The sequence below is a fragment of the Rhopalosiphum padi genome, chromosome 3, assembly GCF_020882245.1.
Source record: "Rhopalosiphum padi isolate XX-2018 chromosome 3, ASM2088224v1, whole genome shotgun sequence".
NCBI lineage: Eukaryota > Metazoa > Arthropoda > Insecta > Hemiptera > Aphididae > Rhopalosiphum > Rhopalosiphum padi.
This window is the reverse complement of record NC_083599.1, coordinates 26,107,683-26,241,745: the sequence shown is the minus strand read 5'-3', so window position 1 is coordinate 26,241,745 and position 134,063 is coordinate 26,107,683. Positions and strand designations below refer to the sequence as shown.

The 134,063-nt window shown below is 27.7% G+C and overlaps 7 protein-coding genes and 2 pseudogenes across 7 annotated transcripts; 5 read left to right on the top strand and 4 right to left on the bottom strand.

The window, feature by feature from the left end:
• The first annotated feature begins 13,864 nt into the window (after positions 1–13,864).
• Positions 13,865–15,730, top strand: LOC132924950 (uncharacterized; annotated as a pseudogene).
• A 1,668-nt stretch (positions 15,731–17,398) lies between these two features.
• LOC132924948 (zinc finger MYM-type protein 1-like) lies at positions 17,399–20,876 on the bottom strand. Its single transcript, XM_060989383.1, has 4 exons — positions 19,094–20,876; positions 18,665–18,746; positions 18,346–18,611; positions 17,399–17,602 (listed from the first exon to the last, which is right to left on the bottom strand). The coding sequence occupies exons 1-4, from the start codon at positions 20,741–20,743 to the stop codon at positions 17,399–17,401; spliced, it is 2,202 nt and encodes a 733-aa protein (XP_060845366.1). The 5' UTR covers positions 20,744–20,876.
• Positions 20,877–36,596: 15,720 nt separating this feature from the next.
• Positions 36,597–39,290, top strand: LOC132924572 (uncharacterized; annotated as a pseudogene).
• Positions 39,291–40,202: 912 nt separating this feature from the next.
• Positions 40,203–47,238, top strand: LOC132924571 (U3 small nucleolar RNA-associated protein 6 homolog). Its single transcript, XM_060988953.1, has 11 exons — positions 40,203–40,601; positions 40,958–41,072; positions 41,142–41,268; positions 41,343–41,495; positions 43,789–44,153; positions 44,218–44,349; positions 44,410–44,632; positions 44,705–44,929; positions 45,863–46,136; positions 46,194–46,341; positions 46,419–47,238. Exons 2-11 carry the CDS (start codon positions 40,999–41,001, stop codon positions 46,468–46,470), a joined length of 1,773 nt encoding a protein of 590 aa, XP_060844936.1. The 5' UTR covers positions 40,203–40,601; positions 40,958–40,998; the 3' UTR covers positions 46,471–47,238.
• A 2,366-nt stretch (positions 47,239–49,604) lies between these two features.
• On the top strand, positions 49,605–59,471 carry LOC132924570 (uncharacterized). Its single transcript, XM_060988952.1, has 10 exons — positions 49,605–51,911; positions 55,128–55,281; positions 55,351–55,476; positions 55,553–55,696; positions 56,089–56,206; positions 56,290–57,178; positions 57,268–57,457; positions 57,534–57,671; positions 57,726–58,019; positions 58,086–59,471. The coding sequence occupies exons 1-10, from the start codon at positions 51,811–51,813 to the stop codon at positions 58,323–58,325; spliced, it is 2,394 nt and encodes a 797-aa protein (XP_060844935.1). The 5' UTR covers positions 49,605–51,810; the 3' UTR covers positions 58,326–59,471.
• A 3,251-nt stretch (positions 59,472–62,722) lies between these two features.
• Positions 62,723–73,395, bottom strand: LOC132927537 (ADP-ribosylation factor-like protein 6). The gene is made up of 2 exons (XM_060992079.1): positions 72,962–73,395; positions 62,723–64,604 (listed from the first exon to the last, which is right to left on the bottom strand). The coding sequence occupies exons 1-2, from the start codon at positions 73,158–73,160 to the stop codon at positions 64,192–64,194; spliced, it is 612 nt and encodes a 203-aa protein (XP_060848062.1). The 5' UTR covers positions 73,161–73,395; the 3' UTR covers positions 62,723–64,191.
• Positions 73,396–73,514: 119 nt separating this feature from the next.
• On the top strand, positions 73,515–86,722 carry LOC132927536 (dynein regulatory complex subunit 3-like). The gene is made up of 10 exons (XM_060992078.1): positions 73,515–73,851; positions 75,381–75,544; positions 76,584–76,712; positions 76,822–77,000; positions 77,381–77,602; positions 79,676–79,816; positions 81,095–81,275; positions 82,625–82,777; positions 85,796–85,944; positions 86,423–86,722. The coding sequence occupies exons 1-10, from the start codon at positions 73,731–73,733 to the stop codon at positions 86,511–86,513; spliced, it is 1,530 nt and encodes a 509-aa protein (XP_060848061.1). The 5' UTR covers positions 73,515–73,730; the 3' UTR covers positions 86,514–86,722.
• Positions 86,723–91,329: 4,607 nt separating this feature from the next.
• Positions 91,330–98,396, bottom strand: LOC132924215 (uncharacterized protein C05D11.1-like). The gene is made up of 18 exons (XM_060988386.1): positions 97,623–98,396; positions 96,530–96,670; positions 96,350–96,450; positions 96,081–96,290; positions 95,813–95,935; positions 95,564–95,709; positions 95,383–95,482; positions 94,689–94,964; positions 94,345–94,599; positions 94,093–94,266; positions 93,784–94,020; positions 93,491–93,671; positions 93,139–93,391; positions 92,886–93,072; positions 92,647–92,790; positions 92,274–92,434; positions 92,057–92,209; positions 91,330–91,590 (listed from the first exon to the last, which is right to left on the bottom strand). Exons 1-18 carry the CDS (start codon positions 97,816–97,818, stop codon positions 91,527–91,529), a joined length of 3,102 nt encoding a protein of 1,033 aa, XP_060844369.1. The 5' UTR covers positions 97,819–98,396; the 3' UTR covers positions 91,330–91,526.
• A 4,982-nt stretch (positions 98,397–103,378) lies between these two features.
• LOC132924216 (uncharacterized) lies at positions 103,379–107,792 on the bottom strand. Its single transcript, XM_060988389.1, has 2 exons — positions 107,443–107,792; positions 103,379–105,054 (listed from the first exon to the last, which is right to left on the bottom strand). The coding sequence occupies exons 1-2, from the start codon at positions 107,526–107,528 to the stop codon at positions 103,890–103,892; spliced, it is 1,251 nt and encodes a 416-aa protein (XP_060844372.1). The 5' UTR covers positions 107,529–107,792; the 3' UTR covers positions 103,379–103,889.
• Between the last annotated feature and the right edge of the window lie 26,271 nt (positions 107,793–134,063).

The window sequence follows — 134,063 nt, the reverse complement described above, 5'->3', positions numbered from 1 at the left end:
ATGATTTGTAGGTGGAAATGCTTACAAGGAAGGAAACCAATAAAAGATTTTTATGTGCGTTCAATAGGTTTGCTAATTCAATCTGAATATTTCGATTCCTTCGATTCTATTTTAAGAAGTATATTCATTTTAGCATTAGCTGAAAAAGATGGATATGATGATGCCAAACAAGAAACTCCAGCTGAAACTGCGAGAATATTTTTGAAAAGTTTAATTTCTGGTGTCAAAATTGTTGAACAAAACGTTGATGCTGAAAAATATAAAGGAACATCGAATGACAATTTATTTTATTTTGACTCCGAACCAAATGAGCAAAATTCCCTAGATACGTCACATTTAACTACTTGGTTACATTCAGTTGAAAGAGACTGTATTCAAGAATCAGTAGTTTCAGGTAACAGATTAAATGCATATTATTGCCCGGAATTTAAAAGACCGTTGCTAAATATATGTAGAGAATTTTCTTTATGGTCAGGAGTAATGGTTAAAATTTTTAAATGTCCTAATAAAATAGGTTCATCTGCAAGAATAGAAGGCTATTTTGCAGATCTTAAATCTACGGTTATTGATAAACGAAAGCCTAGACTCCGAATAGATAAATTTATAGTAACACACCTTAGAGCTATTAGAGGTTCCATGAAAATAGCAAAAAGTGTTACAAAAAAAAAGAATTTCAAACAATGGATCTCATCGAAGATGATGAGATCGAGACTTATGACAATAAATTTATTTGGAAAACAAAAATAACAAACACAACGAAAGATACTACAGACAACTCGGAAGAAGAAGATATTCAAATAGAAAATAGATTAAGTACAAAAATTATTAATAATAATGTAAAGAATGAAAGTATTAAAGACAATGCCTTAAAGTCAGAAACAGATGAGATCGACACTGACGACGACGAATTAATTTGGAAACCCAAAACAAAAAACACAACATCAGATACTACAGACAACTCGGAAGAAGAAGAAGATACAACAACTACATCTGAAATCGCGGAGTTAAAAAAAAAAGAAAAAGAAAATTGGAAAAATAAAGGCAAATCTCCAAAAAAGAGGAATTCCTTTCGTCAACAAATTCCGTCTCAAAAAGACGACTTCCTTTTTAAAGAGCTGTTAGACCATCGAATGTTGGAACTTTTAATTGTGTTCTATTTGGTAGTTTGTTGCTTCCATAACCGAAGTCATTTGTCGTTGGACATCTCATTAATCTAAGTTATCGTATGTTAGCCCTGGTATTACTGTTACTTCTGCATTTAAGGTGGCAATTTTAGCCTGTTGGTCTGCTAGCTCGTTACCTATGATGCTCGTATGGCCGGGGACCCACTTGAGCGTGATATGTTTGTTTCTAGATGAGGCCTCGTTTAGTTTGTTTTGTATTTTGGTTGCGATATCTCCGGGATGTAATTGGTTTTTGATGCTGTTGAGGGTAATTAGGGAGTCACTAAATATGATATGTTTTGGGTGCTCTTCTGTATTATTCTTTTTATTGCCTCGAGTATTGCAATTGCTTTAGCCGAGAATATGGAGCGTGTTCTTGGAAGTTTGAATAATAGATTTCTGTTTTGAAATATTATTGAAAAACTCACTTCGTCATGAGACTTAGAAGCGTCAGTGTATACTTTTTGGTAGTCTTTGTATTGTTCTAGTATACTTTTTGGTAGTCTTTGTATTATTCTAGTATACTGAGGAAGTGACTTCTATACAGAAGTATACTGAGGGTGGAGTTTGAGGTTTTAGGAGGGACGTTAATTCTGTATTTATAACGTAATAAGCTATCCACGGGTGATGGTTCATTGATTCTCTTGAAATTATTAAAGCCGTGTCAATACCGTTTACTTTTAATTCTTGGTGAATTTCGGTATTTTCCTCTGTAAGTGGGTTGGAGTTTACTGAAGATTACTGTCTATATTGTTGTGGCTTGAGAATAGTTACGTTTTCGTATTTTTGTTTGTGCATTAGGAACTGGGATTTATAGATTTTATCGCTACTGTTGTTATAAAAGTATTCTCCCAATTTATTCTCAATTGAATGGTCGTTATTCATTAGTAGGTCGATATTGTTATCGATAAGGTTTATTTTGTGACTTCTACTGAGTCCTTTTAGGGAGTGAATTTTGTTTCCAAACAAGTTTGGTGTCGGCTTTTTCGTTGATACTACTTGTGAATTTTTCCCAGAAAGCTTTTTTACACGTTTTAATCAGATATTTGGGTTTTTTCAGTTCAATGAAGTTTTCTAAAGTATTGGAGAGTTTGAATTTTTTAATGCATTATGTTTATTTTTAATTATTTTTAGTAGTTGATTTACCTATTGTTAGATTTGCTATTTTAAGTATTGAGTTAGTAAAAGTATGTACTATTGTGTTGGTGTTTACCGTCTCTTATACATTTGATTTATTCATCAAGTAATTCATAGAAAAGTGACCAATCGGCACTATTTAGATTCAACCTTTCCCCAGAGGGAGGTTCATCAGAGATCCGAGATAAGTATTTTATGATGATGGGGAAATGGTCACTGCTGGTAATATTACTATATACTTTCTGTTCTAGTCTGTGTGCTAGCGGTGCATTTGAGAGTGGTAGGTCGATGTTGGACGTAAGACCGTTTACAATATTTATATGTGTGGGTTCGTTGTTGTTAAGTATTATAATATTGTCGTTTTAAAATGCTTTATCAATTTCTATTCCTCTTCTATCGGTTTACTTGGATCCCCACCTGGTATTGTGGCTATTGAAGTTTCTGGTAATATAAAATATTTCATTATCTTGTTCTTAACAGAAAATGTGACCAATCATTTTTTAATTTTTTAATTTCCCTAAAGCAGACTATCATTCTATTAGTGCATACTTAAAAATATTTGACTAGTCATCGACTTTCAAGCCCCTTGATATTGATTCTGCTGTTAATGTATTTTATGATGCCTTGAATAAAGTGGTAATTTATTTCGTTCCTAAATGTAAGTATAGTTTTTCTTCCTATTCTCCATGGTTCATTAAAGAGCTTAAATACTTAGTAATATTAAAGAAACAAGCACATGCTAGGTTTAAATCTTCATCTAGTGCTTATGACTATAAAAAATTCTCCTTTTTAAGGGCAAAATTTAAATATTTATCAAAGATAAGTTTCCGTACCTATTCATCTAATGTTGACTCGTCTTTTATTAGTAACCCTATGAGTTGTTGGAAATTCGTTAAAAAAATGGATCAAATAGTTATATTCCTAGTTCTAAAAGTTTCAATTGGCGCATCACTTCGTTTGTTCGTGATTCTGCTGAATTATTTTCAGCGTATTTTTCTTCTGTGTAATCTTCTCAAAAAGTCGTTTACGATTATTCAGTTTTTAAGTGAGTTATGAGCATTTTTAAAAATTACACTATATTATTTACGCATAATTTGTTAAAAAATTTGATAATTTGTAAAAACTAACATACGGACACAGATAATATTCTTAACATCAAGTTTCATATATGTCGATTCATTCTATTTTTTAAACTAACTTTACTGAATTAAACGTGATCTGCTGAGCGTTTAGACGGAGACAATACACATATGTGGGTACGGTATCCTCTTATTAAATAATACAATAACATTTTGTTTGTGATGTATAATCTCAACAATATTTACAATTTTAAATAATAGAAAGAAAAACCTGAGCTACGAGAAAACAATACTGGCAGTGTAATAAGGAAAATAGAGGAGGATATAATAATTTAAACCGAATGAAGTTTTTTTCATAGGTCGAAAATATAATAATGTAAATGATCTGTACACAAAACCTTTGAAGAATTCATTAATCAATATTCATCTTTTCGATGGTTTAAGTGAATGTTTTTCATATTGGCTATTCTTCATAAATTAGGTCGCTTTTCTCATACTAAAGGGTTTGTAGTAATGTCACTACTTCATACTGATCAATTATTTGTATAGTTTAAGCTAACATTTCTGTATATAAGCAATATACCATGTATATATTTGTTTGTAAATAAAATTTATATTATTACTTAAGTTACACTTATTATTAAAAAATGTCTGATTTTGGCTGGAAGGTAAAATTTTGAAGGAGGTTTCTGGTCATTGGAATTTGAGTCAATTAAATTAAAATCAGCTATAAAAAATCGACTAACTCCAGAAAATGATTGGAAACTATATCCCATAAAAGTAATATGCAACAAAAAAAATGTTCATCATGTATAAGGATGCTTCAAAATTTGTAAATGAAACCCTTGCACAAAGTTCATCAAAATTCTATTGATTATGTATCAACTTAAGCATAAAAATTGTTAAGAAAGTAGGTGGTCAACAAGTACGATCTAAAATTGCTATTTTAGAATCACAATGTTGCACTGGATTTAATAGACTGATTATTTGCTTGACTACTGTCGAAAATGTGTTTAATGACTTAGTTTTAAACAACCAATTCGATTTTCTATTAAAATACAAAATATCTCAAGATTGTTTGGAAATATATTTTTTTGCCATTCGTGCATAAGGAGAATTTACAAACAGTCCAATAGCTACCCAGTTGTAAGCTGCGTACTAGAAGTTGATTGTTCATTCTGAAGTTATGGTGGTTTCAGGAGGTGCAAATTGCATAGCACAAGATCTTACAAATATTTTAACTGTAAGTAGTAATCAGAAAAAATAGAAGAAAATTATTTGGATATGCTATGTATTGAAGAAAATGATGAGTTATTAAATGAGTCCAAGTGGCGTTATTCTAAATTACTCAATGAGTAATAGAGCAGAAGAAAAGTTTACTTTAGATGTTAATAATACATTGCAGGCTACTAACCCATATTTGATCTCAATTTCCTCTTACTAACCATTTATTGCAGTTAATCAAACAATGTTCAATATAAATATTATAAAAAAAGTCTTGTACGAAATAAAATGTTAATATTCAATTGACTTACCACATTCAAATATAATGCATAATACTTATCATTTTATTTTTCAATAAGGTATTTAATTTGTGAAAAATAAAGAAAAAAAAGTGAATAAAATATTGTCCAGCTAACAGCCATATAGAAATCCACGATCGAGAAAATCGTATATGTCTTCAACCTGGAGAGACAACCACGATGCTGTTGAAAGCGACCTTGATATAGCCATACTTGAGAAGAGCTGTCGGGAGGAGGGTCATAACATTAGGTCTTTGCCTATCAGACACATTATACAATGATGAAATGCATGGGCTTAGCAAAAGTGGGGCAGGGGGAGACAAATGCTCTCAACTTGCACTTCAACCTAAATTATATTTCTTACACCTCATAAATTGAGTTTTAATAATTTAAAATTGACTACACCACTGCCCCGCTGATTGAAATTCTAGCTACGCCCATGATGAAATGGTTGAGTAAAGAACATTTTATAGTAACTAAATACTGATGATCATAATAATAATTTAATAAACATACCAGTCATCCTGCTGGAAGTCTTGTCTATACATTTCAACAGGCTCAACAAATTTTATTTATTATTTATACTTTAAATATATGTGTAGGTACTAAGGTACTTCTACTAACTGACGTAGCGGGAACACCTAAATATTTTAATCTCATTTTATATAATTCAGAAAATGTTTGTTTGTATTATTTCAAAATTCTAATGGATGTTTTGTCTTTTCCGAATGGAACATGTCTAAATACTGGCGTATCATTAATGTAACCATTACACTTGTTGTAGCTGTAGTTTTTACTCATGCTAATTTTGTATCAAAATATTTCTACAATGAGCCTAGTTTGATCTTGAATACAAGTATAATCATATGGTAAAGTTATATTATTGATTTGATCTTTGTTTGTATTTTCTAAGATCATCGCACACAACTCTTCTTCGATCCATTTTTGTACTTTATTAGTATTTTCCATTAAACCTAAAGTCGTTTTTTTCAAACTTGGGTCGATAAATGTTGATTTTAAACTTGTTTTATCACCTAATGATCCTAAAGTCCGAATATTGAATTTGATAATGCTGTTTTTAATGATTATACAGAATTGGTTTTTTGTTTGATATTTTCAAGGGTAAATTTTAGGCCTCGTATTATTGGTATAACCATTGATAATGTCGGATATTTTTCATCAGACAATTTTGTTGTCATGCTTTCGAATAGTTTTAAAAGTGGTATTATTCTATAAGTTCCCCTTCTACGGCAGTCAAACTGTTTGGTGCACATGGAAGGGAAGTTATAACAGCAAACAAAGCAGCCTTAATTTGAAGAAGTCTTTTCATCAAAATTAAAATTAAAATAAAATTTCCATTTCGTAGACACATCTTATTTGACTTTTAAATTGGTACTCATTTGGTTTTGGTACATTTATAATTTTTCAGTAGCAGAAGTGCTGTGTTTAAAATGACCGACAATTTTTTTGCATGTTTGTATTACCTGACTTAGTTTACTATTGTTATTTATGGCTTTATTTACACTTAAATTTAGTGTATTTGCCGCACAACGATGGTGATGTTTATAAAGATGTTGGATAATAGCATTTTTAATATTTCTTCCATTGTCAGACACTACAGTGATAATTTTATTACTTATTTCCCATTTATCGAAAATTAGTGAAGCAGCAATACTCATTCTCTCCAGTATATAAATCATGTACTTCTCTTGTTGCAAGAACTGGTGAGTATAAAATATCATCGAATATGAAATGACATATAACTGTAATATAGGCCTTATTAGAATCGGATGTCCACATGTAGTAACTGATACATTGAAAACAGTTCTTGACATACACTTTAATTTTGAAAGCATAACGTAATATAAATAGGTAATCATTTTTTCGATAACTGCATCCCCTTTACTATTCCAGCCTACAATAACCGTTCCACATCTTTGTTTTACATTCCAGTATATAGCACAAACTATTTAAAAAACTCACCTATTCCTAGGGCTATGGCTCTATGCAATAAACTTTCGACGAGAGTTGACTTTTTCTTCTCTTCCTTAAAGGAGATAATAAATGTTCACATGAACAATGTGAATACGTGATGCTGGGTTTGCCTATCAATTTAATACTATTTTTCCTTTTTAGATTTTTGTAAACTTTATATACCTATAAGATATTTATTGTATATAATATTATATGTAATATTGTATTTCTGTTGTATTTGTACTCAAACTTTACTATCTGTACTATTGGGCCTCGGCCCGTTTTATTCTCCTGAATAAACTATTATTATTATTATTATATTATTATTATAAAAAAAGAACATTGTAAATTTAATTTATTCATCAAGATCCACATCTAAATTTAATTTCGTAAAGAGTACACGTAATAATTTTAAATCCATGAAGTCATGACTCATCGTAAATACTTCATATTGTTTTGGAATTATTCTTGCATTTACCATAATTTTCGACCATTCTGAAGGTGCTCAAAATTTGTTATTTATAAAGTTGACTGGCTAAGTTCTATGAATTTGATAAAGAACTGCACCTTATATGTATTTATAGATTATAAGCAAGCTTATGATAGCATTAATAGGGACAAACTATGGGAAGCACTGGAAGTACTAGGCATTCCTAAAAAGTACGTAAGTCTTATAAAAGGGTGTAACAACAGAACTGTGTGCAGAGTTCGTTTCCTTCAAGAAATGTCTGAAACTTTTGAGGTAAAATCAGGCCTTAGACAAGGTGATGCTCTATCACCCACCTTGTTTAATCTAGCATTAGAAAAAGCAATGAGAGAAGTATGGGACGGTCGAAAGATGGAAATATGTGGGGAACGAGTAATATTGGCATACGCAGATGACATTGTGGTAATGGGAGAAACTAGAGATGAAGTCATGAATACTGCGTCCAAACTCTTGAAAGCAAGTAAAACCATAGGGCTGCGTGTAAATGAGGAAAAGACGAAATACTTAATGGTAGCAAGAAGAAGCCCAAACACAGACCACATAACAGTAGATGATTATAGTTTCAAGAAAGTGGAGGTATTTAAGTACCTAGGTGTTAACATAAATAGCAACAACGACATGCATGAAGAAATCAATGATCGAATAGCATGTGGCAATCGATGCTACTATAGCATAATGAGACTCCTTAAATCAAAACTACTATCACGTAATTCAAAGACACTACTGTATCATAGCTATCTACGACCAATAATCACATACGCGAGTGAAACATGGTCACTGACCAAAGGAGACAGCAAACGGCTAATGACCTTCGAAAGAAAAGTACTGAGAAATATATACGGCCCGAAATTCGATGCAGAATCGCAAACTTATGAAAGAAGGAATAATCAAGAACTACAGGAGTTATATAACAGGCCAAATATTATTGCATATATAAGAAGCAAGCGTCTGGAATGGTTCGGTCATGTTTGGAGAGCGGATGGACAAGTAATAAAGAAGTTTTAATTAACACAATAAATAAAAAACGTCCATTAGGAAGACCAAGGACCCGATGGGTGGACGTTATAGCTCAAGATATAAAAAACATAGTGGAAGCGTCATCTTTTGACGACGCATACGATAGAGAGAAATGGAGAGGTTTTGTGATGGCAGCGATGGCACTTAATAGGCCGATAAGCTGAAGAAGAAGAAGATAAAGTTGACTCTATGGTAGCATGCACAGACACTGCAGACTCTACAGGCATGTATGGCAGGCTAGAAAAATGTAAATAGTGAGTTCTTGAATATTCTTAGACTTGTACAAAATGAACCAAAATATTGCAGATTGGTGTTTTTTATTTTATCCTGGACACGAGTCGTATTGTGACACTTTTTTAATTTTGGCTCTCTCGTCAACAGTCGTTAAATATTTGACAATTACCGAATAAATTTCGTTAGCTCCACGTTGGTCATTTTCTTCTCCTCAAATGGAGCAATATCCATTCTTTGTACCACTTTCGTAGACCGAATATTTTCTTGAATAATACAACAACATACTATTTCCGTGAGGCATACTGAGAACTTTTTGTAGATCAAAACTCGTGCATAGAAATGAATGATCATCTTTGCTCCTTTTTGTTCTTCTAAATGTATATTTTTCGAACTTTAAGCATCTTTTTAATGGTTTTGAAACTTATTTGTTTCTTCTTCAATTTTTTTTCGTCTGGTCGTTTGTCTTTTTTAGGTGTGTGTACTCGTATTCCAATATTATACTTATTAATAGAAATATTTCAGAATACTTATTCTTTCACATAATTTATTTTCTCAGTTCGTGTCGAGACACCGTACAGTCCACACGCATGTTAATCGTTTCACCGCTCCGCTTTTATCTGCTTCCGATAGCAAAGTCATTAGTGCTCGCTGCGGTCCCTAGCGCAAGTCGCGGGACCTCAAATTACTGGTAATGTATAAACATATTTATCTACCAAGGCCACTCATTATATCAATTATACCTAACTACTTCGATACCTTATCTACGTCATTATGAATTCTCGTAATAGTAATCCCAAAAGTCCAAAACTCAAAACCAATAACGAAACTAAAATTAATAAAACGCCACCAAAGTTAAAAATACCAACATCATTACCAAACCAAATGGGCGACCTCTCTCCATCAGACTTCTCAGACAATGAACAAGACTGGAAAACAGTCTCTCCAAACCCAGTCAAACGCGTAAGATTTTCAGGTCACGCCACATCTCCACTTTCGAAAAAAGACACGAGCATTTTCACCTCCGCAAATCGTTTCTCTCTTTTAGCCCTTCCTAAAGAAGATACACAATTGGTCATGCAAGTGACTGAACAACCACAGACACCTACCGAACAACCGCAGACATCTACCATAACCATTCCTCCAAACTTCTTCCAACATCATTCAAAGACCAAGCCAGACTGACTTCCCTCCTCTCCCAAAAATCAATGAACATACTAATCTCCCCCAGAATACGCCTTCCCCCACCCAACCTGCCACAACCAATATTAACGAACAACTCTTCTCTTTTATAAATGATTTTAGATCATTAATCAATCCATTAATCTCACTACTCACAACACTCATTGACAAACTCATAAACACCAATGGCCGCCAATAAACTATCCAATTTAACCATTCTTCTTTGGAATGCTAATGGAATCTCAAATAATACAAACGAACTTCAAATCGCCCTAAAAGAAAACAATGTAGATATTGCCCTCATTACGGAGTCTCATCTCACCTCCAACTCAAAATTCAAAATATATGGATACGACTGCCTTCAAGCAAATCACCCTGACGATTCAGCCCACGCTCTTCTAATTTCTTCCAAAATCCCACACTCTCCTTTTCCTCCGAAATCTAATCAAAACATGCAACTAGCCGCTACATCTGTAAATATAAATTCCATAACTACTTCAATAATATCTGCCTACTTCCACCCCAGCTGCCAATTCCCTGCAGAAAGTTTAGCCCTATATCTTCATTCACTTAACAACACATATATCATCGGCGCTGATTTAAACGCTAAGCACGGAGCCTGGGGATGCCGTTCAACGAACACAAGAGGCCGCACATTGCACAACTTTATCTCAAACAAACGTTCTAAAATTATTTCTCCAGCCTCTCCCACCTATTGGCCGACTCATACAAACAGACATCCTGACTTCCTTGATTTCTTCCTTTCCAACCTACAAAATCACATTCACACTAATATCACAAATATAAACGATCCAGCCTCTGACCACACTCCGGTCATCCTCAAAATACGAGCCTCCATCAACTTTTTCCCGCACACTAAAATCGGAACAGACTGGAACAAGTTCCGTAATACAATGTCAACTCTTTCCTCTATTAATATAAGTTTAAAAAACTCAGATGATATTGAAAATGCAGTAAACATCCTTAAAAAAAATATTAAAGACACCATCCAAGCATCTAACACCACTTATCCAGCTCAAGAAAATCACAACATAAATATCACGCCAGAAATAAAAGAGCTCATCAGGCTTAAACGCCGTGCTCGGAACACCTGGCAACGGCCCCACTACCCAATCGATAAACAGCGATACAACTATTACTCCAACAAACTTAAATCAACTCTTAAGAAGCACAGAAATCACTCATATGTCACCCATCTCTAATCTCTCTCTCCCTCAAACGGTTCGCTGTGAAAAAAAACCAAATCACTTCTAAAACACAAAACTGTCATCCCCCCTCTTCGTTAACAAAACAACAATATTGCTATCACTCCATAAGAAAAATCTGAGCTTCTGGCTTCCCACTTAGCAAACACATTCAAACCGCACAACATCTCTCCAGACACTCCTCATCTGCTATGAGTGGAAGAATTCATTTCATCACCTCTACCAATGGCTCCACCAGCATCACCTACGTCACCCAGAGAAGTTCTTTCGGTTATAAAAAAAACTGAAGAAAAACAAATCACTAAGCCACGATGGCATAAATAACTCAACAGTCAAAAACCATTATCCTTCTCACATATATTTTTAATGCTATTTTCCGTCTGTCCTATTTCCCAAACTCCTGGAAATCAGCCATGATAATAACCATCCCAAAACCTGGAAAACCTCCTGACACTCCTGAATCCTATAGAGCTATTAGTCTTCTTCCCACACTCGGTAAAATATTTGAGAAAATTCTTCTCAAGAGACTCACTGCCATCGCTATAAAGCAAAATGCTCTTTCCGATTTTCAATTTGGTGCAACGTTCCACCAACTACACAGAGTAGTAGACTATATTGCTACAACACTCGAAACTAGAAAATACTGTTCCGGTCTTTTCCTCGACGTGGCTCTGGCATTCGATACCGTGTGGCACGACGGCTTATTATTCAAACTAAAAAACATCTTCCCGGCGCCATACTACTTACTTCTCAAATCTAACCTAAGCGACAGAAGCTTCAGAGTTAAAATAAATACAACACTCTCCAATTTGCAAAAAATCTCAGCAGGCTTCCCACAAGGTAGTGACATCGCTCCTTTCCTCTATACTTTATTCACAGAAGACATCCCTACCTCAGTCAATATCCTTATCGGGACCTACGTCGACGACACAGCCGTACTCTCCTCCAGCCATGACATTCATGAAGCAAATATCCGACTTTAAAACTACCTGGACATCCTTTCCCACTGGTTCAAGTCATGGAAAATCAAAATCAACGACTCCAAATCAGCTCATGTTATATTTGCACTCCACCCGGGAGTACCACCCCTTTAACGTTCAACAATAAAATCATACCTCAAACTTATGAAGTAAAATACCTCGGTCTAGTCTTTGACAAAAGACTAACCTGGGGCCCTCACCTCAAAAATAAACGGAAACAACTGAACAGACGCCTGCATATTTTAAGACCACTCCTAAAATCAAAAATGAGCACCTCTAACCGTCTACTATTATATAAGAATTTACTTCTACCTATTTGGTCCTACGGAATCGCCCTCTGGGGTTCAGCCAAACCAGCTAACACCAGAACTATCCAAGCTTTCCAAGCCATTTGCCTACGAATGACTTTGGATGCCCCCTGGTACGTTACAAATGTCAGCCTTCACAACGAGATAAAAATTGCTACTATCGAGCAAACAGCAGCCAAATTCTACACTTGCCTCCACTCCAAAACGGCAGACCATCCCAACTGCCTCATCGCTCAACTTCACTCCAACCATCTTCCAGAAAACCCGCCAAGAAGTCTCAAAAGAAATTGGCCCAGAGACCTACTCAACACTTAATGCATACCTTTTAAGGAAATAAAATTATTTTAAGCTCAGGTGCTTCAAATATGAGACTCCTTCATGTCATTCTCTGTCCCTTTTAAATCGTATGTTAAACCTTTTACTTATTGTGCCCCCTTGTACAGATTGTAAATATTCATTAAATAAACGTCTTACAAAAAAAAAGTTTATTTTCTTCTGTTCACATTGTGCATTGTAGATTTTAAATATGTTTGTTTAATTTTTCATTTCTGGTAATAAATATTTACGAGTAGAACTGTGTCTGTAGTAATTTGAAGGAATAGCTGACAAATTGTTAATGAAATTATCAACGTTTTGTGCTTTTCATGAGTAGTTTTGTTCTTAGGTGGACAATTTCCTCGACCCTTTTTTTGATTGGTTGAATCATTACGATTTTCTTCAGTATTCGTCAAAAATCTTTGTGTAATGTTTAACGTGCAAATCAAAAATTGTTGCAAACTTTGGTGAACTCACCATCAACTAGTAAATAATACGATTTTGAAAATGTTCTTCTGCTTATGTCATTTTCTGTGTACTTTCTTTTTTTTCATTGGTCACCACGCACGATATCAAAAAATCCTTTTGTTAGCAAAAACTTAAAGTATAAAAGTTATCAAAAATTTCTTTCCTTAATGTGTCAAGAATTTTACCACATTTATCCTGACATTTCATTTCTATACACGGATTCAGTAGTAATACTTTTTCATTTACTGATTTACCTTTTCTAGTTTTTTACGATTTTCCTTTTAGTCTGTTAATTTATTAACGCTTTTAACTTATTTAGTATTAATGTCGTTAAAATAATTATCATGTCTAAAGAGCAGTCTTTCCAACCCCAATTTCCGGACAAATTTTTATTATTAGTATTATGTTTGAAGTTAAGCGTGTTAAGAATCTAACTTGATAAAATATTTTTCAGTATATTCATTTGGTTAGTTCACGGATTAACCCCAGCAGTTCATACTTCACAGACTTAAATTTTAAATAGGGTTCACTCTTTTAAATGTTCAATATTATATATTATAATATAAAACGTTATTAGTGTGTTAGATACGGTTAAATACATTTATTATAGTAAAATTATTAAAATTATTTAATTGAGTCAAATCTGGGGCCCCTCATTCACCTTGCGATTACATTGTACTCAACATTCGAGGACCTCCAGTTTCCAAAATCGTTTGATTTAACACCATGTCCAGCTACGGTGAATAATATCAAACTGTTACGAAAAAAGTTGATATGCTCTATAAAAGCAAATTGCGCAAGCAACTACAGAAATTCTTCGCTGGAAAAACTAAAGAAGCTGTAACGTTGCCAGAAAACACACAGGTCAAGTAGGTAATCGACCATGTCGAGTCGGACGTCCCGAAGTTCTTGACTCAACTCGAGGAGATTTTTGAGCCGGATGACGTACTAATAACCGGATCTTTGAATTTTCAGATGAGCACCTGGTGGCGGAAGGCCACGTGTGATTTGGCCGTCTAAACACCGGAACGGTGTCGTTTCCTACATGCTAACTGGTGAATAGACAAGCAGCAAGCACGAGGGCAATCGGGAAATCGTCATGGTGACAAAACATTAAACGAGTGACAAAGAGCTCGCCCTTGACGTTTTGCCACCAGACATTGTATTGGTGATGGAAAGGTAATGCCGGTGGTAGATCACCTCTGCGATACGTCCCTTACCTAAACTGACCATTGAATCGTTTTGTTCGCAGATACTATCAACTCAGGAGGTGGATAGAGATGACATATGACCAGTTCTTTGTCACAAATAGGGGGCAAAGACTAGTCAAAATGTATGACGAAATGAATAAGATATAGTTCACGGTTGTCCTCCAGTATTTTCCGTAATATGGTGGAACAAACGACGGTATTTCAGGAGGCAATGACGCAGGAGTGAGTCGTCTAAACGTACTTCAATAGGTCGATAACAATATAATAAAATGTTATATTTTGTTTCAGATTCGACGATTTGTTCCCACCCGAACGGTATTCATATTACAATCCAACTAATATTGAGAAAAAGCCAATGGATTCGGACTCATATACGAACAACCCATCTCGAAAATCAAAAAAAATCTCGATCGTTTTCTTACTAAAAATTTGTTACCATGAAGGTGGACAGAAGGTCCGTAATTTTGATAGAGTATAAACGTTTCAACCTAAGCAATCATCGATGTGGCAAAAACCAATGAGCTACATTACTTTTTATGAACACACACGTGGAGAGTCGACTGTGTCGCGTCGTCGTTGCCCGTGATGGTGGTTGGTAAGTTGCAGACCAGTCGCTGCGGTGCCTATACTTTATACCAGTTACCATCGAGTACCGTGTCATATGTCTACAGCATTAAAGTGTTAGCTGTTACCAGTTGATTCTCAATGTACATTTTATTAATATTATGGATAAGTTATTCGATATATTCAATTCCAGAGAAATTCCAAATAATAAAATTTACAACCAGCCTTTTACAAACAAATCACCTCAAACAAACCATTTAAGCAAAACGACTAAAATGTTTAAAAGCATGAAGGTTATAAATAAAATGGATAACTCTGACTTAACTAATTGTACAAACTCTATAAATGACTGATTGGTTTCCATTTCTGGGCTAGGGATGCTTTGGAATTCCTTAAATCCAAGTATCCAACCAATAAGTCGAAATATTCAATTTGTACTGGACACTTAAATCAAGATTGTCTGGACAATTTGTATGGTACTTTTAGACAGTAACACGGCAATAATACAAATCTTACTCCAGTTCAATTTATCCAGTCGTTAAAAAAATATTTTGGCTTCAGTACTTCAAGCATTTATTTGGGGCTAATTGCATCGAAGATCTGTACCAAATTCTAGACTAAATTAATGACAAGCTCAATGAAAAAATTATGACTGATCGCTTCTGAGGAAGAACATAAACTTAAGCTTGATTTCTTGAGAATTGGTACAGTGGATTACAGAAAACGGAATATTCCAGAGACTAATGCTTATACTTACGCATGTGGATATTGGATGAAGAAATGTTTAGACAATGAAAATTGCCAAAAAACTTTAGATAAATCACTAGCTTTTTTTAGCTTTTTCAAAAATTTCCATAAAAGATAATATTGGATACCTTTTAAATGATATTTTATGTAATGTACACTTTAATTATCCGTGTGAATTATTAAATAAGAAATTTCTTTTAAAATGATTTATTCTTTTCAGAGCACAATTTAATTTTATTCAAATAACCATACTTAATTTACATGTACATTACCGTTATTTTATGTTTATTTAATAATAAATAAAATATTCTTACATTTTTAATTTTCGTTCTTTAAATCTAGTAAATGTTGACGTTTTGTAATGTGTAGATTACTTAATTTCTTTTTTTGCATACTTTGCAAATGTGAATGAAAGTACATATTTATTGATAATTGCATAAATGTGACGTGGAAAGAAGTTTTTCCAAATACAAAAGTATGCTTTGAGATAATTGTAAAAGTTTTCGATTCAAAAACTTGAAATTAATTTTTATAACTTCGTGCTGGTAGATACTCGTCCAGTAATAATTTAATATAAATAGGTAGTTTAAAAAATGTAAACACAATTTCATTAAAACGGTGTTATTTTGAATTTTAAAATAATAATTTATACCCATAATACTTTTATACTTACACAATGTTATTAAAAATGTTATTTTATACACAATATATTATTTAAATTGTGTAATATTTTAATTCAAAACTGTAATTTGTTATTTGTAAAAAAAATCATTTTGCATATATTTTAGATTTTTATTTATTGCATTATAAATAATGTTAGCTGCGTACACGGCCAATTTAAAACAAAATAAATCTGACGATCAAAAATATGATGTAGAATATAAAATGGTATCTTCAGACATCTTTCAGAGTAACTAAATAATATTTTTTATTTTGACTACTTTTAAAGTGCATTTTATTACCAAATAACATTGTATTATATTAGTATTAATAATACTTCAAACACAAATACACAATACTTGTATAATTACAATCTCTATAATGAAACTGATCTAACAGAAATATGTGGTATAAATTACTTGAATGATTTTAAAAAAGAAAGCTTTTCATTAAAACAATGCCAGGTAAATATTTATATTGTTTTCACTTTCAAAAAATTTTAATTTATTTAATTTATTCGTTTTAAACATAATTGTGTAATAACATTTTACTTTGTTGAACCGTGCGTCCCACCAAACCATGCCAGTATGCCACACGATTGCTTAAAAAGGTATTAAATAGAAATCTTATTCTCTAATAGCCAAATGCAACATTGATTCAGCGACTTTAGCACTCCTGGCGGTTATCGTAAAAACTATTTTTTTTATCGCTGTGTAGTTGTTGATTATTTTAAATATTTTGAGGTAATTAAATATGAACTATTATAGTATTATTAACTTGATAATGTAATAATTAAATGCTAATTACATAAAACATTTATAGTCAAGTTGGTTTAAACTTTGAATTTGGAATGTATTTTATGCAAAATACAAAATATTAAATATAGTTCTAAAAAATAATTAGGTACTTAACATATTTATAATATACATTACAAAATAAAAATAAAATAGTAATAAAAAATTACAATAATAATGAAAACATATGTAAGTAGTCTATACTAAAAGGCTCCTAGTTTAATGGAACAAAGTTTTTGGTTCTTAGTTTAGGTATATGCATTATGATATTTTAAAGCAGCTATCTTAATTTATTAGAAGTATTTATTGATTTTTTTCACCTTTATTTAAAATTAAGTGACCCAATATCTGTGATGAATGAAAAAATGAAATACCGACTTAGGTTGTCTACTACTTTTCTTAAGTTCAGAGTAAAGTAATTTGACTATCACAGATATATCATTTTCTATTGGAATATATGCAGTATTTTCTTCGTCTACGGATTCAAAACATTGCATTTCAACATAATATGTTACATAACCAGTTATGTACATACACTGTTTTTAAACAGATTGATGACTTGATTTATAACATAAATGATATTTTATTTTTGGACAGTTACAACATATTTAGGGGTAATCTGTCTTTTATTTTTAGACTCAAATTTGACTAGAATATAATCGCCAGATTTCTTTTTGTATCTCTTTATTTAATTTTTCTTGTTCTTTTAGATTATGATATTTGATCCACTTGTCAGAAGTTATTACACTTGGTGTATATTCTTTTTTGTTTTTGATTTAGTTTCTATTTGTACTGGTCACTTAATTATATCATCAAAAACATTTTTTAGAGATCTTTTAGCTAGCTGGCATTAAAATACTTGGTTCTGATCTTACAGACTGTTGATCTCAGACGTGATTGATGTGTTATGATTGTTTTGTCTTATGTTGCTGTTCGGCAGTGAATTTAAAGCAGTTTCGCTATGAAATTGATAATTAATGGATGGCGATGAAATGGGTGTACAATTACAAGTCTAATCATAGTGGTTGATATAATTTTTAACTTCTAGCCACAATTTAAATAATAATGCAGCTTACTCGTTCCATTCCATACATGACCCCCTCTTTTTCAGCTCTTTTAAATTGATTTAATAAATCTACATTAATTTTAAATAATTTATTTTCAATGAACATCAAATGGGACATTACATTTTCAAAATTTAAATAAATCTGTTTTGATTGATTTGTCCGGACAATTATTTTAGTATAATCAACATTATTAGAGTCAAATGGGTATAAACCAGTTGATCTAAATCATGATTCAACTTTTTTCCCATCTGTGTATTATGTAATTCTGCTTCCAATGCAGTTCTGAACCTAGGAGGAATTACTAAACAATGACCCCATAATAAAAATCCTTTCTCTATAGAGAACTCATTTTTGCGATAAAAATATGGTTTCATGTCCTCAGATACTTCCTTAATATCATCCCATTTACCTGTAAAAACTCTAAAGAAAACTTCCCTAAGCAATAAATGCTTCTTAATTTCCATACAAATATCAAGGTCTGAAATAGTTTTAATATTTTCAGTAATTAAATGTACAGAATAATTGTCTAACTCTGAGTATTGGAATTATATGGAAAATCTAACGGAAGTCTGGACAATGGATCCGTATTACTGTTAACCGTGACATTAATAAACTGTATTTCATAATTATACCCCGATAAAAAAAATAGCATGGCGCTGTAAACAATTGGCTACCAGTGGCGTAGCGTGCGTTTCAGCTTAGTGTATGCATTGAAGTTGTAAGTTGATAAAATCGTGGGGGGCATAGCCCCCCACACCCCCTACACTTATCTTAAAATATTACTTGAAACATACAAAGTTTTACGTAATTTTTAATATATATTACCTTAGTACATAGCACAATATTATATTTAATAAACAAAAAATAAATCACTTTTTAAAAATAATAAACTTATTAACTACAAAATTACTTATATATTAAATCAATTCTTCTATTTTTAGTAAGGAAATCTTTGATTACTTCATCATGAAAGATTTCATCATGAGATTTTTTTTTCAACTCTACCAATAATTTTTTTTCGATTGACAGCATTGATAATGATGAAAGACGATTTTGTTCTTGGGAATTTCTTGATGAATTCTTAATCCTTTTAAGGGCCGAGAATGAACGTTCTGCTGATGCACTAGTAGCTGGAATAGTTAGTATCAATGAAATCAATTGTGTTGCTTGTGGTAAGTTTTCGTCTAAATTTGTGGTTTTTAAATAAATTAAAAGATCGTGAACATTAGGTTTTTGAAATTCTTCGGTCGAGTAGACAACCGAAAGTTCACTTCTCAATTTGGGTAAATCAAAATATTTACCGTATAATTGTTTCAACGAATTGAATAAGTTTATAGGAAAATCATTAGCATATAGACTAAATTTTTTAAAGTCTAATAATGCGAAAAATTGTAATTGATTAAGATTTGAAAACCGTTCTTTTGTCTTATTAATTATAACGTCAATTATTTCAAAAAATAGTCGTCTGTAATTAGTTTTTGGATCTCCATTAAATCTTTGCCTTTTTGAACGGTGAATTTGAGGCTGTATTTCATTGTTTATAATTTCTAACTGTGACCAAATATCATCAAAACTTGACCTGACAGTATTTAAATAAACAATGAAATCGTCAATCTTTTTTGAGCAATAAGAAATATCAAAAATTTTTTTTTGTAAAATTTCAAAAATAATCGTTGCTTGTGGTAAAATGATTGAAAATAATTTAAGAAAAAAATTGAAATCAAAACTTTGAAGAATTTCCACATACCCTTTAGCAGAAGACAATGTTTCCGAATCCCAATTTTGGGCATTCTCAATGATTGATTCCATTAGATTTATAACATCTAGTTTATGTTCAACCATCATTTCAATAAGACGACTATTGTAATTCCATCTTGTTGGAGCTACTGATGGAAAACGTTTTTTAACTACATTATCAAGTGCATGTACTCGTTTGGTAGATTTTGAAAAAAAAGACGATAAACCAGAAAGGGTTGAAAAAAATATTTTACAATCTTTAATATACTCAACTGACTGTTTTAAGACAAGATTTAATTTATGTGCATAGCAATGTACAAAAATAGCATTTTCATACTTCGAACGCACTAGCGATTGTAAACCATTATGTTGCCCGGACATGACAGCTGCCCCATCATACGTTTGGGCTATTAATTTTTCTTCACATGCATACTTTGAAATAAAACTAAATACATGCTCTGATAATGCTTTCGCTGATCGACCTTCACTAACATCAGTAAATCCCAAAAATCTTTCGACAACTTCGTATCCATCTATGGTATTAACATAACGCAACACTGTTGATAACTGTGACTTTGAAACAATATCAGTTGTCTCGTCCATAATTATTGCAACAAACGGAGTATCACGTATTTCATTTTCAATTTGTTTAAGAAGAACATTTGAAATTGATTGAATCAAGTCATTTTGAATGTCCCCAGATAAACCAGTAAATATAGTGGACGTTGCAAGATGTGTTTTTAACAACTCATCACGCTGGGCCATTAAGTAAATAAGTTCAACATAATTACCTCTATTAACAGATGAATCTGACTCGTCGTGGCCTCTAAATGCCAATTCCTGCTGAGCTAAAAAACACGTTGAATCTATCATACTGCTTAATATGTATCTATTATTTTTAACTGTAATATTATGTTTTTCGATATTTTTTCTAAAAGCTTCACTCAAACAAGTATCTATTCTTATTTTACCAAATTTAGTTAGATCTATTAAGCATTGTATGTGATTTTTAGCGGCTTCGTGACGACTTTTTAAATGATGAAAATTATTAAGATCGTTGAAACCATATTTGGTCCAAACATTTTCTTCGCGAGAAAAAATAACACAAGGCCAACAATATAGCTTATTTGTTTTTTTACAACCCGATAACCACTTATATGTACTGTAATACTCATATTTAAATGTTCGAACATAATTTTTTGATTTTGTCGTTAAATCGGGTAATTTTGGTGTGGGTCTTCCTAACTCAATTATACTTTTTTTTTCATCAAAATTCAGTGAACTGAAAGGTTTTAAAAATAATTTTTCAATTGCACACTCACATATTGTATTATTTATATTCATTATTGTTTATTTAGTTTAAATAGTTTTAATTTAAAACGATATGTCACACTGTCTTATAATATACGATTAATAATACGCACTTATAGCCGGCAAAATATACGACAAACGGACAACGGTTCTATGCGATAGCGTATGCAATACTGATCCTGCATACACGAGTGACGAAAACACGACCGCCAGAATTCTATGTTTGTTTATTAATATTATCGATAAGAAATATAAATAGCTGTCGCCAAATGTCTGTACCCGTATGCAATCGCCTACGTGCATACTGCGTACGTAATGAACGTCATGTACTAGCTATTAGATATAAATATAACGGACAAAAGCGCGAGGCGGCCGCCGGCCGTAGTGTTGCGGATTAATCCTAATGAACTTAGAAGAAAATATACAAAATATAATAATATTATAAAATATAATATTAATACAATCAAACATTTTTTTATAAACATATTAAATTATTAATATAAAAAAAAATATTTTTTCAATTTGTGAAGTGTATGCTGTGCATACACAGCATACGCACACGCTACGCCACTGTTGGCTACCATAACTGGAATACCTTTCTTTTGACCAAAAATCATAACTAATGGCTTATGGTCTGTCCTAAGAATAAATTCACGACCATACAGGAATTGATGATTGCATAAACAATAGCAGTGACTCAAGACAAAATACATGTGTTTCTTGATGCCACACACATGTTGAAATTAATTCGAAATACTCTAGAGAGATTGGGGAGTTATTTAAGATAGTTTGACTTTAATTATATTGAAGTATGTTACAGTTGTAAATATTTTAAACGTGTTTTTTAATACTTAGTTTTTTTTTCTCAATCATTCATATTTATTTTTGATTGTAGCCTGTAGGTATTGTACCCATCTTAATTATTATTTTATCTAATAGTACCTAAATATATATGACGCATCCATATCACGTTATTGTACATTTCACTTCACGTAATTACACAATATGAATTATATTTCGTGAAATGGATACCTAAACCGTCATCAACGGAACTTGTTCCGTCATATGGATGTTCATGTAGCAAAAATTGTTTAACCAATATTGAATATATGGTAAGTACTTCAACCAATTGGTATGCTTCTGATAACAGTAGCCCCTTAATATGCAACCTATTTCCCTGTTTGCACTGGGTTTTCTTCAGAGTAATAAATTGTAGTATAAATTGTTTTGATTCCTAATTGATCTCCTTATTTATGATTTTGGAACTGAGTGCTGTTATCCGTAATTATTCGCTGTATTGGTCTGAATTGTGTTATATAGTAATTGGTCATTCGTTTCAGTATTATGTCATTCGTTGCCTGTCGTAATAATGTATAATTTAACATGTTTCAAAAAACGTCAAGTATGCCAAGTATGAATTTCGCTCCTAACTGTCCCCCAGGCAAAGGACCCATTAGATCAATTAATTTAGTTTATAAAGTTTGTTTCGGTTTAATTGGTATGTTGCTGATAAGTGGTCCCTCAACTATTTGGTTCAGAATTTTGTTGCGTTAACATGAATCACATACTTTTATAATACTCTTAATTCCGCAGTACATATTTGTAAACTGATAATTTCAATGTAGTAATTCATATCATAAATCTTATACGTTTCCATATGGCCGAAATATTCATGTGTCTCGATAACCAACTGGTATAACATAATGTCGGGATTCATTAGGTACTCGTCATTTTCTCGATCTCTAGAAAACAATAAATCTTAATAGACCCTAAAATATTTTGTTGCTCCGTTTACAACTTGTTGTCTAATCTTGTTTAATTTATTATCATCCTATTGTAAATTGCTTAGTTGGTTGAATGCTGTTTTAATCCGGCCTGATAGTCATCCAACATTAATTTACTGAGGCATATTGCTGTTTAACTTGTCTTCTTGCTATTTTTGGGTGTTTGTGGATATCGTGTTAGTATATCTGCGCCAATTTTTTCTTTAGCTGCTAGATGTACAATATATTACAATAGAATTCTTAAAGATTTATAGCCCAGCGCATTAATATATCGCTCAAAAATCTACACTCTACAGCTATTCAAAAATGTTAATGCCCTGTGATCCATCAATCCGTTTGTTTTATAACCTAATACATAGTTGCGACATTTTTTGCATCCGAATACAATGGCTAGTAATTTACGCTCTGTGATGTGATGACGTTTTTCTCGATCTTTTAATGTGCGGCTGATAAATCTGATGGTTAGATGTTGTCTGCTAGGATCTATCTGAAAATTCCTTTTTCTGATATAATATGTTCTATGAATGTGACTTATTTCTTTAAAAATTTGATTTTCAAATCCGTTCATATAAAATTGATGTATTCGTAAAACAAAATATATTTTCACTATTTTGAAAATTCTTGGATATACATATTTATTTTGTTTTCACCAAACTAAAATATCTCCATTTCTTGGTAGTAATGGTTTATGCAGATATTTGTTAGAAGATTGGATCGATGTGTTCACTTCTTTGTCAAATTCATCCCATATTGAATCGGCATTACTCTTATTTTGTATGTATTGTATATGTAATATGTATATTTGAGTTGTGCTATTTGTAATTTGTACAGTTGTGATCTTTACTTATCAATCATTTTTTACCTTCTGTAGATGGATATTGATGTAAAAATCCGTAATTTTTAACCCTCTGGTCCAATATTGTAGCCTCTGCGTATAATGGAATTTTCTTTAGTTCCAAACTTCTTATCTACATCTTTTATTAAAACATCGACCATATTAGAAATTTCAATAGATTTGTGAGGCTTGAGTTTAATTTTATTGTAATACTTGATAAACTATTTGCTTAGTACAACTATTTTTGAAATAGTGACAAATCTTTCTAAACTTATTTCCACTGCTATTTCTTTAAATAGTTTTAGGATTTCACAAGTAATATTCCAATCATTATTGGTTAAGTACTCATTATAATTCGTTTCTAGTAATGCTGTGAATAAAGGCATTAAGTCCAAGTACTCCGCTTGAATATATTTAAAGTCAAGAATTCCATCTCGTCACTACATCTTTAATAAGAACAAGCTGAGGAGAATACGCCAAAATAGTTCTTGTACTAATTTCAACTTTCAAATGACTCACTATACCTCCAATTTTCTCTTTTACATGTTAAATTACCTTCAATGCATTTTAGACAACTAAGTTGAGACTATAAGAAAAACAACGTATATGTCTCCAATTTCACATTCAACTGCTTTAATTATGTATGAAGCATTATCTGTTATATATGCGACAACTTTGTTTTCTAAACCCAATTCATGTTCTACTCTTATCAATTCTTTTTTCAAATTCTCGCTTGTATGTGCATTAAAATATTTAAAACAAGACAGTAAGTATGACTGAAGCGCCCAATTTTTACTAATAAAGTGTATTGTGATTTAGTGTATTTAGTGTATTAATGTTTTTTCTGGAATGCAAATCATACCAAGGGTTCTACATTTTTAAAAATTGTCTAAACTCTTTATCCTCCATAAAGCTAAATGGGTAATGTTCCTTAACAATCATTCTCAGAAGCTGTCGGTCAAGCAGTGTACACCGGAATGATCCTTTGGGTTTTGGTAAATAACTTGTTATACTATTTTGTACCTTACTTATACTTAGTGTGTAGTTCTACAAGTTATTAATTTAATGCCGTTTCTGCATATTGTTCCAAAAACGTCACAAATTAGTTTTTCGAAGTTTCAACGTCTCTAGGATAAGTTAACTAGTTTGATATTATTATTTAACCAATGAGGTATTTTTCTAACATTTTACTGTTGTAGTTAAAATAAAGAAATATACTTATTTCATTGAATCATTTTTTTCTTGAAAATAATATAGGCACGAGAAACCCTTAGTGTTCAGTCCCATAGTCTCAAAGTTTGAAATTATACATCAGAATTCCAAAAGAAGAACCTCTTGATTTAATATAGTTCTATAGTAATTGAAAGTTTTTTTTATATTTAACTTTTTTTTCTCATTTAAAATCTCTACAAGAGGGCCAAATTGTTTTCTTATTTTAAATGTTTGCATCCTTTGAGGCTAGCCTAGTAGATCCGTCCCCAGACATCCTCATGTATATCTTATAGGGTTTCTTCCATGGATCAATATCTATCAGGGAACAAAAGTCTATTTATCCTTTCCCCTTAGCTTTCCTGATCTCAGAGCGAATATCCTTCCTAGACTTGATGTAACTGGCCCTTGTAGCTAGCGAACCATCAGGACTTAGCCTCCTGAGGCTGGTTTGGTAGAACCTGCAGATAAGGAATGCCATTGATCTGAGCTCGGAAATTTTATCAAACTACCAATACACGGGTTTTTTGCTAATAAGTCAGAGGTCATCAAAAGCATCGAGGTATTACATGCGCCAGTGATGTAGCTTTTGAGAGCCTCAGCTGCACTAAAAGCAGCTTCGGAACGCAGTGGTCCTCTCGAGGATGCCAGAGGAGTTGCATAGACGTGCTCATAAAAAGCTTTAATGTCGATTTTCTTGAGGGCCCAGTCTGGGTAAGTGTTTCCTGAAGGGGTCCCGGGAGGTATTCGGGCTGAGGGACCAAGAGGGTGGGTGGATCGATCTTGAAGGAGATGTAGGCGTAATCACTAATATGTCTTCAAGGACCAACCAGTGTTGTTGTTGATTTAGGCTCCTCTCGCAAAGGTGACAAATATGATGGAATTCACCTCTCCTCAGACGAAAGTGGAAGTGTCGCCAGAGTTAGCAAGGATAGTTAAGACTAGCAAGCTAGTCCGAGAGTAGTTTCACTCTCGAATCGTTGAAGAACGAGCCCCTCTAGACGTTCCAAGCGTTAAAGTCATAGCCGACAACTAGCCTGGTTCGGATAGCTTGTTTGAAACATACACTTACTTTTGCTACCTGCTGTCTGTTTTTTAAGCCCCACATGGAGGTGACCGAAACGTTGTTGAGAACAGCTGCTACCCTCGGATCGTCTTTGCTAACAATTAACAGGGTTCTCTTCATTATGTTGAGAACTTTGTCAGCTGTGGAGGTAGGCTCCATGTCAATCATCTCCTATTGATATCTACCTGCGCATCAAAAATATTACTTTCAAATTTATTTTAGTTAAAAATTCATCATTAAAAAAGTTATATAAAGAACTGATACGGTATTTTAAGCTCTAAAATATTAATATCCAGTCAGTAAACGTTCATCGAGCTGATTAATTGAGGTTTAAAAACTAAATTACCTTTTTTCCATTTTGAATTAATAAATTCTTCTGGCTTTTGTTTTTTTGGCGCTGGATTTTTTACACTCATATCTTTTATAAGTTTACGAGAAAATGTTGATGATTCTACAACAAAATATAACTAAAACTGTTGGCCATTTAATTTACATTAGTTTTGATAAATGTATCGACTATAACACGATTCCACAAATTTTCAATAAAATATGTTTTAATAAAATGTGTTTGTATAACAACCGCTGATAATATTTACTTTTAACAGAAAATTTCACAATGCGATTTTGGTCAGGGGCGGCATATTTTTCAAGGGATTTTTTTTTCGATATTGATGGTATTGTACTATTGTATATTGACTTGGTGAACTTATTATATCGTTTTCTGTTATTGTAAAATACTCTAATAGCCACAACAGCCTACAAGATTATTTTAAATGATTGAAAACAATAGCATTGATTTAAAATAGAATTCGAATTTATTATTTTTATAGTTTATTTAGTTTATTACCGCTGCGCGCCGTCTATTGCCTATTGGGAATACTCACGATTATAGATACTATCATTGATTATATATTATTATAGATTGCTCACTGTCATAGAAAATATGTTGCGCGACAATTGAGTTCAATTGATTGCCAATAGGTAGCGTACTGGTAACGATATAATAATATTGTACTAGCGATAATTATGTTTTATTTTTGGTTGCTACCGGTCCGACTACAATCACGACGATCGTAATACAAAATTACATTGTTTACATTGTTGTGACTATTTTCGTTATTTCACAACGCACCAAGCGCAATTGTATAGCGGCTGATTAATATACTACAATATTTATTGTAAATTAATAATTTTGTTTATTGATTTGATATAAAGTAGGTATATAAGTAAATTGTTATAGTATGATGGTCAGAAATTGAAAACAAATAACAATTATTTAGTTTTATAAATTGCAATTTATTCAAAACAACCTTTAACGCGCAATTTTGTAATACCACATGATATTTAAAAAAATGCAAAATAAATAAATAAAAACTGGTGGTTTTCAAAATGTTTAAACTTAAAATAAAATATCCCATTTTTAAACATTATAAAATACATATTTAATAAAGTAACATCGGCAAGATTAAAAAAATAGCAATTAAAAAACGTCAAATAATAATAATATAATATAAATATTTTAATTTCATAATTTATTAAAAAAAAAAATAAAATAATAACTTATTCAATGAAAATTATATTATTCACATACAACAATAATGAAATATTATTTATTAATTGTGTTTAAACACTTTTAGTTTTGCAATTTGCTGGACAGCCTTATTGTGTAACTCTGTGTTTGTCCATTTACACTCTTTAAATATTCTTGTTCTAAATAATAATTCTATTATATATAAATAATGAAGTTTACACGTCGAAACATTTAATTTAAAAATATATTTATCAATTTTTTTTTTTGAAATATCTAAAAGTTTAAAAACTATATGTTTTTCGTGTTTTATTTTTTCAAATTCTTCATTAAAAATGTTGAGACATGTATTAGTTATGTCCACAATGATATTTGATGGTGCTTTTAATCCTTGTGTTGATGGTTCATTTACATTAAACATCTTAAATGTTAATAATAATTGCGATTCATCATTTAAATCTAAAGATGTTATAAGATTTTTTTTACATTCATCACAACTAAAATTATTTAAACACTTATACGCCAAGTATCCTGCAAAATAAATGACAGCACAATTTTCTAATGATTTTTTAGCATTTGTGGTGTTAATAACTATAGTACCAGAACTAGTATTCGAGTCAGTCTCACAATCATCACTTAAATTATATATATTATCATTTAAACCGTCTTCTTGAATTTCTTCAGAGTATGTAGGTCTGGTTATTTGCACATCATTTAGAGTATCCACATTAAAAAATTCTTCACCATCTTCTTCACAATTAGAACTTTCAGAACATTTCATTAAACTATAAGAACAAATCGCACTAAAACAGCAACGAAATGTTCGGGCAGTTGGGTTCTTATTATAGCCGTTTTTCTGTCGCATTATGGAAAACATATTTTCTAATGGATCTTGTGTTAATTTGTTAGTCATTAAAAAGTATTCTTTATTTGAAATATGTTGATTCATTATTATTTTTTCTGATTCATAAAGACCAATAATAGCTGTTAATGTCCATTTAAGTCCAATGAAACACGGAGGTGTAGTTACTTTATTATTTTTTAAATTTATTTTTACAGCTTTATCAAAAAGAATACAAAAGTTTTTTAAATTTTGAAGGACTTGAGAATTACGTTTGCTTAGAGGTCGTCTATTTGGATTTGCGTCATACAAATTTTTACTGTTTGCAGAATCGAACATATCATTAACATTTTCAATAAAATTTGCTGTGTCTAGTGCGGTTTTAGTTTTTAATTCACCAGTAGAAACACACGTTTTAATAGAAGCTGCAACAGATCTACTAAAAATTTGTATTGCCAACTTGCACGACATTTTTTGGAAAGCGTTTGGGGCAATATGAGCGGGTGTAATTTTACACATTGCCCGTGCAGTATTACTTTTTAAGTCAATTTCATAAGATTTTTTAATATCTTTAAATGAAATTAATTTATTTTCAATTTTTATATTACCATCTAATAAATTATTTCGTAAGCTTTTTATCATATGAGGCATATCGTAAATTAAAAATAATTTTTGACCATTTATGTCTACTGATGGGTTATTGTGTGTTGCACCAAGTAATGAAAACATTCTTCTATTTTGTGATCCTTGATCGCAGACTACAGCAGAAGGTACTAAACCAAGTTCTAATAATTTTATTACGCATTCTTTAAGTATGTTAGTTAAATTATCCCCTTTTATTCCATTACCAGTGAAAAAATAACATAATGGAAATTTCCAATTTACGTACAAACAACGGATCATTATGACTAGTGCATAGGAGCCAATTTTGTTAGTTCGCCCTAAAGTTCCAAGATCTTCATATCCTTCTATTATGTCTAAAGCTTTGTTGTATTCTATCGCTTTTTTAATTGAAATCTCATCTAATAAAATAATAACTTTTTTTTCTTGAAAACTCATACAAGAAACTTTAAGTTTAATTTGTTCCATATACCGAGGTGAAAATCCAGTTGAATAACTAATTGAGTTTAGCCAACGACGCACTGTACTTTCGCCAGGTAAAATAATTTTATTTTTACGCATATATTTATATGTTGATGGCGATTTATAATAAAGAGATAAAGATAACTTTTTTTCTTCACTAGTCCATTGCTTACGCGATTTGTGGTTAATTTGCATTGTCACTTGTCATTTGTCAAAGTTTTATTCAAGTAAAGACAGTCAAGTTTTCATTTAATCGACTATATGATGTAAGTGTACAATTTATAATTAATGTCATAGGGTTAATATTAAAAATATTTTTTAACTTGGTACCTATGTCTTCAGTATAATTTAAGAGAGACGACGATACTTCGTGTTGAGTGCATTGAACTCAGTGCAACAGCTTATTATAGACACAATAGTACAATTTTTATTTACTCAATAATAATCCAATTTACAAAATATATATTATATGATAATGACAGTACATGTATTATGTACTAATGTGTTATGAATAAAATACAAAATGTACATAATATACCTTAACATAAATATGGCAATGAGATACCTAGGTAGTATTAATATAATTTAATAATTAGGTACTAATTTGAAAATAACTATTTCACCTATCTAGGGTTATATTTTGGATAGGTATTTAATGTTTATAATGTTTTAATCGTTGGCAGTGCGCCAGTACAACGATATGAGTAGAGTACTAGAGTATAGAATACAAGTAACGTCTTTATAGATGCTCTCACTGCTCTAAGCATTGAAAATATTTGAAATCATTAAATCAAGATTCCACACGTCTGTTTTTGCTGTTAAAATCTTAAGACTGATCCCTACTCCTATGAACTACACTAGCGATTATTGCGGTACACGCCATAAGTAAACACCGCGCGGAGCGCTACATAGCGGTACTCGCCATTTAGCGCGTAGCGTATTTTGTACTGCAGTGAGCTATCTATAGTATTTATAATCAATGATACTATCTATAATTGTGGGAACACTCACGCCGCGGCGGCGCGGCCAGTGAGCGTCTATAGTACATATTTATAACAAATGACAATAATAGTATAATCTAATAATATCAAGACGGCACGCCGGTTCTATACCAATATTTTGTTGACGATCTTTTATTTTATTTCTGGAGTAGTGATAAATTATAATTCAGTCTGTGCACTGCGTACTGCCAGTATTGCGTAGTGTCGAGTTCTTACCGCTGTAGCTGTGTCACTTTTATTTGTCTACTTATTATATCGTTGTTGTTTTTATTTTAAATATTCTATTTATTTTGTGAATATGAGTACGAATAGAAAACGGTTAAGTGGTGACCAATACAAAAAAATTGCCAAATTAAAAAGTGAAAAATTGCATAATGTTTTAAATAAAACACACAAATTGACTGATTTTTTTAAAAATCCAGTTTCTACTTCTGGTAGTTGTAGTAGTAATAGTAACACTAACACTATAGATATTCTGAAGAAAACAGATGCTCAGGTTAGTGAAACAAAAATGAGTTTATCTGTTGAAGTGGACAATATTGAACCTGAAGGTAGTTGTGGGTCAAATGAGTTAACTAATATGATAGTAAATGAAACCATTTTCGAGACAGACCCAGTTAAATGGGTTATTAACGACGAATTTCGTGACTATGTTGCAAAAAATGGTTTTAATCAAAATATGACAAACGGTTTTATTAACTCTAAACGTGTATATTGTGATAAAACAAGATATTTGATTATTCATTATATCTTGAATAAATAAATCAAATAATTTAAGTTATAACTGAATTATGGCGTACTCAAAATGTTTATACTGTGTACCATCTTCAAAATATAATACTGATTTATCATTTCATTTGTAAGTAATGTAGTGAAATAATACTTATTAATAATATAGGTATTTTTAAATAATATAAAATACTCATTATTACTCACATTTAAATAAAGTTGAATTCTTAGTATAGCATCCAATTACAACATTTGCATTTAGTTTCTAAACTTTGTTTTTACAGTATTCACAATACCTACTAAAAACTCTTTCTACCGTCGCATTTGCTGAAGGCAATGAAAGGCATCTTAAGACAAATTCAGCTAATTCTTTGAATGCATATTTTTCACAACTGTCTTTAAAAAAAACGTTAACCCAAAATGCAGTTGTTTCAATATCCTCGTTCAGAATAGTACGTTGTTCTATTATATAAATATATTTTAAATGTGTCGATCTACGCCAGTGTGTTTCCATAGCTTCATTGCTTCAACATCAGTATTATCCACTAAAAATTTATTTATTAGCATTAAAATAAATATTAAATTAAACAAAAATAGTTATTTTATTTACTTGATAAGTCAAATGGTAAATTAGCAAATATAGGTGTTATGGCGGAAAATACTGATACAGGATAAAAAATATCTAAATTTTTGTAGACATTTTACATTATGTGGTAATCGCTTAACAAATTCTTGGCAAAAGAACAGCAAAAAATGTTCACAGTTACTTTTAACCATATTAAGCAATTTTGGATCTTTTGTTTTTTTATCTGCAAGTATTGAAAAAGCATATCCAAAATCTACTGCATCATCTATTGGCAAAAGAGCCAGTGAATTTTTCAAAGTGTCAGAAACTTTATTGATATCTTCTAAGCATAAAACATTTGCATATTCATCATCACGTAAGAAATAAGACCTAATTAAACGTTTTGCAATAGACATCATAAGAGATTTAAGTTCTCTATAAACTTTAGTTAAAGCAGTATTCTCAGATTGAAATTTCAAATTTACATCATTAACTTCTCTTAATACAGGTTTCAAAAATGTTAAATATAATAAATTAGAGTCATCCTTAAACATATTTAATAATATTTTGGCACTATGGCATTTTTCTTTTAGCGATGCTATATTGAAACAATTTTTTAGTTCTAACCATTGATCTAAAACTACTTTAATATACAATTGTAAAAGGCTAACCACCTTGTAGCACATAGTTTTACAAGTTTAGTCTGTTTACTACCATCAGCATTTATTGCATTGTACAGACTGCTGCACTGCTGTATTCCATTTGTCTTAGAGGACTGTGAGAAAACCAGGATACAGTTTCATGCAGTCAGTATTCAATATAGTCTGGTAATTTATCTGAAGCTTTGGAAGAAAAAGTATTTAATGAATGACACATATTTTAATGCTGACATTTTGGCAAAATTACTCGACGCCGAGTAAACAATGAATTATTTTGGCCACATAAATTGCTAGCGTTGTCTACATTGTACACCTACACCAATAATATTTTTTGGTTGCATTTTTAAAGTTTCAAGTAATTCATTAGTACAATCTTTCAATGCTTCAGCTGTTGCTCTTTCTATGAGTATCAAAATTAAAAGTGTTTAGTGAAGTCAGCATTAGTCTATCTGATTTAGTTGTCACGATTCTCTACAGGTACAAGAAAACAACAACTCGTTTGCCGTTTCTCGTTCAACCGGCAAAAACCCATTGGCCTTCCCTGTGATATTTTCGCCTCCCAAATTTTGATTCATCTATTTATACAATAGTCCCTTCACCACCTACATACGAAGTATTTTTAAGAGTAATGCACTTATAATTTTCTCAAAAATTATTTTGCTTGGGCAGTATTTAATGATTATGCGTGTCGTTACACTCCTCAACGTCATCGTACGACTGTTAACGCCAAACATAACCGTCACAATATGCTGTACTCGGACGCAACACTAAAAAGTGGTCTTTATTACATTATTTTTTGCAATAAGGCCCCAGGACTGTAAAATTGAGTTAATCGGTATGGACAGAAGGCCATTTGTTGTACGTTCAAACATTTTATAAATTTCAATAATCGATGTAATTTTCACTAAATAAAATTTATAAACTGAACACAAACAATACTTATTTCACCAACTAAGTCACCGATCGTAATTAGTAAATATGACGATTACGTAGTTTGCTATCGGACAAAGTAATATGTTTATATTATCTTAATTGTAAATTAACTATGGGTTTGTATTTTCCATTATTAATGACTTTAATTTAGTAACTTTATAATAACTTTTTAATTACAATTATACTTCGGTATTTTAGAGACGAATATGTCAAGGATATCTGGTCGCTTTCGGGGTGATGTTGGCCAATATGTGGGGTCTTGGGGTGAAATGATTAAGTAATTTTTGGTAGTAATAACTTGTCTAAGAGAGTTACCTCTTGGTGAGTTTGAGTGACATCCCCATTGGGTGTGTTTGGCATTGAGGTCGCCACCAACAATAAAGTAATTTCCGAGAGAGTTGAAAAATTGCTCAAATAGTATTGTGGTAATGATTTGGTTAGGGGGACAGTATGCTGCCGAGATGGAGATAGGAGAATGGTCTAGAGTAATTTGTATGGTGAAAGATTGTATGTGGGGTTCGCTAATTTGAGAGACATTGTGAAAGAGAATTGTAGATCTAATGATTATCGCCGCTCCCCCGTGTGCGGTACCGTCTGGGTGGTTTGATCTCAGTATTGTGTAGTCGGGTATGTGTATTTTTGTTCTGTTAGTGAGGTGTGTTTCAGATATTAGAGCTATATCTATACGTTTTTCATGAAGTACAAGTGAGAGTTCGGCTACATGATTATGAATACCATTGGCATTCCAAAGGAGTATGAGCAATGATTTGGAGGTTTGGGTATTATTTGTCATTTTGGGCTGCAAGTTTGGCAAGGACTGTTGTAAGAAGGGAGAGCAATGGGTTTATGATAGCTTGGAAGTCACTGATAAATTTAGATAATAAGGTACCTGTGTCTAATTGATTACTGTTGTTAGATTTCGGAGGTTCCTGATTCGAGGTTACATTTGCATAAGTTCTATTTTGAGAGGGCGAGGGATTGGATTCAGTCGAAGAAGTCTTCACTGTGGTTTTTGGATTGGACTGGTTGTTGATTGAAGTTGATTGGATGGTTCTTGAGTTTGGGTTGCGACGTCTTTGAAGCTCCTTGTGAATTTGGCATCCTTTATAGTTTGCAGGGTGTTCACCCTGACATAGCGCGCATTTGGCGGGTAGATTTCGAGGCTTTATACATGCTGAGGTGATGTGATGTTCAGCACACCGAACGCATCTTGGTGTATGTGCACAGTACGTTTTTGTATGACCGTATTCCTGGCAATTCAGACATTGTACTAGGTCACGTTTTTTATATGGTTCTTCTATTTTTACCTTAGTATGAAGTATGTGGTTTATATGGAAGATGTCTTTATTTAACTCTGAAGGTTCGAGATCAACAAAGAATATTGGAAGATTTAATTTTGTTGTTTTATGTAGGACATTTGTGATTTGGCGTACTTGAAAACCGATTTCTTCTAAGGCTGTTCTAATTTCTGCTGTGTTGGTTGTTGGGTGAAGGTTTCTTATGACTATCCGATAGGCTTTGTTTTCTTGCATTTGATAGGTGTGGAATTCGGCTTCTGCACCTTGTAAGAAACGGATGATTGCTCGGTAGGTTTCTGGGTTTTTTGTTAGGATTTTGAGGTTGTTAATGCTTGACTTAAATGTGAAGTTTTCAGGACCCACAAGGTCTATGAGTTCCGAGCGTAGACTTACAAAGTCTTTAATTCCTTTTACTATTATGGGAGGGGGTAGATTTGTACTTTTTACCTGTGAGGTGCGCTCTTCAGGGTTGCTTACATTAGGATCTGGGTTTGGTGTTATTGTGTCAACTTCGATTGCTTCAGTTTGCGATAGAACATCAAATCGATTTCTAGAAATAAATAGCTTTTTGTGTCTGTTGGTATTTTGAGTTGGAGAGCTTGGTTCTGAGGAACTTGAGCGGTTTCTTTTCTCGGCTTGATGTGTCCAGCCATCATTATTTGGACTATTTAAGTTATTTTGTGTGGGTGAATGGCTCACGTTGGGATTATTTGTCGATAAGTTTAGGCGAGCATCCTGTATAATGGTTTTATTATTTGTATTATTATTATTAATATTTTTATTTTTAATATTAGTTTTAGTTTTTGGATTCGGCGATTGTGGCATGTTTGTCACGGAGACAAAGGTCACGCACCGCTACGCGACGTATGCGATAACGGCGGCCGTGCGGCGTTCACGATAACGCGACGGCTGTACGGTAATTAAGACACTGGAAATTTACGAACGAACTTGATTCACTTATATAACAGAATTACTAATATAATATAATATATTACATTTGTATTATGTATATGTATATATATATATATGCATGCTACATAATATAATATAAACATATATAAATTTGGAAAAATTTGAGCATCTATGATCGAGATCTCGGCGGTATTTAACGGAGCGACAAAGAGGCGTGCGTTAGTGTGTTTCCATAGCTTCATTGCTTCAACATCAGTATTATCCACTAAAAATTTATTTATTAGCATTAAAATAAATATTAAATTAAACAAAAATAGTTATTTTATTTACTTGATAAGTCAAATGGTAAATTAGCAAATATAGGTGTTATGGCGGAAAATACTGATACAGGATAAAAAATATCTAAATTTTTGTAGACATTTTACATTATGTGGTAATCGCTTAACAAATTCTTGGCAAAAGAACAGCAAAAAATGTTCACAGTTACTTTTAACCATATTAAGCAATTTTGGATCTTTTGTTTTTTTATCTGCAAGTATTGAAAAAGCATATCCAAAATCTACTGCATCATCTATTGGCAAAAGAGCCAGTGAATTTTTCAAAGTGTCAGAAACTTTATTGATATCTTCTAAGCATAAAACATTTGCATATTCATCATCACGTAAGAAATAAGACCTAATTAAACGTTTTGCAATAGACATCATAAGAGATTTAAGTTCTCTATAAACTTTAGTTAAAGCAGTATTCTCAGATTGAAATTTCAAATTTACATCATTAACTTCTCTTAATACAGGTTTCAAAAATGTTAAATATAATAAATTAGAGTCATCCTTAAACATATTTAATAATATTTTGGCACTATGGCATTTTTCTTTTAGCGATGCTATATTGAAACAATTTTTTAGTTCTAACCATTGATCTAAAACTACTTTAATATACAATTGTAAAAGGCTAACCACCTTGTAGCACATAGTTTTACAAGTTTAGTCTGTTTACTACCATCAGCATTTATTGCATTGTACAGACTGCTGCACTGCTGTATTCCATTTGTCTTAGAGGACTGTGAGAAAACCAGGATACAGTTTCATGCAGTCAGTATTCAATATAGTCTGGTAATTTATCTGAAGCTTTGGAAGAAAAAGTATTTAATGAATGACACATATTTTAATGCTGACATTTTGGCAAAATTACTCGACGCCGAGTAAACAATGAATTATTTTGGCCACATAAATTGCTAGCGTTGTCTACATTGTACACCTACACCAATAATATTTTTTGGTTGCATTTTTAAAGTTTCAAGTAATTCATTAGTACAATCTTTCAATGCTTCAGCTGTTGCTCTTTCTATGAGTATCAAAATTAAAAGTGTTTAGTGAAGTCAGCATTAGTCTATCTGATTTAGTTGTCACGATTCTCTACAGGTACAAGAAAACAACAACTCGTTTGCCGTTTCTCGTTCAACCGGCAAAAACCCATTGGCCTTCCCTGTGATATTTTCGCCTCCCAAATTTTGATTCATCTATTTATACAATAGTCCCTTCACCACCTACATACGAAGTATTTTTAAGAGTAATGCACTTATAATTTTCTCAAAAATTATTTTGCTTGGGCAGTATTTAATGATTATGCGTGTCGTTACACTCCTCAACGTCATCGTACGACTGTTAACGCCAAACATAACCGTCACAATATGCTGTACTCGGACGCAACACTAAAAAGTGGTCTTTATTACATTATTTTTTGCAATAAGGCCCCAGGACTGTAAAATTGAGTTAATCGGTATGGACAGAAGGCCATTTGTTGTACGTTCAAACATTTTATAAATTTCAATAATCGATGTAATTTTCACTAAATAAAATTTATAAACTGAACACAAACAATACTTATTTCACCAACTAAGTCACCGATCGTAATTAGTAAATATGACGATTACGTAGTTTGCTATCGGACAAAGTAATATGCTTATATTATCTTAATTGTAAATTAACTATGGGTTTGTATTTTCCATTATTAATGACTTTAATTTAGTAACTTTATAATAACTTTTTAATTACAATTATACTTACCTACCAACTTAATTGCTTAATTATTTTAAAATTAAAATAAGCTATTTTTAAAGGTATACGTACAAAAACATTACAACATACAAGTAAGTAGGATAAGTAAATTTTGATTTTACTAATGTATTGAGCGTTAGAACCACACATTTTGAAAAAAAATTGAAAATACTCAAATTTTTGTTACGGAAAACCAGTATGTTTTGAAGTTTTTCACCAATAACTTTAAAACGAAGTCTTACCGACCTTTTTTTTACATTCTTACAAAGCATGAAAAACACACATTTAAAAAAAAAATCGAAAGGTTGCTAACTTTAATTTTGTTAAAGTCAAGATGGATATATATCCACCTTGGCCGAAGTAGTAATAAACTATTAATCAAAACCAGAATTTTGTAAGGTTCAATCGTAGATAATACATAAAAGTATAGGTATGCTATTCAACAAATAATCGTGTGTCTCGAGAGCACCAGAGAAACCAGTATGATAGTCCAATGTAGTTTAATTGTTATCATTTCTCGTTTATCAATCATTCAAATTTCGTGCCTTTTTTTTAATTGACATTTAGAATATTTAAATTATTAACTATTGATACATACCTCCATAATATTATTTATATTATTCTATCCTGTTTTACATTTATGTTCGATATATAATTAATTATACATTATAATGGTGCATATATGTGTGGTGTGCAAATCCAATTCAGTACAAATGAAGGCTTATCTTTCCATTTGTAAGTAATAATATATTAAATATTTAAATGTTGTAATCTGTGTTTCTCTGGTCATTTTAGATTTCTTAAAAGTTTGTCTGGATGCAGGCTTTTGGGCTTACTGAGGTCAGTAATTGGCATCATGTATGATCTAAGCATTTTTATACTGAACATTTTAGCAATAGTGAAGGCCAGATGATTCTGTTAAGAGATGCTGTTCCTCTTGCTCCTATTAAAAAGTAAGCTTTCTTTTTTTTTAATGTATTTAATATTTTTATTTTTTTAATATTTAATTTCATTACTACTGCTATACCTAGTTTAAATTTGCCATTGTGCCAAACATTAGAACATAATGATACATTTATGGAAGATTCTGATTCACCAATGAATGCTAACAGGTCAATTTTTATTAATAATTATTACTTACTATGAATAACCAAAATATAACAACTAACTGTTTTCAGAAAATTATTTGATTCTATTACACCTCTTGAAAAAAAACATTCAACATCTAGTAATTCTACATGTTTGGGGACCTTAGCATTAATGATTTTAGCAGTCCCAAGTGTGTTGCAATTTTCCTGTTGTTCAATCAACCATTTCAGGACTCCATACAAAAACAAAAAATTGGATGGCAAAAACTCGTCGTTTACAAATAGGGTCCAATCCCTGCAAACAATAATTTCTGATTTGCAGTCAAATTGATATATTTCAGATACTGCAGCAGATAATTTGAAGGTGAATTTGGATAAGTTGACTGTTAATGTTGTTATTTATGTTTTGTACATGTTTAAGTATTTTTAAAGTAGCCAAATCTGCTATAATCTTCATTATAAGTTCAACATGGTATACAATTTACAAATTTAATATGAAATAAAAACTTTTATGTACAGATTGTTTTATTGTTTTGTTCAATTTATCTTGGTGTTTAGTTGAATGTGTATATATTATCGTAGTATTGTCTTGTAATATACAAAAATATGATTCTTATAAATATGTTTGAGGGCAAGACGCTGAGTTTTTTCTATTATTCCCAATATAACGTTCATTATATTGTTTAGAAATAGTAAAAGTATCAAAAATTTTTAATTTACCTTTAACTTCAAAATTTTAATTTTTTTAAAAAACTCATAATTATGCCTTCCAAAATATTGTCATCGTTTTATTTTATAGTAGGTATCATTACTCTAGAACCAAAATTGAGCGCGTTTTACTCAGACCGTGTAAACGCGTTTTGCCTATGTCATACACGTATGTAAGACAGAAACAACACATGCGGATGTGATGTCTTCTTCATAAAAATATTGCCAATAATGCTCCAGCAGTTGGAAATAAGGCTAAAATATGAAAACGTATATCATGAATTAATTGTGTTCAGTACATGTGTAACATGTACATTGTTCCAACTTCCATTGTTTATTATTTTTAAATATAGAAACTAAATTAATTCATACAACGAATTATAAGTTTAAGAAGTTATGTACCGTTGCAGTAACTGTGTAAAATAATGAAATTTAAATATTATATAGCGACTATCTTTACACCGTTTTCGAGTGTACGCGAATGTGTTTCTACCGAGACCGGATGACATGGTAGTCATGGGGAATAAGCAGTTGCTGTTATACCATAATTCCACCTGGAGCGAAGGAAAACATGATCGGCTAAGACGAGTAAGACGTACGACAGAGAACATTAAAAAAAAAAAATGCTGCTCACATAAAACATGACGTGCGTAATCCACGCTGATAACAAGTTGTTCGTGTACAGTGAGCACTGAGCGGTGATAACACGTCGTATCGCCAAAATGTTAAATCTTATCTATATCATGATTTAATCAATGTTTATCAATACTTAATTATTATTGTAGAAGATCAAAATTCAAAAATGTTTAAAGTTTCAATAGTATTCTGACAAACCAGAATCCAACACACAAATTAGAATAATAATGGTTGTTGTCTTCTTGTCGATCGCGTATTGATGTATATGTTTTTTCGTAGGTGCCTATAAGTCACCGTCTACTCTCATCGACAACGAATTAACTTATTAATATAATATCGAATACGAAGATATACAGCTCTAAAATCGGAGTGTTACCATTGTAAGAAAAAATATTTAAACTCTTTCGACCACACACGTCCTTCTTTGTTAGTGTTGACGCATTTTGAACAAAACGACAACGCCTGGCAATTATCTGCACAGTAGTGAGGTAAGTACTTCGTTTATAATTTGAACATTTTTTTATTAACGGTGCAAGGCTATTCAAATGATTTTTCCTCATTGCCCAAAGAAAAATTATCGGTGTCTAATACTGGCTCTGCAATAATTTAAATATTTGTTAATTATCATTTTGATGACTTTCCATGATTTAAATTTTGAAAACATTTGGTTCAATTCAAATACCTCTAGGGTATTTTCTATCTGTTATTACAAAGCCTGACACTGATAATGCTTGACATCTGATAAAGTCATTACTGATCACTTGCTGAAATTGTAGTATCTTTTTACTACGATTATTTGGACTTATTCATTTGTTAAATGTTGTTACACATTTCACCCTTATAGGATTTTGCATTAATAAGTTGATAAAACAATCATTTCTCATCATGTCAGCAGACGATGTAGAATCTGAAATCCATTTCATGAAAACTTACAGTATATTGAAATGGGACGAACTAATGTAAGCATTAATCCATTGTTTTTTTATTATTTACAATATTTAATTTGTTTTACTTTGTTTTAACTTAAGAAAACTAAACGATGATCGTAAATCACTTAACCAAAAGATTACGCTTGGATTAGCTACCAAAGATGAATTATTGAAACAAATAAAAGTTGAATTAAATATGCTAGATACGTGTCAACTTAAAATTGATGTAAGATTATGGCACGTAATATTTTTGAATACATGTATATTTTCAATTCTATTATTATTATTTTTCTTTCATAGCAAGAAATGAAAGAAAATAACACAGTGTATATTAACACTGAAATACTTACCATTTTATCAAATCGTATCAATGATATGTACAACAATATGTTTTTACTATTTCCTGTTGAAAAAACTTCATTAACAGAATATATTGAATTCTGCTCAAATAATGTAAGTAAATAATTTACAACTTCATCAATGATTTTAAATTTTAGTGTATAAAATAGTTTTTAATGTAAAAAGAAACTATTTTATACACTGAAATTGTATGTTTATGATAAGTAATTATGACTAATAAAAATGTTTTCTAATTATTAAGGAATGGATTTAAATGCAAACTGCATTTTTTTCTGAATGTCTGAAAACATTGCTTTTCAAGCACAAAGTTAATTTCATATATCAATGAATTCAAAAATGTAACTTTCATTTTGCATTTTTTGACATTTTTAGTGCATTTTTTATGTTTTTAAGTCATTTTTATGTATGAATTGATAAAATTCGATAAAAATTAAGCAGCACCTGATTAAACAGTGGTATTATGAAACACAAGATTAAAGTATAACAAATGTATCTATCTAAATTGTATATTCATTTTTTGGAAATAACTTTCAGAGTAAAAAGGAGATAGGAGAATTAGAAGATGATAAAAATGATATGAATAATTAATACCTAAAAGTAAAAATTTATATAATTAAACAAGTTTATTCAATGCTAAAAATAATTTTAAGAGCATTTTTTTAAAAAAAATGTCTGTTATGAGTGCACTAAATCATATTTTTTTTAAAGCATTTTTCTTGTTTTTTAGATCATTTAAATCTTTCCCTAATAATTATTATATATAATATCTACCAACTGCATATTGTTCTCATTCAATAAATGTATTTATGCGAACATAGACATTAGCAATAAAGTGATAGAGATATTAGATGTTAAGAAAGCTTTTGATTATATAAATCATAAAATATTTAAAATAAAAATGAAATTACATTGATCTGAGACAAAATATATCACTTATTAATTATATATATATGTATATAAAATCTAACAAATAGTTAAGATTAATAGTCCCTTAATTATTCAATTAAAAATACATTCCAGTATGCCACAATATACGGTACTAGGACCTATTATTTTTATTAAATACATTAATAGTTTGTTGAATTTATACATAAATGCAAAAACTATTTGCTATGCTAATGATATGGCTATTTTTATTTTTTATTCAATTGATTCACTTTTTTAAAATTCTACTATAATTATAAATCAAGTCTTTGTTTAATAATAATTTACTAGTTAAACCTAGATAAATCAAATTACATTTATTTTAATGTAAACATCTCTAAAAAAAGATTCTATGTATTAAATACTCATTCATTTAACAAGCAGTAATATTATATCCTGTACAATTTGTAGTACTCTAGAATGTGTTAATAAACTTAAATACCTTGATATAATGTTAAATAATAAATTTAAATGGGATAATCATACTATGATAATATTATTATTAATACATTAACAGATACTATACACAAATTCTTCTTTATCTTTAATGATGTTGAAAATATATCTAACATTCAAATACAGTGGCATGTATATTTACAAATATACAATATATTATTTACATGTATCTCTCATTCAATCAATTTTAAATTATGGAAAAATTGTTAATGCCATAGATTTTATTTATACATAGTAAGTTATGTTATATTTGGACAGCATAGAAATTATATGTAAATAAATATATTGTTATACTACTAGTAAATAGTTGGTCAACCTATAAACATAGGTATAACAATTAACAACCATTATCAGAGTAAATAAGAATTTTTTATTTGATTGTTGTCTTACAGAAACACAATACAAGATTATATTTATATTTTCAATAGCTTTGAAATCTTATTTTTTTTCTGTTTAGACAATTATCCCTAAGTATTTCTCTAACTTCTTTTCACAATCTCACAATCATCATTCATCGAGCAACTAGCAAAATAATACTAGATATGTATAATTAAAAATATATATCAATACATTTTAACTAAGAAATATGTATGTATTAATATGATTAAAAACATAATGATATCAGTCTACCCAATCTATTTATGGGAAACTTACTATCTATTTTGAGAAGAGTTAATTAAAAATATAATTTATTTAACTAACTTGTAATTTACATGGTCCAAATTTTTAAAAACTAAACTGTAAAAAATTTAAAATAAAAAACTACATAATGTGTATATATCCTATTTAAATATTTATAGTACTATAGTAATTATTTATCAAAAGAAATTTCCATTATATTTTTGTTACATGAAAAGAACTAACAAAATTATGTAACACAATATTTTTGCTACATTACCACCCAACACTGATATTTTGAAATATATTTTAATTTATTTCCTTTTCATTACCTAATTTAAATTGATTATTAAATATTTATTTAACCATTATAAATTCTTACTTTCAGACATTATTTATTACTAAATGTAGCAATATGTTGAATACGCTCATGTTGAGATACCATAGTGATCCTGAAGTGTATATAACTGCAGCAACATATGAGTTTGATGACCGAAATGATGTTGATTCAGCTAGACAATATTTTTCAGAAGGATTAAAATATCATAAAAATTGTAAACGTTTATACGTAGAAGAGTTCTGGGTAGAAGTACAACATTTAGAAAAGACTGCAGGTGCCTCACTTTCGATTGCCATGGGAAAATATAGAAACCTCATAAAACATTTTGAAGGTGATATCAAATTTCATTTTATATTATTGGACAGAGCAATAAAATTAAGTGCAGTTAGAGAACTACAATGCAATATTGTCAGGTATTAATTTATTTTTCAGAACAATTTTTGAACATCTTTATAAATGTATTTTTTTTTTTTATAGAGATATGGTTAGAAAGTATAGGCATAGTGAACTAATGTGGCAAAAATTAGCTAAAATTCACTTTGATGGGTTTATCTATCATCAAGAAACTGAGCAATTACACTACGATAAAAATTATATTAGTGGTATTAGGTTAGTATATAAAGATTTGAAAACATTTTTTTTTCTAATACTGACATGTTTGTTGTATAGAAACTGCATTAAAACTTATGAAGATGGATTAAAAGAAAATTTACCATTAAAAAATAAACATAAATTATGGAACTTTTATATTGATCATGTTATAGAAATTAGAAAATCCTATCGCATGAAAAAAGAAACAATAAGAAATTTTATGAATGAAACAATGGAGCGAACCTTTCAAGAAGCGCACAATAACAAGGCATTACGCAAATCTGAACATTATATTTATTGGGTAAATTTTTATAAAGTATTACTGTATAAGTATTTTATATAAATAAAAATTTGTTTATTTATTTTTATTTAGGCTAAAAACACAAATAAAGACGGTCATAGAATTCTGAGAAAAGCAGTTGAAGTGATAGAAGATAGTGTAGAGCTCTGGATTCATTTAATATCATATTATTTGAGCTATGACTGTCTTGAAATGGGTATTGAAGCTTTTCAAGCTGGTGTTCGAGCTTTAACAAGCAAATCGATGCCTCTATGGGAAATTCTAATTTTATACTTGGGAAACACTCATCCGAAATTGGTAAAATAAGTATTAATATTTTGATAATTTCTTACAAAAATAATTAATTGTGACTATGGAGGTAAAAGTTCTCCCTTGATACTTTATGCATATAATGCTTGTAGATTTTTATAACAAATGTGATCATGAAATAAATTATGTATATTACATGTTAGCCATATTTTATACTCTGTTTAGTTTAAATTGATCCACCTTTGCATATGCATACTAAGCTGCTGAAACAGATGTCCAACCCTTATCAGTAACGAGTGCTCTGTGATTGGTCACCGGTATACGTCAATAATCATTGTCTTCGTAGTCGGAAGAGCAACTGATATTCATACAGATACAAAGTTCCACGCTAGCTGCTAGTCGCTAAAAATTATTGACAAGAATATGTGGCTTTGATCAGTTTTTGTCGAACAAGTGAATTAACTTTAACTAAACAGAGTATGCATATCATAAATTTTCTGTGATTTATTTATTCATTTCTATTAGCTATTTTATTTTATTCTAACTATATTGATATCATGTATGATATGCATTTTAATTTTAATCTTTTCTTAATATTTTATTCATTTAATATACAATTTACAATTTTCTTTAAATAACTTAAATGTCAATTAATTTTTATATTTCATAATAATCTATGGTATTTTATTTTGATATATTTGATCTAAAGTTAAATATTTTAATGTTATACAATGAAATCTTAACTACTTAACATATTTCAGTAGTAATTAATTCAATATTTTTGTTAAGGTTTTTTTTCTAATATATTTTTTACCTTTTGCACTTCAAGTATAGCAGATATCAATAGTAATATCTTCAATACTCACAGTGTATACTTGCCTATGAGTTATTGATAATTATATAGAGTTTATATTATAAATATTATTTTCTACTAGTAAATATTTTGTTGTTTGATTTTTATCAATATTTATTTTTATTTAGCTCCAACAATTATATCACGAAGGCTCACATTTTCCATTCCCAGAAATTAATTTTATAATCAGACCTGAATATTTGGAATGGAGCGTAGTTCATAATGGAATACTTTCAACTCGTGAATTGTTCATTGAACTTAGAGATATAAAACCAGAATGTAAACAGTTGTATACAACCATGATTTCATTTGAACACACTCAGAATTCAGGAATTACCAAATTGAGAACTATTAGAAAATTGTATAATGATGTATGCAATACTTTTGGCCAAACAGACATTAGTGAGTATTAATTTTTTCTACAATATTATTGAAGCTAATTTAAAATTGATTATACAGAAGTATGGTCTGACTGCATTCGTTTTGAATATAAATATGGTTCCCATAAATTAGTGAAAGAAATTTATAAGGCATCATTACTATGTTTAGAACCATATTTAAGAAATGTTATGGCAAAAGAGTTTGAAAAACTTAAGGAGGAATTTGTGTATGTATAATTGTATTAATTGTTTAATTGATATAAAACCAAAATTACATACTTAATTGATATTTATTGTTTTTAAGGGAGGATGATCCTAAAGATGAAGGAGTTATTGTTATTGATGATGATGAATGATTTTATAGTTAAGAAAACAATTATATAGGTTTGTGTGTGTATTTATTTTATTTATATTCATCTTCATAATTAGTGACTTGTGTACTTCATTTTTTTTTTTTATATATCTGTGATATTAAGCTAAAGACTGTTTATTATTTATAGTTATTTTTATTAATTTTTTAATTGGTTTAAGCATAAAACAACAATATATTAATTTCTTTAAGTCAACCAATTGCAGTAAGTGATATATTTAAAAATGTATTAATTATTTTTTTTCTATAATACGTACATCACTTTACTCCAGTTTTTACAAAATTGATTTTTTTTTTTATTTCATTTTAATTTTAAAAAATATAATTCTAAAAACTTAAAATTTTTAGCAACTGTTTATATCATCAATTTCTATAAATGAAATAATTTTTAAAATATTATACTTGTTTTGAGTTATATATGGCTATTCAAAATTTTTTCAAATTTTTTTTTTAGTTTTATTCTATAAATGACAATAAAAAAATTATTGCTGAGTCAAAACTTGAAAATTTTATATAAGTTAATATATGTATATAAATTATAAAATATATATTCACAATTTTTTTTTTGCATTTTTAGTTCAAATTTGTATAAAATTACACATTTTAATGATAAATAACGTACAATGATTGGTACTTTGTTACAATTTAAAAACATCGTTTGTGGAAACTTAAAATTTTTATATTGTATATTATGAATTTTTATATATTATGCAATAATATTTTCAAAATAGAGAATAAAAATTTTAATATCTTATATATTTGTAGTATGATCCTTTCATACTGTATTATGGCATTTACAGTAAGGTGTTATTAACTAAATGTTTATAATAATAATATTAAAAATTATTAAAATAATTAAATTAAAATAATATAAAAAATACAATATTTTTAGAAAAAAATAAATGAACCAACCGTAATACTAAAAGTAAAATAAGATACTCAGAATCATTTTTTGTATACAATTATAATATATCATTTAATTTAAATTTAACATATCCATAATAGTAAAAACCTAATGTATAGCAGAATAGTACCCACTTGCTAACCTTTTTTTATTTTGAAAATTTATTAAAATCTGAAATTGTGTTTTGCCTTCTATTTATATATAATTTTTTTTTTCTTTAACCCAGCAGCAAAGAATATTTCAGCTAGTATTAGTTGTAGATTTAAGATTATAATAAATAAAAAATAAGATAATTGTGATAATTATTATTTTGAATTATGAGTTACTGGATTCTATTAGTTCAGATACTAATTATTACAAAAATATAAACATCAACTTAAATAACAAAATGTTATTAATTATTATTACATAAAATGACCATAAAGACTTTTTAAAACTTTTGATACCAAAATCTAATTTTCATAAAAAATAATTGTGATTTGTAATTTTGCCGTTTCATTAACATTAGACAACTATTTCATAAATTAAAAGTGTAGTGATAGCAAAGTAATGTAAATTCAATCAAATCATAAAACTATAAATTTGTTGTATCTTAAAATGTTGTATATTTCATTAAATTTTAAAACTTACTTAAAAATATATGTTATTGCAGTCGTTGTGTATATAACTGTGTCCATACCTTATGGCAGTGTTCCTCAACTGATGTTCCGCAGCACACAAATGTGCCGCAAACTAGCTGTAGGTGTACCGCGAGTTGAGACCGTGGTACATACATATAGTATTATTAGGTGTTCAAAATAGAAAGAAATTTCTATTAAAATTCTTATTACTTAATTACTATAGTGTTCCGTCAAAATGTATGGTTATAAGAAATGTGCCATGAGCATAAAAAGGTTGAGACCCATATGATAATAAAATATTAATGTATGATGGTTTATTTTATTAATGAAAATATAAAAATTATTGATTATAATTATTAAATACCTTATATAAATTTCAGAATGTCTATTCTCCTTTAAATTAGATATTAAAGAATAATTTATATATAATATATACTTTTATCAAACATTTTAAACTCTAATATTTATAGAATTCAGTTTCCAAAACCAATATTTTATAATATCTATAACTAATTAAACAATTAATACTAATACATTTCATATTTTATTACCTAACCATTGATTGACTTTAAGTGTGATTTATTTATTATTTCTTTGAGGTATTTGAAATATATTTGATAGAATTTTATTGTCTTGATATTAACCTATCTTATTGAATAGTTCATAAAAATATTGATATTCTTAATAATAAAGAATATATTTTATTTTATTTTTAAGTATAGTTTAATACAAGATAGTATATAATAGTCAGAATTTTAATTTACATATTATATATTATGTGTTACAAAACATTTATTATTATTTAGTAAAAAAACGTATTACTTTCTATTTTATATACATTATTAAGACATTATATTAAACAACAAGAATTAACTCAATTAATTAAGCTTACATAAACTACAATTTCAATATTAAAATTGTATAAATATTAGTCTAGTATATATTACTCAATAGTATTTATTACTGTATTCAGAATACTTATAAAAGTGTATTGTTATCCTTAAAATTAAATTGGAAATTATATTATTATATTGGAATCAATAATATCTATTAATATTATACAAATTATAAATTGAAGCCTACTAGCTATTAGATCAGTTTTAGTTGTTAACTAAAAGTTTTTATACTGTATGTCTTTCATTATTGTTACATCCAACATTATAAGCTTTGTGTCTCTTGTAAATTATTAAGAGCAGACACAAGGATATAATATTCAAATTTATTCAAGCATTTAGAGGTAAGTTTCTATTGCAATACTTATCATTCAAACTTATGAAATATTTAAATTGTTACCTACTTATGTACAGTACTAGGTTAATAATTTACCAGGCCTGAAGCTCAGTAGTTCCAAAAGGTAAAATCATTTGTCTAAATCACAATTTCAATTGGGTAATACATTTATTATGTTTATTTTATGTACACAATTTTTATCATTAATATATTTGTAATATTAATTTTATTATTTATAGGTAATTGCATTCAAATATTAAATGATTTGGGCCATGTTCATGTACACATTTGTAGGGTTTAAATGTACCTAATATTTTTCATTCTTTATTAGGTACCTTACAATTTTTCCGTTACTTTCATTAAACAATAACTAATTCATCAAAACTGTACACTATAATTGTATCAAATTAAATGCTTATTGTTTGATTAATATTTTTTATTTTTATTAAATATTTAACCAGAATATAAAGCTTGGAGGGGCTAAAAGAGCTTACCCACCCCCATTAACTGTATTTAATATTTTTTCTGGTAAATAAATTATTGCATCTATTAAAAACATGATTTAAAACAAAAAAGTTTGTGAAAGAAATGTTTAATAGGAAATTTTTTTAGTGAAAAAATTCCTACTTTTTCAAAGTCGGGTATTAATGCAGTTTAGTTCCCACATGATTTTTCGATTTTTTTCTTCCCAAAAGGTATGTTTTAAAGCACTGAATACAAAAGTCTAATTAAAAATTCTCGCAAATCATTATTTTCGAAGTTCTTTTTTTCCAAAGTGTACGATTTTACACATTACGCATGCATACGCGAAACGCTGTATACTTTGCTTTCCTACATTTTCGTACTATTATAAATGATTATTAACACATATTTTAGTTTTTAGTTTTTACCCTGTGACCTACATGAGGTGGTTTTGCACAACAAGTCGAGGGATATTTTCGATTTGCGGCGTCGAGGAGTGTAGTGACGAGTGCCGATATACGCGTAGTCACTGCCAAGAGATATTGCAGTGGCGTAGCCAGGATTTTTTTTCGAGGAAGGCTGATCAATTTTTGTAAAATACAATTTAAGATTTTTGTAGCAATTATTTTCATAGATCATTAAAAATTAATTATTATTTTTAAATTTTCTTGATATTTCGGGGGGGCTGCAGCTACAGCACCCTCAGCCCACCCCATGGCTACGCCACTGGGATATTGTGATATTGTGTTAATTTGTTTTATTATTATGAACTATGAAGGATTTATTCGCGAAAATAAAACATTATTATTTATCACTTTTATTGCTTTTTGAAAGTTGTTAAATATAATAATCTAAGTATGATCTAAATTTTTCATCAAAACTTCTTTAGATAATAATATTTTAATAAGAAATAAAAATAATTAATAAGAGCCAAGAGGCGACAATCCAATACGAAAACGTAGGAAAGCAAAGTATACAGCGTTTCGTGCATGTACCTATGCGTAAATGCGTAAAATCGTTAACTTTGGAAAGATATAAGTTCCAAAATAATGATTTGCGAGGATAATTTTATTAGACTTTAGTATTCAGTGCTTTAAAACATACCTTTTGGGAAGAAAAAAAATCGAAAATTCGTGTGGGAACTAAACTGCATTTATTCCCAGTCGTTGTTAAATTGGTCTCTATTCAACAGAATTTGAATATTAAACAGAATTTAGATTTTTGTTAAATATTAGGATCTCAGTTACAACCTCTATTTTATAAGCACATTTTAATTAAAAGAAATGTATTTTAGATGATTCAGAATGTTATGACTTGTTGCTAGAACACCGATTTATACCTACGCAACAGATTGTTTTTTACTTTTCATAATTTTGGATTTTTGTAAATGATATTTACAATTCATACTACCTACTACATAATTAAAATTCATTAACTCGTTAAGTGAACCGATAATACACCTGCAATCATAAATTTCAATCGACATTTAGAATATAGAGGTTAAGGTGTTTAGAGTTAGTCAAAATATCGTCTTAAAATAATTTAATATTCTTTTAAATTTATTTTTTAATTGTCAAATAGTAATAAAATATAATATCGATTTATCAAACCTCAATAATATAATATATTCGAGTACATTCTTGCCGCTAGCTAAACCTATTTCATACCAGTCAATTGTGTCAGAGACCTTAGAACGTTAAGAAAATCAATATGGCCGATAATCATATGCACATCCCAATATTGGCAATATGTGTTGTTTGTTGTTATATTTTTTTTTACTTTATCATGAAAAAAACGACATCGGGTCGTTATTTGTGACGCCACCGCTCCTCCGGCGACGACCGAACAGCGACGACGAGTGTCGGTTTATACTTGTGCGAGGGAGTAGTGGGAATAACGGCGTTCTTCAGATCATCCAATAACCAACAGTCGATGCCCAAACAGCAAACAACGTTAATAACTACAAAAACGACAACGTAAACGGACGACAGACAACACAGGCAGCCACCAAGTGTCTAAGCGCAGTGTCTTTACAACACGTCTTTAAGTATTGTTGTTTTAAAATTATCCATTTTTATTATTTTGTTTCTACGTCCAACGCGTCACCATCATGTCGACACATGCGTCTGGGAAACTCATCATAGTGTCTAACAGGCTTCCGTTTGTTCTCAAAAAAAATGAGCTGACGCTAAAATGGGAAAGAAAAGCCAGGTATGAATGAGAATAGGTTTAAGTAGTTTATGTATAATAAAATAAATTATGTAATGGATAATAATAGTACCGCGTGTTTTATCTCGTTTGTTGTTACTTCTAGCTGACACTTGTTGAGCAAAAAACCAACAACAAACATGATAAGTACTTTGTGTGTGTGTGTGTGTGTGTGTGGGCGTGTGTTTACAACATTTATTCACCGCCATTTGTACACCACACACCGTGTGTATTGTTTATAAGTTATATATTATAACTATTTTTAAGATGACGCATTTACTAGATTACTTGACTTTTTACTTTTTTTTATTCCAAATTAATGTACGATGCTCGAAAGGATCGAATAGGTATAACACATAATATGCTCCATAAATGGTGTTGTGATTTTTGTAAACTTACAGTTCCTTATCGTAAACACGATTTTAGATCCAGTTTATTTGTCATTGTAATATTGTAATCACAATCATAACATAGTTTTAATAAATTCTCTGTTGTCCCATGATATTAATGATAAAACATTAATTACTAATTTATTAGTCATTTATCTTAATTGCTATTGAGTATATGCAATTAGAAAAGAGATGAATATGGGATATGTTTATTTTAACTAAATTTGTATACTTTAATCACACTAAAATATGCTTTAATTATTTTACAGTTAATCGTTATTAGTAGGATTTGTAACTTTGCAATTGCATATTTTTTTATAAGGTATAAAACAAATACGATATAATAAAATTTATTTCTAGGGCTCACCTTGGATTATTTTTCTTTAGGGGAGAGATCGGAGTGCATCTAAAAATTCAGTAATAAAGTACATCAAATAAGAGTAATCTCAACTCTGTAATTTCAATGTGAACTTAAAGATAAAGTTCAATGCCCACATAAAATCAGAGTTTTTATAGTTGGTTTAAGTTTTTTTCTGGTTTTTCTAAGACTTATTTTTTTGATGTTTATAAATATTTTTATTGATTGGTAACAATTTTTCACCCGCAGTTTCAATTAAAGTATCATATTATTATAATATAATCTTAATGGTTATTTCAAAATAAATATCCCGATACAATTATTCTGTTATTCAAAATTGATTAGACAAGTAATGAAGTAATACATATAAATTTAAATTGTTTTATTTATGTACTTAATATATTTTGTATATCATTAAAGATTTAAAATAATTTGCATATTATGTTGCTTAATATATTAAAATTTAAAAAACATAATCTAACATTACACCAAGGTATCAATGTTTATTTTTACATTACAGCAGTTTCCAACCTGTGCACTACAGTGCTCGAAGGGCACCGTGAACTTATTTTAAGGGCACCACAGCTCATCCAAGAATGATAAAAATTGTTTTATATACAAAATTACTAATTACACTTTATATATCTAATACAGTGTTTCTAATCTGTATCAATTAATAGATCATTTTTATCATCATATTCACAGAAAGGTACCTAACTAAATTTGGGCGGCCCCCTATTCGGCTAAAATGTACCCTTCCCTTTTCGGCCAGCACAGTTTTAACAACTTATGAGTTATGATTGTATCCAAAACTATGATTTTTAAAAAAAAAAATTATTACCTACATAATACTTTATGAAAAAATAATAAAATAAAATAATATAAAATAACAAAATGTTAATATATAATACATTATTCGAATAAAAATTAATATAGTATTATAATACCTATATAAAAATAATTATAATAATAAAATAAAATAATTGGCAATACATTAAAATGTAATAATATAATACATTAGTCAAATACAAATATAATAATAATAAAATATGCATTCAGAAGTTTTATTTTTTATAATTATATGATATTTGTTTGAAAATTTTGTAACGACATATTTTATTATTTTTATAGTCTTCAATGTAAGCTTCATTTCGTTGATTTTAGGTTAATACCTATATAGTTAATAGTTATATCAATTAATAAAGAATTATAATTAATACTTTATTAATTTTTATTCGAATAATGTATTATATTATAACATTTTGTTATTTTATATTATTTTATTTTATCATGTTTTCATAAAGTATTAGGTAGGTAATAATTAAAAAAAAAAATCACATTTTTGGATATAATCATAACTCATAAGTTGTTAAAAGAAAACTGTGCTGGCGGAAAAGTAAACGGTAAGTTTTGGCTAAAAAGTGACAGTGGCCGAAAAGGGAACTGTAAATTTTGGCCGAAAACGGTGACGACCCTAAATTTGAACCAATAAAAGGGCACTACCAGTTAAAAAGGTTGGGAACTGTACCCAAAATGTATTCCGCACAACCTTAGGGTTAGATGGGTCAATCTCAAGGGTTCCGCCAGATGTATGTGATTATTGAGAAAATTATTTTTTATTATATTTGAATTATTTATATTATTAAGACTTATTATTTTAAATTATTTTTAAAAAAGGGGGGCTTCCTCAAAACACAAACTATTTCTTAAGGGTACCGTGGTCGTAAAAGTTTAGGAACCGCTGCTCTATAATAATAACATTTTTACAAGATATATTATTATTTATTAGTAATAATATAATATATTATATATATATAAGATATCGTCTTGAAATAATTTATTACTGTTTTATAAGCCAATGAGTATTTTATAAATTGAATCAAAGTTATGTTGAAATAAATTTATTTTGATTTATTTAGGTTTAATTTTAGTACATTTTTTTAAATCAGGAATTAATTTTATTTATAATAATATTTGAATTTAATAGTGAATCAATTATTTTATCTTGAAATATTTTATCAAAGTAGCCATACTATCAATATCATTATATCAAGATTAAATAAACCATTTATGTAAATAGTATATAATAAAAAAATAAAAGATCCTTGAACATGGTTAGAGTTTGATTAATTTATTTGGATAAGGTGAATTCCAATATTTACACAAATATAATGTGACTTATAAAAAAAAAAAAAAGTTTAATAAAAAAATTCTTTCTTTTTAAAAGTGTAAAATTAAAATAATTCTTTATAGATAAGTAGTATATTCTAGATAATATTAATTTAAATTACAAACTAATAGTTTGAAACTATATTCTTTGATTGTTATCATTTAAACCATAAATATAAGGATTTTATAGTATTAATGCATGCTATAATTTTTATTTTGTACTTATTAAAGATTGTCAATTTCAAAATATTGAGAACATAATGTTATGAATTATTATTTGACATTTGAATATTTTAATTTTAGTGCTGGCGGGTTAGTCACTGCTGTAGCACCTGTTGTAATTCAAGGAAATGGAATATGGATTGGATGGGCTGGTGTTCACTTAGAGGAAGGTGAAAAGATACCAGAATCAGATCCTAATGATACAACACCTACTGCAGGATTACTTTCTGAAAGAGTTGGTTATTTAATTTCATAGAGTTTAATTAATAAATTAATTTAAACAACTTTGAATGTCACTTTTAAGGTTATACCGGTTGATTTTGATCCTCAAGTATTTGATAGTTATTATAATGGTTGCTGTAATGGAACATTTTGGCCACTATTTCATTCAATGCCTGATAGAGCACAATTTTCTGCTGATTCTTGGAAAGTAATAATAGATACAAACGAAAATTAAAAATATTGTAATCAAACTAATCTAAATTGTTTTGTACTTGTATTTAAAGTCATATTGTGCAGTCAATAAAGAATTTGCATCAAAAACAGTTGGTGCCTTGGAAAATTTATCAAGAGTGGATACAGATTCTGGAACACCTATTGTTTGGTTACATGATTATCATCTTATGTTGGCTGCCAATAGCATAAGAAATGTAAAATTAAATATTGTATATATAAGTGCATAAATATCATTTAGTAAAAAGGATGTGACATTTTTTTTTAATATCGCAGTACAACCCAATTAATTTGTACTATTTCTGAAGTTCTGATAATGTACCTAAATATAAGAGTTCACATTTAGAATTAAATTTTTATGTAAATATTCAGTAGATTTTATCAGGTAAATATTGGAAATTATGTTAAAATATAAAATCTTATTTTTAAACAAAAAGTTTAAGAAATTTATTATATAAAAATATTAGGTATATTGATATTATGAAAAAAAGTCGCATAATTCTTTTGAAAATTCAGTTAATATAAAATACTTTTAAACATTCAAGCAGTTTAAATAAAATGAGGAATAAAATGTTATAAATTATTTTAGGTGGCTGATGAAAAAAATTTGAGATTTAAATTAGGATTTTTCCTTCATATACCATTTCCTCCATGGGATATCTTTAGGTTGTTTCCATGGGCTGATGAAATTCTTCAAGGAATGCTAGGTATGGACAATGTACTTACTTATCTAATTATAGTTTTATAATTATAATTATATTTAAAACTTATATTTATTTTTAATTTAAAGGTTGTGATATGGTTGGTTTTCATATTGAAGACTATTGTTTAAATTTTGTGGATTGCTGTCAGCGTAGATTAGGTTGTCGAGTGGATCGTAAACATTTACTAGTTGAACATGGTGGTCGCACGGTACGTATTCGTCCATTGCCAATTGGTATACCGTTTGATCGATTTGTAGAAATGGCCAAGCAAGCACCCACAGTAATAAATACATCATTAAAATTGGTGCTTGGTGTTGATAGATTAGATTATACTAAAGGATTAGTACATAGACTTAAAGCTTTTGAATTATTATTGGAGCGATATCCACAACATAAGGGTAAAGTAGCACTAATGCAAATTGCTGTTCCATCACGCACTGATGTTAAGGAATATCAGGATCTTAAAGAGGAAATGGACCAGCTTGTTGGTCGAATAAATGGAAGATTTTCAACTCCTAATTGGTCACCAATTAGATATATTTATGGGTGTGTCAGTCAAAATGATTTGGCAGCTTTCTATCGTGACTCGGCTGTAGCTATGGTTACACCACTTCGAGATGGCATGAATTTAGTTGCTAAAGAGTTTGTTGCTTGTCAAATTAAAGAACCTCCTGGTGTTCTTATTGTATCACCATTTGCTGGAGCCGGTGAAATGATGAATGAAGCTTTAATTTGTAATCCATATGAATTAGTTGAAGCAGCTGATACATTGCACAGAGCGTTGACCATGCCTGAAGATGAAAGAGTGTTAAGAATGAGGTGTTTGAGACGTAGAGAAAAAGTACACAATGTTGATTATTGGATGCGATCTTTCCTTAAAGCAATGGGAACTCTAATATGTGAAGACGGAGATGATGTTTTGCCAACTACTATGCAACCAGTCACTTTACAGGACTTTGATGATTATTTATCTAAGTAAATATTTGTGTATAGTAAATATTATTTTTTATAATTTTATTATAATATTGTGTATAATATATTTTATTTTATTATTTGTATTATAGATATATTGGTAACACAAACAAACTTGCATTATTATTGGATTATGATGGTACATTAGCTCCATTAGCTCCTCACCCAGACCTAGCTATATTACCTTTAGAAACTAAAGGTGTTCTAGAAAGATTAGCCAATATGTCTGATGTTTACATAGCTATTATTTCTGGCAGAAATGTTCACAATGTTAAAGATATGGTTTGTTATTAAATATTAAATTGCCTAATATATACAACAAAATAAATTAAATTATTTTAATTTATTAAAACATTAGGTTGGTATTGAGGGTTTGACTTATGCTGGTAATCATGGACTAGAAATTCTTCATCCAGATGGGAGTAGGTTTTTGCATCCAATGCCTAAAGAATATGTAGAGAAAGTTGGTGATCTATTAAAAGTGCTTCAAGAAAAAGTAAATATAAAGTAATTATCATTAAGTTACATACTTATTTGTTTTTATTTTAAGGTTTGCAAAGACGGTGCTTGGGTAGAAAATAAAGGTACTTTATTGACATTCCATTATCGTGAAGTGCCTGTTGATATTCGACCTGAACTTGTATCTACAGCACAACATCTCATTGAAGAAGCTGGATTTAAGGCAGGTCAGGCTCATTGTGCCATTGAAGTCAAACCTCCAGTACAATGGAATAAAGGACGCGCATCTTTGTATATATTACGTTCAGCCTTTGGTTTAGATTGGGGTGAACGCACACGCATTATTTATGCAGGAGATGATGTAACTGATGAAGATGCAATGCAGGTGATTTCTATTTATCTTAAAATAAAAAATAAATTCACCTAATTGTATTTAAATATTATTTAAAAGGCATTAAAAGGTATGGCAGCAACTTTCAGAGTAGCCCAGTCTCAAATAGTTAAAACTTCAGCTGAACGTCGTTTGCCAAGCACAGATTCTGTGTTAACTATGTTGAAATGGATTGAAAGACATTTTGGTAAACGACTTCCTCGTGAAAATAGTGTTGGTAATTTAAGCAATAATCTACAAATGTCGTTGGGAGAAATTGAAATGGAGCTCAGTATGCCAGAAGAAAAATGTCCACAATAAACTTCCAAATATTTATGTATTAAATCTTAAGTTAGATATTCATAGCGACACAAAATGTTAGTTTAAAATTGTTTGATATTGACTCATAACATCCTTTTTGCTAACTGATATATGTTTTATTTTTTTATTCAAGTATACGTGAATAATATTCATATTTTCATATTTAATAATGTTTATAAAACAGAACATATTGCTACATTTTATTACAGCTAAAAGCAAATAAAATATTTTATAAATTGATTAAAAATTAATAAAAAAAAAGTGATTAAGAATTTAATTTAAATAAAATTACAGTATAACAGTTCTTTATATTCCTTAAATATTGTAACTTTTCAATTTCTTATCTTTTATATTTTAATAAACAGACATAGCTGTATCTATATTTATTAAAATAAAAACACTTAAATAGTAATAAATCAGTTGACATTTAAAAAAAGTGAAACCAATATTATAGTGTTTAATAAAAAGAAAAAAAACCTTCTAGAATAATATATAATAAAAACTTAAATTAAAAATAATATTAAACATTGTACCATCAAAAAAATTGTGCCATAATCAAAAATAAATATTATTTTTAATTTGTTAATTTTTATGAAAATCTTTTTTTTCTTAGATTTAAGACCTCAATATAATATTTATAATTTTATATCATATTTTTTTTTTTTATCATATTATTTTAAAAGAAGATAATGGGCTCCACTAAACATGTTTATGTGGGTATCAAATAGTTAACAATTTGAGATACAAGAGTATAGTTAATAAAATTCAATAATTACAAACATTTTTTCTATATATAATTTAATATTTTATAGGTTTAAAGTTCTGTAGTTAAATAATATAAAGTTATACAACCAAAATTATCAACATTTCTAATGTAATAAATATAATAAGTAATCCTATCCATTTATTATAAGTAATTATTTTGTTTTGTAATAGTATTTTTTTTTTTTTTTTAAATTTGTGTTTATTCCTACCGAGAGCTTAAAATTATTTTTTTACTGGTATTCATATTGTATAAGTATTTAGTATTTTGTGTAATACTTATACATTTTATTTGCATTATACATTTAGTATATCTAGCCCACTGCAGTTTTATGTTTTAATATACATGTCAAATTAAAATAATAAATATATGTATTAAGTTCATTGGTTTATGATTTATTATTTTTAATTTTAATTTTTATGCTGCTAAAAAGATAAGTAATATATTACTACTTATTTGTTTAGAATTATCGCTTCGCTCTTTCAATATTAAAATAAGTCTTCTACAGATGTAGATTCTAGTATGCATTAAATACCTCTCTAATATATGACAAATGTGGTTGTTTTTAATCTGATTAGTTAACATTTGATAATCATTTTTATTCTAATATAAAAAATAAAATGATTAAAAAGTTATAGTTTAAACAGTTATTCATGATGAAATTTTTAAAATAATATTACAATTAGGACTGTTTAATTTTTTTATTTTTTTATTACTGTTATTCCCTTTATGTATTACTTGAATATTTTATTGATTTATCAAAAATGAATATTGAAATCAGTTAATTAATTTTTCAATTATGAATCAATTGATCTTTTTTAACTTAATGTGATTAATTGATTACTCATAAATTTATATTTTCAATCAATTTTTTTTTAACAGAAGTTTTAAAAGTCCAATTATCCTTTTCTATTATCTTTAGAATATTCCATATCATTCAACTCAAACATATTAACGAATTGAGAATATGACATATTTTAAGGGTAATTTAAGAATCTTAATACTATTTTAAGTGTGAAGCACTTTATAGTTTATAGTTTTTGATCATTATTCACAATTCATTATAAGAACTTCTTTGTTACATTCAAAATATGAAAATAATTTATCTAGGGCTTAAATAAGTTCATATATTATGCAATTATGGTTATACATAGGTAATTTCTATAGGAATAGTTAATTGTAATAAGTGAAACATTTTTTTCCAGTCATCCTGACTGATTTTTTTTATTTAAACATAAATGGTAAATATTCTATAAAATAATGAAAATAATTTTTATATAATAAGTAAAACTTGTGTCATTTATTATTTTTAAGAAACTAAAAGAAGGATTTATAATACATTTTTTGGTCATCGATAAATAAATTGAGAGCAACGATCTTCAGTAAATGATGCCCACTAATCACTAAGAGCCAGTTGTACCATTTCCGATTAAAGTTAATCACAGTTTAATTGGCTAAATTAGGCTGGTTAAAAGTCTGTTATCAGTGATTAAGCGTAATCGGAGACGGTACAACTTGCCCTAAGTATGTTCTCCGACTAACTAAATAGGTACCCTCTCCAAAGCCATACTAGTTGCTTTTTTACTCATTTATTTATTTTCCATTACTTTTAAAATTGGAAACATTAGATACCACCGTGTAACTGAACTTAGTTCATAATCAATTTTTGGCAGATTAAATTGTATACATGTATTTTATTTTATTTAAACTATATATATATATGTACAATATAAATAGGTATTTAATAAAAAGAACAAATATGTACATATTATATTATCAAATAATAAACTATAAATATATGCATCAAAAATATAGAAATAAATAAAATAAAACTTGTTAGCTGGAGTATAATATTGGCTTGTACAGTTGCACTAACTCCAATATTATTTTAAATTTAACATTATTTATTTGTAATTTCTATACATACTATATAGGTATTATACTTATTTAGTTAGTTATTACTTATTATATATAATATAATATAGGTAATATAGTTTATTATTTATACTTGTTTATTCTTTTTACAATATTATGCTTATATTATTTATAAAATTATATAATTAAATATTAAATAATATATAAGTATGCACAAAAATAATTCACTGAAATAATAGGTTCGTGGCCTAATTTTGAAGTTGAAAATTCATAAAATGTTTGTGATTTATTTATACCTATATGGTTAAAAAAAACCCCAATACAAGGTTCTCCATAAGTTTTCCTTCAAATAACTAAAAAAAACTTCAGCATCAATATAGAAAACATTTTATAACCACATGAAATTTAAATTTTTAGGAAATCGCATAAAATAACGATATATTATCGTAAAACGATTTATGATATTTGTTATTATTCAAAAAGTATAATTCGTAGAAACTTGAAACTTTCACCAGAAGTTGAGATTGGCATTTTCTTTTAAAAATATTTCACTAATTTTTATGTTAGATATAGGCGTTAAATATTCGATTTTTTTAACTTCGCAGTATGGATGTCGACACCTAAAGCACAGGAGAGCGGTATCCACTTTTTATGTTTTTAAGTCGTTTTTATATAAGAATGGATAAAATATTATGAAAATTAAAATATTATTTATTTTGCCTTGTAGTATTATACTTCTATTTTTATTATTTTGTTATATTTTTACCGATCAGATAAATAAAGCAATCGACACCTAGTTCATGGACTGCGTAAACAGGTAGTTGTTTTAAAACATCATCCTTTAATGACACATTGTTGCGTGTTAACATAATAGGTAGTGTGGTAGGTACGTGTGTATATAATTTGTTTTTCTGTGATTTTGTTTCTTAACAAATGATAAAGTGCTTTTAGCCAACTTTATCTTACAAATTAATAGACAACATTTAGGCATTTATAATCTTGTCTTAGCCGCCCGGGATCTATGTGTTAATTGTAAATTATAATTAGTGAGAGTGAAATGCAATGCGGGTACCGACTGGAGACGCCGACAGAATATGCCACTCTCATACGCGTATGCACATGTTAATAACTCGATAACAATAAAAACTCACTATACGATTTTATGTAAGTTTGGCTCTATAACCTATATATGAGCCATTTTACCGCCAATGTTTGGCAGAACTACCAAAGGCACTGGCTATCATTTACTATCTTCTGTATATATATATAACAGTAATCTGACTGGCTGATCTATCAACGTACAGCTCAAACCATTGGACGGATCGAGCTGAAATTTGTCATATAGCTATTATATGACATAAGCATCCGCTTAGAAAGGATTATTGAAAATTACCCGTAAGGGGGTTAAGAAGAGTAAAAGGTTATAAAAATTGAAAACGTTTATTTTGTTCCGATTTTTTTTAAATTAAGTATATACATACTCTCTAGAAAACCGTTTTTTACATGGGCAGTTCTACGTAGCTTTCTCACGCGTAAGCTCATCCAGTAATTTGGTGATTTTGGCTACTAACCTTCTAATAGATCAGCGAAGAATATTGTCTGCAAAAAAGTTTTGTAGATAATATTTTGAATAACTATTAGAAAAACATTTATTTTAAACTTTCATTGCTAAAACTTATCGCAAACGAAGCTACGACAAAAAGCTATAACTAATATATAGAATATGTTATGATAATAATAAAATTGTCTTAATAACTAATTAATAAGTATAAAATATTATTTCAACAATTTTAATTCAATTTTATTTAAATAGAATAAACAATATTTAATTTTGCCAGATTACATACATTTTTATACTTAAACCCGACAACGACGGGTAATTCAGCTATCAGCTATAGTAATTTATAAGAGGTCCGTAATGTGCCATTAAGAAGACGTTAACCCGCATGTGTTGTCTCAGTCTTACTTATATAGATTATGAAATTTTCGTTCAGCAGATCACATTTTGTAATGTTAGCTATTAGAGTCAATTTACCTATTATCAAATTTAAAGGTAATAATGTTACATAACCATAACTCACTTAAAAATTAAAATATCAATAAAAGTCTATAAAATGCCCTAGATAATATTTTTACCTTTAAATTTGATAATAAGTAAATTTACTTTAATATTAAAGCTAAAATCATAAAATGTGTTCTGCTGAACGAAAATTCGATATGATCTATATTAGTAAAACAGAGACAAATGCGGATATAACGTCCTCTTAATCATTATACCACCAAGCACCAACGCTTGGCACAAGTACGAGAGACACTGGTTAGCACCCATGTTCAAAATGTAATTGGTATCCGTAGTAAGTCAGTATTGAATCAACACTGGATGCCACTGATGCCAGTAATAGTTTTCTAGCAATATAGTGTAGTATACTGAATAACAATAGGTATATGACGGTATATCAAGTACTACGTGTGAGTGTCGGGCGTCGGCGTAAGTCATAAATTTCTGACTGCGATAACTTTTGACATAGATTAAATATTATATTAATCTACTATAGTATATTTAACCTATACTACAATTGCTACTTATAAGTTATAAACTTATAACTATTATATTAACAAATTGTCCGACATTTTATTTTGAATACTCCGAATAATATTCAGCTTTGAAATATGAAATTAAAAATGTATCTTGTCATTCAAAATAAGTAAATAATTTTTTTGTTTTTTTCTTAAACAATTTTTTTCCAAAAATGTTGCTTTTTAACGAATTAATTTGATATGAAAAAAATATTTTCTACAACGTTAATAAAACAATAATCTGATATAGGTAATGAGTGTCTTACGCGATAATTAATAATCTATTTTTTTATTTCGTAGTTTATTATTTAGAATTAATACAGGGTTATTTAATCACATTGGTCCAGGTTAAAAATTCAGATTTCAGGTTATAAAATGTATTAGCACTTTTGTTTAAATAAAAAGAGCAAAGTCTTCACGTGTTTTGTGTGTGATGTAAATATGTAATAACTATAACACATTTTAGTGAAAATCGGACGAACATCATTTTCGAATCTGTGTACGGCGGATGTTAATAAATTATTAATAACAATAATAATAACAATAAAATAAACATATCATGAAAAAATAATAACGGCAAAAAAATTGACCACTTAATTTTTTTCGATTGTTGTGAAAACAACAAACAGATTTGGCGGCGAACAGGACACGTTATCGCCGTCGATTGAGCTTGACCAATTCCGCCAGCCATTCCATGGCGTCGCTTAGCCCATCATCAGCCGGTTGGCCGGGTGCGGCCACCGCGTCCGTGCTGGCCAGCCGCCACGGACGGTCCTTTTCCATGTGCTCGTGCAGCCTGAGAGCGCCGGCCAAGGCAGACGCACCGCACGCGTCCGGCGCGGCCGTTTTGTTGGCCACGAACAGTATGGGTAGGTCCGGCCGGCCGGCCACGTCCTGGTGGCGAAGCATCATGTCCAGCTCATCCTTGACCACGGCAAAGCGCATCTGGTCCGTGCTGTCCACCACGAACACGATGGCGTCGCATTGCGCGTACATCGACTCCCACATGCTCCGGTACCCGTCACGGCCGGACATATCACTGGCGGTGAATTTGACGTTGTTGACTGCAACATGCAGTACACGCAAAACAAACAACGGATAAACCAGGTGAACTATTTAAATACGATGAGTATACAAAACATGTGTACAATCATAATTTACTATATAGTTGGACTAAGAGCTATAGAGAAATAAATAAAAGTCATAACTATATGAAAATATAAAATAGGTTGGAGCCGTTGGTGGGTAGGTACAGAATTGTTTAATAAAAAAAAATAAAAAAAAATACCAACATTACTTAAAACGAGTACATACGTTTATAATATAAGTAAATTGTACTATAGCAGGTATACCTATTGTTGAAATTCAAAACTACAAGTTTTAATTTTTATTTATACCAATATATTGTAATAATTGTTTAGTATAGAAAAAGTATTTAAATAGTATTTCGAGTATTTACTTCTCAAAGTATTTCAAATCGATTTGAATTACAAAAAAGATACACTAATACTTTACGACTTTACAATAGTATGCCTGGAGATAACAACGAAAAAATATTGATTGCATATTAATTATTTTGTGTACGGGTAAACTAAAATATCGGCGGTCGTCTCGTCATAACCGCACACTTACCGTTCATAACCGCACATTTTACACCGTTCAATACCGCACACATTTGATTCACAGTTAAAGATAAAATCATAAAATTGTTTTTCATCTGGACAAGTAGCCATGCCCATAATTTCAACAAACGCTTTAGGAATCAAATGTGGCAAACCAAAAAAAAGTTTTAAACATAATCCAGATTGTGAATTTTTATTATTGTATTTTTTTTTTTTATATTGGAATAGAACTGTTTTTTCTGTATAATATATCGAAAGTTTAATTTTTATGATTTTGTGAGCTTGCTTAAATGCTTAATTATGATTAACTGGTGTGCGATACCAAACGATATACCTAATGTTATTTTATACGTTATTAATATAATAATATATTTCAATGTGTGTGCGGTATTGAACGGTTTGATTTGGGGAAAATATGCGGAATTATAAACCGATTAAGGTATATAAGTGTGCGTTTTTGAACGGGAACCTTTTTTTTGAAAGTGTCCAGTTATAAACGACGCCCTAAAATATGTTGTATAGGTACTTTTATATTTTAAACGAAGCGATAAGCTTTGTTTTCTTTTTGAAAGAAGAATGTTGAAATTCTGGAATTCAATAAGCTCCAACCAGCCCAACTGCTTTTAAGAAGTTCAGTATAGGACATTTTCTAAAATCTACTCGCAGCCCGCAGGTCGTGTAAATGTATGTATACTAAATAGTAAAAATTATTATTTATTATGCACTATGCAGAAGAGCGCTCCCGAACGTGCAAGCACATGCTAATAATAGACTATACCAGTGGTCAGCAATCGGCGGTCCGCGCCATTATATTGTATATTATTGTATACGTATACGGCCCGATTTAAATTTTGGAACGACGAAATTTTATTTTATACATTTCATTATTTTAAAGCTCTAGACAGTTATTTTTTTTTAATAATTTAAGAATATAAAATTTTTTATTTTTGTCTGGCCCGAGATTCCGGAAAGATTGCCGAATACCGACCACTAGAATACGACTATTAATTATTTTTTTTTTTTTTAATTAAAAAGTATTAATCTTTTTCCAGTTGTATTAATTTATCTATTTATATACATATCTAAAATTATATTTATATTCGTCATGAATTTATTTGAAAACGACTTTCTTGCATTTTTAAATTAATTCTTTCACTTTAACCTAACCAAGGCTTAAAAATGTTGGAAAATACATATTTTTTTTACTAAATCCTAAAATATTAATCGTTTAACCTGCAGGTCTGCATACACTACAACAAAAGTTATGTCCTAATTTACATATATATTTACGTATCTATTTTTAACATCGACAAAATTAGATATAATATTATTTATTGTCTATTAAAAATATAGTTAATATTTATTCATTTATCTTATAAATGCAAACTAGGTATTTTTTTATTATATCTAATTAAAATATATACTACTGAATATATATCAAATTTCAAGTATTTTAACAGTGTGAAAAATATTATTAAGTATGCGGCTACGGGCTATATACCTAAATATTTATTTATCTTGTATTTATTTTCATAGAAAAGTATAATTAATTGTTTATTTATAAATTTTAAGCAGGCATCTCAATTATTTGTGCCTCCAAGAACAAAATTCAAAAATGATCGTGTGTTTGAATTAAATACAGGTAAGATTATTATTACTATGACAATAAATTATCATAGTGTATTCAAACTATATTATATAAAAACATTCATTGTTATTTTGTTATTTAAATATAGTAATATTTACGTATAAACGAAAAATTTCAAAATGTTTTTAACTTGATGGATTTTTTTTAAATCAACTGAGAAAAACCAAGTTATTTCAACTGTAAATTAAACTAATTAAGCCCATAATTTGGTTAGAAAATAAACTAACTAGTTAAGTTAAAATATTTCAAAAAAATTAATTTTTTAACTAGTTATAATGCCCACCTTTGCAAATTTGATGCTCTTATTTTACTAAACAGGGTGATTTTTTTATCATAAACCACTCATTATTTCAAAAAGTATTCATGTTTTTGAAAACATTTTTTTACATAGTTTCAACTTGTTAAAAATACAACGTTTCTATTAGAAAAATTATATTTTTAAATATTTTTATCCTTATATTTTTTTAAGTTTTTTTACTTTTTTGAATGATAACAAGAGTTTTAATTTTATATTCCAAAGCAGAATATTTTTCTGAGTATTTTGATATATAAAAATTGAATTTAGGGCAAGTAGTTTACGAGTTATACGTATTTAAAGTTTAGACAAGCTGAGTAGTGGACAAATATTTTGTGGGGTTACCCCGTACTACACCAATCCGCACATCAAAACTTAAAATACTTAAAAATATAATTTTTAATAAAAACGTTGAAACTATGTAAAATATGTTTTCAAAAACATGAATACTTTTTGAAATAATGAGTGGTTCATGATAAAATAATCACTTTGTATAATATAGCCTTTTGTGTTTGTTTAATTTTTTTTGTTTATAAGTTTACTGTAAAAAAATTCACATTTTTTCAATGAATATACAAAATCTAGGTTAAATTAGGTGAATTCAGAGTAAAACAATAAAAATTAAATACGTTATACGTATCTATGTAATAAGTTTATTGGTGACTGGTGTGACAATATAACTACATACGATAATTTTATAGGTACTGATACAATCCGATATATTAGTACCATAAGTCTATAAACAATTAATTATAATAAATACTTGATAAACAAAATAAAAGGTGGACAAATGGATAACCATTGGTGCAACTAGGGGGAGACTTAGCGGGCTTAGCTCCCTCAAAATATATTTAAGCCTTCCAAATATTTTTATTTATTTAAGATTGAATAATAATTTAAGCATATAATTGTGAGAATGTGAGATACATCCTATACAATATGACGTAGAGAATTATTATAATAAAATTATTCAAAAGTAAATTGTATAAATATTAACGGTTCTTTTGCAATATAGTATATACTCGTACATATTATAATTTAATAAAAATATTTTTATCTAATAAATACTATGCGGGCATATGACTAGCGTCATTGTGGCGGTCACCATCCAATATTTTAGTTTTATTTTGGTGATTAAAAATGAATAAAAAACCTTATTTAGTATTAAAAAAATTATTATTTTAATTATTATTATTATTGACTATTGCATTTATACAATTGTTACTATATTGATATGAAAATAATCCAGACGATCCTCCTAGTGTTTTGGAAAGCATGAAAGTAAGTAAATTAAATTAGGTATTTATTTGTGGGCCTGCAGCCACCCTAGTATTTTAGACCTAGTTGCGCCAATATGGGTACCGCTTTATTGCTGTAAACAGTAGCCAGTAGGTTTATTATTTAGTAGGTATCATTTATATCAACTGTGACAAGTGCATTAAATATTCAATGATATATCAATGTATACGAAAAACGATTCAGATTTATGTATATTTCATGATATATTTTTGTACATTGGCGTATATTTAATATAGTTTATTTTACTATTCATAATACAGTAGGTAGAATTAAAATTTGTCGAAGACATACAATTTTAAAATGTCATTATGTACATAAAATATAATTATATACGTCAAAGTTTATTGTTCTCACTAATAATGTTTTTGAATTATAAAAAAAATTATGAATATCATTATAAATATAGTTTAAATATACAATTTCATCCAAATTTTAACTTAAAATGTCTATAAAAAAAAATTATACTTATGTATTTTTTGATTTTTTGATTTCAGCATGAGCTACTTATCAGGAACTTTATATTAAATTTTGTAGTCTTAGCTAATTAGCTATAAAAATTTAACATTTTATAAATTCTCAACTGCAAAAGTATTTGCAATTTTCGCGATTTTGAGGAATTTTATCAATTTGAACTTATAAAAAAAAATTATGCATAATATGTATTCAAAATATTTTTACACATATATAAAAAACAACTTATATGAATTTTTTATAATTTTTTTAAGCTTTTTTAACCATTGAAAAAATTTATCAACATTATTTCATAGAAATAAAACTAAAAAAATGAATAATTTTAGTCAATAAATAACTCAAAAGTCAAAATATTTTGAAAATGTTATTATAAGATATATAAAATTGTTGTTTAAACATTTAGTGAAAGTTTCAAGTAAATACATTTGAGTTAGACAAAATAAAAGATAATCGATTTTAATGAAAATTGGATTTACGTTTTTCATTACGTTATATTTTGTGTTTTCCGTTTATTTTGAAAAATACTGTTAATTTTTAATGTCGACCGGGGACGCGAAAAAAACTGGAATTTAAAAATTTGAAATCCGTAAAAATCTGGACAAGGACAAAACTGGACTGTAAAAATTTGGACCACACACCAAACACACACACATATATATAATGTATAAGTTTTAAGGGGGTATAAATAGGCCATAAATATTAATCATTAATGATTTTCGGTATACATTCAAAAAGACTGTAGCCTATTAGCGATAAAAAAAATATAATCCAAACAAAACCAAAAAGCGCAAAAACAATACTTTTTTAACAAACCATAAGCGCAAATAAATTTTACAAAAATAAAGTGTTATTAATCAAGCATTTACAATAGTAATATTAAAATGAGTTAAAAAATAATTTTAAATTAAAATTACATATTAGTAGTTATTACTTATTAGTATAAATGTATAATTAGAAAAAAATTTGCGCTTTTGTTTGATCGAAAAAATAGACGATTTGAACTTTTGAGTTTCACAAAATCAAAAACCTACAATTTTTAATCTTAAACCGAAAATTTATATCGATCAAAAGAGAAACTTTTTTGGTTAAAATTATAGATTAAAAAATTAAAATCAATAGTATGATACTACTTATAGTAACAACAGTTATATAACAAAATAAAAGTATTAAAAAAGTAAATATTATAAGGTAAGATTATAGGTGTTTTAAATTCATAGAGTGAATAATATTATTATATAATAAAATAAATTTTTAATATATTTTTTAAGTACATACCTACCTATTTTAGATGACCTAAATTTATTTTAAATTTTATAATTCTTTAGATCTTGTTTAATTTTCAATTAACTATATCATCGTTATTATTCTTTGTTTCCATACCTAATTTCGTCAAAATTGATAATTAAAATGTCTATTAAACCAAACAATGTTAATATATTAATTAGATTTTATTGTTAAAATATTAACTACTTATAAAAATTTTTGTTTTAAATTGTCATCTCACAGCTATCTAATTTGAACATGTCATCATTTTTAACTACTTACATTATAATATGAAAGTGTTTGTAGTTTTGATCAATTGTGTCAAAAATTAAACTTAACATGATTTTTAAAAATAACATACCTATGTATCTTTAGTACAGTATATAGGTACTATAGGTAGATATAATTGCATACCTACATCAATTGCACAATTTATTATTTTTTTAATATTTTACCTTTAATAAATAAAAAATAAAAACATTTTATCTTAAATTTTTTTTTTGTTTGTGCTGACGTTGAATACGTTTAAAAAATAATGTGTCAGGTACTCAGGCTAGATTATCATTGGGAAATAGTGGACAACCATTTCCACTCCACTCCAATTGTCTAAACTTTAAATACATATAACTCATAAACTACTCGCCCTAAATTCGATTTTAGATTCTGAACGGAGTGATGAATGTATTGATTTTACAATGATGTGTTTTTTTTTGTGTGTCTATCATCACATTTTGAAGTAGTAATAATGCTTCAATTTTTGACTTCAGCCCCTCTTTGAATAGGAAAATTCATCTAGTTGGTACTCTGGGGGGGGGGGGGGGTCAAAAGTAAAAAAGTTCAGTAGTTTAAAAAGCGTCAGGAAAAACCCTGAAAAAATAACGGAAAAACGGGAATTTTTACGCATAACCATTTTTCGACAAAATCGATTTTTTTATTTCGCTGTAACTCAAAAACAAATTATTGTAAATACTTTAAATTTTCACCAAATGTTTATATTATGGTTATCTATTTGCGATTAAATTTTAAAAATATTTGACCTTTTTTAAGCTTCTTATAGACAATTGAAATTTTCGACTTTTCTAAGTTTTTTTTTCTTAAAATGCCGATAAAAAAAATTTGGCTATCCAAAAAATCTTTAAAATTTAATACAAGGTTTATTATAAGTTATACTTATTGTAGTAAAAAAAAAATCAAAAATTGTTAGTCACAATTTTTGTTTATAAGCATTTAAAATTCAAATGTTTACAAAATCACGAAAAATTACAAAGAATTTTGAAGTTGAAAATTCATAAAATTTTTGTGATTTATACTTAAGGTTCAAAAATTCAATACTAGGTTATTCACAAGTTATCCTTCAAGTAACTGTAAAAAAAATTCCATTGTCAATATAGAAAACATTTTATGAGCGTATGAAATTTAGTTTTTTACGAAATCGCGTAAAATAACGATATATTACAATTTAAATATAGGTAATAATATAATATATCCAACTAATTATCATTGACTGACAAATCGTCTCCGTACAGAATCGTTTTTCGTATACAATGATACCCGTCATTGTATTCAAATTTAACAAATCCATTATAGTGACCAGTACTCAGTAGTGACCTACTCTCCATCTCTACTATACAGCAGAGCGATACCCACTTGCCCACTTTTTATGTACTCAGAAAATTATTCTGCTTTAGAATACGAAATTAAAACTCTATGTTGTCATTCAAAAAGTAAAAAATTTAAAAAAATATATAATTTTTTAATAGAAACGTATTTTTAACAAGTTGAAACTATGTAAAAAAATGTTTTCGAAAACATGAATACTTTTTGAAATAATCAGTGTTTTATGATAAAAGAATCACTCTGTATATTAATATTATGCACTCTATGAATTTAAAACACCTATAATCTCACCTTATAATATTTACTTTTTAATATTTTTATTTTGTTATATAACTGTTGTTACTATACAGTATAGGTAGTATCATACTATTGATTTTAATTTTTCATCTATAATTTTAACCACAAACGCTTCTCTTTTGATCGATAAAATTTTCCGGTTTAAGATTAAAAATTGTAGGTTTTTGAATCGGTGAAACTCAAAAGTCCAATCGTCTATTTTTTCGATCAAACAAAAGCACAAATTTGTTTCTAAAGTCAACTATTAATGCAAAAGCATGGAACTTGTAAATAGAAAAAAATTTTCCCGGTTGGATTATTTAAAAACTGTGGGCTTCAAAGTTCAAACTTAATTTTAAAATAGGTGTACTCATTATAATTATACATTTATACTAATAAGTAATAACTACTAAACGTAATTTTAATTTAAAATTGTTTTTTTAACTCATTTTAATATTGCTACTGTTAAAGCTTGATTAACAACTATATGATTTTGATAAAATACACTTTATTTTTGTAAAATTTATTATCGCTTATGGTTTGTTAAAAAATGTATTGTTTTTGCGCTTTTTCGTTTTGTTTGAGTTATATTTTGCGCTACAATAGGCTACAGCCTTTTTGAATGTATACCGATAAACATTAAAGATTAATATTTATGGCCTATTCATACCCCTTAAAACTGATAAATTTATAATATGTATGTGTGTTTGTGTGTGTGGTCCAAATTTTTACAGTGCAGTTTTGTCCAGTCCAGGTTTTTACGGTCCAGATTTTTACGGATTTAAAATTTTTAAATTCCAGATTTCTACAATCCAGGTATTAAATTCCAAAGTTTAACATTCCAGGTTGCTACAGGTCACCTCGAAGCATTTCATTCATTACTTACTGTATAGGTATATACACAAATATAATATTCATAGGAACACTCACATACGAACATATCGGTGGTGAAGCCGACGGTAGGCGCGATCAGTTTCCTGGACAGTTGTTCGCGATCCGGTTTCAGTCGGTTCAGCAGCGTGCTCTTGCCAGCGTTGTTTAGCCCGACGAATAGTACTCGTGCCTTCCGCCGGCGTGGCGTTCGCCCAACAAATCCGAACATCCTAGTCAGCTTTCGCCAGATGTTCATGATCCTCAGTGGTGACTAGAAATTTCGAGTACACTGTAAAAGGGCGACGGAAGCGATGGATAATCTTTCGCGAAAACACTTCGTTTCTAATTAGTCGCCTTCGTCGACGTAACTTGACGTGCTGAATAGACCGCGACAACGACCTGCACGACTCGTCGACATTGATAAAGCCGCTCTCGCACGCGCGCTCACTCGTCGGCTAACTAACTACCTAGCTACCTACCCATTTCCCACGATATCACCATGGTTACTCGATACGAACTTGTGCAACACAACAGTTAGTCACAATCATTATTACTATTATTATTATTATTATTATATATGTATTTTACATTTACATTGTCAATGTTTTTTTATTAAAGCCACTGCAACAATAAGGAGTTATTACCATTAATTTGGTAATAATGATGTAAAATAATAATATATTGTCAGCTGTTTATTACAATATTATATAGCTTAACACTCTCTGCAAGTCTACAAAATACATATTTTAAGAATAAAATGTATATTATCATAACCGTCGCGTATTTAAGATTTTTTTGATATAAATTCGAAATTTTTAAGTTCGATATGGAATTCACAGTGATCAACGCTGACGTCATACAGTCTGGGCGAGATGACGGATATCATAATGATTCGGATGCTACACGGACATTTGAACACGTCGGATGTCTGGATCTCAGTTGTTCAAGTGAGATACTAATAATATAATATATCGTGTATACACCTAAAATAGAAAATTGTATATCATTTTGTTTTTGTCTGACTACGTATTTTATTAAAAGATTAGGATCACTGCAATTATATGCCTGTGATCACCGTGCGAAACATTATGTTCATATTTACATTTTTAGTAAATTTATAAAGTAGAATTTGTTATTTTATTACATAAATCATAAATATGTATGAATACAAGGTAGGTAGTATATTAATATATTTAAATTAAATTAAAATTCTTAAAAAAAAAGTATTATTATTTGTGAAATACTCAACAGAAAAAAAACGAACGATAAACGATTAACTAAATGATTATTAATTATTATAGCCTTATAGGTACTTATTATTTATTATAGTTGGGCTGTGAATTTGTAGGATAGTGCATTTTTTTGGTGATTGTGAAACGTAGTTTTGTAAGTACATAATTTAAATTATGTAACAATAAAACCATTTATGAAACTTTTATTTTACCTTTTTAGGTCATATTTTCCTATTTTAGTTCATTTTATGGTATTTTTAATTATATATTTATATTCCGTCAAAATATAAATACATTAAGAAAATTTTTTAAAAATGTTTTAGGCGAATAGCATATTATTAAAGAATTATTCAACTTCAAAATTTAAATTTAAATTAAACCAACTTTTATGTATTTTTTTTTATTTAATAAATACGTCTTTTGTATAATATAATATACTAATAAACTATTACTATTTACAATATTACAATATAAATATAAAAATTAAATTAAAAACCATTTTAAGTGCATCTTATATTATAATTTTTTGTATTAAGTGTATATTGTATTTTTTTTGACATTTTAAATGCATTTTTTTAAGGTTTATAGTACATTAAATTCACAGCCCTAGTTATTATAGTTATTACTACAGTTCAGATATTGTTATGTATATAAAATGCATGATAAAATATTGGAACGGTTCGCGGTTGTCACAATACGACTAAATACAACTAGTAAGTCATACATCGATTTTGTCTTTAAGAATATTACGTTTTACGTAAAAAACTGATCAAAACCGATTAATTTTCGTTGAATATTAATAAAAAAATTAGTATTAATCATTCAAATAGGTATTTCAAATATCTAGATTTAACACTCTTTAATAAGACAAAATATTAATAAAACTCCAAAAAAAGCAATTTAAAAATAAAAAACAAATAAAAGATGAAATAAAAATGTGTACTAATCCTATACGTAAATTGTAAATAGTTACCATAGGTGACGTTCGTATTGGACGACCAAATAGAAAACAAATGAAATGCCTACAAGATCCTAACTTTAGTTATTATAGATACTTTATACCAATTTATGAATATAGTCATATATTGACATAATATGAGTATAATATAATATTATATAAATAATTCAACTGCATGGCACATATAAGATACAATATAATTTATTATATAACATTTTAATACTAATGTCTGTAATTTTAGTAAAATATGTTTGAAATTACTGATATAATCATTTATTGTTTACAGATATACTTCATATAGCCAATTTGTGTTTGGTATCGTCATCCAATCTTACGTCATTAAAATTACCCGTTAACCGTATTGAAAAAATTTGCAATCTCGATTCCTTTATTAACCTTGTCGAGTTGGACCTTTCTCATAATAATATAAAGCAAATCGAAAATTTACAGGTAATTCGACTTTTATCAATATATAGATTGTAACAAATATATTTTCTCATATAGTCATATACAGTCATATACCTACTAGTACTTAACTAATTAACTATTTTAGGTACCTAAACATTAGCTGTGTATAATGTATATAATAAAATTGAATGTAAATATAAAGTAAAAAATATAAATTGGTGTGTAAATAAAGTACAAAAGTGTACTAAACTGTCTATACCAGTGGTTTTCAAACTGGGTGCCGCGAGTATCCACTAAGTGTGCCGTGGTTTTTCCATAAATTACCGATTGCATTGAATTGTGATACAAGAAAATGTGGGTATGTGTCAACTATTCGTCCAAGAATTAAAAATATTTGTTAGCCCATCAATCATACATTTCTTATTAAATGTATATATAATTATAATTAATTCAAAACAATTATGTTCATCTAAAAAAAAGGTTAGCGTGCAGTGAAAATTTTTTGAAGTGTACGGTATGCCGTGTATAATACGTAAAAGTTTGAAAACTACTGGTCAATACTATACTCACTATAAATTATTAATTAATTAATTATTATGATAAATTATACTTTATAGTTTATACTGATCCATATTAGGTACACATCATGGGAGATTGGGCTATATGTTTAAAGAGCTTTTATAAAATACTATATTTATATATTATTATATATAATCTATACTGACTAAAATATAATATAGTTACAAACCTACTACCTAATAACTATAATAATAGCTATACCTAGTATTAGTAGTATTAATATAATAATATTATTAATATTACTATAATAAATAAACATTTTATATTTCATTAAAAAAAATAAAGACGTATTTAAAATGAAAAATATACAAAATATTGACACTATATTAACATAAATTACAATTTAAAATAATGCATAAAAACATAAAATATAATTTTTCATATAAATTAAAAAATCAAATAAGTATCTACCCTTTTTCCCAACAACCCTGTTTATTATAATAGATTTCAGTCTCAAATTTTGTTAATAAATTAACAACATTGATTATCTATTATTTCGAAGGGATTAATTAAATTGCGGCGTTTGATTTTAAACCACAATCCATTGACGAAAATACAAAATTTGGATAGACAACGCGATTGTTTAGAAATGCTAGACATAGGGTTTTGCCAAATAGATGATTATAAATTTGTAAGTTTGTAATATACTAGTCAGATTTATAAGCTTTTTTATTTACGTTAAATTATAACTACGCACTAATAATAAATAAATTTTGTTTTTTTTTTAAATTAATTTTTAGACTTTGTATCTAAAAAAATTTACAAACCTCATATCGCTTGTAGTAGAAGGTAATCCGTGCCAAATAGAACCAATGGACTCGGAACGGACATTCATACTGTCAATTTTACAAACGTTACTGGTGTACAATAATAGAACTATTACAGTTGAAGAAAGAAAAGAAGCTCTCGACATCCACAGGTTTTTAACTTATTGTAGGATTTACCGCAATGATGTAAATACTGTAAACAATAGGTGGACATGGTGGGAGGGTTATTAGCCCCGCTTTCTCAATTAGAATTGGTCCATGAGAACAATGTAAATTATTATAATTTATCAAGGCATGGGGCAATTTACTTTGAAAAGTGCTAGCCACCCCTAAAAAATTCTACCAAACATCCACTCATAATGTGTACACTCGTATTTGCTGTATATTACTGATAATAATAATTCATATAATAATAATAACATGTGAACAGATAAACTTAAAAAACTGGAACGAATCAGTGCACATGACGTGTTCTTGTCAAGTATGAATTTTATGTACAAAAAAATACTGTACCTATAGTTTTTATTTTCAGTCAACTGATTACTATGCTCGACAAAAACGACAGGAAATGGAAACGAATGTCTGTGGACGAACAATTGCGACTGGAACGGATGGCGGACAGAAAGGACGCGTTTTTAGATGGAATCCCGGAAGACGAAGACGTCGATTTCAACGTAAGCGTATTTCGAAACACGACTGTAGAACATGTTCTAATGGAAAACGGTCGTTACGGGATCCATAACGTCTACAGAACGTAAGACTGTATTATTGTATCTGTATTTAGGTAGATTAGACATTGCAGTAGTGGTTTTGATAGTGTAATTGGCGATGGCCTATTTATTTGATACTTATAGTCCATTATTTTTACTATGTAAATATTAAAAAATAGTTAGGTACCTAAATATAACTAACAAAAGTTTTAAAATATAATAAGAATTAAACGTAAATACTCCTGGTCTTCGGAAAAAGAACGAAAACAAAGTTTCTGCATATTATTTTGCCATAGACCATAGACAATGTTATCAAAACCACTATAAGTATACTGAAGTATTTAGCTTAAGAGGACGCTACAGATACGCTACATGTGTTGTTTCCGTCATACAAATGTAAAATATAGCAAAAACTGTTTAAACTGTTTTGCGGGGGAAAGAACTAAAAAAGATACAGTCATAACTAAAAAACTAAATTTTCACTATATAAAAAGGAGAATTTTTTATTTTTTACAGTTGGCCTCCTTAAAACTTTAACTTCAAAAAAATTTATCACTACATTTTAACGACTGTACATTATTGTATAATTTTTTACAATACAAAAAATATACATAAAATTCTAAAGGCTATATAAGTTAATAATTATGTAGAAAATAATTTATTACGCTGTATTTGTTACTAATATTTACTTGGTAAACTATTAATGGTGTTAAATTTTCTTGAGTTTTTTATTTATTTTTTATTTTTGTTGACTTGGAAAATTCTCTTTCGGCTGAACAATTGACCATCCCTGGGATAGTTAAATATAATCATTAAATTAAAGAACAATTAAAATATTTGGAAATACTTCCGGTAATTATTTTTTGTAAAATCATTTTATTATTATAAATAGGTACCTCACGTATGAATAGATCAAGAATACCTAATATCAATTATTACTACACTATTAACTATTAGAATATCAATTTAATATTTATTATCATTTACTAATTTTTCGTTGTATAAAATTAAGAAAATTTTTATTTTATAATTATTAATTACCTATTATACCCACTAATAATTTTTTTTTAAACTATTTTAAACGCATTAAACAAATATATTTTGGAAATAAAGTTGAGCCCTCGAAATCAATGGGTTCTGTACCGTCCTCTTAATCCGGGCTTGCCTGTAAGTGAATTCTACAAGAATGGCTAAAATTAAAAAAAAAAAAAAAAGAATAAAATTTACGCTACGACATCCGGAAAGCAAGTTGACTGACTTTTATTCTCATATCTCATACAACACTACAAAATATCGTCCTATATTCGATTAGTGAACGTAATTACGTAAACTAAAACTTAAATAATTGTATCGTATACTTTATGAAGGTTTATTATATTGTAACCTTCATAAAGTTAGCAGCACAACTATGGCAGACACCTATGAAATACATCCAACAAACTTGTTGGACATTGTTGGACATTGATGGACTTTTATTTTAACGTTAGAGCTTTAGACACTTTTGTGCTGCCAACTATACTCAAACAGTACGACTTAATGTCAGCCAAATTTCACCCCTATAAAAAATGTCAAGCTTGATTTAACATAAAGTTGTGCTGTTGGAGTATAGTTGGCAGAACAAAAGTGTTTATAGATCTAACGTTAAAATGAATATCTAACAAAGTCTGGGAGTATAATCCAACAATGTCCAACAAGTTTGTTGAATGTATTTCATAGGTGTCTGCCATAGTTGTGCTGCTAACTTTATGGAGGTAATATAATAATCAGACGCGGAATATGATCAGTCGAATCGATAAGAACGACTGTCAATAACAAATTACAACAGTAAAAATAATAATAAGTCGTATAATATTATTAATTTGGAATCTTAACTATCACTAGAGCTGAATGGTTCTATCCCGCGTAAAACAATTTTACTATATTTTGCATTTATTTTGTAAGACGGAGACAACATATGCATAGGTGTAACGTTCTCTTAATAATCTAACCCAAGTACCCAACTTAACTAACAAACCTATAATATATTATTTTTGTTGGCGAAAGCCGAAAAGGGATTTAACGGTTTTTTATTTATTTGTTTTCGTTTGTTGCTCTTTTTCCGTTTATCTACCGTGTAGGTACGCAGACGACTTCAGGCGAATGATAACCGAATTAACGGAAGCTGCGGAAACTAGTCGTGGGATCCGTTCTCAAATGGTTAATAAATTTCAAGGAGAGCTGCGGCAATTGATCGACAACGGCGTGGAGGAAAGCAGAAAGTCAGTAAATTTGTAGATAAGTGATATAATGCTACAATGCGATAAAAAAAAAAATTAAAACTATGCATTTTAAAGCTGAAATAAATTATGTATATTGCACGCTACACAGAGTTGGTGATCGTAATTTTTTTTTATCATACACTAGTACTAGTGAAGTGTCGACACGTGATGATGATTGACGGTGTGTCGTGTACTCGTGTTGTAACTATTTATATAACTTAATTAAAAATCTTCGATATCGATGTGAAAACAATGTTGATCACAGTTCATCTTAACTGAAAAAGACATTTTTTTTTAATTACAAACTGTCCATGTCATAGTAATTTTCGATGAAATATATTCAAAGTGTATAATATACATAATATGACAGGAGAAATCTAATTTATGAATATTAAAATTAAATTTTTTTGTAAATATGCAAATTTTTTAATTATTATCAAATTTAATTTTAAGAATAGTTGTTTAGCTGTATTTTTATTTTGACTTTTTTACAATATTTAAATTCGTATGAAAATCTATACAATACACGTATTATAATTTAAATATAGGTACTCTATGTCGTAGAAAAATGAAAATAGATACCTATCGTGGATAATTTAACGTACTAATACGAGTAATACGGATAATATTCTTAACTTAAAGTTTCTTAATAAATAAATTTACTCTAATATCAGCTTAAATCTAACAACACACAATTGATTATTTGTAATCATTATCACATATTCAAATTCTATAAATTATCACATTTTCAAATTGCTTAATTTCTTTAGTGAATGAACTACAATCTGTCATTTAATCATCTATATAATATTTAAATATTCTAACTTTACAATTTTTCATCTTGCTCCGTTAACCCCCTCCACAGTACATTTACACTCTTACACTCATTAACGCCCCTCTCCCATCACTAAAGGCAGCCCTAGTGAGTTAAGTAAGTATACTAGGAGAAAATAAATAAAAATTGGTATGTTATTCAAAATATCTTGATAAAAACATTAATTTGAAAAAAATCTTTTAATTCAAAGCTGGGTTAATTCCGAACGAATTGCATGCGTTACGTCACTTGTCACGCTAAACCGAACTAAGAATTGTGCTTTGATAATTCTTGTGTACGAAGTCTCTGCGCAATATACGCCATGTTCACTTTTATTTATTATTATAATTTTTTTTTTACAAATGCCATTGCGTGTGACAAATGACAATCTTCGGCCATTACATTGGCAATCGTACAAGCATACTAACGGTCATTGGGCTACACGTCATAATCTCGTTTTACAGATGTGTTTCGGAGTTAGCGGAGTATAAGAAACGTGTGAGATGCGATTTTCCGATAGGCAGCGACGACGATGGAAATCCAACAACGAACGATAATATCGCGTGCGGACGGTTCGAAGAGAGGACGCGTGCGACGTGGCTTACGCTGATGAGCCACGAAGACAAATTGTCTAGGAAAATAACGGTAAATGATAATTAATAATAATAAATGGTGCTATAGAGTAATGAGTATTAGACAATAAAAGTGCAATTATGGATTAAGCAATTTTCAGCGTACAGCCGAAGGAAATTTTCCACCTTTTACTTTTTACTTTTTTTTTAAACAAAAATATTCACAATTAAATGTATTATTAATACATATAATTATTTATTACTTAAAATATAAAAACGTAGCTAGGTACGTTAACCAAAATATGAATAAAACAAGTTTTAATTATTGAAAAGTTTATTTCAATTTTTAATGGTCGTAAATTTGACAATGATATGTCTTAAAAGTCTATTGTTGATCGTAACTAAATTCAACGCACAAAAAGACAAGAAAATTTAAACTATGCTCACTAACTAACCGCCATACGGGTATATTATATAGGTAGGTACATATTCTTAAAGAAATGTTATTCATATTCAGAAATAGTTCTTTTACTTTTTGGTAGAAAAGTTTTAAAATATATGATTTCTTACAAAAATATTAATTTGTCTATGTTCGTACATGTATTATATACAAAACTTGTATAATATTCATTGGATATTATCAATAAAATATATTTGACAATATTTAATAATATTGTAAATTTGTAACAATAATGTAATGTACCTACTTATCTAAGACTTTTTTGGATTTAACACTTTTGGGCAACAAATTTTTCACTCTTAAAATTGCACTTCAATCACTTGTTCTGCTTCTATATAGGACTCAATAAGTAAACCTGATGCTGTTAAAATATATTAATCAATTAGAAAGTCCGTAAACGAAATTTCTGGTGTAGTACGAATATTTTAGTTCAGTGTTTTTATATAATTTAATTAGTATAATATACAACTATGTAACGCCTAACTTCTTTCTTTTTACCATAAAATATATAGTATTTTTTATTCTGTATATAACTATTTTTGTCAACAGAGTCAACTCTGTATAATAAGTACTTCTTATATGTGTTAATATTATTAATGGTCAATATGTGTGTGTCGATGCTGAAACTTGGAGTTATATATATAGGTATCGGTTAAACTAAAACCTATTGGTTTTTTTTTTATTACTGAAAAACGGATATTTGAACTAATACCGCGTAAAAAAGCCAAAACTATCTGCTCGATACTATACAAAATATACGTATATTATTAATATTTATATAATTTAAATTTTATTGATTTCAAAGATTTATTTTGAGTTCTTATGAATGTTTCATATATTATTGTTAGTTAGTATTAATAAATTGACAATTATTTAAAATTAACATAATTATAGATTATTAACGGAGTATCAGTAAAAAGTGGTATCAGCCTGTTTCTAATTATTTATATCGATTTATTTAGAAAATGATTGGTCAATTGCGGGACGTACTCGAAAAACAGATTATCGAATTCAAAGAGCTGGTCAACAATCGATTTTGTATGCTGCAAAGACAGCAAAATATATTTTTACAGTTTATTTTAGAGTATGCGGTGTCTTCAGTGCAAAGTGATGACGTACGTATAGTTATTATTTCTTTATTGGTGGAAAAAATAGAACTCCATTTTTAGAACAATATAAAATAAAATGTGTAGTATAATATTACATTAAAAAACTGTATCTATAGTAAAAAAATGATACATAATACAATTATTTTACTAATTATATAATATACATGATTAAATAATCATTTTATGCATAATTTTATAACAGCAAATAATAAACTAAAATTAGTTTAGGTACCTATTTCCTATTTCCACCAGTTATAAATTAGACATTAGCAGGTGTCTTAAATAGGCACGGCGTTTAGGGGGGAATAGGGGCCCATGCGGCTATGCCCCACTAGAGTCTAGACATCATATTAAGCTGTTTATAAATAATATAATTTCAATAGAGTTATTTGATAATGTAAGTAAAATTAGGTATTTTAATATAAGTAATCACCGTGGCTGTAGGGCACGTACAATATTTGTAGACCCTATTTTTTTCAGTTTTTCATTGAGGGCCGCATACAAAATTAAAATATTAAAAAATATAATTTATTATATATATACATCATATACGATTAGATTACGTTCTCGTTCTCATGAGATGTGCACATTATTATATAATAGTCATGATTAAATTGATAGAAATGAAATTTTAAATACCATGAAATATATTTAGTGGGCCGCGGGTTGCCGGTGCCCGTGCCTGGTGCATACTATTATACTATACATAGCGAATATTGCAATGACAGGTATCATTGCTGTATACGAAAAACGATTCTGAACGGAGATGATTATTGTCAGTCTAAGATAATTGGATATATTCTTATATTATTAGCTATATTTAAAATTTAAATTGTATATATCACTATTTTATGCGCGCGATTTCGTAAAAAAATAAATTTCATACGCTCTTAAAATTTTTTCTAAATTGACGCTAAAATTTTTTTGAAGAAAAAGTTACAGAGAACCTTGTTTTAGGCTTTTAAAGCTTAGGTATAAATCACAAACATTTTAAACATTTACAACTTCAAAATTCCTTACAAATTTTCGTGATTTTGACATATTTCGTAAACATTTGAACTTTAAATTATAAACTAAAATTGTAACTAACGATTTATGATTTTTTTTTTTTTTACTACAATAAGTACAACTTATAATAAACCTTCTATTAAATTTTAAAAATTTTTTGGAATGCCAAATTTTTTTTATAGGCATTTAAATAAAAAAAACTAAGAAAAAGTTGAAAATGTCTATTATTGTCTATAAATAGCTCAAAAAAAGTTAAAATATTTTGAAAATTTAATCGTAAATAAATAACGCTAATATAAACATCTGATGACAATTTCAAGTATATTAGAAATATATAGAATCTAAAATATTTTCAAAAACTTTTAGATTTTGAAATAATGAATGTTGTTCGATAAAATAATCACCCTATATATATAATATATATTATATAAATAAGTCTGAAGTCATAACAAATTAAATCGAAAATGTTATAAATTTCGATGAGATTTAAACATTATTTGATGTATAATAATATATAATATCAAGATAGGTATATATTAATATATTATACATTAGGTACATAATAATAATACCTATAATCAATAACAATAAGAACATAAACAATTAAACAATACTATTTTATTACGTAGATAATAATTTTACGCATAACCACTTTTCGACAAAATCGATTTTTTGATTTTGCTGTAACTCAAAAACGAATTATTGTAAATACTTGAAAATTTCCCCAAATGTTTATATAAGCATTATCTATTTACGATTAAATTTTCAAAATATTTAGAATTTTTTTAAACTATTTATAAACCATTGAAATTTTCGATTTTTCTAAACTTTTTTCTTGAAATGCCGATTAAAAAAAAAAATTTGGCTTTCCAAAAAATCTTTAAAATTTAATACAAGGTTCATTATATATTGTACTTATTGTAGGAAAAAAAAATCAACAATCTTTATTCACGATTTTTATTTATAAGCATTGAAAATTCAAATATTTACAAAATATATCAAAATCGCTAAAATTTGGAAGGAATTTTGAAGTTGAAAATTCATAAAATTTTTGTGATTTACCTAAGGTTAAAAAACTCAATACAGTCGACTCTTGATAATTTGAAGTTGACGGGACTGATGAAAAACTTCGAATTATTATAGAGTTAAGAAAAAAAATTTTGTTTTTTTTTATTGTATATATTAATTATTTCAGTAAATTAGGTGGTACATATTAGAGTTATTTATTGTTTTTAAATTTTAAATTAAACTATATAATAATTATACTACGTAAATTTAATTATTATTATAAAAGATTATTCTTTTTTGAAGAAATCTGTTATGATTTTCTGCTTCATTGAATTTAGTTTCATTTTTGAATATATATATACTTCGAATTTCCGAGCGTTAAACGAATGATACTTCGAATTGTCAAGTGTTAATGGCCAATTTTCCCAAAATTTAATTTCGAATTACCAAGTGTACTTAAATGCATTGTTTTTGTTCGAATTATCGCGTGATTTTCAAGAGACCGAATATTTAGATACTTCGAATTATTGAGGGTTTGAATTATCGAGAGTCAACTGTACAAGGTAATCCATAAGTTTTCCTTTAAGTAATTGTAAAAAAAAATTCCAGCGTCAATATAGAAAACATTTTATGAGCGTATGAAATTTATTTTTTTACAAAATCGCGTAAAATAACGATATATTACAATTTAAATATAGGTAATAATATAATATATCCAACTAATTATCATTGACTGACAAATCGTCTCCGTACAGAATCGTTTTTCGTATACAATGATACCCGTCATTGCATTCAAATTTAACACATCCATTATAGTGACCAGTGACCTACTCTCCATCTCTACTATACAGCATATAGGTATATGTATATATACTATATATGTTATGAATAATATACAAAATTTTGATAACTATATCTACTCGTAATACTATTATTCAAATGCATACTTAAATGGCATTTTGCCAGGAATTGCTGGTCTTCATTTTTTTTATTTTTTAACTATTTCAGATAAACAATAGAATAAGTAAAGTGTCACAGTACACTAACGATATTTCTCAATGTATGGAATCGCAAGCTTCGCAGGTAGAACGCGCTGAACTATACATAACAGAAAGTGCTTCCAGATGGTTAGACGACATATTTGACAAATTGAACAGGTAAAAATGTCAAAACTAAAAAATATCACATTACAGAATTAATAAAATTTAAGTTATTCAGTTAAAGTCCAATTTATGAATAATGAAAATATGGCTATGGCGGTATAACATAATTGTATTGCATTTTACTCGATGATTGATTATTAATAACAATTACCTAACACCTATATATTATATTTTAATAAAAACAAGTCTATATTCATTTAACTACAAGCTTATATACTCGTATGAATAGTTAAATTCACTAAACAATTATGCTTTTAATTCGTTTATTAAATATAGTTATAACTTATAATTCATAAAATATATACATTAAACGAGCTCCTATAAGACTCTTATTAAAAAAAAAACTAGGATTTGTTTTAGCCAAGTTAACTATAAATATTCACATATAATTCAAATGCCTGTAGTTGAATTATTTATCGTATATATTATTAAACATAATAATTTCTAGTTAAAATTTAAAATAATTTTGCAGCGGAGAAATCCAAAGAAATCGTCGAAAGATATCAGAAATCGCTACATTTATCCGTTATCAAAACGAAATATCGAAAGTAACAGAGTCTTAGCCGTTATAAAAGTCTTACGATTTAAGTAGTTTATTACTACCTATGTTATATTGTAAAAGTCCAAAGATATAGTGCATTGTCGAAATGTTGACAATCACAAGTGAATTTTAATATTCACTAAACTTAGTTAGTGTACCTATATATTAAATGTATGAAATATTTCTTATTTTTTAATATTTTAAACATTAAATGGTGAATGGTAAACCCTATTTTGTCGTTGAAATTTTGGCGGAATACATTATTTTAAAAATCACAAAAGTGCTTCAGTTTGGAGGCAGTATAAGTTGTTGATTTTTAAATTTTTTTTTACAAACGGAAATATTTGTTTTTAGTACCGGTGTATATAATTGATGGAAAGTACCAGTTTTTGAATCTAATTTATATAAATGGTTGATTTTGTTATCCAAAATTTATATAAGATAGTAATTAGTAAAACATTAGATTACAAAATAGAAATGAACTGTTCATTACTAAATATAAATCCATTACCTATATTATTAGTAAGTGCATATAGCTTAGGTACTTCAATTATAAGTACTATACTTTTGATTATTATTTATAATACTTCAAGTTGTTCCAGTGGCGTATATAGGGGGGAGGTGGTTAGGGGTTCAACCCTCCCTTGAAATGTATTGGTACATGTATGGTTGGTACAAGCATTGATTTTGATTCTATAGTTAATTGAAAGTTAAGAATGGAAATTTTTTTTAACCCTCCCCCCCCCCTGAAATTAATTTCTATATACGCCACTGACTCGTTCTTTTCATTCAATACTACCTATTTGTGTTTATGTAAGAAAAGATAATTACCTAAGTATACTTACTTACCTCTCTTCACTTTTGTCAATGCTTTGTTAAAAACATAGATTTTAACTATTAAGTTAAAATTAATGTAATCAAAACTGGATCAAATTCTACAAGGAGCCGCGTCGTATGCTGTTCGTAAAAAATTACCTTCACGGCTTCACATGCTTTTTCACATACTTTTCCTTCATTACCTCATCGTAATGCTGTATTGCTATCAATAAGAAAAAGTTTTATTATTATTAGATATTCTAATAAGAACATCCCTCCAAAACTTGCCTTCAATAGAAATTTGTTTTTCAAGATTTACATCTATAGTTTGATTCTTAATCCATATAGTTCATAGTTTTATAACTACACACACGATGTGATATTAAATTGATTTTTCATGGTTTGCAATTTTTTGAGATAAATGTTACCAGTCCTTTATACCATCAATCAAAAAATACTTAAAATAGTGGTATTTTCTGTCTGCGAAAAGCCAAAAAGACTCACAATATGATAAAACTGACAACTGAAAAACATAACCAAAACCGTTGTATTTTATACTAGATTCGATATATATCATTATCAATACAATTTGATCCAATGAAAAATCTGTTACTGGTTTACAATTTACATGGACCATACTGTACAAATGTACAATTAATCTTTTTAAATCACTGCAGTTTAAAATACCAAGAAAAAACTTTCCTCGGTTTGTAGGATACTTAAAGTTTAAATTTACACCTAAAAAATAAAGATGGTTGGTGTACACCAACGTTGTAATTTTTCTTTTAAAATATTTTCAAGAATCAAAATGTTTACGGTAAAACAAAACTTGAAAAATTAGTACCTACTTTCAATATATCAAGTAAAAAATAAATTTCAGATAGTTATTATTAATTCTAAAATCAATTAATACACAACAAAATATAGTTTAAAGAGGTACTAGGATACTAGATGATAACTTATAAAGTTAGGTAGTCTAATTAAGCATATGCATATCAACAAGTGTAGTAGGTACTAATTTGAATTAATTAAATACCTATAGGTATACCAACTTGAAATTATGTTTATTTTATAAGATAACATAAATGTTACGACGATTAAGTGTCGACTATATAACTAAAATAGTTGTATTAATGAGTAAATTCAATGAAATTGCAATAAAAATTCAAAAATTGCACTTAAAACTTTTAGATTTTAGTTCGTACTGTCATGACACGCATTTAATACGTATTTAGCAATATATTGAAAAAGTAGAAAAAAAAGTGGCAAATGCAACAACATCCGTGCTTTACTTATTAATAATAAAGTAAAATATTTGATTTTATCGTGTTAATTTAATAAGTACATAAAGTATTTAAATTACTTAAAATTCATAAATGTATATAATTATCTTACTATTAACTAACCGATGAAAGTTTTATTGTATGCCAAATTAACTACAATATTTTTAGGCACGATTTATTGGGGATTCAAATACTTAATCCATTATCTGATGTACTATACTTCTCCACCATACATTTCAATACATAATTAATGACCAATAGTTTTCCCTTTACTGGAATAGATGCAGTGTCATCATTTTCTACTAAAATAAATTAAAATTTATTGATTTATTATAAAAAAAGCATTTCAATTTACAAAGAAATTGACAATCCAGCGGTGGATACCGGAAAGTTTCCGGTGGGCCGATAGTGGTATTATAATTCTGGGCCGATGTACTTGGTAATTGGTGGGCCTGTCCCGAGCCGGATATTTTAGTCAATCCGCCGCTGGATAACACTACAGTATTAATTATTAAGTTATTAATTTTATTAACTAATTTTTATTTTTTATATCCATATTAATTTATCGTTTTTAATATTGATTCGGGTAAAAGGTGTTCCGGAAAAATACGGGTGATCGATTTCTACAATCCTACAGTAAAAAAATAATTTTTTTATAAACCACTTTACGAATACTTTTACATGTAAAATTAATGCTTGTAGTATCTAAATGACTAAATTTTAAGTAAGCTGTAAATTGGCCAATTTTTATTAATACTAACATTTTTACAAGTAGGTATTTTTACAAGGAGTTGAATCAATTTTATTTCTCAAAATATTTCCTAATTTAAAAAAAATCATTAACTATTTTTAAAATTTGAATAGGTTAGAAAAATGTAATATGGCATAATATAATATTATACCTACATTTTAATACTAGATTTATGTTATATTGAATGTTATAAGTATATATTTTTTAACTTGTACTTAATTACAATAAGAGTCCTATTATATTCAAATTTATATCAAATAGCAACATTGTTGTTTGTGAAAAAAAAATATTTGATTATATTATATTGATTATTTTTAAAAAATAATTTTGTATTTATTCTTCATCTAGTCCGTTTATGACATAAAAATAAAAGTTATGTGTTATGGTTCATTTAAAGTAAAAATATGTTTTAGTTAAGTTATTTTCAAGGCTTTTACGCCTACATACTATAATTTCAAAATAATTTATTGACTTATAGTAGGTTCCTAGTTTATATTTTGAGAGTTGAATTAAAATATTAAAAATTAGTTAACTATTTACATTAATATTTTGTCTATATGACTAAATACTACAGTTTATCTAATTAATTTACATTTTAAATCATTAGTTATTATTGGTTTTCACAGTTCATACTCACTAAGACAAATCACATTAATGAATAAAAAGTATAGAAAACTATAATAGTAAATAGTATTACTTAGTAGTTAGTATAATCTGTTGGTTTGTGAAAAACTATTTAAATTAATTTGTTCTAACAATTAGTCAGTTGTCTTGAACGACCAAACTAGTAATAATATTGTACATTATAGTATAAAAATTAATTTATCTTTAAAATAAGTATGTATGTTAAAATAACGGTGCAAAGTATATCTATATAGCATATTACCTATAAATATGTAATCAGATAATTACTATAATAGAAATGTTTATTTCAAAATGTAGGTAGTTATATTATATATATCTAATTTAATAGTGGGTACAATGACAATGTAGTTTAAAAATATGGATTTAAAATTGGTTATCTTGATATTATATATGTTAAAATATAAAATATTTTTATTTTCAATTACTTGTTTTGACATGTGTAGTTTTTTCAATTAATGTACAAAAAATCCAATAAACCACTAATTTATTAGATTTGGCAAGTCAAATATTTTTGGATTTCCTCTTATGTGCACCACTTAGATGAGTATTATGAGCAATAAGCCTTAATTATTTTTCTCAGATAACCTCATTGATAATAACATGGAGTCAAAAATTAATAATTAACACAAAATAGAAAATAACAATTCAAAAATAAGATAACAAGAAGAAAAAAATCATAATTAAAAATGATAGTATAAAATATTTCTTCATAAATTTAATCAATACTACAATAACTTATTATTAGATGTTGGGCGTAAATTAAGGCATCAAAATATTTCAATTTTCATTATGTGCTGTAAATTGCAATACATTTTATTATCGATTTAAAATCTAAATTTCATTGTCTGAAAAGGGGGTCTCTAAATAAAATAATGAAGCCTTTTGGGGGTGCGGTGCTAATTGAGGCACTGTAGGTTATAACTTATTAAAAGGTAAACGTATAACCATTTGCATATTTTTTTTTTTTTTAATAATATAAGTTGTAGAGTAGGATAAAAAATTTATATTTTATTTTAATAACATTTTTTTTTTATAGTGTAATATATTTTAGCTTTTTATTCCTGATATTTTATAATTATTTTGATATTTTGATGCACAATTTTTTTTATGTTTTTAATAGTTATAAATATTAAATATTTTTTCTATAATAGTTTTATTAATTTATAGTATAAACTTTAATTGAAGTTTTAAGAAACTTAAATAACTGTTACTGATTTGAAAATTGTTGCTGTTGTTGTGTAATGACTAATTAATTAATTATTATACATACTATTTGAAATTTTTTACAATAAATAGCATTAAATTAATATAGCATTGTAAATTCAAATTAAATAATAACAACATTCTTTGATAGTATGATATTGAATTTAATTAACAAGCAAATAATTGAAAGGTTATAATATAATATAAACTTATAAAAATACGGTAGTGTAAATACAACTATGATGGCTTATAAGTCGGTTAAAAATATAACGGTTATACTGAAAAAATAATATAAAATTGAAAGAAATAAAATTAATAAAAAAAATGAATTAAATATTTAAGCAGCATCATTGAGAATACTGTCTTCCAATGATTTGTAAATGGTCATGTCAATATCCATTCTGAAATAAAATAAAAAAAATAATTTATTTAATTGTACTGGTTTAGGCTGCATAACTCATTAGTAAAAAAATAAAAATAGAAACGTTTCTTTTCATAGGTTTGAATAGAAATTATAATTGGTCACAACATAAAAAAAAAATAGTAACTTTTACCAATAAATAGAATTAATAGAATAAAAAAAATAATTTAATTGAAAATCATTAAAAATATTAAAATTGTTCATACTTGAATGTAATAAAAATAAAATTACATTCTTAAATAGGCGAAAAATGAATGCGCTTAATTTTTATCATCACTAACACAATTAACAACCAAACAATTTGACCATTATAATAAAATTTGTTTATATTTTTATGTAACAATTACAAAAAAATTATATTAATAAATGGTTAATTTCAACAGTAGACATAATTAAAACATTATTAAATGTACAAAAAGGCTGTTTGAGAATGCAATTGAACTTACTTTTTGAATTCACTAGCAACATCATCTAATTTAGATGGCGGGCAGACCATTGCTGTTCTTGTACATGTTGGATTAAACAATGGCATCACATACTTATTCCCAATTAGTGGGAGATCCTCAAGTGTTACTTCCGATATTCTCTTAATAAGATTTCTAAATATTTGTAAACATTATAAATAAAAATAATCAAACAATAAAATGCAATTATATTATTTACCGATTATAATCAGGAGACAAATTTCTAAAATGAAACAATACAGATTGTGTAATTAAGTCACCTATTGACTTTTCTCTTTCTGCAATTTCAAAGATAATAGAACATTTTGCCGATTCAAATAGTGTCATGTCCCAAACTGCGCCATTGATTAAATGAGACTCCTAGAATAGAAAAAAAAATTACTTATTTAATTAATACATTAACTTTAACTTCAATAATAACAATGTAAATACATCAATACATTTTTTTGCCATAAATCATATTTTGTAAAGGTATTTTTTATTACATTTTAAAGCATTAATGTAAGGAGATATATATTATATGTATACAGATTCTAATTTAAATTTTTCAAAAAATATTCAATTAAACATACCATTATATTTTTAGTTTCTTTATATGCGGCAGGTACATTTACTGAACGATAGAAATGTAGCAACAGTAATCCTTCATTGGGTCTTGGAGTAATGCTGTATGAATATGCATGACCAAGTCCACGAATATTTTTCCACATAGGCCCCTAAAAAATAAAAAAAATAATAAAAAATTATGAAATAAAAGTTATTGAAAGAAATATTTAAATTTTTAATTTTAATGATATGATACAAAACATACTTCTAACTGTGTAAAATATTGCAAAAATACTAATAAAGCTGGCATATCGGGATGATTAAAATCGTTGATACAATCTACTACTTGTATGAAATAACTCGACTCAATAGCACCCATACCAACAGCACAAGCTCGTATAGTACATTGATTATTGGGCAAAATATATTCATAGTCAAAAACAGTTTCAAACCTGTAATATATGTAAATACCATTTTAATTAAAATACATAGTAATGTTTATTAATTTAATTACTCACGATTTTGCTGAATTTTTAACATTCGATGGAAGCAGTTTTTCTAATAGTGCAGATGCGTCTGGTTTAATTTCACACAATTTATCTAAATCAGCAGATAAATGCATTTTTATACTATCCGGATTGGCTAAAATCATTTTTACATTATTCAAATCATCAGTAACAGATGACCACCCTTCATCAGATTCTATTTTGTTTTGTAAATTTGATAAGAATTTATGCTGTCTCAATGTACTGCACGCATAGTGGTTGCTATCTATACAAAAAAGACAAAAGTTGTTTTAAAAAATCTGTATCATAAGGTGCTTCTATTGGTTAATAGAAAACAAAATATAAATTATCAGCATAAACTTACTATTATTGTAGATTACATTACGTAATATATCTCTTAACATATGATTACCATCTCTTCGATAACTTGAAACTTCATTAATTATTTTTGTTAAATTAATTGAAAATTTTTCTTTTGTTATTTCTGTATTGAATAAAAAGTTATGCAGCCACTTGATGCCTTTATCATATTTCTCTGGTTCTAACTAAAAAAGTAATTGTAAACAATAATAATTATAAAACTGGATAAAAATAACACAGTATTAAATCATGATTTTATTTTATATTTTCTTATGTGAAACAAAATTATATGATTACTTGAAAGAATAATGAAATAACAGAAGAAAAAGTTCCACATAAAAAGTGAGACGATGATGACGTCCCTATTTCAGAGTTCCAAAACATAATATCTTTTTCTAATTCAGCAATAATATCGGTATGATGAATTTTAATACCATCGCAAATTACTGTACTTTTCATTAACAAATCAACCATAATTGGTAAATACATTCGTAGGTTCATGGGTAAATCTTTGGTATTAATAAAAGTGTACATCTGAAAAAAAACAAATATAGTCATAAATTTAATGCATTGTTTTATTTGAAGCTTTGCTAAATATATACTTACATAGACAAAGTTACTTTTAATATTATCTACTTCCATGTATATAGGTGCATTAGTTATTTTAAATGAATCATGTTGATTTATAGAATTTGTTGAGAAAGTATTAAATGAATAGAACTGTATGCATTCAATATTAGGAATTTTAAGTGATGTTAAAAGATCTTTGGGTGGTTTTATCTGAAACAAGTATTTATTAAAAATTTTTAAACAATCAAAATAAATATTCAAATCTGCTAAATATTTTACAATTCTTACCTCACATTCAACTTTGGCATTTAATAATTCAACTGCCTTTTTTTTCAAACCCTCTTCTCCTAATGTTTTTTGTCGCTCTTGTACTCTTTCTTTTTCTTCATTAGCAAGCTCCTCTTGCTTTTTTATAGAAGGTATTCCTCTTACAATTACTCTATTACCATTAATAAAATACTTTTCCATTATTCCTTTCCAAAACATTATCTCTTCATTCTCCAGTTGTTTTAATATGCTCATTTTATTTAATTTCTGTTCCAACTGAAATTATTATAAACATCATTGATATGATAGTGTATTTATGTCAAGTTTCTTGATAATTTACATTAAATACAAATAATATTACTCACATCAGCAGAAGTTTTTCCATATAAAAAATCTTCTATAATTATTGAAGATAATTTTTCATGTGGGTAATTGTCTAAGTAGCTCAATATATGTAGTTGATTTCTCTTAATAAACGTTCTTAATCTTGTTAAGTCAAGATAACTATCATCGACCAAAAGTTTATACAATACTTCGTCCAATTTTGAAGGTATTATTTCAGCTTCCATTTTTTCAATAGGAACATTTTCAAAATTAATGGTTATAGAAGGTTCATTGTGAGAAGTCATATCAAAAGACACCTGTGAAAATATGTATATAATATTAAAACAAATAAATATAAAATATTATGAATATTTTATCAAACATATTAATTTTAGCACTCAGATATATTTAATAGAGTAGACAGTAGAAAAATCATAGAATTTTTAATTAACCAATTCAAAAAATAAATAAATACTTATAAATTTATTAATAACTAATAAATAATTATTTTTTTTTATGATAACATACAAATCTAATACTAAGTTACATTTTATTAAAACATTCAAATTAAATAATTTATCAAGATAGTTTTAGTATTATTTATAAAACTTTCTTTTTGATTCAGTGATAATCTCATATTTAAAGATCATACTCAAACAATATTAGTTTTAAAGATAATAAAGTTTTGAACAAAACATTTCATAATATTTTATATAAAATATTAATATTTCTTACATCAGTACAGAAAGGATCTTCAATTTCAACCATTTCTTTAGGTAAAGGACTTATTGGAGTATCCGTCAAGTATTTCAATAATAATTGGCATGCAATATAACTAAAAAAAAAAAAAAAAAGAATTACTTTAGTTCACATAATATTTTTTAAATATTATTAAGTAAATTAACTATTTATTTACTCTTTTAAGCAATTTGGGCCTCTAAAGCCAACACTTATTATGCCATTGGTTTCTTCATCAGAAGGAAAAAGCACAGCATTATTTGAAGATATAGTTAATGGATCTACCGGATTTTGCCAAGGCCTGACATAATCTCCTCGATTACCCTGCAATATTAATAAATTTTATAAAAAAAATAAATACATATTCATAGTAAAAATAGTTTAGTAAATATCATTAAAATAAAAACTATGAGTAACAATATATTACCTTTGATAAAATCTTTTGAATGAATGGCTCTAAAACATCAAAAACAGAAGAATGATCTATCTTTCCACTAATAAGAAGTAATAAGTTTTCAGGACGATAAAACGCATGATGATATTTACGAATCTATAATAGATATAAGGAAAATTTATTATTAAATAACTAAAACATTTTTATTTAAAAACTAATATATTATAATACTAAAACACTATTAAAGTAGTTACTACACAAGAATAAATAAAAGAATATATCCTTTCAATACAATAATTACCTTATTATTTGTAGTAGATTCCCTAAGGTTTTTCATTATACCTCCAGTTTCAGATTTATAACCACAATTACCCGGGTACAGATTTTCCAACATATTTCTTGATACAATACTTTCTCCAGTATTTTCCCTGCCTTGCATTTCACAGTACACAACACCAGCATCCTCTGCTTCATAAGTTATATGATGGACTTCAGTAACAAAACCGCATTCCTAAAAAATGAATTAAATTAATATCTTATATTATAAAAATAATTTTAAAAAATACATACTTTGATTGTAGGGTATAATATATGGTCAAGATAGACCGGAAGAAGTGATAGAAAACCTTCACTACCAGCTGTACTGATAGTATAGCAAGTATGATCAACATCTAAAAAAATTGTGAATTAATAATAACAATTGATAATAGTCTATTACCATATAAAGGAAAAATATAATAATTTTTTTACCAGTCCAAGCATTTGTGCCAGATGCAAGGCAACGATTAGCCAATAAATCAAGAACTCCTTTAAAAGGATAATCTTCAGAACCTAGAAATATTAAATGTTCTAGTGTATGTGGAATGCCATCACCATCGTGAGCTTCAGTAGCTATAAATAAATATTTAAAAAATAGTATTAATTGTTTTTTAATTAATACGCTTAAATAAAATCTTATTTAAATAAATAACTCATAAAAATTATTAACTAATAAAGAAATTTTATCTACTTATTAGTTAAAAGTTTATCAAAAATAATAGAAATAATTAAGTTGTAGGTAAGTATATAATACTATGTATATTTAACATAATATTATGACACTTTTATTATCGTTTTACATTTATAAATAGTTACGAATAAAAATAACAGGCACTAATAGTGGCCGATTCAAGGGGGGGGAGGGACCATGTATGTAAGGCTTAAAATTAAATCCTTAATATTATGTTTACAAAATTATATGATATGAATAAAATATAAAAAATGTCCTCCCCTCCAAAAAAAAAAATCTTAGATCCGCCACTAATCACTAATCCATTTAGTTACTTCTAAAAGAGATAACTGAACTCTTAATACAAAACAGTCTTTCACAACCTCTGTTGACCAAATAATTTTGTACCATAAGAAATCGAAGATTTTTCATTTAAAATTTGTATGACTCAATTGCTATGTGTTAATGTAAGATTGAGTAAGATATTGATTTGTTTAAATTATTAAGTCACCCATTTGAGAATATGCGAATAAAAGAATAACACTACTACTCTTAACGACAATCAGTGTGACTGACACTAATAGCTTAATCTGGATTTTGGTTATTATAAAAATGATTAATAATTATTTATCATCAATTTCTTACTGCAATTATAGAAAAGTCAAAGATGAAAAACGTTACGATTGTCAATGAAGAGTGAACACAATGGAAAATCAAATAACGACAATCTTGCTCGCTGCAATTGCATAGGCGTCGCAAGTTCGAACAGATAGGCCGTACATACAATCCGCAATACAGTCATTGGCATTTACAACGTAAGTAAACAGAGAAAAAAGAAAACAACTAATACGTTACCCAGAGTGAAATATCCTTGGACCAGCGGGCCCTCTATGTCACCGAAAACGACGGTAATGCCAGTGCGCAGACATTTATATTTGTATACCGGTATTGCGGACTCGAGTTTTGAATAATTGATCAGCTGAAAACGGTCAGAGTGCTTCTCGCTGAGCGTCACGTCTACGGGAGCCATTCCACCGCGTTCGTTGTACATGTGTAATTCGGACCGAAAACGACAACAACGGATTGCACAAAACCGGCCGACCAAACGATAAACAAAACAATCGGCGGTCGAGCAGGTGCAAACGATTCGATTGACAGTTAATTTTCAATAATTATATGGTCAATCGTTGGCTGTAGAAGATAAATTCGAGTAATACTGCTGTAACTACTATAAAACAAAATCGCAACGGAACAAGGCACGGGGAGGTATCGCAATATTATTCGCAAATACCGGGCGTTATCACACGTGGAACGCTTAGACGGACGCGGGACGACCAATGACCAAAGACCATACGACACGACATGAACGACTCAACTATGGTTAGTAGTGGTGGAGGTACGATCACGCGATTTTGGATGAGATATGGTTCATAGGCCCCTCCCACCGCTCATCAAACCTCCAAACGTACGTCGTATGACGTACACAAACACAATACGGGCAATACGGCACGTACTGTGACCCGCGTAATAAACAAAAGCAAACAATAAAAATATTTCGACGTTTCGATACGAAATAATGCCATTTGTAATTATTAAATTATACGTTATATTCCACTCGACAAAAATTACCAATTAATGTATCACTTAAAAAATTTAAATACATATATCAATATAACTTGATGTAAATGATTTGTACCTATATGAGTGTCTTTAAGCTAGGCGGAGTAGGTGCACGTCTTCTATACAGTGTTGCACTGTTTTCGTTGTGTAGACGCCATTTTTTCAATTACCTATAACGTTGTAGAAAACAATTTTGTATTGGTTTTTTTATGTTTTTACCTACCTACGTCCTACAACGATCAGTGCCTAGTAAATAATGCTTTGATTTTAAACTTTGAGACTTTGAGAGTAGTTGTATAATATGCCTAGAAGAGTATTAAGTAGGTATTATAGAATATCTCAAAATTAATTATTACTATAGTATTTTTTTTTTTTAATGAAACAAACATTTTTACGAAAATTCAGTTTTTGATTTCGACAAAATCGATTTAGTTTAGGTGTAACTTAAAAACTAATGACCGTAGGTCGAAATGTTCGCCAAATATGATCAAAGTATAAATTAATAGTTTTAAATGAATTTTAGATTGCAAATTGATCATTGCAACTATGGAAGACAAACTGAACACTGATAGAAGACTAAATTTAAATATGATAAATTTTCATGGTAAATGAAGTTAATATTGATATTTTTAATGTAGTTCTTTGGTTGTTTTATTTTACCGATAATCAGTTTAAATCAATATTAAAATTATTTATTCATAATTATTAAAGTATTCATTTTTAAAATGAATTCAGTACGACTTTTCAACAAATTTTAATATTTTATATTCTATATACTGATAATTATTTTCACTTGAGATGAATATGTAATCGATAATAATGGTTTTTTTTTTTTAACAATACTAATAGAATGTTATAGTTAAAACCATAATTTTCATAGCAAATATTTATTACTTAAATCAGTATAAGCTTTCACAAATCTTCACTTAATATACTATTTAAATTGGTGATTATTGTGAAATATTTTTATTGTTTAATCATACTTCAACAATTATAAATTTATATAAAACTTAATTAAATTATTGAGCATCCTATTGTTTTTTTTATCTAATCTGATATATATATATATATTTTCAAAGCAATCAATTTTATGTTTCCTAAAATAATTAATTCATGTTAATATAAATATGTACAAGTTAAACAAGAGGTTTTTACAGGAACTTTTATTCTTCACATAAATAAGAACAAAATTGACATATCTAAATCTAATCATATTTATTTATTTTTAACTAGAATAAATTGATTTATTTTTATATTAATAATTTTAAATAAATTTTAAATTGCAAATTGATTGCTGCAACTATGGAAGACAATACTGAACAGATAATCAATATAAAAATTAATTTAATCATAATTGTTAAAGCATTCATTATTAAAATGAAATCAGTATCACCTTTTAACAAATTTTAATATCCTATATACTAACAAATGTTTTCACTTGAAATGAATATTTAATCGATGATAATAGTATGTATGTATTACACAGTATGTACTTATAACATTTAATAATAGATTATCTATTAAATATTTTAACCAAAATTAATAGAAATACAATGCATCCTACTTTTTTTTTTTATCTAATCTATGATATGTATATATTTTTTTCAAAGCAATCATTAATATTTTGTATTTCCTAAAATAATAAAATCATGTTAATAGTTTATTTAAATGTGTATGAGTTAAATTGCCAAGAGCAATTTCAGATCATCAGTATGTATCAATATTAAAATTAATTTATTCATAATTGTCCCTAGAAAACTTGGACGCGACGATGGTGGTTGACAAGCTTTTGCATAGCAAAGTGTCATCTGGATGCCATAGTGATGTATAAATGTACTATCATCACATATATGCCTGAATCTTAAAATGCATAATAACGTTAGAACATAGTGACGCATATTGTTGAGCAAAATGAATAGGAAAATAGGACAGGAAGAAGCCTACTGTAATATAAGGCAGCCCTGTATAGGACACTGGCAGACATTACTTACCAGAATTAATACAAGCACCTTTATGCTAGTCTATGTCAGGATTTTGTCATTTGGACTTAGCAGTAAAATAAAGAATAATTACAATTAATAAACACTGACATTTTTCAATAAAAAAATACACTTCATTTTTTTTTATTTTATTTCACTACTCAATGGTTAGTTCACTACATATATATACTGATCAATATTTTCACTTGAGATGAAGACATAAAAAAATGAAAAATGTTTTGATATTTTAATAATACTGAATAAAAGTTAAAATTTAAAATTAAATTTAATGAATTTATAGTATTGTGATGGCAATTATTTTGATCCTGAGATTAGTACAACCTTTTCACAATTCTTTACATATTATAAAATTAAATTTTTCTGAAAAAAAGTAAAAATAAAATATTCAACTTGATTAATTCATTATTGTTATGACTATTACTTTGAACATAAGATCAGTATGACCTTTTAAAATTTGATAATAGATTATCTATTCAATATTTTAACTAAAATTAAAAGAAATGTAAACAATGTATGAGTTAAATTGCCATGTTAAATATCTTCTTGTATAAGTTGTTTACAGGTACTTCAATTCAAAACATGTTTAAGAACAATAATATTAACATATATAATTATATTCATTTATTTGCAACTAGAATATAATATATTGATTTGTTTTAATATTAATAATTTTTAATAAATTTCAGATGGCATATTGCTTGCTGCAACTGTGGAAGATGAAACTTAACACTGATAGAAGACTGCAGTTTAATATAAAAAATGTCCATGGTAATTTATGTTAATATTGATATTTTCAATTAAGTTCTTTGGTTATTTTATTGTACTGATAAACAATAAAAATCAATGTTAAAATTAACTTATTCATAGTTAATTGTTAAAGGAATCACTTTGAAAATTAAATCAGTACAACCTTTAAATAAATTTAAATATTTAATAAATTATTAATTAATGATCAATATTTATGAATACATAAAAAATTGACATTTTAATAATACTGAAAAAGTTAAAATTTAATTTAATGAATTCATTATTGTGATGGCAATTACTTTGATCCTGAGATAAGTACAACCTTTTCACAAATCTTAACGTATTATAATATTAATACTAGTTTTTTATTGTTTAATTGTAATGATATAAATAAAAATTAATTATTAAACTTAATTTATTATTGTTATATTTATGAGTTAATTGCCATGTTGAATATCTTCTTGTGTAAGTTGTATGCAGATACTTCAATTCAAAATATGTATTAGTACAATATTAACATATCAAATCATATGTATTGATTTGTGACTAGAATATATTGATTTATTTTGATATTAATAATTTTTAATACATTTCAGATAGCAATTTGCTTGCTGCAACTGTGGAAGACGAAACATCACACTGATAGAAGACTGAATTTTAATATGACAGATTTGCTTAGTAATTGTTGTTAATTTTTATTAAGTTATTTGATTGTTTTAGTGCACTGATAAAAAGCAAAACTATAATGTTTACATTCATTTTCTATTCTGTTTGCTTTTTCTTTTAATCAAATAATTTTTTTGAATATATAATGTAATATTTTTATAATGTTTTCTCTTATTTATTTTGTTTAATTTGTAAACCTATCAATGAATATTTACTGTTTAGTTTGTTTAAAAAAATAATAATAATTAAGTAATATAGTTAAATGTAAATGAAAGGTGGTTTATAACTTTTATATATTTTTAACATGATGCAAGTCATTTTTTTTTTTTTTAATATTTAATTTTATTGAAGGGTTAACTAATATATTGTCTAACTTGAACTTTTATCAAAATTAATTTGTGTCCTTTCAAATAAAAATTCTCAAATTGATTATTTATGTATAACTTAAATTTTATCAAACCTTTAGAATCTCTTAAACTGTGTTCAGTTGAAACACATGGTTTTATTTCAAATGTATTTACATACTAAATAATTTAAAATAGTTTTTATAAATGTTGAATTATAATAAGAATAATATTAATAAAAGATATTTATTTTGTTTGATTTAACCAACTGGTACTATCCAAGTCCCATATTTTACAGATTTTATATACAAGGTGGTTCTTTTATCATAAAACACTCATTGTTTCAAAAAGTATTTATGCTTTTGAAAACATTTTTTTACATAGTCTCAAGTTGTTAAAAAAACAATGATTTTATTAAAAAATTATATTTTTAAATATTTTTTATCCTTATATTTTTTTTAAGTTTTTTACCTTTTTGAATGACAACATAGTTTTAATTTCATATTCCAAAGCAGAATAATTTTCTGAGTATTTTGTTACATAAAATTCAAATTTAGGGTGAGTAGTTTATGAGTTGTATGTATTTAAAGTTTAGATAAGCGAAGTAGTGGACAAACATTTTACGGGTAACCCCATACCACTCCACTCCACGCATCTAAACTTTAAATATTTATAACTCATAAACTACTCACCCTAAATTTAATTTTTATGTATCAAAATACTCAGAAAATTATTTTACTTTGGAATATGAAATTTAAACCATGTTATCATTCAAAAAAGTAAAATATTTAAATAAAATATAAGGATAAAAAATATTTAAAAATATAATTTTTTAATAAAAATGTTGTTTTTTTAACAACTTGAGACTATGTAAAAATATGTTTTCAAAAGCATAAATACTTTTTGAAACAATGAGTGTTTTATGATAAAAGAATCAGCCTGTAGAACAGTTTTAAATATTATGAAATTTGTTTTTTATAATTTATAAACTAAAATATCTATTTTTATATTATTTTAAAACCTAATTTATAAATAAACTTAATTTTTCTTTTTTTGCTTTGTGTTAACTTATATATTCACCTAAGTCAATAATTTAAAATGTTTATTAGTTTATAAGACATGACATTTTTGAGATATTTAAATTTAGAAATATTATTGCTTTTGCTTGTATATTTTTATGAAAATATATGAATATATATATATTATAATTATTAATTAATATATTTATATAGCTAGAATAAAATACAATTGTAAATGTAGTTTTAGTATAATAAATCAAATTGTATTATGGTTTAAAATAATTACAAATATTAAAAAAAAACTTACAAGATATTAAATAGAACCCAAAAAACTATCCCAATAAAAAATACAATAACTTCTTTTACATATCTTAAATATTTATATCTTAGTTAATTCCCAACCAAGAAGAAACTTAATTTAAATGAAATTGAATCATTAGTTTTTACTTTATTTATAGTTATAAGTATTTTTATATAAAAATATTTGTAGAGAAATAAACTAAATATTTAAAAATTAAGAATCTATTTGTATATAAAATATAATGTATAAATTAATGTTTTTAATTTATTTAAATTATTTGTGATCGATAATAAAATAATAATAAAACGAAAATAAAATTGTTATTAGAAATCTGAACAATTTTGATTTTAAGAGTAGAATTAAAGTCTTAATTTCTCTTTGTAATAAACTCACAGTCTCTAAATATAATTAAGAACACATCTACTCTAATTAATTTTGAGCCAAAGAACACTCGAGGTTGATGCAACTATGACAGCTTTAACATCTTCAAAATCCATGATGTCTAACATTATTATTTGGCCAATATCCATTTTTATTTCTAACAGCATATTTTTATCTTTAAGTTTAATCAAATCATCCATGCTGTGCATACGGTATGCTAATAAGTAACCATTTAGAGTTCCAATAAACAAAATGTTTGTATGCATGTATGCTGAAGTAGCTCCAGAATACTTAGTCTTCAACCATGAATCAACCATTATACATGAATCCTTAAAAATGCCATGAATTAAAATGCTATTAGTCCGATTCCGACTAATTATCAGCCCATGAATCACTGAAGCATATAAAAGATAACTTAAATGTGGGCATAAATGGCCATTGATAGTATTTTTTGGTTCACCATGAGAATGCCATTCGTACCAAGTTTCTCGAATCCAACAGCATACATTAGTATAAGCATTCATGTCTACATCAACAAGTTTTCCAGTGTAATGTTCTCTTCTATTCCCATCATGTACTAGGTTTACTGTGTTATGTAACGGGCACAAATTTGCATGTTTTAGGCGGCAATTGATGTAAAAATTGTCTTCTCCAGTTTCTTGATTTGTTTGAGGTCTGGGATTTAACACTACTATGGCGTTATGTTTGCAGATTTCTGAATTACTATTTCGAAGAACATAGCTTCCTGTCTTCTGATTTTTTGTAAGTGAAAATAAATACATAAAATTTGAAAATATAACCATGACATCAAGTTTGTGACAAATAATTTTGACTACTCCATCAAGACCCAAGAAATGGTGTTGTCCTATTTTGGATATTTTAAAAATAGGATTTTGCCATTCAAGCCAATTTTTATAAACCCTTTCATAATGAACTTCTGGTATCAAGTTAAATGGAATATATGTGGGAACCTCTTTAGTCATTAGATCAATTAAATATTTCTTTGGTAATTCTTCCAAGCAAATTTTTCTCCATATCTTATTATAACGAAGTGCATTATTAGCGATATCATTACATGTCTTTGACAATTGTTTGTATTTGAGCAAAGTCTTGCCATCAAAATGGCATACAATTTTTTCCATCAGCTCAGGTGGTAGATAAACCTCATTATTATTTTCTATTTGATTGACTTGTTCAGGATTATTAACACTATAACAAAATAAAATTAATAATGTGAAAAATAATAAGTTACCTATCAGTTGTAACTAACACATTTCTTTAAAAAAAAAAAATTTATAGTTAAAATACTAAACTATACTAACTTAAATATGAAACTTTTATTCTTATTATTAAAATTAGGGTTTGGATTTGAAGGAAATATAATTAATTTAAAAAAAGCGTTTAATTTATATACAAATCAATTACAAGAAATTAAATAGATTTCAGTTGATTTATTTAATTAGTTTGTATTAAAATAAAAATTTTGCTACCATATACTTAGATAAACTATCTTCAGTAAAACGTTGACAGTTAGGTTAAATAAGTTAAATGAATAATATACGGGTACAAAGGTTGAATTAAAAGACCTGCTTTCTTCATATATAAGGAGCCGCTGCGTCAAACATTAAAAGTAAAATATTGTCTTATTCTACATTATTTGGCCACAACACAAATATAGGCATCGTTATGTCAAATATCTGTGTAATTTTATTACTATTTACATTATATAAATAGTCTAGGCGGAGAAGATCCAAATTTCTAGGGCATACGTATGTGATGTATAAAACTATCAAATCAATTGAAAATAAAATTCATAAAAGGCATTTAAATAAAAAAGATTGAAAATAAATAAATCTATCATCTTAGTATTAAATGAAACACATTTTTATAAACAATTATTTTTTTATATTAATTATTAAAGAAAAGGCTTTTGCCTTCATATCCGAACCCTAATTATTAAGACATTTTACAATCTGAAATTTAATTTTTATAAATGGCAAAAGCAATAGTAAATGGTCAGAAGTGGTTCTGATTGATGATATTTATGTGTACCATTTATAATTAAGTTAACTTTCTAGATAATAGATTACTTAAGATAATACAAATAGGTCAGAGGTGCGAGGGTGGTGATGGTTATGAAGGTTGGAGTGGATAATTGTAGAGTTTTAGCTATATTTTAAACCAGTGATTTTCAACCGATTTTCCGTAAGCTCCCTTGAAGTATACCGCGATACACGCTCAAGCAGAATTTTATGAAATATATATAAAAGCAATAACAATTTAATCACAATTCTCCACAATTGTATCTATGCAGACAAGTATTCTCAGCAGTCACAACAATAGAAAGTAAAAAAAAAAGAAATACTTAAATCTATAAAAGAAGCACTAAGAGTAAGTTTGTCCTTGATTTAAACACTTGTATATCATGTGTCAAATACTCAAATACATATATCACATTGGTCATTGATTGTATTTTATCACAAAAATAATATGTTATAAATAAATAATGCTAATAATGCATTTTTTCATAATTGTATTATTTTATATCATAATAATTAACCCTCTTATAAAGTAAACTGTAAAATATGTTTATATATATATAATCAAACTTCATGTATTGCATGGATTGGTATGGACATTTTGTAAGAAGTAAAAAAGTTAAAGTTAAAAACCATTGTTTTAGACCAATAATTAGGTTTTTGTAAAAAGTGTAATTTAAGGCGTAAAATCGTGCTTTAATAATTTTATGAAGTCATTGAGATTTTATTACTGTTTTAAGGTTTGATTTGACCCAAAGTTAGATTCCATACTCGATTGTATAGGATGCTTGAAAAGAAACTAATATAAAAGAGTTTTGTTTTTAAGATTAGTATGTGTGAATATAAGAAGAATTTATAATAATCAAGAGGATATCAGAGCACTATTTGTTGTCTTTCTTTGATCCGTGCTCAACATGGTAAATAGTTGTTTAGGAAAACCAAACTGTGTTTTTAATTTAGTATTAGAATAAACTAGTCTATTTTACAACTTTAAACAAAAAACATTATCCATGTAGAACAATATTTGTTACATTTTATTTTTACGATATTTCAATTTTAAAACACGATATGAGCATTTTTAAATTTTATCATTATACATGCTCATAACTCGCATAAAAATTGATATATCGTAAAACTAAAAATGTTGTTATAGATCATTTCACTCTTATACTAAAGCTGACAACAAAGCGTTGATTGTGCTGAACACACATTTACTATGTCGTGCACATAAGGCTAGTCGGAGAGACAAGACAGTGCGCCGACTTAAGTGTAATGATTGAAAACGAAACATTTAGCATTGATGTTGGTTAATCTATAGCTTACATGTTATACCCGAATAACAGACATTTCGTGCAATAGAAAATCGACGTACTCGGCGTGATAGCAAGACAATGGTTTTATCTGAGAGTGAATATATTTTGACTCAATTACATCTTTAAACCACATTTGAAATGCTTAAAACATATTAGTTAGAATAATAATAACTTTATAACTAAATTAGTAATGCGACAGGGCTAAGAATGTTTTTGTTAAAAGCTTATTTATGAACACTATTTACCGAGGATTTATATTCAAAGACGAAAGAGAGATGGTTTCAACCATTTCCATGTCACTCCACGCTTGCGGACATTTTGAATTACTCATTTTGAACTTTTCGTCAAATACCGACGTCGAAATCACACCGTGAAGTCTAGGACTCTAGAATTCTAGATCATAGAAATAATAGGGTTAGGCTCGCGGAGTTGTTACTCGTACAATGTTAGAACCGTGTCTAGACCGTACGAGTGTCTATTAACCTTATCAGTTATCGTGCAGCGATCGTAAATTTTAGTAGTACGTAAAAAAATCATGGAGAAATGTTCATCATCTGCATATTTTGTCTACCGTTCACGGCTAAAGATACTATACTATAATAGTATCACAGAACAAGCTAGTACATAACTATATCCGTGCTACCGTTTAACAAGGAGTTTGGGCCATAGACCTATACGATTGTATATATATACACTCAAAAGATGTGTGAGTGTGTGTATGAATATTTTTTGTATTCTATGATATCACTAACTTAACAGTTTGACAATTATATTGACATTAAACCAGAACACTATTAGGATGACAATCCGTACATTGACATAATATTATTATTTTATATTATGTCAATCCGTTCAACACAATCGTCAATCATAATTCATAGTCATATTATTACATTACTAAAGTCTTATATTTGTACATAAAGGTTTATCGGTCTACGCATACAAAACGGAATGTAAAATAAAATATCCATCTCAGTCCAAGGCACACGTAATTAAATTAAATAATAATAATCATTACTTTTATGTCTACGCGGAATAGATTAAAATAATAATTAGTCCTTGCATGACACTCATAGACCTATAAGGTCTATGGTGAAACTCTATCACACTGACACATCTACATACAACATTTATTTGATAGCCTCTGTACTAAACTGTAAAGGATGCATAATAATTATAGTGTCCTACTTGCTACTTTAAATTTTAACTATCACTATATTTTTTCGTGCATTCTACTCGTGTACCTACATCTTTTAATTCGTGGACACGATTGTAATAAATAGATAACAATATTGATGCATACAAAGTCTAAGATTATCGTTCAGCTTGTTGAGTTAATTATTATGATTGTATTTGTGTGGAACTTTTCACCATTTACTGTTCGTGCAGATTTTGTTTCACTTAGTAAGTAGGACCTTTGGTATTCACTGTATGAAATTTCTTATGCTCACTTACTGCACTCTAACAGAATGCAATAGTAACCATGACAAAATAGATCTATTTTGTCATGATAATAACTAAAATACCTGTTTTGCAACAATTATTTGTTTTTATATTCTTATATTTTTCATTTACTATAGTACTATAATATAATTAAGATACATATTATTAGTTAGGAACTTAATATGTCATAAATATAGGTAGCACAATAGACACAAAGGCCAAAATAGATACAATTTATCTCATTCTACCTACATTGTACCAAGTTAAATATCAAATTAATTGGATTTTCTTTTAAGAAGGTGTCACGCCCGCATGTGTTGTCTGTCTTACAATTACATAACATAGCAATTTTAAGCTCAGCAGATCACGTTTAGCACCGCCAGTTTAAAAAAATAGAGTGAATCACAACCTATGATGAAACTTGATGGTAAAAAAAATATCTGTGTAATGTTAGTTTTTTACGATAGTTCAATATTTTAGCAAGTTATGCGTGTACAGGGTGATTCTTTTATCATTAAACACTCATTATTTCAAAAAGTATTCATGTTTTTAAAAATACTATTTAACATAATTTCAAGTTGTTAAATATTTATATAATATTTTGATATAATTCATTAAACATACGTTTTAATTTAAAAATACAGAAAAAAATCAAAAGGAATCAAAACTATTGTATAACAATTTTAAATTGCTGTTTTTCGATATAGTATGACATAAACATTCTTCAAATATATATCTGATTTGAACATAATACTATCAAATAAGAAAAGAACGAAAATACATTAAAACATCTATTAAAACTAGACAATTTAAATAACAATACTTTGGGATATGATTAAATTAAAACCCAATAATGAAATAAACTTAGTAAAAATAAAAAGATTTTTATAGCTAAGGCAAATTTTAAGAATGAAAATTACAAGCTTAAGGTGTTTACCAATCCTTTATTCAGATGTTTAACAAATTTCAATTTTTACACTACTATTAATTTACTATCAATTACATTCAATACCCGTTACACGTACATTGCATAAAACCATTATTATTATCAGTATCTTCTGGTCCATTTTCAACAAGGGATGTTGTAACTTTCCCAAGTGGTAGAAATGTTAATTCATTTGTCAGCATGGCTTATGTGATCTACTTTACTGCCCTCTAAAAAAAAGTAGTCAGTTAAATATTTATAATGATTGGAGAAATAACAATAATGATAAGTATTAAAAGATAGTAAAAATCTACCAGAATGTTTTGTTGAATTTGAATGTAAATTAAATGTTAATGAAGAATACACTTGTACAAGAGCTAAAAATTGCTGCTTTTCAACGTGAAAAAAATAAGAATATGTAATATTTGTCGAAATTCATATATAGACCCATGTATTATAGTGTTATGAAGTAACAAATTAAATGTAATTTATGAATGTTCATAATGGAAAATAAAAATCATTTTCATGATCTAGTAGTCAAGGTTTCAAGACATTAACATGATTATTGAGTGTTTTAAAAGCTGTTAAAAGTATGAATTTGTAATATTTGTCTAAATTACCATATGAAATCACGTCTTATAGTGTTTATGAAGTATCAACTTAAATGTAAAATATGAATGTTAAAAATGAAAAATTAGAATCGTATTCATAATCTTATGGTCAGGGTTCATTGACACTAACATTGTTTTACACTACAGTTAATTGACTATCAATTACATTCAGTACCCGTTACACGTACATTGCATAAAACCATTACTATTATCACTATCAGCTGGTCCATTTTTAACGTAGGATGTTGTAACTTTCCCAAGTGGTAGAAATGTTAATTCATGTGTCAGCATGCCTTGTGTGATCTGCTGTCTTCCCTCTAAAAAAAATTAGTCAGTTAAATATGTATAATGGTTGGAGGATTAAATGTCACTACTGCACACCATAAGGATAACGAAAATCATTATATGACAACTTATACGTGGACAACACTGAGCAATACAGAAATGGAAATAATCAAATAAAAACTAACCGATGAACTTCATTCTTATTACAAAATATTTGAAAACAATTTACAGTTGATACATTTATACAAATACTAATGTGAAACTGCAAAAAGATATGAAATATAAACATGTAACACAGTTGATAAGAGATAATTATATTGATAAGCCATAAAAGATAGTAGAAATTATGTTAATCTACTAGAATGTTTTGTTGGATATGAATGTAAAATAAGTGTAACCAAAGAATACAGTTGTACATAATTTTAAATTGCCTTTTTCGATATAGTATGACATAAACATTCTTCAAATATATATCTGATTTGAACATAATACTATCAAATAAGAAAAGAAAGAAAATACATTAAAACATCTATTAAAACTAGACAATTTAAATAACAATACTTTGGAATATGATTAAATTAAAACCCAATAATGAAATAAACTTAGTAAAAATAAAAAGATTTTTATAGCTAAGGCAAATTTTAAGAATGAAAATTACAAGCTTAAGGTGTTTACCAATCCTTTATTCAGATGTTTAACAAATTTCAATTTTTACACTACTATTAATTTACTATCAATTACATTCAATACCCGTTACACGTACATTGCATAAAACCATTATTATTATCAGTATCTTCTGGTCCATTTTCAACAAGGGATGTTGTAACTTTCCCAAGTGGTAGAAATGTTAATTCATTTGTCAGCATGGCTTATGTGATCTACTTTACTGCCCTCTAAAAAAAAGTAGTCAGTTAAATATTTATAATGATTGGAGAAATAACAATAATGATAAGTATTAAAAGATAGTAAAAATCTACCAGAATGTTTTGTTGAATTTGAATGTAAATTAAATGTTAATGAAGAATACACTTGTACAAGAGCTAAAAATTGCTGCTTTTCAACGTGAAAAAAATAAGAATATGTAATATTTGTCGAAATTCATATATAGACCCATGTATTATAGTGTTATGAAGTAACAAATTAAATGTAATTTATGAATGTTCATAATGGAAAATAAAAATCATTTTCATGATCTAGTAGTCAAGGTTTCAAGACATTAACATGATTATTGAGTGTTTTAAAAGCTGTTAAAAGTATGAATTTGTAATATTTGTCTAAATTACCATATGAAATCACGTCTTATAGTGTTTATGAAGTATCAACTTAAATGTAAAATATGAATGTTAAAAATGAAAAATTAGAATCGTATTCATAATCTTATGGTCAGGGTTCATTGACACTAACATTGTTTTACACTACAGTTAATTGACTATCAATTACATTCAGTACCCGTTACACGTACATTGCATAAAACCATTACTATTATCACTATCAGCTGGTCCATTTTTAACGTAGGATGTTGTAACTTTCCCAAGTGGTAGAAATGTTAATTCATGTGTCAGCATGCCTTGTGTGATCTGCTGTCTTCCCTCTAAAAAAAATTAGTCAGTTAAATATGTATAATGGTTGGAGGATTAAATGTCACTACTGCACACCATAAGGATAACGAAAATCATTATATGACAACTTATACGTGGACAACACTGAGCAATACAGAAATGGAAATAATCAAATAAAAACTAACCGATGAACTTCATTCTTATTACAAAATATTTGAAAACAATTTACAGTTGATACATTTATACAAATACTAATGTGAAACTGCAAAAAGATATGAAATATAAACATGTAACACAGTTGATAAGAGATAATTATATTGATAAGCCATAAAAGATAGTAGAAATTATGTTAATCTACTAGAATGTTTTGTTGGATATGAATGTAAAATAAGTGTAACCAAAGAATACAGTTGTACATAATTTTAAATTGCCTTTTTCGATATAGTATGACATAAACATTCTTCAAATATATATCTGATTTGAACATAATACTATCAAATAAGAAAAGAAAGAAAATACATTAAAACATCTATTAAAACTAGACAATTTAAATAACAATACTTTGGAATATGATTAAATTAAAACCCAATAATGAAATAAACTTAGTAAAAATAAAAAGATTTTTATAGCTAAGGCAAATTTTAAGAATGAAAATTACAAGCTTAAGGTGTTTACCAATCCTTTATTCAGATGTTTAACAAATTTCAATTTTTACACTACTATTAATTTACTATCAATTACATTCAATACCCGTTACACGTACATTGCATAAAACCATTATTATTATCAGTATCTTCTGGTCCATTTTCAACAAGGGATGTTGTAACTTTCCCAAGTGGTAGAAATGTTAATTCATTTGTCAGCATGGCTTATGTGATCTACTTTACTGCCCTCTAAAAAAAAGTAGTCAGTTAAATATTTATAATGATTGGAGAAATAACAATAATGATAAGTATTAAAAGATAGTAAAAATCTACCAGAATGTTTTGTTGAATTTGAATGTAAATTAAATGTTAATGAAGAATACACTTGTACAAGAGCTAAAAATTGCTGCTTTTCAACGTGAAAAAAATAAGAATATGTAATATTTGTCGAAATTCATATATAGACCCATGTATTATAGTGTTATGAAGTAACAAATTAAATGTAATTTATGAATGTTCATAATGGAAAATAAAAATCATTTTCATGATCTAGTAGTCAAGGTTTCAAGACATTAACATGATTATTGAGTGTTTTAAAAGCTGTTAAAAGTATGAATTTGTAATATTTGTCTAAATTACCATATGAAATCACGTCTTATAGTGTTTATGAAGTATCAACTTAAATGTAAAATATGAATGTTAAAAATGAAAAATTAGAATCGTATTCATAATCTTATGGTCAGGGTTCATTGACACTAACATTGTTTTACACTACAGTTAATTGACTATCAATTACATTCAGTACCCGTTACACGTACATTGTATAAAACCATTACTATTATCACTATCAGCTGGTCCATTTTTAACGTAGGATGTTGTAACTTTCCCAAGTGGTAGAAATGTTAATTCATGTGTCAGCATGCCTTGTGTGATCTGCTGTCTTCCCTCTAAAAAAAATTAGTCAGTTAAATATGTATAATGGTTGGAGGATTAAATGTCACTACTGCACACCATAAGGATAACGAAAATCATTATATGACAACTTATACGTGGACAACACTGAGCAATACAGAAATGGAAATAATCAAATAAAAACTAACCGATGAACTTCATTCTTATTACAAAATATTTGAAAACAATTTACAGTTGATACATTTATACAAATACTAATGTGAAACTGCAAAAAGATATGAAATATAAACATGTAACACAGTTGATAAGAGATAATTATATTGATAAGCCATAAAAGATAGTAGAAATTATGTTAATCTACTAGAATGTTTTGTTGGATATGAATGTAAAATAAGTGTAACCAAAGAATACAGTTGTACATAATTTTAAATTGCCTTTTTCGATATAGTATGACATAAACATTCTTCAAATATATATCTGATTTGAACATAATACTATCAAATAAGAAAAGAAAGAAAATACATTAAAACATCTATTAAAACTAGACAATTTAAATAACAATACTTTGGAATATGATTAAATTAAAACCCAATAATGAAATAAACTTAGTAAAAATAAAAAGATTTTTATAGCTAAGGCAAATTTTAAGAATGAAAATTACAAGCTTAAGGTGTTTACCAATCCTTTATTCAGATGTTTAACAAATTTCAATTTTTACACTACTATTAATTTACTATCAATTAAATTCAATACCCGTTACACGTACATTGCATAAAACCATTATTATTATCAGTATCTTCTGGTCCATTTTCAACGAGGGATGTTGTAACTTTCCCAAGTGGTAGAAATGTTAATTCATTTGTCAGCATGGCTTATGTGATCTACTTTACTGCCCTCTAAAAAAAAGTAGTCAGTTAAATATTTATAATGATTGGAGAAATAACAATAATGATAAGTATTAAAAGATAGTAAAAATCTACCAGAATGTTTTGTTGAATTTGAATGTAAATTAAATGTTAATGAAGAATACACTTGTACAAGAGCTAAAAATTGCTGCTTTTCAACGTGAAAAAAATAGGAATATGTAATATTTGTCGAAATTCATAGATAGACCCATGTATTATAGTGTTATGAAGTAACAAATTAAATGTAATTTATGAATGTTCATAATGGAAAATAAAAATCATTTTCATGATCTAGTAGTCAAGGTTTCAAGACATTAACATGATTATTGAGTGTTTTAAAAGCTGTTAAAAGTATGAATTTGTAATATTTGTCTAAATTACCATATGAAATCACGTCTTATAGTGTTTATGAAGTATCAACTTAAATGTAAAATATGAATGTTAAAAATGAAAAATTAGAATCGTATTCATAATCTTATGGTCAGGGTTCATTGACACTAACATTGTTTTACACTACAGTTAATTGACTATCAATTACATTCAGTACCCGTTACACGTACATTGCATAAAACCATTACTATTATCACTATCAGCTGGTCCATTTTTAACGTAGGATGTTGTAACTTTCCCAAGTGGTAGAAATGTTAATTCATGTGTCAGCATGCCTTGTGTGATCTGATGTCTTCCCTCTAAAAAAAATTAGTCAGTTAAATATGTATAATGGTTGGAGGATTAAATGTCACTACTACACACCATAAGGATAACGAAAATCATTATATGACAACTTATACGTGGACAACACTGAGCAATACAGAAATGGAAATAATCAAATAAAAACTAACCGATGAACTTCATTCTTATTACAAAATATTTGAAAACAATTTACAGTTGATACATTAATACAAATACTAATGTGAAACTGCAAAAAGATATGAAATATAAACATGTAACACAGTTGATAAGAGATAATTATATTGATAAGCCATAAAAGATAGTAGAAATTATGTTAATCTACTAGAATGTATTGTTGGATATGAATGTAAAATAAGTGTAACCAAAGAATACAGTTGTACATAATTTTAAATTGCCTTTTTCGATATAGTATGACATAAACATTCTTCAAATATATATCTGATTTGAACATAATACTATCAAATAAGAAAAGAAAGAAAATACATTAAAACATCTATTAAAACTAGACAATTTAAATAACAATACTTTGGAATATGATTAAATTAAAACCCAATAATGAAATAAACTTAGTAAAAATAAAAAGATTTTTATAGCTAAGGCAAATTTTAAGAATGAAAATTACAAGCTTAAGGTGTTTACCAATCCTTTATTCAGATGTTTAACAAATTTCAATTTTTACACTACTATTAATTTACTATCAATTAAATTCAATACCCGTTACACGTACATTGCATAAAACCATTATTATTATCAGTATCTTCTGGTCCATTTTCAACGAGGGATGTTGTAACTTTCCCAAGTGGTAGAAATGTTAATTCATTTGTCAGCATGGCTTATGTGATCTACTTTACTGCCCTCTAAAAAAAAGTAGTCAGTTAAATATTTATAATGATTGGAGAAATAACAATAATGATAAGTATTAAAAGATAGTAAAAATCTACCAGAATGTTTTGTTGAATTTGAATGTAAATTAAATGTTAATGAAGAATACACTTGTACAAGAGCTAAAAATTGCTGCTTTTCAACGTGAAAAAAATAAGAATATGTAATATTTGTCGAAATTCATATATAGACCCATGTATTATAGTGTTATGAAGTAACAAATTAAATGTAATTTATGAATGTTCATAATGGAAAATAAAAATCATTTTCATGATCTAGTAGTCAAGGTTTCAAGACATTAACATGATTATTGAGTGTTTTAAAAGCTGTTAAAAGTATGAATTTGTAATATTTGTCTAAATTACCATATGAAATCACGTCTTATAGTGTTTATGAAGTATCAACTTAAATGTAAAATATGAATGTTAAAAATGAAAAATTAGAATCGTATTCATAATCTTATGGTCAGGGTTCATTGACACTAACATTGTTTTACACTACAGTTAATTGACTATCAATTACATTCAGTACCCGTTACACGTACATTGCATAAAACCATTACTATTATCACTATCAGCTGGTCCATTTTTAACGTAGGATGTTGTAACTTTCCCAAGTGGTAGAAATGTTAATTCATGTGTCAGCATGCCTTGTGTGATCTGCTGTCTTCCCTCTAAAAAAAATTAGTCAGTTAAATATGTATAATGGTTGGAGGATTAAATGTCACTACTGCACACCATAAGGATAACGAAAATCATTATATGACAACTTATACGTGGACAACACTGAGCAATACAGAAATGGAAATAATCAAATAAAAACTAACCGATGAACTTCATTCTTATTACAAAATATTTGAAAACAATTTACAGTTGATACATTTATACAAATACTAATGTGAAACTGCAAAAAGATATGAAATATAAACATGTAACACAGTTGATAAGAGATAATTATATTGATAAGCCATAAAAGATAGTAGAAATTATGTTAATCTACTAGAATGTTTTGTTGGATATGAATGTAAAATAAGTGTAACCAAAGAATACAGTTGTACATAATTTTAAATTGCCTTTTTCGATATAGTATGACATAAACATTCTTCAAATATATATCTGATTTGAACATAATACTATCAAATAAGAAAAGAAAGAAAATACATTAAAACATCTATTAAAACTAGACAATTTAAATAACAATACTTTGGGATATGATTAAATTAAAACCCAATAATGAAATAAACTTAGTAAAAATAAAAAGATTTTTATAGCTAAGGCAAATTTTAAGAATGAAAATTACAAGCTTAAGGTGTTTACCAATCCTTTATTCAGATGTTTAACAAATTTCAATTTTTACACTACTATTAATTTACTATCAATTAAATTCAATACCCGTTACACGTACATTGCATAAAACCATTATTATTATCAGTATCTTCTGGTCCATTTTCAACGAGGGATGTTGTAACTTTCCCAAGTGGTAGAAATGTTAATTCATTTGTCAGCATGGCTTATGTGATCTACTTTACTGCCCTCTAAAAAAAAGTAGTCAGTTAAATATTTATAATGATTGGAGAAATAACAATAATGATAAGTATTAAAAGATAGTAAAAATCTACCAGAATGTTTTGTTGAATTTGAATGTAAATTAAATGTTAATGAAGAATACACTTGTACAAGAGCTAAAAATTGCTGCTTTTCAACGTGAAAAAAATAAGAATATGTAATATTTGTCGAAATTCATATATAGACCCATGTATTATAGTGTTATGAAGTAACAAATTAAAGGTAATTTATGAATGTTCATAATGGAAAATAAAAATCATTTTCATGATCTAGTAGTCAAGGTTTCAAGACATTAACATGATTATTGAGTGTTTTAAAAGCTGTTAAAAGTATGAATTTGTAATATTTGTCTAAATTACCATATGAAATCACGTCTTATAGTGTTTATGAAGTATCTACTTAAATGTAAAATATGAATGTCAAAAATGAAAAATTAGAATCGTATTCAGAATCTTATGGTCAGGGTTCATTGACACTAACATTGTTTTACACTACAGTTAATTGACTATCAATTACATTCAGTACCCGTTACACGTACATTGCAAAAAACCATTACTATAATCACTATCAGCTGGTCCATTTTTAACGTAGGATGTTGTAACTTTCCCAAGTGGTAGAAATGTTAATTCATGTGTCAGCATGCCTTGTGTGATCTGCTGTCTTCCCTCTAAAAAAAATTAGTCAGTTAAATATGTATAATGGTTGGAGGATTAAATGTCACTACTGCACACCATAAGGATAACGAAAATCATTATATGACAACTTATACGTGGACAACACTGAGCAATACAGAAATGGAAATAATCAAATAAAAACTAACCGATGAACTTCATTCTTATTACAAAATATTTGAAAACAATTTACAGTTGATACATTTATACAAATACTAATGTGAAACTGCAAAAAGATATGAAATATAAACATGTAACACAGTTGATAAGAGATAATTATATTGATAAGCCATAAAAGATAGTAGAAATTATGTTAATCTACTAGAATGTTTTGTTGGATATGAATGTAAAATAAGTGTAACCAAAGAATACAGTTGTACATAATTTTAAATTGCCTTTTTCGATATAGTATGACATAAACATTCTTCAAATATATATCTGATTTGAACATAATACTATCAAATAAGAAAAGAAAGAAAATACATTAAAACATCTATTAAAACTAGACAATTTAAATAATAATACTTTGGGATATGATTAAATTAAAACCCAATAATGAAATAAACTTAGTAAAAATAAAAAGATTTTTATAGCTAAGGCAAATTTTAAGAATGAAAATTACAAGCTTAAGGTGTTTACCAATCCTTTATTCAGATGTTTAACAAATTTCAATTTTTACACTACTATTAATTTACTATCAATTAAATTCAATACCCGTTACACGTACATTGCATAAAACCATTATTATTATCAGTATCTTCTGGTCCATTTTCAACGAGGGATGTTGTAACTTTCCAAGTGGTAGAAATGTTAATTCATTTGTCAGCATGGCTTATGTGATCTACTTTACTGCCCTCTAAAAAAAAGTAGTCAGTTAAATATTTATAATGATTGGAGAAATAACAATAATGATAAGTATTAAAAGATAGTAAAAATCTACCAGAATGTTTTGTTGAATTTGAATGTAAATTAAATGTTAATGAAGAATACACTTGTACAAGAGCTAAAAATTGCTGCTTTTCAACGTGAAAAAAATAAGAATATGTAATATTTGTCGAAATTCATATATAGACCCATGTATTATAGTGTTATGAAGTAACAAATTAAATGTAATTTATGAATGTTCATAATGGAAAATAAAAATCATTTTCATGATCTAGTAGTCAAGGTTTCAAGACATTAACATGATTATTGAGTGTTTTAAAAGCTGTTAAAAGTATGAATTTGTAATATTTGTCTAAATTACCATATGAAATCACGTCTTATAGTGTTTATGAAGTATCAACTTAAATGTAAAATATGAATGTTAAAAATGAAAAATTAGAATCGTATTCATAATCTTATGGTCAGGGTTCATTGACACTAACATTGTTTTACACTACAGTTAATTGACTATCAATTACATTCAGTACCCGTTACACGTACATTGCATAAAACCATTACTATTATCACTATCAGCTGGTCCATTTTTAACGTAGGATGTTGTAACTTTCCCAAGTGGTAGAAATGTTAATTCATGTGTCAGCATGCCTTACCTTGTGTGATCTGCTGTCTTCCCTCTAAAAAAAATTAGTCAGTTAAATATGTATAATGGTTGGAGGATTAAATGTCACTACTGCACACCATAAGGATAACGAAAATCATTATATGACAACTTATACGGTGGACAACACTGAGCAATACAGAAATGGAAATAATCAAATAAAAACTAACCGATGAACTTCATTCTTATTACAAAATATTTGAAAACAATTTACAGTTGATACATTTATACAAATACTAATGTGAAACTGCAAAAAGATATGAAATATAAAACATGTAACACAGTTGATAAGAGATAATTATATTGATAAGCCATAAAAGATAGTAGAAATTATGTTAATCTACTAGAATGTTTTGTTGGATATGAATGTAAAATAAGTGTAACCAAAGAATACAGTTGTACATAATTTTAAATTGCCTTTTTCGATATAGTATGACATAAACATTCTTCAAATATATATCTGATTTGAACATAATACTATCAAATAAGAAAAGAAAGAAAATACATTAAAACATCTATTAAAACTAGACAATTTAAATAACAATACTTTGGGATATGATTAAATTAAAACCCCAATAATGAAATAAAACTTAGTAAAAAATAAAAAGATTTTTTATAGCTAAGGCAAATTTTAAGAATGAAAATTACAAGCTTAAGGTGTTTACCAATCCTTTATTCAGATGTTTAACAAATTTCAATTTTTACACTACTATTAATTTACTATCAATTAAATTCAATACCCGTTACACGTACATTGCATAAAACCATTATTATTATCAGTATCTTCTGGTCCATTTTCAACGAGGGATGTTGTAACTTTCCCAAAGTGGTAGAAATGTTAATTCATTTGTCAGCATGGCTTATGTGATCTACTTTACTGCCCTCTAAAAAAAAGTAGTCAGTTAAATATTTATAATGATTGGAGAAATAACAATAATGATAAGTATTAAAAGATAGTAAAAATCTACCAGAATGTTTTGTTGAATTTGAATGTAAATTAAATGTTAATGAAGAATACACTTGTACAAGAGCTAAAAATTGCTGCTTTTCAACGTGAAAAAAAATAAGAATATGTAATATTTGTCGAAATTCATATATAGACCCATGTATTATAGTGTTATGAAGTAACAAATTAAAGGTAATTTATGAATGTTCATAATGGAAAATAAAAAATCATTTTCATGATCTAGTAGTCAAGGTTTCAAGACATTAACATGATTATTGAGTGTTTTAAAAGCTGTTAAAAGTATGAATTTGTAATATTTGTCTAAATTACCATATGAAATCACGTCTTATAGTGTTTATGAAGTATCTACTTAAATGTAAAATATGAATGTCAAAAATGAAAAATTAGAATCGTATTCATAATCTTATGGTCAGGGTTCATTGACACTAACATTGTTTTTACACTACAGTTAATTGGACTATCAATTACATTCAGTACCCGTTACACGTTTTTAACGTTTTTAACGTAGGATGTTGTAACTTTCCCAAGTGGTAGAAATGTTAATTCATGTGTCAGCATGCCTTGTGTGATCTGCTGTCTTCCCTCTAAAAAAAAATTAGTCAGTTAAATATGTATAATGGTTGGAGGATTAAATGTCACTACTACACACCATAAGGATAACGAAAATCATTATATGACAACTTATACGTGGACAACACTGAGCAATACAGAAATGGAAATAATCAAATAAAAACTAACCGATGAACTTCATTCTTATTACAAAATATTTGAAAACAATTTACAGTTGATACATTAATACAAATACTAATGTGAAACTGGCAAAAAGATATGAAATATAAACATGTAACACAGTTGATAAGAGATAATTATATTGATAAGCCATAAAAGATAGTAGAAATTATGTTAATCTACTAGAATGTTTTGTTGGATATGAATGTAAAATAAGTGTAACCAAAGAATACAGTTGTACATAATTTTAAATTGCCTTTTTCGATATAGTATGACATAAACATTCTTCAAATATATATCTGATTTGAACATAATACTATCAAATAAGAAAAGAAAGAAAATACTATTTAAAACATCTATTAAAACTAGACAATTTAAATAACAATACTTTGGGATATGATTAAATTAAAACCCAATAATGAAATAAACTTAGTAAAAAATAAAAAGATTTTTATAGCTAAGGCAAATTTTAAGAAAGAAAATTACAAGCTTAAGGTGTTTACCAATCCTTTATTCAGATGTTTAACAAATTTCAATTTTTACACTACTATTAATTTACTATCAATTACATTCAATACCCGTTACACGTACATTGCATAAAACCATTATTATTATCAGTATCTTCTGGTCCATTTTCAACAAGGGATGTTGTAACTTTCCCAAGTGGTAGAAATGTTAATTCATTTGTCAGCATGGCTTATGTGATCTACTTTACTGCCCTCTAAAAAAAAGTAGTCAGTTAAATATTTTATAATGATTGGAGAAATAACAATAATGATAAGTATTAAAAGATAGTAAAAATCTACCAGAATGTTTTGTTGAATTTGAATGTAAATTAAATGTTAATGAAGAATACACTTGTACAAGAGCTAAAAAATTGAAATATTTGTCGAAATTCATATATAGACCCATGTATTATAGTGTTATGAAGTAACAAATTAAATGTAATTTATGAATGTTCATAATGGAAAATAAAAATCATTTTCATGATCTAGTAGTCAAGGTTTCAAGACATTAACATGATTATTGAGTGTTTTAAAAGCTGTTAAAAGTATGAATTTGTAATATTTGTCTAAATTACCATATGAAATCACGTCTTATAGTGTTTATGAAGTATCAACTTAAATGTAAAATATGAATGTTAAAAATGAAAAATTAGAATCGTATTCATAATCTTATGGTCAGGGTTCATTGACACTAACATTGTTTTACACTACAGTTAATTGACTATCAATTACATTCAGTACCCGTTACACGTACATTGCAAAAAACCATTACTATAATCACTATCAGCTGGTCCATTTTTAACGTAGGATGTTGTAACTTTCCCAAGTGGTAGAAATGTTAATTCATGTGTCAGCATGCCTTGTGTGATCTGCTGTCTTCCCTCTAAAAAAAATTAGTCAGTTAAATATGTATAATGGTTGGAGGATTAAATGTCACTACTGCACACCATAAGGATAACGAAAATCATTATATGACAACTTATACGTGGACAACACTGAGCAATACAGAAATGGAAATAATCAAATAAAAACTAACCGATGAACTTCATTCTTATTACAAAATATTTGAAAACAATTTACAGTTGATACATTTATACAAATACTAATGTGAAACTGCAAAAAGATATGAAATATAAACATGTAACACAGTTGATAAGAGATAATTATATTGATAAGCCATAAAAGATAGTAGAAATTATGTTAATCTACTAGAATGTTTTGTTGGATATGAATGTAAAATAAGTGTAACCAAAGAATACAGTTGTACATAATTTTAAATTGCCTTTTTCGATATAGTATGACATAAACATTCTTCAAATATATATCTGATTTGAACATAATACTATCAAATAAGAAAAGAAAGAAAATACATTAAAACATCTATTAAAACTAGACAATTTAAATAACAATACTTTGGGATATGATTAAATTAAAACCCAATAATGAAATAAACTTAGTAAAAATAAAAAGATTTTTATAGCTAAGGCAAATTTTAAGAATGAAAATTACAAGCTTAAGGTGTTTACCAATCCTTTATTCAGATGTTTAACAAATTTCAATTTTTACACTACTATTAATTTACTATCAATTAAATTCAATACCCGTTACACGTACATTGCATAAAACCATTATTATTATCAGTATCTTCTGGTCCATTTTCAACGAGGGATGTTGTAACTTTCCCAAGTGGTAGAAATGTTAATTCATTTGTCAGCATGGCTTATGTGATCTACTTTACTGCCCTCTAAAAAAAAGTAGTCAGTTAAATATTTATAATGATTGGAGAAATAACAATAATGATAAGTATTAAAAGATAGTAAAAATCTACCAGAATGTTTTGTTGAATTTGAATGTAAATTAAATGTTAATGAAGAATACACTTGTACAAGAGCTAAAAATTGCTGCTTTTCAACGTGAAAAAAATAAGAATATGTAATATTTGTCGAAATTCATATATAGACCCATGTATTATAGTGTTATGAAGTAACAAATTAAATGTAATTTATGAATGTTCATAATGGAAAATAAAAATCATTTTCATGATCTAGTAGTCAAGGTTTCAAGACATTAACATGATTATTGAGTGTTTTAAAAGCTGTTAAAAGTATGAATTTGTAATATTTGTCTAAATTACCATATGAAATCACGTCTTATAGTGTTTATGAAGTATCAACTTAAATGTAAAATATGAATGTTAAAAATGAAAAATTAGAATCGTATTCATAATCTTATGGTCAGGGTTCATTGACACTAACATTGTTTTACACTACAGTTAATTGACTATCAATTACATTCAGTACCCGTTACACGTACATTGCATAAAACCATTACTATTATCACTATCAGCTGGTCCATTTTTAACGTAGGATGTTGTAACTTTCCCAAGTGGTAGAAATGTTAATTCATGTGTCAGCATGCCTTGTGTGATCTGCTGTCTTCCCTCTAAAAAAAATTAGTCAGTTAAATATGTATAATGGTTGGAGGATTAAATGTCACTACTGCACACCATAAGGATAACGAAAATCATTATATGACAACTTATACGTGGACAACACTGAGCAATACAGAAATGGAAATAATCAAATAAAAACTAACCGATGAACTTCATTCTTATTACAAAATATTTGAAAACAATTTACAGTTGATACATTTATACAAATACTAATGTGAAACTGCAAAAAGATATGAAATATAAACATGTAACACACTTGATAAGAGATAATTATATTGATAAGCCATAGAAGATAGTAGAAATTATGTTAATCTACTAGAATGTTTTGTTGGATATGAATGTAAAATAAGTGTAACCAAAGAATACAGTTGTACATAATTTTAAATTGCCTTTTTCGATATAGTATGACATAAACATTCTTCAAATATATATCTGATTTGAACATAATACTATCAAATAAGAAAAGAAAGAAAATACATTAAAACATCTATTAAAACTAGACAATTTAAATAACAATACTTTGGGATATGATTAAATTAAAACCCAATAATGAAATAAACTTAGTAAAAATAAAAAGATTTTTATAGCTAAGGCAAATTTTAAGAATGAAAATTACAAGCTTAAGGTGTTTACCAATCCTTTATTCAGATGTTTAACAAATTTCAATTTTTACACTACTATTAATTTACTATCAATTACATTCAATACCCGTTACACGTACATTGCATAAAACCATTATTATTATCAGTATCTTCTGGTCCATTTTCAACGAGGGATGTTGTAACTTTCCCAAATGGTAGAAATGTTAATTCATTTGTCAGCATGGCTTATGTGATCTACTTTACTGCCCTCTAAAAAAAAGTAGTCAGTTAAATATTTATAATGATTGGAGAAATAACAATAATGATAAGTATTAAAAGATAGTAAAAATCTACCAGAATGTTTTGTTGAATTTGAATGTAAATTAAATGTTAATGAAGAATACACTTGTACAAGAGCTAAAAATTGCTGCTTTTCAACGTGAAAAAAATAAGAATATGTAATATTTGTCGAAATTCATATATAGACCCATGTATTATAGTGTTATGAAGTAACAAATTAAAGGTAATTTATGAATGTTCATAATGGAAAATAAAAATCATTTTCATGATCTAGTAGTCAAGGTTTCAAGACATTAACATGATTATTGAGTGTTTTAAAAGCTGTTAAAAGTATGAATTTGTAATATTTGTCTAAATTACCATATGAAATCACGTCTTATAGTGTTTATGAAGTATCTACTTAAATGTAAAATATGAATGTCAAAAATGAAAAATTAGAATCGTATTCATAATCTTATGGTCAGGGTTCATTGACACTAACATTGTTTTACACTACAGTTAATTGACTATCAATTACATTCAGTACCCGTTACACGTACATTGCATAAAACCATTACTATTATCACTATCAGCTGGTCCATTTTTAACATAGGATGTTGTAACTTTCCCAAGTGGTAGAAATGTTAATTCATGTGTCAGCATGCCTTGTGTGATCTGCTGTCTTCCCTCTAAAAAAAATTAGTCAGTTAAATATGTATAATGGTTGGAGGATTAAATGTCACTACTACACACCATAAGGATAACGAAAATCATTATATGACAACTTATACGTGGACAACACTGAGCAATACAGAAATGGAAATAATCAAATAAAAACTAACCGATGAACTTCATTCTTATTACAAAATATTTGAAAACAATTTACAGTTGATACATTAATACAAATACTAATGTGAAACTGCAAAAAGATATGAAATATAAACATGTAACACAGTTGATAAGAGATAATTATATTGATAAGCCATAAAAGATAGTAGAAATTATGTTAATCTACTAGAATGTTTTGTTGGATATGAATGTAAAATAAGTGTAACCAAAGAATACAGTTGTACATAATTTTAAATTGCCTTTTTCGATATAGTATGACATAAACATTCTTCAAATATATATCTGATTTGAACATAATACTATCAAATAAGAAAAGAAAGAAAATACATTAAAACATCTATTAAAACTAGACACTTTAAATAACAATACTTTGGGATATGATTAAATTAAAACCCAATAATGAAATTAACTTAGTAAAAATAAAAAGATTTTTATAGCTAAGGCAAATTTTAAGAATGAAAATTACAAGCTTAAGGTGTTTACCAATCCTTTATTCAGATGTTTAACAAATTTCAATTTTTACACTACTATTAATTTACTATTAATTACATTCAATACCCGTTACACGTACATTGCATAAAACCATTATTATTATCAGTATCTTCTGGTCCATTTTCAACGAGGGATGTTGTAACTTTCCCAAGTGGTAGAAATGTTAATTCATTTGTCAGCGTGGCTTATGTGATCTACTTTACTGCCCTCTAAAAAAAAGTAGTCAGTTAAATATTTATAATGATTGGAGAAATAACAATAATGATAAGTTTTAAAAGATAGTAAAAATCTACCAGAATGTTTTGTTGAATTTGAATGTAAATTAAATGTTAATGAAGAATACACTTGTACAAGAGCTAAAAATTGCTGCTTTTCAACGTGAAAAAAATAAGAATATGTAATATTTGTCGAAATTCATATATAGACCCATGTATTATAGTGTTATGAAGTAACAAATTAAATGTAATTTATGAATGTTCATAATGGAAAATAAAAATCATTTTCATGATCTAGTAGTCAAGGTTTCAAGACATTAACATGATTATTGAGTGTTTTAAAAGCTGTTAAAAGTATGAATTTGTAATATTTGTCTAAATTACCATATGAAATCACGTCTTATAGTGTTTATGAAGTATCAACTTAAATGTAAAATATGAATGTTAAAAATGAAAAATTAGAATCGTATTCATAATCTTATGGTCAGGGTTCATTGACACTAACATTGTTTTACACTACAGTTAATTGACTATCAATTACATTCAGTACCCGTTACACGTACATTGCATAAAACCATTACTATTATCACTATCAGCTGGTCCATTTTTAACGTAGGATGTTGTAACTTTCCCAAGTGGTAGAAATGTTAATTCATGTGTCAGCATGCCTTGTGTGATCTGCTGTCTTCCCTCTAAAAAAAATTAGTCAGTTAAATATGTATAATGGTTGGAGGATTAAATGTCACTACTACACACCACAAGGATAACGAAAATCATTATATGACAACTTATACGTGGACAACACTGAGCAATACAGAAATGGAAATAATCAAATAAAAACTAACCGATGAACTTCATTCTTATTACAAAATATTTGAAAACAATTTACAGTTGATACATTAATACAAATACTAATGTGAAACTGCAAAAAGATATGAAATATAAACATGTAACACAGTTGATAAGAGATAATTATATTGATAAGCCATAAAAGATAGTAGAAATTATGTTAATCTACTAGAATGTTTTGTTGGATATGAATGTAAAATAAGTGTAACCAAAGAATACAGTTGTACATAATTTTAAATTGCCTTTTTCGATATAGTATGACATAAACATTCTTCAAATATATATCTGATTTGAACATAATACTATCAAATAAGAAAAGAAAGAAAATACATTAAAACATCTATTAAAACTAGACACTTTAAATAACAATACTTTGGGATATGATTAAATTAAAACCCAATAATGAAATAAACTTAGTAAAAATAAAAAGATTTTTATAGCTAAGGCAAATTTTAAGAATGAAAATTACAAGCTTAAGGTGTTTACCAATCCTTTATTCAGATGTTTAACAAATTTCAATTTTTACACTACTATTAATTTACTATTAATTACATTCAATACCCGTTACACGTACATTGCATAAAACCATTATTATTATCAGTATCTTCTGGTCCATTTTCAACGAGGGATGTTGTAACTTTCCCAAGTGGTAGAAATGTTAATTCATTTGTCAGCGTGGCTTATGTGATCTACTTTACTGCCCTCTAAAAAAAAGTAGTCAGTTAAATATTTATAATGATTGGAGAAATAACAATAATGATAAGTTTTAAAAGATAGTAAAAATCTACCAGAATGTTTTGTTGAATTTGAATGTAAATTAAATGTTAATGAAGAATACACTTGTACAAGAGCTAAAAATTGCTGCTTTTCAACGTGAAAAAAATAAGAATATGTAATATTTGTCGAAATTCATATATAGACCCATGTATTATAGTGTTATGAAGTAACAAATTAAATGTAATTTATGAATGTTCATAATGGAAAATAAAAATCATTTTCATGATCTAGTAGTCAAGGTTTCAAGACATTAACATGATTATTGAGTGTTTTAAAAGCTGTTAAAAGTATGAATTTGTAATATTTGTCTAAATTACCATATGAAATCACGTCTTATAGTGTTTATGAAGTATCAACTTAAATGTAAAATATGAATATTAAAAATGAAAAATTAGAATCGTATTCATAATCTTATGGTCAGGGTTCATTGACACTAACATTGTTTTACACTACAGTTAATTGACTATCAATTACATTCAGTACCCGTTACACGTACATTGCATAAAACCATTACTATTATCACTATCAGCTGGTCCATTTTTAACGTAGGATGTTGTAACTTTCCCAAGTGGTAGAAATGTTAATTCATGTGTCAGCATGCCTTGTGTGATCTGCTGTCTTCCCTCTAAAAAAAATTAGTCAGTTAAATATGTATAATGGTTGGAGGATTAAATGTCACTACTACACACCATAAGGATAACGAAAATCATTATATGACAACTTATACGTGGACAACACTGAGCAATACAGAAATGGAAATAATCAAATAAAAACTAACCGATGAACTTCATTCTTATTACAAAATATTTGAAAACAATTTACAGTTGATACATTTATACAAATACTAATGTGAAACTGCAAAAAGATATGAAATATAAACATGTAACACAGTTGATAAGAGATAATTATATTGATAAGCCATAAAAGATAGTAGAAATTATGTTAATCTACTAGAATGTTTTGTTGGATATGAATGTAAAATAAGTGTAACCAAAGAATACAGTTGTACATAATTTTAAATTGCCTTTTTCGATATAGTATGACATAAACATTCTTCAAATATATATCTGATTTGAACATAATACTATCAAATAAGAAAAGAAAGAAAATACATTAAAACATCTATTAAAACTAGACACTTTAAATAACAATACTTTGGGATATGATTAAATTAAAACCCAATAATGAAATAAACTTAGTAAAAATAAAAAGATTTTTATAGCTAAGGCAAATTTTAAGAATGAAAATTACAAGCTTAAGGTGTTTACCAATCCTTTATTCAGATGTTTAACAAATTTCAATTTTTACACTACTATTAATTTACTATTAATTACATTCAATACCCGTTACACGTACATTGCATAAAACCATTATTATTATCAGTATCTTCTGGTCCATTTTCAACGAGGGATGTTGTAACTTTCCCAAGTGGTAGAAATGTTAATTCATTTGTCAGCGTGGCTTATGTGATCTACTTTACTGCCCTCTAAAAAAAAGTAGTCAGTTAAATATTTATAATGATTGGAGAAATAACAATAATGATAAGTTTTAAAAGATAGTAAAAATCTACCAGAATGTTTTGTTGAATTTGAATGTAAATTAAATGTTAATGAAGAATACACTTGTACAAGAGCTAAAAATTGCTGCTTTTCAACGTGAAAAAAATAAGAATATGTAATATTTGTCGAAATTCATATATAGACCCATGTATTATAGTGTTATGAAGTAACAAATTAAATGTAATTTATGAATGTTCATAATGGAAAATAAAAATCATTTTCATGATCTAGTAGTCAAGGTTTCAAGACATTAACATGATTATTGAGTGTTTTAAAAGCTGTTAAAAGTATGAATTTGTAATATTTGTCTAAATTACCATATGAAATCACGTCTTATAGTGTTTATGAAGTATCAACTTAAATGTAAAATATGAATGTTAAAAATGAAAAATTAGAATCGTATTCATAATCTTATGGTCAGGGTTCATTGACACTAACATTGTTTTACACTACAGTTAATTGACTATCAATTACATTCAGTACCCGTTACACGTACATTGCATAAAACCATTACTATTATCACTATCAGCTGGTCCATTTTTAACGTAGGATGTTGTAACTTTCCCAAGTGGTAGAAATGTTAATTCATGTGTCAGCATGCCTTGTGTGATCTGCTGTCTTCCCTCTAAAAAAAATTAGTCAGTTAAATATGTATAATGGTTGGAGGATTAAATGTCACTACTACACACCACAAGGATAACGAAAATCATTATATGACAACTTATACGTGGACAACACTGAGCAATACAGAAATGGAAATAATCAAATAAAAACTAACCGATGAACTTCATTCTTATTACAAAATATTTGAAAACAATTTACAGTTGATACATTAATACAAATACTAATGTGAAACTGCAAAAAGATATGAAATATAAACATGTAACACAGTTGATAAGAGATAATTATATTGATAAGCCATAAAAGATAGTAGAAATTATGTTAATCTACTAGAATGTTTTGTTGGATATGAATGTAAAATAAGTGTAACCAAAGAATACAGTTGTACATAATTTTAAATTGCCTTTTTCGATATAGTATGACATAAACATTCTTCAAATATATATCTGATTTGAACATAATACTATCAAATAAGAAAAGAAAGAAAATACATTAAAACATCTATTAAAACTAGACACTTTAAATAACAATACTTTGGGATATGATTAAATTAAAACCCAATAATGAAATAAACTTAGTAAAAATAAAAAGATTTTTATAGCTAAGGCAAATTTTAAGAATGAAAATTACAAGCTTAAGGTGTTTACCAATCCTTTATTCAGATGTTTAACAAATTTCAATTTTTACACTACTATTAATTTACTATTAATTACATTCAATACCCGTTACACGTACATTGCATAAAACCATTATTATTATCAGTATCTTCTGGTCCATTTTCAACGAGGGATGTTGTAACTTTCCCAAGTGGTAGAAATGTTAATTCATTTGTCAGCGTGGCTTATGTGATCTACTTTACTGCCCTCTAAAAAAAAGTAGTCAGTTAAATATTTATAATGATTGGAGAAATAACAATAATGATAAGTTTTAAAAGATAGTAAAAATCTACCAGAATGTTTTGTTGAATTTGAATGTAAATTAAATGTTAATGAAGAATACACTTGTACAAGAGCTAAAAATTGCTGCTTTTCAACGTGAAAAAAATAAGAATATGTAATATTTGTCGAAATTCATATATAGACCCATGTATTATAGTGTTATGAAGTAACAAATTAAATGTAATTTATGAATGTTCATAATGGAAAATAAAAATCATTTTCATGATCTAGTAGTCAAGGTTTCAAGACATTAACATGATTATTGAGTGTTTTAAAAGCTGTTAAAAGTATGAATTTGTAATATTTGTCTAAATTACCATATGAAATCACGTCTTATAGTGTTTATGAAGTATCAACTTAAATGTAAAATATGAATGTTAAAAATGAAAAATTAGAATCGTATTCATAATCTTATGGTCAGGGTTCATTGACACTAACATTGTTTTACACTACAGTTAATTGACTATCAATTACATTCAGTACCCGTTACACGTACATTGCATAAAACCATTACTATTATCACTATCAGCTGGTCCATTTTTAACGTAGGATGTTGTAACTTTCCCAAGTGGTAGAAATGTTAATTCATGTGTCAGCATGCCTTGTGTGATCTGCTGTCTTCCCTCTAAAAAAAATTAGTCAGTTAAATATGTATAATGGTTGGAGGATTAAATGTCACTACTACACACCATAAGGATAACGAAAATCATTATATGACAACTTATACGTGGACAACACTGAGCAATACAGAAATGGAAATAATCAAATAAAAACTAACCGATGAACTTCATTCTTATTACAAAATATTTGAAAACAATTTACAGTTGATACATTAATACAAATACTAATGTGAAACTGCAAAAAGATATGAAATATAAACATGTAACACAGTTGATAAGAGATAATTATATTGATAAGCCATAAAAGATAGTAGAAATTATGTTAATCTACTAGAATGTTTTGTTGGATATGAATGTAAAATAAGTGTAACCAAAGAATACAGTTGTACATAATTTTAAATTGCCTTTTTCGATATAGTATGACATAAACATTCTTCAAATATATATCTGATTTGAACATAATACTATCAAATAAGAAAAGAAAGAAAATACATTAAAACATCTATTAAAACTAGACACTTTAAATAACAATACTTTGGGATATGATTAAATTAAAACCCAATAATGAAATAAACTTAGTAAAAATAAAAAGATTTTTATAGCTAAGGCAAATTTTAAGAATGAAAATTACAAGCTTAAGGTGTTTACCAATCCTTTATTCAGATGTTTAACAAATTTCAATTTTTACACTACTATTAATTTACTATTAATTACATTCAATACCCGTTACACGTACATTGCATAAAACCATTATTATTATCAGTATCTTCTGGTCCATTTTCAACGAGGGATGTTGTAACTTTCCCAAGTGGTAGAAATGTTAATTCATTTGTCAGCGTGGCTTATGTGATCTACTTTACTGCCCTCTAAAAAAAAGTAGTCAGTTAAATATTTATAATGATTGGAGAAATAACAATAATGATAAGTTTTAAAAGATAGTAAAAATCTACCAGAATGTTTTGTTGAATTTGAATGTAAATTAAATGTTAATGAAGAATACACTTGTACAAGAGCTAAAAATTGCTGCTTTTCAACGTGAAAAAAATAAGAATATGTAATATTTGTCGAAATTCATATATAGACCCATGTATTATAGTGTTATGAAGTAACAAATTAAATGTAATTTATGAATGTTCATAATGGAAAATAAAAATCATTTTCATGATCTAGTAGTCAAGGTTTCAAGACATTAACATGATTATTGAGTGTTTTAAAAGCTGTTAAAAGTATGAATTTGTAATATTTGTCTAAATTACCATATGAAATCACGTCTTATAGTGTTTATGAAGTATCAACTTAAATGTAAAATATGAATGTTAAAAATGAAAAATTAGAATCGTATTCATAATCTTATGGTCAGGGTTCATTGACACTAACATTGTTTTACACTACAGTTAATTGACTATCAATTACATTCAGTACCCGTTACACGTACATTGCATAAAACCATTACTATTATCACTATCAGCTGGTCCATTTTTAACGTAGGATGTTGTAACTTTCCCAAGTGGTAGAAATGTTAATTCATGTGTCAGCATGCCTTGTGTGATCTGCTGTCTTCCCTCTAAAAAAAATTAGTCAGTTAAATATGTATAATGGTTGGAGGATTAAATGTCACTACTACACACCATAAGGATAACGAAAATCATTATATGACAACTTATACGTGGACAACACTGAGCAATACAGAAATGGAAATAATCAAATAAAAACTAACCGATGAACTTCATTCTTATTACAAAATATTTGAAAACAATTTACAGTTGATACATTAATACAAATACTAATGTGAAA

Excerpts from the sequence above, each read along its gene's own strand:
- LOC132924948 (XM_060989383.1), bottom strand. The coding sequence starts at position 20,743 with ATGATAGATTCAACGTGTTTTTTAGCTCAGCAGGAATTGGCATTTAGA. Across the intron at positions 18,747-19,093 it reads ATGAAATCTTTCATGATGAA|TTTATTAATGTCACGGTTAA; the intron begins GTAATCAAAGAT and ends TATGAAATACAG. Across the intron at positions 17,603-18,345 it reads ATCATGATTTAGATCAACTG|TGTATGTACATAACTGGTTA; the intron begins GTTTATACCCAT and ends GTTTAAAAACAG.
- LOC132924571 (XM_060988953.1), top strand. The coding sequence starts at position 40,999 with ATGTCAGCAGACGATGTAGAATCTGAAATCCATTTCATGAAAACTTAC. Across the intron at positions 44,350-44,409 it reads AATTATATTAGTGGTATTAG|AAACTGCATTAAAACTTATG; the intron begins GTTAGTATATAA and ends TTTGTTGTATAG. Across the intron at positions 44,633-44,704 it reads CTGAACATTATATTTATTGG|GCTAAAAACACAAATAAAGA; the intron begins GTAAATTTTTAT and ends ATTTTTATTTAG.
- LOC132924570 (XM_060988952.1), top strand. The coding sequence starts at position 51,811 with ATGTCGACACATGCGTCTGGGAAACTCATCATAGTGTCTAACAGGCTT. Across the intron at positions 55,697-56,088 it reads CTGCCAATAGCATAAGAAAT|GTGGCTGATGAAAAAAATTT; the intron begins GTAAAATTAAAT and ends AAATTATTTTAG. Across the intron at positions 56,207-56,289 it reads AATTCTTCAAGGAATGCTAG|GTTGTGATATGGTTGGTTTT; the intron begins GTATGGACAATG and ends TTTAATTTAAAG.
- LOC132927537 (XM_060992079.1), bottom strand. The coding sequence starts at position 73,160 with ATGAACATCTGGCGAAAGCTGACTAGGATGTTCGGATTTGTTGGGCGA. Across the intron at positions 64,605-72,961 it reads CACCACCGATATGTTCGTAT|TCAACAACGTCAAATTCACC; the intron begins GTGAGTGTTCCT and ends TGCATGTTGCAG.
- LOC132927536 (XM_060992078.1), top strand. The coding sequence starts at position 73,731 with ATGGAATTCACAGTGATCAACGCTGACGTCATACAGTCTGGGCGAGAT. Across the intron at positions 77,001-77,380 it reads GAAGCTCTCGACATCCACAG|TCAACTGATTACTATGCTCG; the intron begins GTTTTTAACTTA and ends TTTTATTTTCAG. Across the intron at positions 77,603-79,675 it reads ATCCATAACGTCTACAGAAC|GTACGCAGACGACTTCAGGC; the intron begins GTAAGACTGTAT and ends TCTACCGTGTAG.
- LOC132924215 (XM_060988386.1), bottom strand. The coding sequence starts at position 97,818 with ATGTACAACGAACGCGGTGGAATGGCTCCCGTAGACGTGACGCTCAGC. Across the intron at positions 94,965-95,382 it reads AAGATCCTTTCTGTACTGAT|GTGTCTTTTGATATGACTTC; the intron begins GTAAGAAATATT and ends ATATTTTCACAG. Across the intron at positions 93,073-93,138 it reads GTTAAAAATTCAGCAAAATC|GTTTGAAACTGTTTTTGACT; the intron begins GTGAGTAATTAA and ends CATATATTACAG.
- LOC132924216 (XM_060988389.1), bottom strand. The coding sequence starts at position 107,528 with ATGAGTAATTCAAAATGTCCGCAAGCGTGGAGTGACATGGAAATGGTT. Across the intron at positions 105,055-107,442 it reads TCTTTGAATATAAATCCTCG|TGTTAATAATCCTGAACAAG; the intron begins GTAAATAGTGTT and ends ATTTTGTTATAG.